We start from the raw sequence: 144,179 nt of genomic DNA, 5'->3' as shown, positions 1-144,179 counted from the left end.
AACCGCTTTCAATTATTTACGGCAGCATATATAACGAAATGTATGTGGGATTATTAAAACTGTTTTGAAATAACTTGATAAACACGTTATGATTGAATGAGATTTCGGCGTACAGAACAGGAGCGCATATCTGACAAGCATGTTTAAGCAGGGTATCCGGCTGTTTTCAGATAGTAAATTTCGATTCCTTAGTGCGGACACTAGCAGCGGCTGGAAAATGATTGCGATGGACAAATTAAAACATTTACTGCTCATTTGTATGATAATTTTGTATATCAAATTTAGTTTTATGTTGACGGATTACATGTATAATGAAAACGATCCATCGCTACCGGAATTTATTGCCAGATATGGGATTTTGTGGACATTTTCAATGTACCTCCTGAATGTGAACTATTACATTACGATCCCGTATTCGGTGCTGAACATTGTCGGATTAGTTATGTTCAATCCATTTACTCGAATGAAAAAGAACATTATTTCGGAAGATTCGCCGTTCGTTTGTTTTCGGGTGGTGACCAGAGGACTTTACCCAAACCTTGTGAAATCTGTGACCAGCAAAAACATGGAACTGTGTATCAAGGCCGGCTTAAAGAACTTCATTTTTGAAATCGTCACTGATAAACGTTTGAACGTAGAAAAGTCAACACATCTCCGTGAAATCGTAGTCCCTAGTGACTACAAAACAGCGAAAGGGTCTCTTTTTAAGGCAAGGGCGCTGAATTATTGTCTTATGCCCACTGTCAACACGCTTTCACCGGAAGACTGGATTGTCCATCTTGACGAAGAAACTCAAATAACGGAAGAAGTAGTTCACGGGATCGTTGAATTCATCAGCAAGCCAAATTCCAAAATCGGCCAAGGCGTGATTGTTTACGGAGGACTCGAAGTTGAGAACTGGATAACAACACTTTTGGATGGAATTCGTACCAGTAAGGACTATGGCATTCTGCGATTGTCTTTCCAGTTCTTCAGAAGACCACTTCACGGGCTCAAAGGCTCCTTTGTTGTTGTAAAGTCGTCTGTTGAGGAGGAAATTACGTTCGACTTTGGTCCACGTGAGTGTATAGCCGAGGATCTCCGATTCGCGCTGACGGCCTGGGATTTGGGATATAAGTTTGACTTTGTAGAGGGCATCATGCTGGAAAAGAGTCCGTTCACCATGTCAGACTACGCCAAGCAACGTAAACGATGGCTCGTTGGAACATTCCAGATTTTATGGAGCAATTCCCTACCTCTTTATGTAAAGCTTTGTCTTTTCCCCTCCCATCTTAGTACACTGTTTCTATGGGCGAACGTTTTCATCACCGTGTTGTCCCTCATAACACCACAGCCACCGTTTCTGAAATGTTTGGTGCTGATCAAATTTTTACTCCTCGCGAACATTCTTTGTATGATCCTTTTTGGAAACTACATGTCAATGAGGACCCGTAGAACGCCAACGGTTGTTAAGATGGCGACCTGCTTTGTTGCTCAAATACTGTTGCCTGTGTTAGGTGTTACAGAGTCATATTCATCTTTTATTGGATTTTTGCATCGAAATCACATCGTTTTTGACCTAGTCGAAAAGGAAACGCCTCAGATGGCACCAAAACATCTCATTTGAGAAAATATAAACTACAATGTAGTTGGCAAAAGATTTGACATTCAAACCTAAGAAGTGTAAAGCGTTCAAACTGATAGTCTCAAGAAATGTTCATTTGCTTGATAGCTAGCATACAACTAAAATGCAAATTTTTAGATGTACCTTATCTGTATAATCTAATGAAATGCACTTTTTATTATTTTGTGAATGTTTTTTGTTTTGTTTTTACCATTTAAGACGATGAGTTAAAAATAATAATGCATGAAATAGAATATAAAATACAACATATTTTGGCATAAACCTATATCGTGTCTATCACTCAGTGTAAAAAATTGTAAGTAACTTCAAGTTCAAACATGTTATGATAACTTATACTAAGTTACTCTAGTTGGCACGATTTTGCGCGAGAGTGTGGTCTTGTATTGTGGGGGAAACTGGAGGACTCGGAGAAAACTAACTTGTTTGGGTTAGTGACCACTAACCAAATTAGGGAACTTTTGAAAGGGAGTGATTACCGACAGGCTGGATTTTGGTAGACCTGGTGGGCCCGTCTGACAGGAAATATACTAAACTTAACACTAAACAATTGTTAATTTATTTCGCTGCCGTATACAGTTAGAAGCACTAATGAAATTGATATTATCTCAAAATCACTAAATTCAATATCAATACGATAAAGCTGAACACAATAGCTATTACTTTGCCGGAGGTGCGCCATTAGCGCAAAATTAATCCTTCTAAATATTCGGACATTGAAACGTGTCGCCATGTTAAGTAAATAGATATATCAGCGAATAGTGTTTAAGCAAATAAGATTATTCAAATATTTCTACCTTATATTAAGAATTTCAGGGAAGAATCGAATTTTCGATAATTAAATTTAAAAATGTTATTTTTGTTTCGCTAATTTTATATATTACTGACACGCTTTGTTAGCACGGTGTACGATATTTCATTTTGAAACGTATATGTACTCGCTATCGCTCAATATTAAATTGATATTATTCAATTGTTAAGTTTAATATAAAACTGTGTTTGTAGCACTAATTACTTTAATACAGAACAGATCAGAACGGTTAATTAACTAAAGCTTACATAGCTCATCGTTATAAACACAAAACAAAAATAAATTTAGCATGCATTAAAGAAAATACATAATTATCCGCATCAAAATTAAATACTTTAAGCTTGGCGCAATACATACAACAAAATCACGAAATACTCACGGACCGATAAGCAATATATAAGTATATTGTAAACTTTATGTTCTGTTATATATATATCAACTGTTATTGTGTGCATGGACAGGTCAAACATACATGCAAATATCTATTTGTTAAAATTTCAAAATCAATTTTGGTCGGTTTATCTTATATATATATATATATAATTTATTCATGTTGTTGTGTATGTATGTAACCTGATCTAGAAATAAAACGAGTTTTGAATTAAGTTGAGTTGAGTTGACTTAAACTACCAACACGCATTAGCCAAAATATGTAAAATAAACATTTTGACGTGAGCGTGGAGACGAGTTAAGATATCTTGCTAATGTCAAAAACTTGATCTCTAATAAATTAATCATAATCGCATTATTCTGTTGATTTTAAGCTTCTTAAAATTCATCCTAATCAAACATTTTTATTAGAACAGTTATGAGATATTAAGTGATGTTTGTTTAATTTCGTTTTCTCTTGTTTGTAAAGGTCTTATATTCGCTAAGGTTAATGGAAGATTGTGATTTTATTTATCTACCATGTCCAGTAGTTATGGGCTTAGCAAATATGCGTGTCACATCTAAAACATTCAATGAAGAAAACATTAAAATGTATTTTTATAAAATTTTGACAAAATATGGTTTAAAAGTCAGTTGGGCAGATTTTTAAAAATAAGTTTTTAGAGGCATTTTATTTCAAATAGCAATACAAGTGTTATGACCAGCATAAGAAAATACAGTTCTGTTATAGACATTCGTGCGAAATGTACTTCAGTAAAACCAATACATTTTTCGTTCGACGGAATTGGGCCAAAACAATCTAAGTGTCAACCGACGTAGAAAGTTATAAAAAAATAATAAAAGAGTTTTTGTTTTAATTTTAGTAAGAAAACAAGACTGGACCTGATGATATATGATAAATATTAAAAATGAAAGTTTTCAATAACCATGACTGTATACCCATTTAAAGTGAACATTTCAGGAAACACCGCCGTGAAGTACTCCGACTGAGAAAATTGTAATGCTACGAATAGTTATATGTATTTTGTTTGTCTGTGCACAACATTTCACAACATTTATTGTATTATTCTACATTGTTACACAGTACCATAATTATGATAGGCTACGTGGCCATTAAAGGTATCTCTTTATTAATATATTTTTGATAAGATTTATTCTTTCAATTATAACAATTATAACACGAGTACCCATTTTACATTATATTCTCATTTCACCTTATAGATTTCACCAATTCGAGATTTTTAAATAAAACATTTGCATAATTCGTAGTAAAGTAGTGACATATTTTATTAGGTGCGGTTTTCATAAAACATATTGAGTCATTTCTTAACTTATGTTGCTTTCCTAAAATGTGTAAGGTCGAATAAAAACAAACGTAGAACTTGTATATTTTGAAGTAAAGGCAATGGAACTATTCAAAATGTATTCAGGGTGTTTAAGTTGTAATATCTCATGTCCTGTAAATTAGAAAAATGACTTCAGTTTTCCATGAATACTCAGGGCCATTATTATTATTATTATTATTATTGTTAGTGGTGTTTTTCACGAATATCCTGTTTATCTGCATCAATTTGATCAATATATATTCTGAAATAAAGTCAATGAAAGTGTTAAAAGTGTATTCAGAATGATAAAGTTGTAATACCACATGTCCTGTAAATTAGAAAAAATTACTTAAGATTTTTATGAATACTCAGGGCCATTATTATGATTATTATTATTATTATAAGTGGTGTTTTTTTCCACGAATATCATGTTTATCTGCATCAATTTGTCTGTATCTTTTTTGTTTGTTTTATACTCGCAAACACAAACTGTACTGACGGGAACACTTCGATGTTCTGAATGATGTACAAGTTTCAGTAATGAAAAGATGATAAGTGGATGGTCAAGATGAAATGAACACATTTTTTAGGTGAATTTCTTCTTAATCAAGACTTAATGACAAATTTGTGTATTGTTTGTGTTTAGCTTATTACTTCTTTTAAAACATTGTTGTTATAAATATTTCATTGTATTTTTTTGTGATGTGTTTTGCATGCATATCTTTTCCTGTAATGCTTGAATTGTTTATTTTTGACATGTTTAAACGACAACTTATAAACAAATATGTGTATTGTTGTTGTAATTTGTTCAAACATTGATGTTAGAATTATTGTTTCTTTATGATATGTTTCGGCTTAACAAACTTTGTGACAACTTTATGACATATGTAGAAGTGTTGTTTTTACACGTATTTTCACACACTGACAGTGAAATCATTGTTTCTTTGTGATGTGTTTAGAATATTTATGACAACTTCAAGACAAACTTTATCACCGTTCATTTATCTTTTATGTTTTAACATTGATGTTTGAATTATTGTATCTATATGATGTGTTTTAACATAACAATATTTATAACATCTAAATGACAAATATGTGCATCTTTTTAATACCTTTTATGTTTTGACATTGATGTTGGAATCCTTGTTTCTTTATGATTTGTTTAAACATTAAATCTTTATACAACTTAATACGAACTATTTGTTATATTTTTATATTTAAACATTGATTGGAAAGTCATTGCTTCCTTATAATCATCGTCGACAAACAGGGTACGTAATTCGGTTATACTTCATAAATACCGTTGGATAATTGACTGACATGAGTATGCATGAGTCAGGGTAGACAACTCTTCTTCTAATGAATTCGCCACTCGGAACTCTTCGGCCATTTTTATCGAAAACAACCTCGGGAGTATATGGACGGTTTACAATGTCAGAAATCGGTGCACTTTAACTGCGCTGCAAGTAGATCGTCTAGTAATTTAACATTAATGACTTAACTCTTGAAAATCTTAATTATGTTTGCAAAAATAAACTTCACTGGCAATCAATTTAAAGTTAGATCTATAAATACAAGCTGAAACACTACATTTAATTAATAATATAATTCAAAATTTTACGAACTACTTTAACGGATGTACCGGCATACATCCGAGGTGGTTTTCGATAAAAATGGCCGAGGAACGTTGAATGAGGAATTAGCATGTTACAGTTGAATGTTTTTCAATAACCATTAAATGTCTGTAACCATGGCTGAGTGTTCTTGACTAGTATTGTTCTAAAAGAGTGGACCCGGGTCAATACCGGCCTCCGTTACGGTTTAAGCATTTGAAACTGCCGCATTAATTTTTTAGGATTACGAGTGTTTTTTTTCTTGCCGAATCAATCGCCCATGGTACACAACGAAGCATAGCTATACGATGCTATATAATCTTTTGAAACATTAATATAGATCTGTGGCGGATCCGTGGTCTAGTGGTAACACACTTTGACTGTCAATCCAGGGGATCGCAGGTTCGAGTCCCCGCCGCACCAATAAACAAGTACTAATCGTCTTCCGGGACGGGACGATGTGGGTCCCGTGTGACAGTGCTAATCACTGGTGCACGTTAAAAACCAGGGTAGCTCTAACCAGGGTTACATTCTGTCTGTGCACTATGCTCCAAAAACCTAAAATAACTAACACTCTTAAAGGAGCACTCGTCGAATGGGCAAGGCCCGAGTGCGAGTATAAATAAGCTTACACACAACGCCGATAGTTTTTACAGTTTAAGTTGAAATGTGCATATCATTAGTTTCAAAAGGGTATATCATCTTTTCATTATCTTAAAGATTGAAATAACTGTTGTTTTATAAATTGTTGTGTTTTGAGTGTCTGTCGGCGTGTACATGATGTATATTGAAATAATTGTTATGTTAATTTAACATAATTTGTATAGAATAATTATATTCAAAACATCAAAAGTTCTTGTATAGGAATGTATAAGTGCGATGCAGATGTTTTATGATTTACCAAATGCATTTTGTTTTTGTTTGTTTGTTTTTCTTCATAGAAGGCCACATTGCAAATATGATGTTGTTATGGTTGAACCTGTAATTATGTCATAATGTGTTTATACATTCTATAAATAAACTTATTATTATTACAATGCAAACGTCGTTTGAGGGACCAACATTTAAAATTGTTTAAAAAATCAATTTTTATTTAGTTTTGAGGTTGAATATTCATCAAGCATAATACACCCGTTGCAACATGCGAAGCTGTTATAAGAATGTGAATGGCTTTTTATCCAAAATCTGATTTAATCTTCTTTTATAAATTTGTTCATAAATGTGTTTTACTTGAAACTAAATAAACCATGACCTTTTGAAACGTTTTAAATTTTTACCTTCCCCATCCACTTTTGCACGGTGGACGGCCCTAAATCACATATATGTGTATAACATGTAATATTATGTTCAAATATTGAAAATGAAATAATAATTTCTAAATGGTATGTTTAACCATAACATTTTCTTCGGATGATCTGGTAATCTGTATCTATCTTGCGTTTATGTATATAAAATAGTGTTATATTTTTGTAAGTTTTGCTGTTAGTTAGTCCCATAGACTGTGTTATAAAAGAACACCGTTCAAAGTAATGGTTAAAAGTTGTTAGTATGTACTTACATAAACAAAATGTTTGTTACGAGACAGTCGCCTAACCATGTATTTTGTGTAAGTACAATCTAAAAATCTTTGATACTTTTAGTGGTCTACATTTTACTGTGTAAACTACTAAATGAGCCAGCCAATGTTAGTATTTATCGCTTCACTCGATTTAAATGAAATGGGGCTGACTGCTGATTTAATGAAATAAATGTATTGGGAAACTTACTGAGAAAATACTGCCTTCTAATTGTACAAAAGAATATATTGACCACTAACTATTTTAAACACATGCGAATCAATGATTACCTTCTAGTAATTAATGAGTACGTGTAGAAGAGGGTTTAAACATTTTTAACGCTTTATTTCAGTGACTTGGTATGGCTGTCGTGTTAAAAATGTCACAATATTGTAAAATGTCATTAAAAATATACAGCTCATACACTCATTAGTGTATTCACTCTTGGCTCCGCCAATTGATCGCAGGGTGAATCCTGATTAAATACATTATTAATTGGGTTACTCAGCCGTTCGCGCATGCGCGTTGAACAATATGGAGATATTCGCGCCAACACTAAGATACCTTTTATTTAGTTTTGCTGCCATTAACAATTTAAACGGCAACCGGGCTATGCGCGGATTATATCGGCTTAATGGTCTAATGCGGATTAAAATAAAGAATACCAATTAATCAGATCATGCACTGCTAGGTCTAAGCCAACGAGAAGGTTTTGTTAGTCCTCAATGTAACCTTGTATGACATCAGATGACGATTTTTCTGTTCTCATGCTTAGGCCAAATTTTTTTAAATTGTTTGTTTAGGGTAACCTTCCCAAAATTTCTAGGTAGGGTAGGTAGGGATTTTTTTTTTTCAAAATCTGTCGTAAGTTCAGAGTGTTTTCTTGCACATGGCAGTCTTTCCTACATTACTGTCATTGCCTGACTTTTTTTTTGTTTTATCATATAAACAATAATTCTGTTTAAAATCTGCATTTATCCGCCCTTCGTAACTCTCTATTCGCTAACGAATATTTTTTGCTCAGAAACGGAAAAAAATAGTTAGGGTCGGCGCAATTTTATAGGTAGGGTCGGGTTACCCGAAACGGACATATTTTTTTTAGGCCTTATAAAAAGTGTAATAAGGGTTTGGATCGAGGGTTTGGACACATAATTTATACTCTTATCAATGAGATAAACGTATGGTCCCCCCTTTAAGAGTGTAGACAAAGGTAGGATTTATAAAATAAATCAAGACATTGTTACTGCACACTATTTCGATTACCTTAAGGGGCATTGAGCAGATTACAGAGCATTACTGGATTATAACTTAATACGAATACATGGTAAAGTAATCCTTCGGACTGTACGATCGAAATTTTAAGTGCGGCCATGAGAGTTGAAAACCTGATGGCCTAAGTGCGATAAATTTTAAATTGCCGCAAAAACACAATGTTTTGATTCCGTATAACATATTTAAACATGTGTCATTTATTTGCCCCTTTAGGAGTTTGTTTTATAAAAATGGCCTTTTGTATTGCATTCTTGCATTAAGCTTCTGTCACTTTAGCTGTTGAAATATAGCTTTTTAGATGGGTGAGCATAAGTCAGAGATGACCTTTGACTCTGCTAATTTCTTGTCGTTGTTTCTCGCCAATGTGTGTTTAAGTCGATGTGTCTCTCGTCGATGTGTCTCCGCCACTGTGTCGCTCGTCGATGTGTCTCCCGCCACTGTGTCCCTCGTCGATGTGTCTCTCGTCGTTATGTTTCTCGTCGTTGAGTCGCTCGTCGCGGTGTTTCTCGTCGTATTGTCTCCGCCACTGTGTCTCTCGTCGATGTGTCTCTCGTCGTTGTATTTTTCGTCGTTGTGTCTCTCGTCGTATTGTCTCCGCCACTGTGTCTCTCGTCGATGTGTCTCTCGCCACTGTGTCTCTCGTCGATGTGTCCCTTGCCACTGTGTCTCTCGTCGATGTGACTCCCGCCACTGTGTCTCTCGTCGATGTATCTCCCGCCACTGTGTCTCTCGTCGATGTGTCTCTCACCACTGTGTCTCTCGTCGATGTGTCTCCCGCCACTGTGTCTCTCGTCGATGTGCCTCTCGCAGCTGTGCATCTCGTCGTTGTGTTTCTCGTCTTTGTGTCTCCGCAACTGTGTCTCTCGTCGCTGTGTCTCTCGTCGTATTGTCTCTCGTCGTATTGTTTCTCGTCGTTGTGTCTCACGTCGTATTGTCTCTCGTGGTATTGTCTCTCGTGGTATTGTCTCTCGTCGTATTGTCTCTCGTCGCTGTGTCTCTCGTCGCTGTGTTTCTCGTCGCTGTGTTTCTCGTCGCTGTGTCTCTCGTCGCTGTGTTTCTCGTCGCTGTGTCTCTCGTCGCTGTGTCTCTCGTCGCTGTGTTTCTCGTCGCTGTGTCTCTCGTCGTTGTGTTTCTCGTCGCCGTGTCTCTCGTCGATGTGTCTCTCGTCGTTGTGTCTCTCGCCGATGTGTCTCTCGTCGTCGTGTCTCTCGTTGTATTGTCTCTCGTCATATTGCCTCTCGTCGTCGTGTCTCTCGTCGTATTGTCTCTCGTCGTATTGTCTCTCGTCGTATTGTCTCCGCCACTATGTCTCTCATCGTATTCCCTCTCGTCGTCATGTCTCTCGTCGTATTGTCTCTTGTCGTATTGTCTCTCGTCGTCGTGACTCTCGTCGTATTGTCTCCGCCACTTGTCTCTCGTCGTATTGCCTCTCGTCGTCGTGACTCTCGTCGTATTGTCTCCGCCACTTGTCTCTCGTCGTATTGCCTCTCGTCGTCGTGTCTCTCGTCGTATTGTCTCCGCCACTATGTCTCTCGTCGTAATGCCTATCGTCGTCGTGTCTCTCGTCGTGCAGGGACATACAAATTATTACAGACTTGGTTCTGTGTGTGGTGTGTTGTTGTAACGAGGAACAATCCCGGATGCATCTTTTGTTAATGTAAGCCAACATGTTACAAATGCCTTCTTTGTTTTTTTCTTGACGTTTTGTCTCGCGTTTTGTGTTTTTCGCCATTGTGGTTTAGTTGTATGCGACTAGTTGTTGGGTGTCGCTCGTTGTTGCGTGTCTCTCATTGTTTAGTGTCTCTCGTCGTTTGTACGTGCCCGCCGTCGTTGTATATCTTTCGTCGTTTTGTGTCTCGTTGTTATATGTCTCCCGTTATTGAGTGTCTCTCATTGTTGTCTATCTCTAATTGTTGTGTGTCTCTAGTTGTTGTCTATCTGTCGTTGTTGTATGTCTATCATTGTTGCGTGTCTCTCGTTGTTGTGTGGCTCTCATTGTTGAATGTCTCTCATTGTTGCGTGTCTCTCATTGTTGCGTGTCTCTCATTGTTGTGTTTCTCTCATTGTTGAATGTCTCTCGTTGTTGCGTGTCTCTCATTGTTGTGTGTCTCCTATTGTTGCGTGTCTTTCATTGTTGTGTGTCTCTCGTTGTTGTGTGTCTCTCATTGTTGTGTGTCTCCTATTGTTGCGTGTCTCTCGTTGCTGTGTGTCTCTCATTGTTGCATGTCTCTCATTGTTGCGTGTCTCTCGTTGCTGTGTGTCTGTCGTTGTTGCGTGTCTCTCGTTGTTGTGTGTCTCTCATTGTTGCCTGTCTCTCAGTGTTGTGGGTCTCTCATTGTTGCGTGTCTCTCGTTGTTGTGTGTCTCCAATTGTTGCATGTCTCTCGTTGCTGTGTGTCTCTCGTTGTTGCGTGTCTCTCGTTGTTGTGTGTCTCTCATTGTTGCCTGTCTCTCATTGTTGCGTGTCTCTCATTGTTGCGTGTCTCTCGTTGTTGCGTGTCTCTCGTTGTTGTTTGTCTCTTATTGTTGCGTGTCTCTCATTGTTGCATGTCTCTCATTGTTGCGTGTCTCTCGTTGTTGTGTGTCTCGCGTTGTTGTGTGTCTCTCATTGTTGTGTTTCTCTCATTGTTGCGTGTCTCTCATTGTTGTGTTTCTCTCATTGTTGCGTGTCTCTCGTTGTTGTGTGTCTCCTATTGTTGCTTGTCTTTCATTGTTGCGTGTCTCTCGTTGTTGTGTGTCTCTCATTGTTGTGTGTCTCTCATTGTTGTGTGTCTCTCTTTGTTGTGTGTCTCTCATTGTTGTGTGTCTCTCTTTGTTGTGTGTCTCACGTTGCTGTGTGTCTCTCATTGTTGTGTCTCTCTCATTGTTGCGTGTCTCTCATTGTTGTGTGTCTCTCTTTGTTGTGTGTCTCACGTTGCTGTGTGTCTCCCATTGTTGTGTGTCTCACGTTGTTGTGTGTCTCTTGTAGTGTGCATCTCATTGTTGTTAGTCGCTTGTTGCTGTGTGTTTTTCGTTAATTTGTTTCTGTTGTCTCTCTCTACGTTCTGGTTCTATGGTAATTTTAAGTCCCTTTTTTGTTTCTCGTCTTTGTTTATTTCTTGTTTTGTGTATCTTTAGTGTTTTTCTGGTTATTTGACACTTGTTGTGTGTCTCTTGTTGTGTGTATTTCGTTGTTGAACGTCTCTCGTTGTGTGTCTCTTGTTGTTATTCTTTTTCTATTTGGCCTTAAATCCAGGCACGAACAGGTAAACCTTATTTAACTGACAATTGCAGAAATGTTGGAGATCTAGTTTTCGTCACACATTTTAATCCTTCTTTGAGAGACACAGGTTGTTTTTTTGTCATTAGAGTGTTTCCATCTTATAACTTCGGTTTCTACTTTCTACTTTCTAGTTAGCTTATCATAAGTTCGTTTCCAAATGTTTGTTTGATTTTGTCTTAGATGATGTAAGGTGGTTATGATTTCCATGTAACAATGCAGGAAAACGAGATGTAAGGTGCTGTAATACATGGTCTTATTGGTTGAAGCCAGGCTATACATAGGGCAGGGTGCTGCAGAAAGGTGGGTGCTGCGGAAAAGGTGGGTACTGCAGAAAAGGTGGGTACTGCAGAAAAGGTGGGTGCTGCAGAAAAGGTGGGTGCTGCAGAAAAGGTGAGTGCTGCAGAAAAGGTGGGTACTGCAGAAAAGGTGGGTGCTGCAGAAAAGGTGGGTGCTGCAGAAAAGGTGGGTGCTGCGGAAAAGGGTCAGGGTGCTGCAGAAAAGGTGAGTGCTGCAGAAAAGGTGGGTACTGCAGAAAAGGTGAGTGCTGCAGAAAAGGTGGGTACTGCAGAAAAGGTGGGTGCTGCAGAAAAGGTGGGTGCTGCAGAAAAGGTGAGTGCTGCGGAAAAGGGTCAGGGTGCTGCAGAAAAGGTGGGTGCTGCGGAAAAGAGTCAGGGTGCTGCAGAAAAGGTGGGCGCTGCGGAAAAGGGTCAGGGTGCTAAGGGAGAAAAGGGCACATTGTGTTGGGCTGTGAAAAATTGGATCCTTACGAATTTTACAATAAATGTTAGGACTTGTGCTTAACTGAAGTAAATATAAGGTTTCAACTACCAAAATATGTCAACATTGCATGAATTTATAATCACATTTTAAGTTTTAAACAAACACAAACAATATTTAAGCATTTAATTCTATAAAGGCAGGAGGGTGCACATACAGGTTCCAGGAGGGCAGGAGGGTGCACATACAGGTTCCAGGAGGGCAGAAGGGTGCTTCCAAAAAGGACAGGGTGCAGCACCCTTCTATAACTCTTAAGCTAAAACCTTAGGTCTTAGAATGAATAGAAGTGATAAAGCTTATAATGGTCTACTACTGATCTATTTAAACCGGCACTTGCCCTGTGATTTTGTCTATCAACACTCCGTCGTTTCCATGGCATTATATTTATTTGTACAGCTATTTGCAGTCACAACATTTTTTTTTTCAAAGTACAGTCACAATTCGCTCGCGTTGTCGAAGTCGTTGGTACCGCGGAGTCGGAATCGTTGGCTTGCAAGTTCACAGACAGATGTCTTATAAATGCAAATATATATTGAGTCAAACATACCACAACCGCTAACTCGGAACTTTCCATTGACCCGAAATACATTGATACATCAGAAGCTGACTGACCACATGATTCGTCAACAATATCACCCAGTGCGCCGTTCATAAAGAAACTGACAAGGTGTTGATTGGAATTAATTCATGATATTTATCTTGTATCTGAGAGTTAGGGGGAGTCTGTCATCTTGAAACACACTGAAATATGACAGATTTGCCTTTTTCCTTCTCACATGCTGGTGCATCGGCTTAAAGATCACACACTGCGCTGTTTCTGACATACGTCTACTGATGAAAATAGAAATGAAGTTGTTGAAACGTGTTAAAAGATTGCGAATCGGTGAAACCTTAGTGCATGAGGAAACAACTACAATTAAAACAATCATTGCTCTTGCAATGCGTACGGAAATTAGCATGATGATCAAGGTCAGTTATCCTAGCCTGAGCGCCCACCTACTTAGCCACTCATTGTCGATGCACTCTCACCTCCGATCAAACCCTTTCCATCGCCACTTCGCTAGGTCAATGTTTCATTGTTGTAGCATTCAATAAGCTTTAAAACAGTACATTGTTTCTGTATTGGTCCGTGGCATGTCCACAAAGCCAATGGAATATTCACGGATTTCTATATGAACATGTCTTTTTTATCGGAATTAGCTGTGTTTAATGACCCATGTATTGATTCTGTTTTTCTCTTTACAAACTTTATTGATCTTAGTAGGGCAAATTCATGCGGACTCATTCGAACAAAACGGATACATATTTCAAACATTAAAGCTTGCCGTCACTGTGCGAACATAACAGCGCTGTCGTAGGACTTGGGACATTGTGTACGGAGTCCCGACAGTGCTAAAGGACAGAGAGAATGAATGAAACATTGTAGTCGTTTCTCTCGAATTCAGATTTCATTCTTCTAATGTATTTTATGTTTTTGCTCTGCAAATTTTAACCGAGTCAGCAGCCTCGTTTTGCCACAGTGTGGCTACGGCGCGGAAAGGTAGCATATGGTTAGTGTTTCATTTTTTAAGGTTGGCTGATTCCAATCGAGGATTTTTTTTAATTTTTCTGTTCATTAACTTTACGTAAATCGACTCTGACAAATACGAACTAAGTAAGGGTCCACTATAGACAATCTACAGAAAAAAGAACGAGTTCTATTTTCTATATATAGATCGTCAAAATTTAATTTTATTATATATTACTTTTGACTTACAGTGTTGAAAATACATGTACTACGCAATTCGCACACGATGACATGACTGCTGGTTTGCATTTGACCAGCATATAACGAATAAATGAACTCGTTTTTAATAGATACAAATGCGGGTGTATTACTTAGTAGTACATTCGGAAAACCTCGGCCATTTTTCCATCGGAAACAACTTTGGGTGTAACTGGACGGTTTACATATCAGAAATCTTTACATTTAACTACGCTGCAAGTAGATCGCGTAATAATTGTAATTTAGCAGTAAAACATTTTGAATTCGCTCTTGGGAATCGTTATTGTTTATGCAATAATACACTTCACTGGCAATCACTTTAAACGTAGACAAGTACACGTGAATTGACTACAATTATTAAAAACTATTATTTAAAATTTTACGAACTATTTGTACTGATATACCGGCATACATCCCAGGTTGTTTTCGATAGAAAATGGCCGAAGAGTTCCAAATGACTTAGTTCTTTCCAGCGAGAACCTGTTGATGGCAGTGCATTTTGCTATTGTAAAGTAAGAATATGCTGCCTAACAATGAAAGTTATTACAATTATTATGAGATATCTCTGTTTGGCGTTTGTATGAAAAGTAACATTGCAAGTATGTGGTTTCTATGCCAGCATTATATGAACCAGAATAAGCCGAACTGGGGTTAACTCAAATGATCAAATTCTAAAGTTTTGGTATCACTACGGTTTTTGAGACCGCAAAAACTACTTCTTTTCATTTCGTTTTAACCCATTTTTTGTGTTAGTGCGCTCTATATTTAGCAGAATGAGGTCCAAACCATAAAAATATATGTGTTGTATTGTGGTCCGAGTATGAGTTCTTGCTTGTTCGGCTATTTCCGCGTTATATTTCTGTATCCCGGCGTTTTATTTTTAGCAGAATGTAACTATTTTTATTCAATGAAGGAAATATGAAACGTCTTTTATGTATCATGAAAGAGCTTGTCACATAGATAGATAGATAGATAGATAGATATTTATTTTCTTCAAATAAATGAAGAGCAAAGAACATCACACTTGAAATACAAAGTACGATACATTGATACTTATATACACATATATCTGCACACATGCAGTGACACACAGAACATAGTTCAGATGCGAATTATTAGGTAAAAGCTAGACCAAAAACGAAATTCTAGTATCCACCTTTGCATCACACTTAAGTTGTAAGTTATAAATCAATCATTTAACATGTTTTTCATCAATATAATAATGAAAAACATCACAAAATGAAATGTTATCTAAACATTATAGCAGGTCTAGCCCGAAAACGAAGTAACTAGGTATGCAAACTGAAGTGTTTATAAACGCTGCATAATGGCTTTCTAATTTCGACTTAACAATATTTTACTTGCACGTGGTGCAAACATTTTTTTGCAAGATATACACCACTTGGTAAATTTGCTGCGAGTGTTAACAATTATACGCATTGATTGGCCGGGCTTTCCAGCCGCAATCCAATGTTCTAGTTTTATATTATGACATTATATAGTCCCACATTTTAATCCTCGTGCTAAATGAATAAGGTTGAGCAAGAACACAATCTATACACAATAAGTCTTTCAGTCAATGACTCGCATTTACAACAACGCTGTATAAAGTTATTGGAGAGTGAGGTGCACATCAAGCACATCAGCATGCGACACAAGGGAGATAATTATGGTTGCCTTCTGGAAACTTCCCACAGAGTTGACCCAGTTTTCTCCCTTTGGACAAAAGGCCGGCAATAGGTTTACGTTTATGAAATTGAAACGCTGGAGCCTTTATGTAACCATCCAAAATCGCCTTCACGTATACGTTGGAGGAAATGTACCAGTCTGTATATAGTTGAACAGAATATCCAGCAGCCTATAGTTTGACTATAGCCTATATATTTCATTTTCTATTTTTATTTACAGGAAACTTTGACGTCAGATTTTTCGATAGGTCAAATTTACAAGGAAACGTTTCACGATGGAGAATCAAGCCGTAGTATTCACAAATATTATGGAGCAGGTGTGTTCGAATTCGGGATCTAAAATATGTACTCAAAACTACATTCTTTAATTATCTTAGCGAAAAATATTGCTGTGCACGAAATGCTCAATATTAAGTTCTTTAAATCGGAATATGTTTTGGTCCTCTAAAATTATGTCATTAAGTCTTGAAAATCGACGGTTCGTTCATGGTACTCCTTCAATTCATTCAAAAACAATATAAAGAAACCTTTTTTTGACTTTCAAGTCCAATCGATGCCATTTTCAGCAACAAAAGATGTGGCGGCACGATTGAGAAAGTTATAATCAACGCACTAAACTCGCTCGTAAATGTTTTTTCTTTTTAAAAAATAATGGGTATTGTTTAAATGCACTTATTTTGTTCTCTCGAAATTGAACGTAATTGCGCCATTATATTCGTGACTACACAGATCGGTTCTCCGTCGTGTCTTTATACCACACCATTGTACAATAGAAACATTATTTTATAAATGTTGTTTTAGAGTGATTGCCCTTTGATTCTTTTTATACTTAATATACCCCCACCACAGATATTATTGAATGTTTTACTAAATAGTCAATACATCACCCATTGCATTCTCTTTATTAACAGCAACAGTCAACCCAACAGTAAAATCAATAAACAATTATGCTAGGCCTTTAAAAGCTTAAAAGAAAATTTTGTGTCTTATTTCACAGATGTTACATTCCTTAATCCTATGTGGTAGTAGAACTTGCGACCATTAACTTAACGGATGCCTTCTCATCGACACAGGGCATCCAGGGAGCATACATCACTCCTAGTGATACTTCTTAATTATGAGTGTATACTCGTCACATGACATCAATTTGTGCCCCAAACTGTTGACCTACTCTCACGCAACATTACTTCTGATAAGAAAAGGAAGACTTAGAGAACCTTATCTGTCGCTCGTTCACATATAGGTACTATGTACTAATAGTTTGGTTACGAAATGGATGTTTCGAAAGGTAAATATGATTATTTTAGAAACGTGGGTTTCCTTTTAATTTAATTAAACAATTGTTTCTCACCTGGAATGGTTCGGCGACACTGGAATATGTTTCCTGCTTAACATTACCATTGTCCTTTATGACTTGTCAGTCGTCGAGAAAATCGCCTATCTGCTCGTAACTTTAGTGAGACGTGGACACATTGTAACTATACCTCATTACTCTCATACAATCCTGCCATTCAATTAAAAATTTGCACCATGCTAAATGTTTAGTAAAGTGTGTGTTTAGAGTCATTAGTTTCACCCCTTCCAGTTAAGGGCCAGCCCGCTTGGCTTATGATACACCTACATTACCCTATTTCCTATCCAATATGCTTGGCGCCTGGCAGAAAGGCAATCGGTAACCCTCGACGTCAGAACAAGTCCCTTATGAGACTCGAATCTTTGACCCCCGACGGACGCCTTAACCTCTAGGTCACGGTGAAGTTTAATAACACATTCGGAACTCCCCGGCCATTTCCCATCGAAAACTACCTCGTATACATATGGACGGTTTACCATGTCAGAAATATTTACTTTTTAACTACGCTGCAAGAAGATCGCGTAGTAATTTTAATTTAGCAGTTTAACTTAATGACTTTACTCTTGGAAATATTAATTATCTATGCAATAATTCACTTCACTTGCTGTTTTTTAACTTGGATATACACAATACACTTTATAACACTACACTTAATTAATATTATTACTAGTATTTAAATTTTTACGAACTACTTTTATTGATGTACCGGCATATATCCGAGATTGTTTTCGATATGGAAAATGGCCGAGGAGTTCCAAATTATAGATAAGACAGTCGAACCTACAGGGAAACACCCAGTAGCCTTTTACAAAGACCATGTTTAGAGGTGCATGGCAAAGGCACACTGAATGAGAGACATACACCGTACAAATACCACCTTACAGACCACATACACATCAAATTATCTTTATTGATAAATGTTGGGGACACCACCTTGTACGCATCAATTCTCATTAGCACATTGCTTTGTTAAATATTTAAGATTTAACAAACTTTCAGAAAATTCAATATATGTCCAGTGAGGGTATCCTTGCCACAATAATATTTCTTAATCCCGCATTGTTCCCCCTTTCTTCTTTCTTTGACTCGTCTTGATTCGTTATTTAGTTTTATTTCTAAAGGTTTATTTAAGTTTTCTCCCTTCCTATTGGCGGAAGTTCTATAAAATCTAGTATTTTTCATAATGATCGTACTTGCATGTGACTTACATGTAATACATGTGATAACATGAGCGTTGCACTGATATGTAAGCTTACACTGAGAATGTATCACCCACCCTATCCCTATTTTTTTTTCCCGTCCCTACACTACTTGTCGAAGTGTGTATTTAGTGAATTTCCTAAATAATAACTTTTCCATTTTATTTAAAATTTCCTTCAATAGGTCGGTATGGTAAAGACCCCCCTTCCATCCAAAAACAAACCAACAAACCTAGCCTTTTTTGAGATGTTATCGAAAAAAGAGCTGGCCATTATGTTTGTAATTATTCCTTTATATCACTAATTCAACCAGTTTATCCGACCGATTTAAACATATAAATATATATGTTGTATTTAATATGTTTTTTTTTCTGACCCCAACTATTTTGAATAACACTTTTACAAGCCTTATACTAACTTAATAAAACGTTGTTTACTTTAAGGTTGGCTCATACTGACACTGTTCTGTGGATACCTTACTGGTAAGTTTACGTGGTATACTTAAATATCGCTGACCAAGTTTTAAGGTATATCGCTGACCAAGTTTTAAGGTATATCGCTGACCAAGTTTTAAGGTATCCGACCTACACATATGTGCGTTTTTGATGCCTGGGGACCACCTATTTATTTTGGTATCATTTGAAAGGTTTTGTGGGCAGAAAAATGTGCAGACACAAACTTAACAAACATAGTTTATTTTGGCATTCATTGATTGCAAAATATGACCTTCATGTACGATTTCAGCTGGAATAAAGAGAAAATATAAAAACTTTTACTCGTTTATGTTTGATGCACTTACGGGCTTTTACTTTACAAATTAATAATCAGACACCAAATACCTTTCAAAATTGTATGAGGTTATCAGGCATTAACAAATAACATATTGGTTAATGGAGCTAGCAGAGCACTAGCTTTTTGTGGGTCGCGTTCCTAAAACTGCTTCTAAAAAAACGACAAAAACATTGCCGTCTGATACCTGTCGCACTGTGCTTACAGTTCTGGATCCAGTTTCTCGAAAATACTTATAGACAACAGACACTATACAACTATACCTATATTAGTATTTTAATTCATTTTTCTTAATAACCCCTTTACGCCGCTACCCGTGTGACGCCCCTCACGCAAAATTATAGCTGACGTAGTTGTCAATTTTCTATTTCCGGTTCGTGGATAAAATATATTTTTTTACAGATTATTATTAAATCGTTTTTTTATGGCAAACATTTTATGAACATTCATTTCTGAAACTAATTAATGCATTTATGTTACATTTTTTTAAAAAGAAAACACTATTAAATAGGGCATGAATACATGACCAAATTACTACGCCGCCATTTATTGAATGGAAATTTGAAAGGTCACCGCCTTGGAAGGGTCAGCGAAATTAATCCCCTTCCAAACATTTACCTACAAGGTGTTTACACATATAGGAGTATGACGGTGGCTCAAGCTTTAAGTAAAGTTTTCAGCAGACCTTACGTTACTAAGTGCACACTATGTTCTGATCAAATGTATTTCATTTCAGAACATATTTTGTTATTTTGTCGTTCGAACGATACTACTAGGCAGTGCCTTTGGCGAAAATTTTATGGCTCACAGTAAAACAGTATGATGAATTTTGTCAAATGCATTATTCATAACAATTATTAGAAATGATGTCCGGTTTCCGATCATTTACGCGCAGCGACCATAGTCAAGTACGTATTTTCAAGACGGTACCACGATACCTACATTTTCTCAGCAGGCCACTTTACCACATACATGTATGTAATTTGCAATTTTTGCTTCAAAAATCTTAATTATAAGGGAGATAACTATTGTACCTCTAGTACCTTTAATTCCTTTTCCGGTAATTCTTCGCTTGATTTTCTTAATTTGGCGCTCACATTCATTGTTAGAATTTAAGTCGCGGGAAAGGTCGTCGAATATTTTTGTAGGGACATGCCATTTATTTCCTATTCTTTGCAATGTTGTGTACCCTAAAACGGATGTCATGCATATCATTTTCCTATTCTATTCTATGTTATGATTAAATATCAATTGTATATTCATGTATTATATGTTATAAATATGTTATGCTCTATATTGTTTGAGGATCAAAAGAATCTATCTAACTTGTCCCAACATTCACCTACATGGTGTTTACACATATAGGATAAAAAGGCCGGACACGAAGCTATTACGAACAAATGGACAACAAATTATTATTAATGGAACAAGCGGACAATTGATAGTATCCAGGTATTGCCTTAGGGCAGTCTTTGAAAAACACCCGGGAATTAATTTAAAAGTTCATCCATTTTCATGAACTATTATCCTTTTGATATTGATCAGATGGTTAATAATGAATAACAAATTCAAAATACGACATGTGGCTACCGTAACATTTGTGACTGCTACAGTTTTTGACCGCTGCGGCGGTCTGATAATTTCTTTAGGCCGTAGATATTTCCGACCCTACGTCCGCCGTGGCATGTGTGCATATATACTAGCATTAGTCTTAGGTTTATGCACACTAACACTAGAAATGTTAGATGCTGTGTCTGTTCTTGATTGAGCAGACTTGAACGGCGAGTCTGAAATCCATTTGATAAATGGCGTGTGGCCCATGGCGTGTGTACACTGCGAAAATGGCGTGGGATCTGGAGGAGCAATTACGATTTTTATAATATTTTTTTTTATAGTCCATCGATCATAGCTTTTATATATACACACATAATATATCTATGTAATGTATGCATCACTTGTCATCTTTCTGCTTCTAGCTATATGGCCCATAGAGAAAGGCGTGGAACCAGGAGCAGCCATCATAGTATTTACATTCAATTTTATCTTGGGTGTTGTCATATATATATGTCTATATGTGTTCTTCACTATTACTAATCATTGCATCTGTTTGGTTTAGGTGTCTGGTCCATAGCCTGTTTAGACTGTGGGAATGGCGTAGAATCGCTGTCACAATGCAACACATTCAAGGAATGTGGACCAACTGAGGTATGACGAGGGCCTGGAATTGCACTTTCTTGAATGTATTAAATATATTTTTATAATTCGTTTATGTTCAAAAGGTGTAAAAGATGAAAAACTAACATTTGTCACATCATATAACAACTTTGAAGGTATGTTTCCGATAAAAGCAACTTTTTAAACATTATTCAATTATTATTTAGTATTGAGTCTGAAACTTCGTGTATCGAACTCTACACCTTAGCGAATGTGGGCGTATGGCAAGTTTGAGTCTAGGACCGAAGTGAATGTGGGCGTATGGCAAGTTTGAGTCTAGGACCTAAGTGAATGTGGGCGTATGACAAGTTTGAGTCTAACACCTAAGTGAATGTGGGACTATGGCAAGTTTGAGTCTAGGACATAAGTGAATGTGGGCGTATGGCAAGTCTGAGTCTAGGACCTTAGCGATTGTAGGCGTATGGTGAGTTTGAGTCTAGGACATAAGTGAATGTGGGCCTATGGCAAGTTTGAGTCTAGGACCTAAGTTAATGTGGGCGTATGGCAAGTTTGAGTCTAGGACCTAAGTGAATGTGGGCGTATGGCAAGTTTAAGTCTAGGACCTAAGTGAATGTGGGCGTATGGCAAGTTTGAGTCTAGTACCTAAGTGAATGTGGGCGTATGGCAAGTTTGAGTCTAGGACCTTAGCGAATGTGGGCCTATGGTGAGTTTGAGTCTAGAACCTAAGTGAATGTGGGACTATGGCGAGTTTGAGCCTAGGACCTAAGTGAATGTGGGCGTATGGCAAGTTTGAATCTAGGACCTAAGTGAATGTGGGCCTATGGCAAATTTGAGTCTTGGACCTAAGTGAATGTGGGCCTATGGCAAGTTTGAATCTAGGACCTAAGTGAATGTGGGCCTATGGTGAGTTTGAGTCTAGAACCTTAGTGAATGTGGGCCTATGGTGAGTTTGAGTCTAGAACCTTAGTGAATAAGGGCCTATGGTGAGTTTGAGTCTTGGACCTTAGCGAATGTGGGCCTATGGCGAGTTTGAATCTGGGACCTTAGCGAATGTGGGCCTATGGCGAGTTTGAATCTGGGACCTTAGCGAATGTGGGCCTATGGCGAGTTTGAGTCTGGGACCTTAGTGAATGTGGGCCTATGGCCAGTTTGAGGCTGGGACCTTAGTAAATGTGAGCCCGTGGCCAGTTTGAGTCTGGGGCCTTAGTTAATTTGGGCCTATAGCCAGTGTGAGTCTTGGACCTAGGTGAATGTGAGCCTGTGGCCAGTTTGAGGCTGGGGCCTTAGTGAATGTAGAACTATAGCCAGTTTGAGGTTGGGACATTAGCAAATGTGGGCCTATGCCCATTTTGAGTCTGGGGCAATCGCAAATGTGGGCCTATGGCCAGTCAGAGGCTTGGACCTTAGCGAATGTGGGCCTATGATCACTTTGCGTCTTGGACCGTGGCGAATTTGGGCCTATGGCGAGTTTGATTCTGGGACCTTAGCGAATGTGTGCCTTTGGCGAGTTTGAGTCTGGGACCTTCGTTAATGTGGGCCTAAGGCGAGTTTGAGTCTTGGACCTTAGCGAATATGGACCTATGGCCAGTTTGAGTCTGGGACATTAGCGAATGAGGACCTATGGCCAGTTTGAGTCTTGGACCTTAGTTAATGTGGGCCTATGGCGAGTTTGAGTCTTGGACCTTAGCGAATATGGACCTATGGCCAGTTTGAGTCTGGGGCATTAGCGAATGTGGACCTATGGCCAGTTTGAGTCTGGGACATTAGCGAATGTGGGCCTATGGCGAGTTTGAGTCTTGGACCTTAGCGAATATGGGCCTATAGCCAGTTTGAGTCTGGGACATTAGCTTATATGGACCTATGGCCAGTTTGAGTCTGGGACATTAGCGAATGTGGACCTATGGCCAGTTTGAGTCTGGGACATTAGCGAATGTGGACCTATGGCCAGTTTGAGTCTGGGACATTAGCGAATGTGGACCTATGGCCAGTTTGAGTCTGGGACATTAGCGAATGTAGACCTATGGCCAGTTTCAGTCTGGGACATTAGCGAATGTGGACCTATGGCCAGTTTGAGTCTGGAACATTAGCGAATGTGGGCCTATGGCGAGTTTGAGTCTTGGACCTTAGCGAATGTGGACCTATGGCCAGTTTGAGTCTGGGACATTAGCGAATGTGGACCTATGGCCAGTTTGAATCCGGGACATTAGCGAATGTGGGCCTATGGCGAGTTTGAGTCTTGGACCTTAGCGAATATGGACCTATGGCCAGTTTAAGTCTGGGACATTAGCGAATGTGGACCTATGGCCAGTTTGAGTCTGGGACATTAGCGAATGTGGACCTATGGCCAGTTTGAGTCTGGGACATTAGCGAATGTGGACCTATGGCCAGTTTGAGTCTGGGACATTAGCGAATGTGGACCTATGGCCAGTTTGAGTCTGGGACATTAGCGAATGTAGACCTATGGCCAGTTTGAGTCTGGGACATTAGCGAATGTGGACCTATGGCCAGTTTGAGTCTGGGACATTAGCGAATGTGGACCTATGGCCAGTTTGAGTCTGGAACATTAGCGAATGTGGGCCTATGGCGAGTTTTGGTCTTGGACCTTAGCGAATATTGACCTATGGCGAGGTTTAATCTTGGACCTTAGCGAATATGGACCTATGGCGAGTTTTGGTCTTGGACCTTAGCGAATATTGACCTATGGCGAGGTTTAATCTGGGACCTTAGCGAATATGGACCTATGGCGAGTTTAGTCTTGGACCTTAGCGAATATTGACCTATGGCGAGGTTTAATCTGGGACCTTAGCGAATATGGACCTATGGCGAGTTTAGTCTTGGACCTTAGCGAATATTGACCTATGGCGAGGTTTAATCTGGGACCTTAGCGAATATGGACCTATGGCGAGTTTAGTCTTGGACCTTAGCGAATATTGACCTATGGCGAGGTTTAATCTGGGACCTTAGCGAATATGGACCTATGAAGAGTTTTAGTCTGGGACCTTAGCGAATATGGACCTATGGCGAGTTTAGTCTTGGACCTTAGCGAATATGGACCTATAGCGAGTTGTAGTCTGGGACCTTGGTTAATATGGACCTATGGCCAGTTTGAGTCTTAAAGTCCAAACAAACACATTTTTAATATCTTACATAACGTAAAGGTCGAATGCATTTCACATTGTTGTTGTAGGCCACCATTTTTATGGATGGTTGATATGCAATCATTTAATGCATCTTATAATAAGTGCACTTGTGCTTATAGGCGTGCTACATAGAGAGATATATAAACCTTGGCTCAGGAGTTCAGCAGTACAAAGCAGGATGCCGGGATGTGGAGGTAAGTTGTATTAATATCAAAGATGCACTCTTTCTCCCAAATAAGATTTACCACCATTAATACAATTGTTTTAATTTACAAAAAAGGATGATTAAATGTCGAAAACAATGATTTTTATGAAGGATGCCGTGTTGAATTTCAAAGAAAGGTACAGAAAACACGGTATTTCTGCCTGGTGAGACGATACAAGATCACAATAAATCTTTTATCACTCACCAATCAGTTAATATTTTTGCGTTTTCAGCTATTAAATACACGGTTACTATCTTGTTATCAGTAATTAATATTTTCCATAAATGCATTATATAAGAAGTAGTTAAAGGTTTATCACTCAAAAATTATGTTTGCCATACAAGTGTATGTATTGATTTTGTTTAAGAAAACGATGAAAACTACGGGGACAAACCTGTTAGCGTCATGTTTCACCAAGCTATGAATGAGAGCATAATGATGAAGCAAAACAAGTGACACATCTCAACAAGACGATACGGTTTACAAAAAAATAAATAATATTCTTACGTGTTGTTTTTGCTTCAGCTGTGCACAATCTCGAAATGCGAGGACGATAATGGAAAGCTTGTGGACATTCCACACAGCGTAAAACGACAGGAGGACTTGTTGCCAGTCTGTAACATGTGCTGCTACAATGACACGTGTAATCTGAAGGGGTGTGGGAGTGATTACAATGGTAAGAGTTATTTCACGTTCACAATTTTAAATGTAGTTGCCACTGGGAGCAGTGCTCATATAACGACACGTTTAACCTGAACGGGTGTGTTAGTGAAAAATAATGGGGAGGACCAATTCATGTACACATTTATACTTGATTGTATGGACTGTTTGAAATAATTGATATGGCCTGAACAGATGTTGCAGTCGGTACAGTAGTAAGATCGTTTTATCCGTACTACCATCATGAATCAGGGCACCTACAACCTGAAAGGTTGTTTGGTTGGCGTATTGGTTGGCGCACGCACTTGTCAACAAGGCATCCCGGCTTCGATTCCCGGCCTGGCAATATTTGAGTTTGATTTGTGGTCACTCAGCCGGTTTTATCTGAGTACTCTGGTTTCTCTTACAAGACCGCACTCTTGCGGTACATGTATATTGTCACTGTATGCCGGGGCTACAGTTTTACACTGAAGTGGCAGCATCTACAATAGTACAACTTGTAACTAGTGTAAGTAGCATATATCGCATAGCAACAACTCGTTTATTACATATCTCCTTAGTTATTATTCATAGTACAAAGGGGAAAATTGTTTTGACTGGGTGTTTTTGGCTTAATAAAACAAATGTCATATTTTATTTTAACCGGCCCAGATATCGCAAAGTTACTACCGTCGCTTTGACAGAACGAACTTTTACAGGTGTTACAATCCCACCCATAAAATTTTTATGGTTACAATGATGTAAATACTGTCCTTAACAAATGGAAACATGATTCTAGCTCACTGTTTAATACTTCAAATTATCTGTTGGCAGTCAAAGTAATGTTAATGGTCGAAATAGTTATGCTTCTAATGATGGTAATATGGATCCTTGTTTCATTGATGGTATATCGGTCCAGAAAAGCAATAATGTCTGTAAATAAAGGCAAAGCATGTGGAGTAGACAATATTCCTGTATAGGTATTGAATAATGATGCGTCTGTTTCTTTTCTGAACGTATTGTTTAGCATTTGTTTTGATAAGGGTATTGTCCCATCACTGTGGAGTAAGTGCATCATTAATCCTATACCTAAATCGTCCACGGCGGGTAAAAAAAGGAGTGTCTATCAAAAGCCCCCCCTATCAAAAGCCCCCCGTTCAAAAGCCCCCCCTATCAAAAGCCCCCCCGTTCAAAAGCCCCCCTTATCAAAAGCCCCCCCGTTCAAAAGCCCCCCCCCTCAATATAATTTTGTTCCATAAGTTTAAACCAATTGAAGAATGTTGTCATATTTTATTGAGTAGATCCAGACATTTTAACCCTATTTTACGTTAATTTCCTGCACTAATTCGATAAATTAGGCTACTTTAGTGCTTTAGTGCTTTCGGGTCAATTTTTTGTTGGAAATCTTATTCCTGACGAAACACCAAGTAGCTTGGAGTTTCATTTGGATAGAATATTAGCATATTGATAGAATATTAGCATATTGACTTGGTAATCAGCTTTATCTTATAGGGGCATTTCCCTGGCGTCACCAATGTACAAATTGTATTGTCATACGTTAAACAGCAGGCTAAGCAAATGGTCTGAAGAAAATAACATCTGACGAGCAGAATGGCTTCAGGAAACGTAGAAGCATGACAGATCACATTAAGTTTTTATTTAATATTATTGATACAAGGATGAAGTCTCGTAAATCTACTTTTTGTGCCTATATTGATTTTAGAAAAGCATATGATGCTATTGAAAGAAATGTACTATTGAATAGGCTATCCGATCTAGGTATTGGTGGTAAAATGTTTACAGCTTTAAAGTCCATTATAATACGGTTTCCTCTTGTGTCAGGGTTAATTCCTTTAAAACTGAATGGTTTGATGTAGATTGTGGCCTAAGACAGGGTGGTATTCTATCGCCTCTATTGTTTAATCTATTCATTAATGATTTGTCAATTAATCTCAAATCGTGTGGTATTGGTGTGCCTGTTAATGACGACAGAGTCTGTATAATTATGTATGCTGATGGCATTGTTCTGTCAGCCGATTCCGCAGATGGTATGCAGTTACTTTTGTCTGCCTTGGGTGACAGGTGTTCTATAAACAATATGCATGTTAATTCTACTAAGAGCAACACAGTCCATTTTAGACCAAAACCAGTATAACGTACAACTTATAATTTTGTGTCTGGTTCTAGTTAGTCAATAACAGTAGATAGATATAGTTACCCTTGTGTGTTTTTTAAGACCACTTTGATCTAAATGTTACAAGTCGAGCCCTAGGTTTACTGATTGCTAAATGTAAGATTGTTGGTGGACTCCGATACGATGTATTTACAAGACTGTATGACGTAGTTGTGTGGCCTTTTGTGGGTTACAGTGCTCCTCATTGGGGATACCGGTCATATGCTTGTATTGAAGCTGTACACAACAGGGCTCAGAGATAATTCTTGGTGTTGGTAAATATACGTCTAACGATGGGTTGGCTGGTGAAATGGGTTGGAAACCCCCGATAGTTTGCAAGTGGAAAAATATATCAATGTACTGGTCAAAGTTAGCATATATACATTAGAAGATTACAGGTTTAACAAACGCTCTGCACTCTGCGCATACAGCAATGCAACTCAACTGTGCAAGAACTGGTTTTATTATGTAAAGTCCTTTCTTTGACAAATGACTTAAATATGTAATTACGTTTAAATGGTCACATTTGTGCTAGATTTGTGCAAGTTGTTGAGGAACGTATATATCATAATTTCAAAAGCAAATGGTATAATTGATTGCAGAACATTATTGGGTCTTCTGGGCATGGTCAAAATAAGCTACGACTGTATAGGGCTTTCAAGTCTGAATATGTAGCTGAACAATATTGTAAAATAATTTTGCCTCTTACTCATCGGTCAGCTTTTAGTAAAATTAGACTCGGGTTGCCCCGATTCGTATTGAAAGTGGTCAGTATGAAGGCCTGACTGTTGAAAGTAGAATTTGACCTTTTTGTGGAAATAATTCTGTAGAAAGTGAGTTGCACGTTATGTTGCACTGTAATGTTTACAATGATCTAAGGGAAGGCTTATATACTAAGACTTCAATGGAAACTTACATATTTAACGATATGCAAGATAGTGATAAATATAATTACCTGTTTTCAAACACAGTTCCAACTATGATAAGGACCTGTGCCAAAACCTCTTACAATATTTTACAAGGCGTCGTTTTTACTTAAATAAAGTTTAGCCTTTATTAGCATCTTAACTATGTTTTATTATGTTGTCATGCTTTTAAACATTTTTGCTAATAAGTTATATCATTTTAGCTCATTTTTTGTTTGTTTTTTGAAAGAAACTATTAATTATTATTTTTAACTACTTGATATTAAATTTATGATGGTAAATTTAGCAAATCTGTCAGCTTTTAGAAAACATGTACATAAATATTGTGTAGATATGTAAAATATTGCTGTAAAATGTCATGGACCATCTCATATCATTCCGAATGGAATGGATTGCACTGTTTTTAAATGTTATTTTACATTGTATGTGTTTTATGGTAAGTGCAACGATGAGATGTAAATAAAGATACAAACTCGAAAAAAACAACAATGTACGGTTTATTAGCCAGATAGCGTCATACTCCTTTAAACCATCATTGTTTTAATTTATTCGAGGAAAATACTTAGTGCTGGCGTGTTGTTTGACAGATTGTATTATAATTACTTCGTATACCTTAAAAAGTGCTGTTTTACTTTTGGAATTATAATAAGTCCGCATACCTTCCCGAAAAAATAGTGCTGGGGCGTTGTTTGACCGTTTGTTTTATAATTACTCCGCATACTTTCAAGAAAAAATAGTGCTGAAGCGTTGTTGGACCATTTGTATTATAACTACTCCGCATACTTTCAAGAAAAATAGTGCCGGAGCGTTGTTGGACCGTTTGTATTATAATTACGCCGCATACCATCAGGAAAAATAGTACTAAAGCGTTGTTTGACCGTTTGTATTATAACTAATCCGCATTCCTTCAAGATAAAAGTGCTGGAGCGTTGTATTACAGTGTGGAACATTATTCCGTATACATTTCAGAAAATGCCGGTCATGCGTGGAAATGTTTTAATTGCGGAGACGTATATGGAAACAAAACCTGCTCTCAAACCACCGATTGCCTAAAGGACACTCATGTAAGGGACGTTATCATTGTACTTGCATTTATTTGAAATATTTTTCAATATAACTGAATTTAGCGGGACATCCGCTTGAAATTTGAACCACACCTGTCTGAATTGATATTTTGCATATATCTCTTAAAAGGGAAATACATTGAATTGAAATAAATTTTCAAACTGACCCGCATTAATTGCTTTTTTAAAACACAGGAATATTAAATGACTTTGAATGTCGTTCCTTTCTATAACAGTTATATCTTAATCCTTCTACTACACAATTTCTTATTTTCTATGCCGAATAAAAGTGTAACAAAGCCACAGTTCTTACTAAAACCGAACTTAAAGTAGATCAACATTGTTTATAAATGACAAACAAACAATTCCAATTTTAAATTTAATTAATGGATAACGAAATGGTGTCATAACTTTTATGTAATAATTACTATGTTTGAGCATTTGAGTATCATTTTGTCTCTTTGTAAGCAAATATATCACGCGAATACCCAATCTAGGACTAAGAGCAAGTGCCTTGAAGTTATTAGAGCGGCATAGTTTTGAAAACATTAACATATAGACAATATCATTTTTAAAGTTTCCATATTCACTGTTATACGTACTGTTCAGTCTTATTGTGTGATATATTTCATTAATATGGATATCTTTACATGATTCCAAAAAACACTAAACAAATTCTGGATTTTAATCAACGATTTATCAATAAGAGTTTATAATACCTTGTTTGCATTTTCAGAAATGTGGATCCGCCAAAAACGACATTCGTCTGCATCTCCATCCATTCACAAGTTACCGATTAGAGTGCATGTCACTTTCAGTATGTATGCGACTTAACAAAGATTATTAAACTATTCTATAAATAGTATGAAGACAAGTGGCAATTTGTTCAAGATGAAATCGAACCTGCTTGGCGTATATAATATTACAAATATCCCACTGCAAGCAAGTACAAGATATTCCCCAGGTTGCTCGTGTTTCTGCCACAGCACTAGACACATATTCCACCATCACGTTTAAATACGCAATTTTCTTTCATGCTTTACGATGAAATATGGGGTTTTAACAGTGAAATAACAACAGTGAAAATATCAATTTGATATTTTCACTGCAAAATAAGGAGTGAAAATATCAATTTTCAGAACTACTTTTAAAATCCTTTGTTGTTACATGTACTTGCCTTGGTCAAAACAGAACACTGGACTTCAGTAAATTATGTCAAAAAAGGTTAAAAAAAATAAAGAAATATTTTATAAATTTAAATAAATATATAATTGGAAATTAACAACTTACCGTTTATTACCGGTTATCCCGTTTATCAAACATTTTACTGATCGAACATTTGCTTTCATTCCAAACAAATTACAGACAAAAACAACTGTTCGAACATAAATAAAATTTTATAGCTTCGCCACTCGTGAAAATATGTTTTTCTATGACACTCGTGAAATAAAGTACGATCTTACACTGAAATAAACAAATATCCTCTATATCTTTTGTTGCGCTGTGGTTAAGCCTAGTTATCACTGTCTCGGTTTGGCGCCCCGGTACGTCCCCTATGTGGTCAGTGGGATACCGTGTTAAACCGAGAGGACTACCGTGGCAGCACCGTAGTAAATTGTGATGATCCGTGATGAACCGTGTTGATCTGGCTCGATTCAGCAAAACGTTCCGGATGTTTTTCAAATGTTTAACAAGACCGGGGGTTACTGGAAAACATAGCAAGAACCGCCGTTATCCGGGCAGGTCCGGTACAACGCCATAAATGGCGGCGCAATACTTGGTCTACCGTTGCTGTATCGTTTCTCTATCGTTATAGTCCGTGGTACACCGGGGTGGTTTGGAATACTTCATTCACGGTAGACTTACGGTGAACCCCGGAGTTAAACCGGAAAAGCTCCGACATTTGCCGGAAATGCCCCGTTTTGCACCGATTGATTAGAGAATGACGCGGTTTAAGCCGGTTAAGCAGACGGTTTGCAGCGGATTTTGCCGGCACTCCGCCGGTTGAGACCGGAAGACCCCCGTTTCATTACGGACTGACCCGGGTTGTCAGGGTTTATGCCGGATCATCCCGTTTCAATGACGGTATTACAGACGGCGAAGTTACGATCAGACAGGGTGGTGTTATGGATAGGCCCGAATAAATTCTCGGCGTAAACAAGTTAAGAGCATCGAACATCAGCAAGATGAGTTATATGATCCAGACCAGCAACATACTCGAGTTGGTAAACTTTAAGCTACAGTTGGCCCATCAGCAGACATATCATCACAGTGATTGCAAAAGCTCAGTTATAACACAACATTTCGACACCCACGAAGACACCAAGAAAGACAGTGTGGGTTTGTCCTTGGTTACAGATGAGACTTCAATTCGGGCATTACTCCAGACAGAGAAACTGCGGATTGAAAATTAGCGGTCGTTCCGAAATTTCCTTCGGGTTCATCCTAGGATGTTCCATTGAACTTTCTACCTCCTCTCTCCCGTCATTTCAACCACTCATTTGCCTTTAACCAATCTGTAGTTGCTTACTCCTGTTCATCCGTCAAAAGAGTGGCGCAATCTTCTGTCGCTTTTTCGAGTTATCCTGCGTCGGGGATGGTGACGAGTGGCGCTTAGGTGAAAGTTTCCTCTGGGATGCAAGTGCTGGACCACGAACAAATTCTTAACAGTCGCAGGTGGGTTCTTGGCCCCAGGCATTGACACATTCTGGAGCTTTTTCTGTCGATGCTGCGTCGGTGATGGTGATTTACGCCCAGTAGGTCCAGAACACGACCTGAGTGTCACCGGCTGGTACCGGGGCACGACCTGGGTAACATCGGATTGACCGGGAAACTCAGAGGCATGACACCGTTAACCTTGCCAGACAGGGCTAATCCGGAATCAAACGGAGGCATCCGGCTTGTACCCGGGAACACTCCGGGATAGCAACGAGAATATAAGAATTTTTTTTTTTGGCACAACTATCCCGGATCATCCCGGATCAAACAGGTATACCGGTTAGTTACACCGGGAGATACCAGGATCAGAACCGAGACTGTGAGAACTAGGCTTAATTACCTCAATCGCTTCCCACCAAGGCTTCCCAGGTTGTCTGATATGTTCTCTCGCTTCTCTCAGAGAAGTCCCGGATTTCCGGATTTCCCAGCTAGCTCACACACTTCACCAAGGCGTTCCTGGTTGTCTGGTTAGTTCAGTCGCTTCTCACCAAGACGTACCTGGTTGTCTGGTTAGCTCACACTGTCACAAAGGCGACCCAGATTATACGGTTAGCACACTAGCTTCTCACCAAGGCGTCCCGGATTGTCCGGTTAGCTCACACACTTCTCACCTAGGCGTCCCGGATTGTCTGGTTAGTTCACAGACGTCTCACCAAGGCGTCCCATATTGTCCGGTTACCTCACATACTTCTCACCAAGAATTCCCGTTGGTCTGGTTAGCTCACTCGCTTCTCACCAAGAAGTCCCCGTTGGTCTGGTTAGCTCACTCGCTTCTTACCAAGGCGTCCCAGATTGTCTGGTTAGCTCACTCACTTCTCACCAAGAAGTCCCCGTTGGTCTGGTTAGCTCACTCGCTTCTCACCAAGGCGTCCCAGATTGTCCGGTTAGACCACACACTTCTCACCAAGGCGTCCCATATTGTCCAGTTCGCTCACACACTTCTCACCAAGGCGTCCCAGATTGTCCAGTTCGCTCACACACTTCTCACCAAGGCGTCCCAGATTGTCCAGTTCGCTCACACACTTCTCACCAAGGCGTCCCAGATTGTCCAGTTCGCTCAAATACTTCTCACCAAGGCGTCCCAGATTGTCCGGTTAGCTCACACACTTCTCACCTAGTCGTCCCGGATTGTCCGGTTAGCTCACACACTTCTCACCAAGGCGTCCCATATTGTCTGGTTAGCTCACACACTTCTCACTGAGGCGTCCCTGGTTGTCCGGCTAGCTCACTCGATTCACACCAACGCGTCCAAGATTGTCCGGTTAGCCACACATTTCTCACTAAGGCGTCCCTGGTTGTCCGGTTAGCTCACACACTTCTCACCGAGGCGTCCCAGATTGTCCGGTTATCTCACAAACTTCTCACTAAGGCGTCTCTGGTTGTCCGGTTAGCTCACTCATTTCTCACTGAGGCGTCCCTGGTTGTAAGGTTTAGCTCACACAGTTCTCACTGAGGCGTCCCTGGTTGTCCGGTTAGCTCACTCGCTTCACACCAAGGCGTCCCAGATTGTCCGATTAGCCAAACAGTTCTCACTTAGGCGTCCCTGGTTGTCCGCTTAGCTCACTCGCTTCACACCAAGGCGTCCCAGATTGTCCGATTAGCCAAACATTTCTCACTTAGGCGTCCCTGGTTGTCCGGTTAGCTCACACTGTTCTCACCAAGGCGTCCCAGATTGTCCGATTAGCCAAACAGTTCTCACTAAGGCATCCCTGGTTGTCCGGTTAGCTCACACACTTCTCACTTAGGCGTCCCTGGTTGTCCGGTTAGCTCACTCACTTCTCACTTAGGCGTCCCTGGTTGTTCGGCTAGCTCACTCGCTTCACACCAAGGCGTCCCTGGTTGTCCGGTTAGCTCACACACTTCTCACCAAGGCGTCCCAGATTGTCCGGTTAGCTCACACACTTCTCACTTAGGCGTCCCTGTTGTCCGGTTAGCACACACTTCTCACTTAGGCGTCCCTGGTTGTTCGGCTAGCTCACTCGCTTCACACCAAGGCGTCCCAGATTGTCCGGTAAGCTCACACAATTTCCACGAGGCGTCCTGGATTTCCAGGTAAGCTCACTCGCTTCTCACCAAGGCGTCCCTGTTTGTCCGGTAACCTCACATACTTCTCACTTAGGCGTCCAAGATTGCCCGGTTAGCTCACAAACTTCTCACTTAGGCGTCCCATATTGTCAGGCTTGGCTCACACACTTCTCACCAAGGCGTCCCTGGTTGTAAGGTTTAGCTGACCCACCTTTCACCAAGGCGTCCCATATTGTCCGGTTAACTCACACATTTCTCACGTAGGCGTCCCTGGTTGTCTGGTTTGCTCACACACTTTTCACCAAGGCGTCCCGAGTTTTCTGGTTAGCTCACTCGCTTCTAACCAAGGCGTCCCGAGTTGTCTGGTTAGCTCACTCGCTTCTCACCAAGGTGTCCCGAGTTGTCTGGTTAGCTCACTCGCTTCTCATCAAGGTGTCCCGAGTTGTCTGGTTAGCTCACTCGCTTCTCACCAAGGCGTCCCGAGTTGTCTGGTTAGCTCACTCGCTTCTCACCAAGGCGTCCCGAGTTGTCTGGTTAGCTCACTCGCTTCTCACCAAGGCGTCCCGAGTTGTCTGGTTAGCTCACTCGCTTCTCACCAAGGCGTCCCGAGTTGTCTGGTTAGCTCACTCGCTTCTCACCAAGGCGTCCCGAGTTGTCTGGTTAGCTCACTCGCTTCTCACCAAGGCGTCCCGAGTTGTCTGGTTAGCACACTCGCTTCTCACCAAGGCGTCCCGAGTTGTCTGGTTAGCACACTCGCTTCTCACCAAGGCGTCCCGAGTTGTCTGGTTAGCACACTCGCTTCTCACCAAGGCGTCCCGAGTTGTCTGGTTAGCACACTCGCTTCTCACCAAGGCGTCCCGAGTTGTCTGGTTAGCTCCCTCTCTTCTCACCAAGGCGTCCCGAGTTGCCTGGTTAGCTCCCTCGCTTCTCACCAAGGCGTCCCGAGTTGCCTGGTAAGCTCACTCGCTTCTCACCAAGGCGTCCCGAGTTGCCTGGTTAGCTCACTCGCTTCTCACCAAGGCGTCCCGAGTTGCCTGGTTAGCTCACTCGCTTCTCACCAAGGCGTCCCGAGTTGCCTGGTTAGCTCACTCGCTTCTCACCAAGGCGTCCCGAGTTGTCTGGTTAGCTCCCTCGCTTCTCACCAAGGCGTCCCGAGTTGTCTGGTTAGCTCCCTCGCTTCTCGCCAAGGCGTCCCGAGTTGTCTGGTTAGCTCACTCGCTTCTCACCAAGGCGTCCCGAGTTGTCTGGTTAGCTCACTCGCTTCTCACCAAGGCGTTCCGAGTTGTCTGGTTAGCTCACTCCCTTCTCACCAAGGCGTTCCGAGTTGTCTGGTTAGCTCACTCGCTTCTCACCAAGGCGTCCCGAGTTGTCTGGTTAGCTCACTCGCTTCTCACCAAGGCGTCCCGAGTTGTCTGGTTAGCTCACTCGCTTCTCACCAAGGCGTCGCGAGTTGTCTGGTTAGCTCACTCGCTTCTCACCAAGGCGTCCCGAGTTGTCTGGTTAGCTCACTCGCTTCTCACCAAGGCGTCCCGAGTTGTCTGGTTAGCTCACTCGCTTCTCACCAAGGCGTCCCGAGTTGTCTGGTTAGCTCACTCGCTTCTCACCAAGGCGTCCCGAGTTGTCTGGTTAGCTCACTCGCTTCTCACCAAGGCGTCCCGAGTTGTCTGGTTAGCTCACTCGCTTCTCACCAAGGCGTCCCGAGTTGTCTGGTTAGCTCACTCGCTTCTCACCAAGGCGTCCCGAGTTGTCTGGTTAGCTCCCTCGCTTCTCACCAAGGCGTCCCGAGTTGTCTGGTAAGCTCCCTCGCTTCTCACCAAGGCGTCCCGAGTTGTCTGGTTAGCTCACTCCCTTCTCACCACGGCGTCCCGAGTTGTCTGGTTAGCTCACTCCCTTCCCACCACGGCGTCCCGAGTTGTCTGGTTAGCTCACTCCCTTCTCACCAAGGCGTCCCGAGTTGTCTGGTTAGCTCACTCGCTTCTCACCAAGGCGTCCCGAGTTGTCTGGTTAGCTCACTCGCTTCTCACCAAGGCGTCCCGAGTTGTCTGGTTAGCCCACTCGCTTCTCACCAAGGCGTCCCGAGTTGTCTGGTTAGCCCACTCGCTTCTCACCAAGGCGTCCCGAGTTGTCTGGTTAGCTCACTCGCTTCGCTTCTCACCAAGGCGTCCCGAGTTGTCTGGTTAGCTCACTCGCTTCTCGCCAAGGTGTCCCGAGTGGTCTGGTTAGCTCACTCGCTTCTCGCCAAGGTGTCCCGAGTTTTCTGGTTAGCTCACTCGCTTCTCGCCAAGGTGTCCCGAGTTGTCTGGTTAGCTCACTCCCTTCTCGCCAAGGTGTCCCGAGTTGTCTGGTTAGCTCACTCGCTTCTCACCAAGGTGTCCCGTGTTGTCTGGTTAGCTCACTCGCTTCTCACCAAGGTGTCCCTTGTTGTCTGGTTAGCTCACTCGCTTCTAACCAAGGCGTCCCGAGTTGTATGGTTAGCTCACTCGCTTCTAACCAAGGCGTCCCGAGTTGTATGGTTAGCTCACTCGCTTCTCACCAAGGCGTCCCGAGTTGTCTGGTTAGCTCACTCGCTTCTCACCAAGGCGTCCCGAGTTGTCTGGTTAGCTCACTCGCTTCTCACCAAGGTGTCCCGAGTTGTCTGGATAGCTCACTCGCTTCTCACCAAGGTGTCCCGAGTTGTCTGGTTAGCTCACTCGCTTCTCACCAAGGTGTCCCGAGTTGTCTGGTTAGCTCACTCGCTTCTCACCAAGGTGTCCCGAGTTGTCTGGTTAGCTCACTCGCTTCTCACCAAGGTTTCCCGAGTTGTCTGGTTAGCTCACTCGCTTCTCACCAAGGTTTCCCGAGTTGTCTGGTTAGCTCACTCGCTTCTCACCAAGGTTTCCCGAGTTGTCTGGTTAGCTCACTCGCTTCTCACCAAGGTGTCCCGAGTTGTCTGGTTAGCTCACTCGCTTCTCACCAAGGCGTCCCGAGTTGTCTGGTTAGCTCACTCGCTTCTCACCAAGGTGTCCCGAGTTGTCTGGTTAGCTCACTCGCTTCTCACCAAGGTGTCCCAAATTGTCTGGTTAGCTCACTCGCTTCTCACCAAGGCGTCCCGAGTTGTCTGGTTAGCTCACTCGCTTCTCATCAAGGCGTCCCGAGTTGTCTGGTTAGCTCACTCGCTTCTCATCAAGGCGTCCCGAGTTTTCTGGTTAGCTCCCTCCCTTCTCACCAAGGCGTCCCGAGTTGTCTGGTTAGCTCACTCGCTTCTCACCAAGGTGTCCCGAGTTGTCTGGTTAGCTCACTCGCTTCTCACCAAGGTGTCCCGAGTTGTCTGGTTAGCTCACTCGCTTCTCACCAAGGCGTCCCGAGTTGTCTGGTTAGCTCACTCGCTTCTCACCAAGGCGTCCCGAGTTGTCTGGTTAGCTCACTCGCTTCTCACCAAGGCGTCCCGAGTTGTCTGGTTAGCTCACTCGCTTCTCACCAAGGCGTCCCGAGTTGTCTGGTTAGCTCACTCGCTTCTCACCAAGGCGTCCCGAGTTGTCTGGTTAGCTCACTCGCTTCTCACCAAGGTGTCCCGAGTTGTCTGGTTAGCTCACTCGCTTCTCAGTAAGGTGTCCCGAGTTGTCTGGTTTGCTCACTGGATTTCCCGGTTGGCTTACACTCTTCTCACCAAGGTGTCCCGAGTTGTCTGGTTTGCTCACTGGATTTCCCGGTTGGCTTACACACTTCTCACCAAGGCGTCCCTGTTGGTCTGGTTTGCTCACTCGCTTCTCACAAAGGCGTCACAGATTGTCCGGTTGGCTCACACACTTCTCACCAAGGCGTCCCCGTTTGTCCGGTGGCTCACTCTTTTCTCACTAAGGCGTCCCGGATTGTCCGATTAGCTCACTCCCTTCTCACTAAAGCGTCCTGGTTTGGCCGGTTAGCTCAGTCGCTTCTCACGAAGTCGTCCTGGATTGTTCGGTTAGATCACTCGCTTCTCACCAAGGCGTCACGAAGTGTTTGGTTAACTCTCTCGCTTCTCACCATGGCATCCCTGGTTGTTCGGTTTGCTCACTCGCTTCCCACCAAAGCGCTCCTGGATGTCTGGTAAGCGAAGTGGTATGCTCATTCGCTTTTCACCAAAGCGTACCGGGTTGTCTGGTTAGCGAAGTGGTATGCTCACTCTCTTCTCACCAAAGCGTCCTGGGTTGTCTGGTTAGCTCACTCGCTTTACGCCTAGGCTCGTTACGACTTTCGCCCCGTGTACATGTACATTTGACCTGTTTTTGTATGCATACATCTTGTATATTCATGTATTATTTGTCATGACCAATGCTTTTTAAATATACATTCCATAAAACAACCATTGGAAAGTTGGCTATTGACGTCAACGTCATGACGCGCAGTGAAAAGAAGTCAACGTCAATAGTTTCTGAAAAACGTCTTCGTTTGAAAGCTAATTCTGCATCTACATTTTCACAAAATTGTTTTATTTTGACTGTGCCCATAGGAAACTGAAAATTATCATAGACATACATCAATTATCAATGGAGTCTTATTCAGATTGGTGACGACATAGATTCCAGGCCAGGTAATTTACACGTGCCTGTCATGCATGAACTAACCGCCGTTTTGGTTATTTTAGTATTGTAACGTCCTCGAAAGGCTCCAGACATTAAATCCCAATCCCGCGGACTGGACGGCAACGTGCTGCGATGGTAACTTATGCAACTGGAACCCTATGGCCGGAGACAGGAGCGTGCACCACCTAGGTTGGTAAGACTCTCAAAACAAAAAGTAATAGTTTCTATGTTACTAAATATTATATACATGTATAGAAACATAAAGTATTCATTTTTGTATTATCTTTATGAAACATAACATCACCACCACCACCACCACCACCACCACCACCTCCATCACCAACAACATCTAAATACATATACCACATGGGCTTCCTCTGTAGAAATACATTGCTTGATAGCAAGGGGTTAGTTGCGGAGCCGTGGTCTAGTGGACACACACTTGACTGTCATTCCAGGGGTCGCAGATTCGATTTTCCGCCGCATTACTTAAATGCTTAAACATCCTAAGCGTCTTCCAGGAGGGACGTTAAATGCGGGTGTCGTGTTACATTACTATACACTGTGCACGCTAAAGAACCATGGTAGCTCTTACCAGGGTTACATTTTGTCTGTGCACGACGCCCCAAAAACCTAATATGACTAATACTCTTATCGGAGCACTCGCCTCATGGGCCTTGCCTTAATGCGAGTATAAATAGACTTAAATACCCCACCAACATGGGGTTTAATACACTTGTGCTTTCACTGCTGGTGGTATTTACACGCCTTTGTTTAATGACCAATATTCACAAGAATGGAATGCAACTTTTGTTTATAAGCCGAGGTTGGGTTATCATTAACGATTTTAATATGAGTTTAACTTTGAAGAGAGCCTGTTGTAAAAAATGTTCTTATGAGGACGAAACTGTTAATAATAATTGGTTATATGTCAATATTAAAATAAATAAAAGGAAATGTTATAGTTTTTTTAGGGAACTTGAATCCGAATATCATTTTATGTCATCGAAATTTAAGGAAAAACTGCTTTTAAACTGTTATAAATGGCTTAGTAGATACATTATATATATATTTGTATTGTTATTTGACATTTAGCCATCTAGGACAGTATTTATAAAACAGCTTAAGTGATTTTCTAAATTAAGTATCTCCCTGATCACATGATATTATACAGTATCTTAGTAATATCTAAAATACATTACCTTCATTGATTGATTGAATGCACATACTTCTATTTTGAAAACACGTTTCGTTTAATTCTAATATGAAAAAAAAATAAAATAAAAATAAGTTAAGAAATGACTGAAGATGTGTTATGAATACCGGCCCAGTAATCATGAAACATCTTAAAGTCATTTCTTTACATTACTACCAAGTGTGCGTGCATAAATACATAATGGCAGTATGCTAACTTTTGTAGTATCTCGATATCCATGTTTTTTTGTTCCTCATAAGGCCACTACTTTTATATAAATTGGTTTACAAAACCGGCGGGTCTAATTTTCCGAAAAGTACAAAAAAAATAATAAATGAATTTCACTATTTTTTCAAAATTATTTTCCCGACCGTATTGATTTTGGTGCGAAACGAAAGAAAAACGCACAGATAGGAGTACGAATGCAGTAGATCTCGACTGTTTTGTTGTTCCGTGGCCGTATTTGCAAATTTATAGTGATAGCATGTGAGCCAGTCAACTGTTATGGCAGCGCCGATGGCAATGGCGGAATTGACGATAGCAGTCATTCTTTGTATGAAATAATTAATTAGAATATGCAGGAGTTGTTAAAATAACAATAGCAATAAACATTGGCAAATTTAACAGCCGACACAAACAATAACTGTCACGTGATTGTTGTTATTCCCCGCCAATTTAGGTCATGAAAATATTGTTGTTTATAGATAAAAAATAAAATTGTCAGCGGCTGCCACCGAATTAGTAGACACAAATATCTGTAAATTATGTGTGAGAAAAACATTTTATAACATTTTATGGTTAAATATCAAATAACAGTGCACTAAGTGTGAGTGGTGAAATCGAAAGTAAAATTTCTAAGTTGATACCGGTGACCTAGTTTCACAAGTTCGGTCGATGGTGTTTATGGATTTGAAATCACAAAATGGTTTGGAAATACTTGTTATTGAGTCAATGTAAAGCTTGTGTTTATTCTAGATTACATGTTTATTCATGTTTGGGTTAATAGTAGAGTAAAAACAATGAAAGAGTTGAACACATGTCTTGAGCAATGACATTTTAATACTAATGCCATGAGTTGTGTGCAAAACATTTAGATAAAATAACACGGAAAACTATTTTGAATAAGTCCATTTCAATTTGTAATGAACTTGATATTTCACTATAAAGGAGATTTGTTGTTGTAACCAAAGAATACTCTTTAAAATGAAAAATAAACAAGCATGAAGTATAGATGCCCTGTGAACTCGTGTATACACAAAATGGCGGAGTTGGAAGAAGATGAAAATATCCGATACATAATTATGGATTTCTCTGTTACTATCATTGGTACATAAAGTTAAGTCACATGCTAGATTTATTATTTTGTTATGTGATTTTTATGTACTGATGTGGTAATTTGCTGCAAGATTTGAATTTGAAATGGATTTGGTGAACATCCCATGGTAAATATCCCGGTCCGAAAATATCCGAACTTAGCATGGATCGAGTTACACACAACTAGGACCCACCATGGTAAAGGTTATTAAAACTCAAATCTAGGTCTAGTTTGGTTTTTAGTTTTTCAGGAATTGCTTTCACAAAGTTAAAGCTCAAATGTCTTCATAAAATGTTACTTCCTTATTTACAAAATTGGTAATTATTTCACTTCTTTGGCATTTTCCAATATTGAAATAACTGAAACAATGTTTAGAAAATAGTATGTATTGTTTTAATACAGTGCATTTTTTTTGTGTTTTAATGCGTAAAATTGCCTTCTCTTTTTTCAATTTAATATTGTTCAGTTTAGTGTTCTGCATTCACTTTTGCTTTATCATACCCTTGAAGCTTAACAAATGTCTTGCTGAGTGATATTCAATGTATCTTTGATAAAAAGTGTAGTTTATACATGTAAACATGTTTTATAGTCAATTTCATTGATGTTTTATATGCACAGTATGTAAGATTTAAACTGTGTGTTTAATTAGAACTTTGAAACTTTGAGTGTATTAAAACATGCATTAATAGCAGTTTAAAAATTTAAAATGTCATGTAAATGATATAAATTTTCAATGTTTTTATGTTGTTCTCTGATTTTTACCCTTTAAGAGTAGGTTTTGTGACTTTTTTCCTTTTTTTTTTTTTTTTTTTTTTTCGACCGCCCGGTGGACATTTTTCCCAAAAATTCTTGTAAACCAAAAAATAAAAAAGGAGTGGCCTAAATACGCTAATTTCCTAAACTTTTCGCAGTCAAAATAAAAAAGTATAAGTTTTTATCAAAAAGTATGTATATTGGATCAAATCAATTAAAGTAGAGTATATTAGATATTATGTAGCCATAATATCATGTGATAATTTAGAAAAACAAATGACCTAAGTAAGGAAATGACGTAAGATGTTATGAACACCGACCGTTATTATGTTTGTTATGTTATTGTTTTTTGTTTTCAGTGAACACTAAACCTTGTCCAACCTCACTGAGTAAGTAAATGTTATACTATATTTACTACGATTGAGTCAGGTGATACTTTATTATTTCGAACAAATTGCATCTCTTGATATCAATGATATTCAATAATGTATTCAAAAAATAGTGAATTAAATTCACTTTCTGGTTACAAAAATACAAACTACTTTTACAAAATAGAAACAATCACCACAAAGCCACATTTTATTTTCGATTTAGTGGTCTGGCCTATTTTGACAAAAAATCATTTCGTAGAATATGGTCTAAAAAAGTAAAATGCTTTTTAAGCCAATATCTTATAAAAAAAAATATTTCGTAAAATTATCTCATCTCCTTATTTATACATGTACACATGTTGCAAAGGTTGTATGTTTTATGCAAATGAATTGGGGACCAACGCTAAACGCAATTAAATGCAAACGTAGCGACACTCATTAGAAGCCGATTGCCCGAAATCATGGTATGACTATAAAATCAGTGTGTGTATACCACGTGATAAATTGCGTCATAAATGTTACTTTGGAAGGCAAAATTTGGCATCGAATGGAAAACTTTAAACAAAGATAACTTCACTATTTCTTCACCATTTTAAATGAAACATAGCACAGTCTATGCCTCTTACGGAGCCCCGCCTTCGGACTTGTGCCAGAGTTTGATTGAGAGTTTAGTTTCTTAAAACACTTCGACAAACCTTTTCTCAATACGGCCGTCTGACGGAGCACTGTCAAAACATTACTTTGGAATCAGGTTTGTCGAAGTGTTTGATGAAACTAATCACCTTATTACACTCCGCTAATAAAACGAAGGCGGGACTCTTTTAGTGGCATAGACTGCCATTTGTTTCATTTAATTTGGTGTTGTTAAACAAAACTTATCTTTGATTTAAGTCTTCATTAGAAGCAAAATGTTGCCTTCCGACGTAGCATATATGGCGTAATTTATCACGTGGTATACACACACTGACAATGCTGTGCATGTCATTACAAATCCACTTAAGGCGCGTAATAGAGATTGATGCAATAATATTTTTCATTTAAATGCATTATCATGTGCAACTCATTTGACGTCGATAAACAAAATAGAAAAAAATGCATATGATTTAGGGATAGATAAAACATATTAGCGATGTTTTGGCGCTGTTTTTACTGGGGATTTTGTGGCTATGCAACTATTAATTACAAAAACGTCTACAAGGGCTAATATTTTCTTATCTGTAACTTAATCATACGTTTTTTATTTATATTATCATTAAAGTCAAGTAAGAAAAGTATGATAATTAAAATTATTATTCCTTGCATCAACCTTTATTTTGCGCCTTTAAAATTTATAATCATTAATTTGATGTGAGTGAAAGTGATCTAGAGGTAATAGTGTCCGCCTCTCACCCAATATGTTGTGGGTTCGATCCAAACCAGGGTGAGAGTGGTCTAGGGGTAAATGTGTCCTCCTCTCACCTTAGAGGTTGTGATTCGATCTCCACCAGGGTAAGAGTCGTCTAGTAGTATAAGTGTCCGCCTCTCACCCAAGAGGTTGTGGGTTCGATCCCCACCAGGGTAAGAGGCGTCTAGTAGTATAAGTGTCCACCTCTCACCCAAGAGGTTGTGGGTTCGATCCCCACCAGGGTGAGAGTTGTCTAGTAGTATAAGTGTCCACCTCTCACCCAAGAGGTTGTGGGTTCAATCCCCACCAGGGTGAGAGTTGTCTAGTAGTATAAGTGTCCACCTCTCACCCAAGAGGTTGTGGGTTCAATCCTCACCAGGGTGAGAGTTGTCTAGTAGTATAAGTGTCCACCTCTCACCCAAGAGGTTGTGGGTTCAATCCCCACCAGGGTGAGAGTTGTCTAGTAGTATAAGTGTCCACCTCTCACCCAAGAGGTTGTGGGTTCAATCCTCACCAGGGTGAGAGTTGTCTAGTAGTATAAGTGTCCACCTCTCACCCAAGAGGTTGTGGGTTCAATCCCCACCAGGGTGAGAGTTGTCTAGTAGTATAAGTGTCCACCTCTCACCCAAGAGGTTGTGGGTTCAATCCCCACCAGGGTGAGAGTCGTCTAGTAATATAAGTGTCCACCTCTCACCCAAGAGGTTGTGGGTTCAATCTCCACCAGGGTGAGAGTTGTCTAGTAGCAAAAGTGTCCGCCTCTCACCCATGAGGTTGTGGGTTCAATCCCTACCAGGGTGAGAGTTGTCTAGTAGCAAAAGGTGTGCGCCTCTCACCCATGAGGTTGTGGGTTCGATCCCCACCAGGGTGAGAGTCGTCTAGTAGTATAAGTGTCCACCTCTCATCCAAGAGGTTGTGGGTTCAATCTCCACCAGGGTGAGAATGGTCTAGCTGTGTAGGTGTCCACCTCTCACCCAAGAGGTTGTGGGTTCGATCCCCACCAGGGTGAGAGTTGTCTAATAGCAAAAGTGTCCGCCTCTTACGCATGAGGTTGTGGGTTCGATCCCCACCAGGGTGGGAGTTGTCTAGTAGCAAAAGTGTCCGCCTCTCACCCATGAGATTGTGGGTTCGATCCCCACTAGGGCGAGAGTTGTCTAGTAGCAAAAGTGTCCGCCTCTCACCCATGAGGTTGTGGGTTCGATCCCCACCAGGGCGAGAGTTGTCTAGTACCAAAATGTCCGCCTCTCACCCATGAGGTTGTGGGTTCGATCCCCACCAGGGTGAGAGTTGTATAGTAGTATACGTGTCCACCTCTCACCCAAATAGGTTGTGGGTTCAATCTCCACCAGGGTGAGAGTTGTCTAGCTGTATTGGTGTCCGCCTCTCACCCAAGAGGTTGTGGATTCGATGCAAACCATACATACTTCTCATGGCCTCACAAAATGGACACCAGTACTGTTTCTAACCTTCAACGGGCTCTAGAGTTATTGTAAAATCTGTAAACTAAGGACTTAACTGCTCGAAAACTATTTGCAATATATGTTAACTTTAATTCATTAAGCAAGGCCGACTACCACTGAGAGACCAACAAAACCGTTGCCTCAAACATCAATACCGGCTTCAACACCACCACCAACAACAACAAAAACAACAACACCTACCACCACAACAACTACTACACCACCACCAACAACGAAAACAACTACACCTACAACCACAACAACAACCATACCAACAACAACAACAACAAAAACAACAACGCCTACCACCACGACGCCTACTACCACAACAACTACCAGACCAACGACAACAACAACACTCGCCACAACAACAACACCTACCACAACAACAACACCTACCACAACAACTACCATACCAACAATAACTACAGTACCAACAACAACAACAACAACACCACAACCTACTACAACAACAACTACAAGAGCAACTACAACACCACCACCAACAACAACAACAACAACAACGACTACTCCAGCTCCTACTACTACAACAACTCTAGCCGCAACTACTACTCATCCCTATACATTGCCACCAAAAGCAAGTAAGATTAAAAAGGTTTATTTGGCTTTAAAAATTATTAACATTGTCTGTATATCAGTTTAGTGTACATCATTTGATTGAACCCATATATTATGTTCTCCATATATTAAACTCTCTTTTTTCGTTACAATAATGTTGCTCTTCTTTTCTTTTAAACATCCGTAAACTGAATACAAAAATTAGTCTACGGAGATCAGGTAAAACATATGACAGTTGAGCGTAAGGTACTGTTTTGTCGACCTTTCTTGATTTATTTCAAATGGACAAGGTGACCTAATGACATAAAATGTGTGACAACCAACTCTTGGTTTCTGCTTAACATGGCGTTTATAAAAAAAACACGTACGAAAAAGCGAGACCATGCCGAACAACTGTCAACGATATTTTTCTGCTTTTCAGCCTCGTGTCATGTGTGCACGGGTCCGCTTGTGATCTGCGAGAACCTTCACAGGCCTCAGGCTTGTGATCCTCCTAATAACTACTGCATAAACCACATAGTGAATCACAATGACGGGTCCAGAACTGTAAACCACACGTACGTACCGCCATAGAACTGTCGTAATATTGCCTTAGAATACAACCATGGATTGGCAACTGCCCGATTTCGGTGAAACGATCAAAAATAATAATTTACCCACAAACCTTAGCGCGCGCTCGGCAAATATCGGAAAATTCCGCCGAATCTCCAATCGGTTTATAGGTTCGTGATACAACCTACATTTTCAGCCAATGAGATTGCAGATAGGCAACCATTAAGTAGTAGACATAATCATTAAGAATTTCAACGTTCGCGCGTGTTTAAAGGCCCGCCTGCTGCCAATCATCCGATACACACTCCCTGCGTCAGATTTTGCGGCGACAATTTATCAGTCAACAAGGTTGTATTCTAAGTCAGTTAGATGACATGAAGTGAATTCTAATTGATTATGAAGGACTCATTCGCTACGCTCACTCCGCGCTTTCTTAATCATTAAGATTTAACTTCATGTCATCTAACTACTACATGGTACCGCCATAGTTATCGTAGTTAAATAATCCACATAGTCAATTTTGCGGATAAAATAAGGACTGCTTTACACATCAACGAAGTGCTGTCTTGGTTATCGTAGTATAATTTACCACAAAGTGCACCGCGCCAAAAAAGTAATAGAACCGCTTATCGATGATTTGCTGTTGTAGTTATCGGAGTACTATAAACCATATAAACCGCGCGAATGGAACTCGAACCGCTTACCACGTCGACGTACTGCTGTCATAGTTGTCGGGGGTCTATAAACCGTATAAACCGCGCTAATAGAACTCGAACAGCTTACCACGTCGACGTACTGCTGTCGTAGTTATCGGAGTTCTATACACCATAAAAACCGCGCTTATAGAACTACGACCGCTTACCACGTCGACGTACTGCTTTCATAGTTATCCGAGTTCTATAAACCATATAAACCGCGCGAATGTACCTCGAACCGCTTACCACACCGACGTACTGCTGACATAGTTATCGGAGTACTATAAACCATATAAACCGCGCGAATGGAACTCGAACCGCTTACCACACCGACGAACTGCTGACATAGTTATCGGAGTACTATAAAACATATAAACCGCGCTAATAGATATAGAACCGCTTACCACATCGACGTACTGCTGTCATAGTTGTCGGGGGTCTATAAACCGTATAGACCGCGCTAATAGAACTCGAACAGCTTACCACGTCGACGTACTGCTGTCGTAGTTATCGGAGTTCTATACACCATAAAAACCGCGCTTATAGAACTACGACCGCTTACCACGTCGACTTACTGCTTTCATAGTTATCCGAGTTCTATAAACAATATAAACCGCGCGAATGTACCTCGAACCGCTTACCACACCGACGTACTGCTGTCGTAGTTGTCGGTGTTGTATTAACCATATTGACTGCGCTTATAGATATAGAACCGCTTACCACGTCGACGTACTGCTGTCATAGTTGTCGGTGTTGTATTAACCATATTGACTGCGCTAATAGAACTAGAACCGCTTACCACGTAGACGTACTGCTGTCATAGTTGTCGGTGTTGTATTAACCATATTGACTGCGCTAATAGATAAAGAACCGCTTACCACGTTGACGTACTGCTGTCATAGTTGTCGGTGTTATATTAACCATATTGACTGCGCTAATAGAACTAGAACCGCTTACCACGTCGACGTACTGCTGTCATAGTTGTCGAGGGTCTATAAACCATATATACCGCGCTATTGGAACTAAAACCGCTTACCACGTCGACGTACTGCTTTCATAGTTATCGGTGTTCTATAAACCATATTGACCGCGCTAATAGAATTAGAACCGCTAACCAAGTCGACGTACTGCTGTCAAAGTTTTCGGAGGTCTATAAACCATATAAACCGCGCTTATAGACCACGAAACGTTTACCACGTCGACTGCTGTCATAGTTACCGGTGTTCTATAAACCATATTGACCGCGCTAATAGAACACGAACCGCTTACCACGTCGACTGCTGTCATAGTAATCGGTGTTCTATTAACCATATATACCGCGCTAATGGAACTAAAACCGCTTACCACGTCGACGTACTTTGTCATAGTTATCGGTGTTCTATAAACCATATATACCGCGCTAATAAAACACGAACCGCTTACTACGTCGACCGCTGTCATAGTTACCGGTGTTCTATAAACCATATATACCGCGCTAATAGAACACGAACAATTTGTTACTGTACACTGCTACATGGAAAGGAATTAATATAAGCAATTACATTGCTTGTTTTCCGATCCATTTCATCATACTATTGCTGTACTGTCATTTTTGTATATACGAACTGAATAAAATATGTTTAAACTAATAGAACACGAACCGCTTACTACGTCGACTGCTGTCATAGTAATCGGTGTTCTCTAAACCATATATACCGCGCTAATAGAACTAGAACAGCTTACCACATTGTCGTTCTGCTGTCATAGTTGTCGGGGTTCTATAAACCACCCTCGTTTACCGCGCTAATGGAACTAGGACCGTTTACCACGTCGATGTACTGCTGTCATAGTAATCGGACAGCATTGCTTTATTTACTCATGGGAATTTGGCCAGAGGGTACATGTATGTAGAAACAAAAGAAAAGAAAACACACATGAACATAGTATGCGGTGAAAAACAGTGCTGTTACTGGCCGCGTAAATATATTTTCGAAGGGAATATGCAAAAATGGAAACCAAACCACCAGGACCATTAGCCAACTATTCCCTTCATTGAACATATCTTAATTCACCCAGACGTATTACTGATTACCTAATCATAGCCCACTCACTAATGGAAGATCGTGGGTTAGTGTTAATTTATATGGGGCAACAGTGATAAATGTCGATATAATCTATCACCAGGTGCGGAAATTTTGACACGTGTTACCGTGAGTGGTGGCAGGGAACGTCGGATGAGGACAAATGTGAGGACTTGTCCACGAACAACCAGAAACTCGACTTTCAGTGCACCTTCTGTTGCGTGTCGGACAATTGCAACATCCCCGTCAGACCGGCGGAGAGTACGCTGTATAAACCAAAATTGTCAGCTTAGAAAGACAGAAACAAGGCAGTCGATTTCATCTGATACTTTGTCTTATGGTACCAGAAATAAATATCAAGTGGAATTCAACTTGTTATTGGAATGCATTTTAATATCCCCGGTTTGCTTGTCCGCGGCGCATTCTCTCGAAAATGTCAAAAACCTGTTTTCAAAGCACTCTACTTATTCTTGTCATTACGTTTCGAATTGCCAACTTACCTTTTTAAATAGTGCGATGATACGTATTACTTGGTGATGCACTTTATTGGAAGAAAAAGAAAAAAAAGATAAACGAACCAAGATCACGCTCATTTAATGTTGTTTCGTGTTTTTAACACATATAGTTCTTTGTCAATGTTTTATTCACTATTCAGTCGCATTGAAAGCACAGGTTCTTATAAATGATAAACGAGATCTTATTCGCGAGTATAGAGAATTAGGTACATCCGGCGAGCGAGAATGCGTTCGTTTGACAATAAAACGTTCGAAGCAAGTTAGATGTAGATAAATCCGCGACCGAGATAGCGTTCCTTTGATTAGACAATAACGCATTATGATTTTCAACATGACATGAACGGTCAAATGAATAATTTAAACTGCACTCTCACAGATTTGCCGTTTTGACAAACTTTTTTTTATTTTTGGCTTGGAATGAGCCAATTTTTGCGTAAATATCTGCAAACCAGTGCTATAAGACTGCTGACAAAAGAACAGATCGCAGGTTTATGGCTAAAAGCGTTACTTACGGTTGGATGCATTTTCGCATAAATTGGCTAATTCCAAGACAAAAATAAAAGTTATCAAAGCGGTAAATCTGTGAGAGTCAGAGTGCAGCTTCAGTTTCCCGGAAACGGATGCGGCGCATTCTCTCGAAAATGTCCAAAACCTATTTTCAAAGCACTCTGCTTTTTCTTGTTATTAAGTTACGAATTGCTAATTTACTCTTTTTTTAAATATTTCACCAACTGTGATGCATTAAAAGTTTTGTGACGCGCTGCTAATTGAATTGTCTCATCTTAAAATTAAATTAAATTGTGAATACGCAACGAAATGTAGGTGAAAGGCTTGCAGATGTCAATTAAACCTGCTGTATATATGTTATTTTCTCCATATATGGAGGAAAATAAAAGATCTATCTATTTAATAAATTTGCAATAAATAAATAAATAAATAAAACGTAACCACAATTAGAACCAGCATAAACTTAAACATGATTTAAAATGATATAAAGACAATCATATGAACATATAAACTAACGCAATGAACGTTTTAAATTATTTTGATATTATTAATAATGTGAATTCATATTGTTTAGTCTATGGTGTCTCCATGTAGAAACATTTAGAACATTCGAAGCACATCGGTCATTTTTAATCGAAAATAATCTTGGATGTATGCCGGTACATCAGTAGAAGTAGTTCATAATATTTTGAATGATATTATTCATTAAATGTAGTGTTTTTACATGTATTTGTATATCTTAAGTTAAATTTACTGCCAGTGAAGTGCATTTTTGCAAACCGAATTAAGATTCCCAAGAGTTAAGTCATTAAATTAAATGCTAAGTTGAAGTTACTACGCGATCTACTTGCAGCGTAGTTAAAGTGTATTGATCTCTGACATTGTAAATTGTCCAAATACATCCGAAGTATTTTCGATAAAAAATGGCCGAGGAGTTCCGAATGATTCAGAAGAACTCATTACAAAGGTACATAGGCGTGTGTGTATGAATACTTTAATTACGAAGAACAGTTTCGCTAAATCTCTGATAGCTTTGAAATTAAAACCATTTAAGATAAGGCTGAGAAATTGCCTTGATATTTCCGACTTGTTTTGTTCGTTGATATGCTTGAAACTGAAACATTTAACAAGGGTGAACACATTCATTGCATTGTTAATTTGAATTTAACTGCATAAAATTATAACGATTATATTTAATTAACGTGTATTTTCTTTTGAAATTTGCGAGCGATTTAAACTCAAAGCATGAATTATACACATCAGATAGAAATTAATTCAACCACTTTCACGTCAAACAGAAAGAAAATCAAGCGTGCTTATATTTGGTACAAACTAACTGAAGCAATTAAACTGATTGTTCAAGTCAATGCATGTATTACCACATTTTACACACTTCATGATTTTAAACGATGTTAAACGTTAGTCTAACGTATCCGGTATTTAAAGTATCAAGTAAATACGAAGAAACGGTTAAATATAGTTTAAAAAAGGACAAGCAAAGTAGCAAAAGCTTTAAAGGGACTGTACACCAGATTGGCACCAAAATGTTTTTTTTTTCTGTAACGAATCTCAGGACAATTATCTAATAGAATGTGTTACGCTTTGATATCATAATTGTAAAAAAAGTACCAAAATGTAATACAAAACTTGTGTCGGAGACCGGATTCGAACCCGTGTCGCCAAAATTGCAGTCCAGCGTCGTATCAACTGAGCTAAGACGGCTTACTTTAATTGGGTGACATAATTAAGCTATACACCTACCTCGGTAATATCACGTGATAACACCGACTTGCCAATCACGCATAAGGAATGAATTCTACCTGGTAGACATACCCAGTAATCATTTTTAATGGAAAAATATTAAATAACTGCTAAACTTAAATAAATTGTAAACAATGTGGTACTTCAGTTAGTAAGTTTCAATGCATTGTACACATCGATGCCAAGTTTATGTCAGTTCTCGACAATTTTCTTTTTTTTCTTTTTTTTTTCGCTTTTTTATCATACGGAGTACAGCCCCTTTAAGCATATGCGATGATTATCTGAATTAGGCTGATAGCGTACCTACACTTTTCGATATTAACACATTTAAAAACAAAACGGATTTTTTTTTTCTATTAAACAAAGCCTGATAAATATCATGAACATTTTGAACAAAGTTATCTGTCAGTCCTTGTTAAAAAATAGCAAAAGATCCGGTTATGTCCAACACTTTCAAATAACCAAACATACAAGAATCCCGAGGAACATATAACACATTTAACTCGTTTGGCATTTAGAGGACAAATCACAATATCATCAGACATAAGTTTATGAATGAGATTAATGTATCTAAGTTGCACCGAACAAGGTCCTTTAATTCAGAACTTAATCATACTTAATGTACTTAACGTAAAAGTAGGTTGTCAGATTGTGCAGAAAGATATCATGTACTACTGGAAGCACAGGCAGGGAGTAGGGCTGAGATGGGAACCACAGACAATATTTTGCCTTGCATGGACTAATAACTCATTTTATTAACCAACATCATGAACATGTTTTTACTGAAAGTATCTATTTAAAATAATGCGTATGTATTCATTCTATAAACATTTTTTCTTATGAAGCCCCATACTTCATGAGAAAAAATGTTTATAGAACGAACTCATTTTTGTTATATGCCGGGCATACAACAAAATTGGCTTAATAAGTTTTTCAATGAGTTCAATTTTATGATCAGGAGTAATACTAGAAAATTACGTATTTCTGAAAATGTATTTGCGCTTGACCAGCTAGTGTTTTTTTTGTGGCCTGCATAGAAGATTCTATCTTTGTAAAAAAAACATAATTAGAAGAAAGTGAAGGTATACATAATTTTTTATGGCGGTACCATCATATAAAATTTCTAATACTCTTTGTGATATTCCACCTTTTCTGAATATTTACACTTTCAATGTTTGCATTAATCACAAAATTGGTGAAAGATATTCACCCTGCCTTAACTCTGGATGACGTTTGAATATTTAACATACGTCATTATAAAGCTTATCTTGTATATACGTGATCGTACATTAATTTTTTAACATTAAAAAGTCTTCCACGAATTCCTTACAAGTATACATTATCATAAGAAGCACAATGAACCGCACGAATTTAGATCTCACACAATCATAAATGATCAGTTATGTTCACCATATTTCTCTTTTATAGCGATGCTATTATCTTGAATCAAAAATCACATATATTGTTTACAATGTAAACATTTCGTCTTGATACAGCCAACATAACTATAAATTATTTTTCATGGTCTCTCCCAAATGGAAAATATAGCTGGCTTCTTCTCAAATTACCTATTACTTAGTGTAACTTAATGCCTATACACGAATGTGATTAAATCACGACTGGCGAAGCAATGACAATAGCGTATAATTGTTAATTTTCCCTGTTTTACACTGCGTATTTAATATCAAATATCAAACAAGGTGTTTCATATAAAAGCAGTTTGTTTTCAGCTACTCAACATTCACAGTGGATCGCAGCTTGTATGTGCGGAATGATTCGACAATTCACGTAGGATGGGAAAAAACGTTTTATATGTATTTGAAATATGGCCAGGGTGTCCAAATGGCACGTTCCAGCAGTTATCTGTTGATAGTTGGACTTTGTACTACGACTGGATAGACAACTTGGCGTTGTATGGCCCGTTATTTTCCCTCATATTTGGACTGACCGGAAACATTTTAACGATGTTTGTTTTGACACGGTGGACGAAGCAGGCGGCTTCAAGCAGAACATTTTTGATGACACTGTGTGCTTCAGACACTGTGTATATTGTTATGAACTCGTCATTACTATTGGTACAAAAAATAGCTTTCGTAGATTTACGCAACGAAAATGAATTTTTGTGCAAAGCTCTTCCATTTATTCAAAAAACTTCAGAAGATTGGTCCAACTGGATTCTGGTTTTTCTTACTTTTGAAAGAGTGCTGTTAGTTGTAACACCACATAGGGCACGGGCAGTTTCTACACGGCGTTCTTCAACGATTGTCTTGATAGCGAGTGGATCCACCATCGCTCTTTACAGCAGCCACCCGCTGTATGGCATGACAATTCGAGATTTTGTTAAAGGCAGTACAGATATAACAAAAGTTGATACAGTATGCCGTGACATCAACCCAGAGTATGTGGCATTTCTGGAAAACGTTGAAACTTATATCAGCAACATCGTTATGATCTTCGTACCCTCGATTTTGTTGATGATAGGAAACACGATTATCATCTTCAAAGTTCGCAAAAGTTCGCAAAAAAGGTCTGAAATGGCGCCCTCGACACCCAGACAGGATAAGACGAAAACGATTACCAGATTACTAATTATGTTGTCAGCTGTATTCGTCATAAGCAAATTACCATTGGCTTTAGCTGGACTTTACAAAAGGATCTTCCTATACCCATTGACCAGGAGCCTTCCTTGCTCTGAACAGCAGCTGAAGCAAGATATAGCTGTTAGACAATTGTTGTTCGATGCGATTGCCAAGGCAATGTACTTCGCAACACCAACATTTAACTTCTTGATGTATGTAATGAGCGGCAGCGTCGTCCGGGCGGAATTAAAACGAATGTTTTGTTGTTTACAACGAAATTCACCTTTGGACCAAGCGAAAACGGTAAACACGTCGATTAAGAGTAAAAGCTTAGAAAAGGATGCTACCTAGATATATATGGCGATATATATCAGGATGCTGGGCCTCGTATCAATAAATGGTAAATTTTAAGGTCGCGCATTTCCAACCGGTGACACCGTTTTTGGTGTAAACTGCGTACAATAAAACAATGTTAAAACATTAATCGCATGGAGTCAGCCCGTAAATTTTCGGTAGTCACTGATCACCCTTAAAGATGCACTCTTACTCCCAAATAAGATTTACAACAATAAATACAATTGTTTCAATATACCAAAAAGGATGAATAAATGTAGTAAAACAATGTCATTTATGAAGGATACCGAGTTTAATTATGAATCGATAGTAGATCAGGGTAAATCTTTTAGCATTCATCAATCATTTGATATTTTTGCGTTTTCAGCTAGTAAATACACGGTTACAATCTTGTTTTCAATAATTAATATTTTCCATATATGCATTATTTATTAAGTAGTAAAAGATTTATCACTCAAAATGTATGTTTGTTATAGATGTATATTTATTGATTTTCAATGAGAATTTCATTTAAATGAAAACAAACAATTGTTTTTTTAACCACAGGCAGGTAGTTTTCTGATAGCTCCATTGACCTTAACCCTGCCTACAACATACGCATGTTGGTATCAATTTAACTGTATTTATTTGATGGCTACTTATGTATATTTGCTTTTTCAACTGAAATCGGATGTTTTTGACAATTTTTGCAATTTTTGAAGGCCAAAAATGTCTTTGTTATATTATGTTCGGTATATTCCTGCACACAACAATCTTTGAAGTGATAGCAAAACAAATCGGGGGCTGCATTCAGTAGCCACTTTAAATGTCTCTTTATTTTAAGAATAGAATCCAAGTGTCTTGATTGGACTGTAAAGCTAACTGGCCAATGGACTGAATAAAATCACTGAGGCTTATCTAAGGTTACGAATAAGAAGTTTTTTGATTGGACTGTAAAAATAACTGGCCAATGGATTGAATGAAATCACTGAGGCTTACCTAAGGATACGGATAAGAAGCATTTAATTGGACTGTAAAAATAATTGGCCAATGGACTGAATGGGATCACTGAAGCTTACCTTACGAACGATATTAAATACGACCCCTAGTGTCACCAGTCCTTTAGAAATCAAGTATTTGTGAGTCAGATTTCTTTAAATGTTTTATTTGGTAAACAAAACATTCGTGGAAAGAAGCTGTCATTGAGAATTGTCTTGACACGGTCATATATTAACATTCATGTTTTAATCTTATATATTATTTTAACCATTCTGTCATTGTTTGTATTTGCTATTTTTTATTTATAAAACGTATTTTACTTCGTAAATGTCAGTTTTGTGATTGTTGGAAAATTGTGTCTGTAAATACATTCACCATATTGGTGTCCTTAATGAAGAACATGTGTTTTTATTTCATATTTATGGGCCGTTTGGAGTTCAAATTCATGATCTCTTGGATACGAGGTTAACAAAAGCACAACAAGACATCTTGCACTAATGATATTTAGTTTTTTAGATAAAAAAAAACGTGGATACAAAAATGTTTTGAAAAATTGTGTCTTTTTTACATTTATCGTTTCGAATCGAATAACGAAACCGTTATTCTTTAAAACATATTTGCCTTGTTCCATCATTTGAGTTTCTTTATTATACGTGTTTGCTTTTTTTCAAATGATATTAAACTTGTTTAATTTGTTTTTTCATTATTTTCTTGTTTTGTAATTGTATTTTAATAAGTCATACTCTGATTGTTTGAAGTGTTTTATTTCATAATTGTCAGTATGGTGGTAGCCGAAATTGTGAAATTCAAAATATAATTATATATATTTAGAAAAATAACATTGGGAGTAATTGTATCATCTTATCTAATCGTAAGTCATTAAGAAGACAGCACACATGCACACATCGTCAAATACCCCTGATACACACTACGCTATGCTTCGTTGTGTACCGTGGGCAATTTGGCTAAGAAAATATCGTAATGATGAATAATTAATTAGGCAGTTTAATTGGTTCTGCAATTTATCAGATGCTTTACGGTTAAAAATATTCTGGCGATTGACGGAGTTGAACCGGGTCCGCCTTCTTAGTACGATAATAATTGGCAGTAGTCAAGACCACATGGCCACGGAGGCTATATTTGAGTGTAACATTCGAATTCATTGGCTCATGCATATTCATTAAAACGAGACTTTGTCAGTCAATTGTCCCACTGTATCCACTATATGCAAGTGTAACGGAAGAAAGTACCGTGGTTGCCGACGATGATATGCACAATCTCTTCATTGGCACTACAACCAAATAATTAGCGAAACGACGTTCAAAAACCCATCCTAGTGCACTCAGTTTTGCAAATGAAGTTTTAAAAATTGTATGTTGGCATTTCTCTATTAATTAAAGGCTATACAAATGTGAGGGGACTTCAAAAACCTACGGAACGATAACACATGAACATCCTGATGTTTACGTTTTCAACATTCAGCTTTAGCAAATCATGCAAGGTCAAGGTCAACAGATTTTGAATTTTGTACATTTTTTTAAGTTAACACAGCATTTAGTCCAACACATTTTTATAACAATCCCCGTTTGTTTTGTTCGCTCTTATAAACCTCTTGAAAAGGACTACAAGAGACCATTTTCATCGTTTTGCCTCCATTTGATTCATTGGCACTACAACGGAAGACGCGTTTTCAACGCACAACAAATGTTGTGGTGCCGGGCTATGTTTGGATTTAGGTCCATGTAAAAACATTGCTGATGAAACTATTTTGAAAGGTCAATAGAACGTTTTCACAGCTTGTCACAAACCTATGACCACTTCACTTGAAAGAGAGACGGTCACATGAAGCTACTAGGCCGCTCATACAATCGAAATGGTAAAAGTATCAATACAAATGTTATTAAAAGTGAACCCGGATTTGAAAATGGAATAGTGTTGGCTTTAACTTTGCATCTCCTTACATGCCCAACTGTTCACGTTATTATATATTATCTTAATTATATATCATACGTTATTACTTATTAACTTTATTATTGTCTGTGATTGTTTTTTTTAATTATATAAACGTTCTTTATTTGTTAGATGCAATTAACAGAATGTTTATGAGAGTGTTAACATACCATATTTTTCCATAATTTCATATTGCTTTGTGCAATTAACTGTCATAAGTTTGCATGAGAATTGAATGCATTCAGTAACTTTTTAATCAATTAGATTGATTAAAGAGAAAGTTTGTTTAGCTCATATGAATCACATTGAACAACATTTCTTAAAAAAGAAGTATTGTAGATTATTTTGAGAGATTAATATCTCTTGGGCACCTTACCACTAAACAATCCACACTATTGATAGCGTGATAACTTTTTTTAGCATGCCAATTTAAATGCTCTTAAATTATACTTGAATTGAACGTAAAACACTTTGTTTATATCAATGTTTTTGAGAGAGTTTTTTTAATATTTAACATCGTCACATTTTCCACAAATTTGTTCAAATTTGTTTAAAACGTTTGTGTTTTTATTTTATCATTTATGTATGTTTAATATTTATTTATGTGTTTTTATTATCTTTCAAACGTTATTCTTTTATTCGTATTTCCTTTTCATGACCATTTCTGTATTGTTTAGAATGATTTTTGTCAGTAATTCTGTATGATGAACAAGATGAATCAAATCTAACTATGTTTCTTCTTATGATGTTTTGAGCATGTATCTGTCAGGATTTGTTTAGAAGACTCTATAATATTCTATTTTTCTTAGATATATATAAATCATTCTTTAAGGATTACATTTCAACCTTTTGTTCTGAACTATTCTGAAAGTGTTGTTGGATTTAATTACTGATCATTTATCTGTCTAATATTTCATATTATTTTTTTTTTTATAAATTAAGTCTCATTTCATTTAAAAAAAACTCTTTTCACAAGAATGACGAGTATTTTAAATCTTCTGAAAAACAACAACAGTTTTTAAAATAAAATGAAATGAAAAGAATGATATTTCAAATGACCACTATGGGTTGGGAAATCTTACTGGATATGGATGTTGGAGATTCTCTTAATGAAATGAAAAATAACAACTAGAAATTTTATAAAGCGTTCAGAAACATTATTTTTAAAAGTGGTCCATTCTATAAATGATTCATTAGAAAATTCAAATATGACAGAATGACAAAAACATTGAGTGTCATAACAATTCTACCGAAAAGAAGATATTTCTTTTATTAGTACCATGAGACCAAAATCTTTAATAAAAATAAATAACAAAATTTCATCAAAATCATTTGCTAATATAACTAAACCATCCTTACAGCAGATCATAAGTTATGACCAGACAGGATTAATCAAGAGGAGATGTATTTGGGGAAATATCAGAAAACATCAAGAAGTATTTGATTTCACAAATGAAAATAATAACGCAGGTTTGATATTCATTTCGGATTTCAATTAGGCGTTTGATAACCTAGATCACAACTCCTCAATTTAATGATTCGTGAAAATAAATTTAATGATATAATAAAATTTGTTTTACTTTTATGTATGTAGATGTCAATAGTCGTTTTACAAATAATGTGTTTTTAACAGAGTACATTCATATAAGTAAAGTTGTCAAAAAAGGGTTTTCTTTTGACCATTATTAATTCAGTTGTTGCATCGAGTCTTTTGAAGTTAATACAAATACGGTAATTTAAGCTATAAAGGTAAACAATATCATCTTAAAAACACTGTTTGTTGACGATGGTAAACTTATTTTAGATGGATGGATATCATCTTTCGACATTCTTACAAAATATAACCGAGTATGGTAATGCATCAGAATAAACTTTAAATAATGCAAATTGCTCAATTTTAAAGTTAGGATCACTAAAAGGTAAAGAAATAAGTTATTGTGACGGGAAATACAAATGGAACATAAACTAAGCAAAGACAATTAGAATTTTATTCAGTATCAAAGCAAAATCATTGCTCAATCATAAAGTTAAAATGCTTAAATTTTAAGGGTTTTTTTTCTAGAAAAGTTGGAAATGGAATATTTCTCTACAAGGAGTATTACCTATTTTGAAAACGTTTGGCAAAAAGTTCTCCAAAGTTAATGCACTCTTTAACAGTAAAAAAAATCAATTCTAGGTACACTCTAAAACTATATTGAACAGAAAATGTTCAATAAACATCATCAAGTTTCACGAAACTGGGTAAAATTATATGAAAATATGATGAAGAAATTTTGAAAGGACTTCATCTACACATGCAACCTAGACAAAAATAAATTTGATATGCTGGAAATAAAATCAAAATGCCTCCGTGTTATTAAAGCATCGGCAAGTGCAACTCATTACTGAAAAGAATAATATATGGCTTAAAAGTTATTTGGAATGACACTTGCATGTAAGAAAAGAAAACTGAGACATTTTTATATTTTTGAGGACTTTTAAGACTATATGAAATTAACCAAAATGATATTATAAACTATTTTACGCTTTTGACGTTCATTCCTCAAATGTAGAAATCAAAACTAAAACTAGAGGCAATGGATACCAATACACTTTCGTTGTATTTATAAGGTAAATGACACAATTACACTATGCATGCTAATAGAAGAGATAAAATATAGGAAACATAATTATATGCACGTAATCTTTACTGGAAAAATATTCAAACCCAAGCATTCAAACTTTGCGTAGAGGATAGAGACCATTAAATTTATTTCATATATAATCTTAAGTGAACAGACGGAGTGGCAGGCGAAACACTATGATTTACAGGGTTTCACGACCCTCAACACCATATATTGGAAGAAAATTCCGCTTATGTATTAAATATTAAATAATGCTAGAAAAATATTACGTTTCTTATAAGAAAAAAATATTAATTGGTTAAACGTTACATCTATGCATGCGATATATCATCATTTAAAAATGTCATTTACATTTTTAAAATATGTTCTCAAAATTTTATTTCGTTACACGTCTTTTATATGCATTTTCAACGTATATATAATCTACAGGTATATCGGTGAGAAATAGAAATGAAAACACAAAAATATTTCGTGTGGATTTAAAGGCATTCGCTCATGTTTTTGGAGTGAAATGGGTTTTTTCACTGTACTGCATATGAAAACACTACTGTTATAATTATTTTACTCTGTAATACCGAAATTGCAGAACAAAATACAATTACATTATAAAAAGTGAGAAACGAACCCGTGACGGTACACTAGTAAGGAAAGTTAAAAAGAAAACTGACAACACAAACCGCTCGCCCACAGGACAAGGGACAATTTAACCATTAAGCCTTTTGCCGAACAGCGCTACTAACATTATCAATCAACATTTGTTTAAAGATTTCAGACATCAGTATCGTAGTTTTAACACTCCTAATGATTTACCAAACTTTATTTCGTCATAAAAACCCGAATTTTACAAAACATGAGCGAGTTCCTTAAATTCTTTGGACAATACACCAGGATCAATGAAAATATTTGTTGTAGGTTCGGGTATTTTAATAGTTCCATATCGTATTTCGAACTACTTTTGTAACACTGGTGGTGAATAAGTGTTGCTGTTGATTAAAGATGGCTGCTGGTTTCCCGATCTCTGTTGTTTTGTGATAAGTAACATATAATTATTACTGTAATTGTATTTTCTAAATTAAATGACCAAAAAATCTAAAATCTTTAAATTATTGAAACAAAAATGTCTCCATTTCGTTGTTATTTATAATTCTTTTTAATATTTTATTTTTTTGCAACACAACTATGATCTCCATAGATTTATTTTTATGCAAGGTACCGCAATGTCGTTGTTGGTAGCAAGCATCGATTTCGGTACTACTTTTTCTGGATGGGCATACAGCTACAACTATGACTACCAAACAAACAGAAACAATATACACGTGAAAAACTGGCACGGGGGTACACATATTTCTCCGAAAGGTAAACATGTTGACATAAAAGTTCAAATATTCTAGAAGCAATTTTTCCTCTTGTTAAGTCTCACTCTGTCACCAAATAACCTTGACGCAATGTAACTATATACGTTTAACAAGAACGAATTACCTCAATATTGCATTTAACGTTTTGATTAAAGAAATATCAAATAGAAGACAAAGGAAATATTTAAATATAGTCTAATCTATAAATGTACAGTACGCAGACGTTTTTTTAATCTAAAAATTCAGCGTATTCAAGTGTTACTTTTGTCGAATATGTAGTAATTACGAATTGCCACAAGCTTTGCAAAAAACTTCGTCACATATTTTTTTGATTATATACTAAGCATCTATGGCTCTATTGTCACATACAGTGTAACATTATTTCCAGTATCTGGATAGAATGACAAGCTTATTTGTACATCGAATACCTTAAGTAAGTGCCACATGCCCGGAGCTTTGTATCTGGTATTGTTTTGTCTTCAATATTATGCATATCATATAATTTCTTTCATTGTTTGTGTTTAACTTCTAACTTTGGCTCTCTCTCTCTCTCTCCCTCCCTCCCTGTCTCTCTCTCTCTCTCTCTCTCTCTCTCTCTCTCTCTCTCTCTCTCTCTTCTATACCGCAATAATACAATGAAACTTACAGAGATACTAGTACGTCCAGTACTCAACATGTGACGTTAGCGCTGTCGTATTTGAGACAAAAGGTTCAGGCCTAAAATACATTTAACGAGAATACACAAAACAAACCATAGCACTGATGGACTTGCAAAACATGTAAACATGACCACAACGTTGCGTCGATTGTCTTACAGCACCAACGGTGTTATTGATTGCACCGGATGGAAGGACGCTTCATTCCTTTGGATACGACGCCGAGTCCAAATATGCCGAACTGGCTGAAAATTGCGAGCACAAGGATTGGTACTACTTTAGACGTTTCAAGATGCTTTTATTTGATGAACAGGTATTTAAAAGGTTTTGTTAGAACTTAATATACTACTCAAAATTTGATAAGGATCACTTGATTAGTTATTTGTAAAAACTTAACCAAATAAGCATGCTTATTTAATTTCAAAGCATTAGTTTTATCCCTTCGTAGGCCTCTAGAATGTTCGATGATTTTGATTGTATTGCTACCAGCGCGTGCACGGGCGGCACGGAAAACTGCATAGCCACGAAATAAGGCGTTTTGGCATACATGTAACAACTTAAACATGTGGTCATTTCTTGTTTTTTGCTTTGTGTATTCGATTTTTACTCGACCATCTACCACATTGTGTTCAAAATGCCAAACAGAAGACGTTTAACTCCTGATGAAATGCATGTTGGCATTGGAATTCTGGAGGCAGGGTTGTCTCAGAGGACCGTGGCAGAACACCTGAATGTGTCACAAAGTGTAGTTTGCAGGATGTGGAATCGTTATCAAACGAATGGAAATGCTCAACATCGAAATGGTGGTGGCCGTGCGAAGGCTACATCTGACGTTCAGGATCGTTACAATGCGGTTTTAGCCAGACATAACCGCTTTCGTAACGCAACATCGTTACATAATGACTTCAAGAAGAACGCCAACCAACGCAAACCATCAGAAATTGTTTGCATAGTGCTGGCTTGATGGCGCGACGACAGGCAATTTGCATCCCATTGACCCGATACCACATCCAGGAGCGTTTGGACAGGGCACGTAAACACGTTGGATGGACGTTAAACGAATGGACCACAGTGCTTTTTACAGACGAGTCAGTTTTGTATTGACTTTACAGATCGACGTTCCAGAGTGTGGAGGGGACGTAATGAACGTTTTGCTCCAGTTTGTGTCGCCGAAGATGACCATTATGGTGTAATAGGGTAGTTTTTCTTATGGCCACGACTATATTAACGGTCTAACTCAGCAGTTAGGGTTCAGTGTAGTTGATTAACACGTCGGAAGTCTTTAGGGGCTTTTATTACATGTATTATAAATCCACAGCTCTGAAAGAATATAAACATCAACTTAAGCATATCACACAAGAGTTAACAATTAATTCAGTATATTTTCTATAATACTTTGAGAAGCAATATTCCTCATAATTAATACTATTTTCTAGCGGCCATACTATTACATAATATAATCATATTAAAACAATACAAACATCATATACAAAACAGGTACAAACATATTTCACATCACATTACATATAATCTAACTCACCAGCTGTAGGCCAAACTGCCTTTATATTCTCCCTGACACATACATTCAACTGGTGCCGCAATTCTAAAATAAGTGGATTTATTAATATTACTTATAATATTAACATGCAAGGTTGAATCACTATCTTGACCTTTTAGAAATATTATAACTATCATATTTCCAACTTACTAAATACTTAGATACAACTGCTCAAATGTAATTAAAACAATTACACTTCTTAATAAACAATATTCTAGAAATACTAGGTTCTAGAAGTATAACTAATAGACTAACCGTCAATATCTTTTCACGCCAATTCCAACAATTACAGACAAAGTAAAATATGATGTGTTCGCCTTGAAAACAAAGAACCGAATGATCCAGTGTTCCCACCAAAAATGTCAATTTAGGGATTATAGTCACAGATGACCACACAGCAATTATATTTTAAAATTACTAAGAAAGACAACTCTGTACATAACATCAAAGCTGATTTGCTTGTTTTCTCCCTTGCATTATATCAAACTCAAAAATAAAATGTAATAATTATGAAACTTGGACTTTGTTACAATGGTATGGGCCGGAATCAGCACGCACGGGAACCAGTCTTAAACATAATTGAAAACGGTATGTTGACGGCTGTTCGTTATTGTAACCAGATCCTGGACGTTTATGTTCGACCGTATGCAGGTGCAATCGGTTATGATTTCATTCTCATGGATGATAATGCGTGCCCACACAGAGAAAACACCACAAACCAATTTCTGGAAAATGCTACCATCGAGATAATGGACTGGCCAGCTCGTTCCCCCGAAATGAACCCGATCGAGCATGCCTGGGACATGCTTCAGAAAGCTGTTTCTGCTCGTCCGGTCCAGCAAACAACGGTTCCTCAGCTCAGAACAGCGCTTCAGAAGGAATGGGCCAGACTCCCTCAGCAACAGCTCCGGAGGCTTATCAGCAACATGCGGAGGCGATGTCAAGCTGTTATTGACGCCCGTGGACATCACACACGCTACTAACATTGGTTTAAGTTCAAAGATATTCTGTTGACTTTCCAAATTTGTTGACAATCTGATATACGCCTGCTTTTGACCCCTATCATGTTTAGGAGTCCGTTACGCTTGAACGGAATTGGTTTGGTACTGATATCTTATGACATTTGAAACCTGAAACAATGCCATTTGATAACATTTAGTGTTGATATATCGTTTTCTTGAAATACGTATGTACTTTATATTAAAAAACATTATCCCTATCAAATTTTAAGTAGTAGTCTGCTGTCAAATATACTCGTTCAGTATTATTGGCATGTCAAAGCATAAATGGTGCTTTCAGTTTTCATAGCCCCCATCAAACAATGCACAGGAAATGTGGCACCCTGTTGTAACACAATGGTAATTAATAACAGTAAATAGCAACGGAATATGTTTTACTATAACTGAAGCCTGTTTCCCCAAAAAATACAACAACAAAAACCACAACAACAAAAAACAAAACAAATTAACATGGAAGGTTTTAAAATTTTAAATATCAGGCCTTTGATAATTTTTGATTATCGGACAAAATTCATAATGGGTTATCGAATCGAGAAAGGTCAACTACAATCGATTATCGGTTCTGAAGTAATTGAAATTGAATTTCCATGCTGAATGTTGGAATAAAAATGTTTATTTCAATATTCATGTTTTTGTTGTTATGTTTGCATATCTCAAACGTTATAAAAGCCACAGTTATGCGACTTGCTATACATCCGCGAACTGTCCATTCCAACATGTAGTTTCATCTCAATAACATAAACGGTTCATGAGTAATAACCATGGTTAACGTTTTTGCATCGTATGGTTCTGAAGTGAAAAATAAAGCGTTTTACTTTCTAGCCAGTCAAAAACGTAATGTAAAAGAGTTGAATTGTCGATGCTATAAAAGGTATATAAACCAGTCACAAGACTAAAGTTATTTATTTTTGGAGAAACAGGTGAAATGTTTGAATATTTTGTCGTTGTTCGTCAAGGTGAATGTTTCAGCCCTTTTAAATTTTCTATGTATCAAAATGATTTCAAAGACGATCTTTCCTTTAATGGAGCCAAAAAATTAATGTGTCCTCTTGAGACTTATTATTTTATATATTTTTTGTGTGTTTGCATTTGCTTTTGCAAGGCTTTCCAAGACAAGTCAAGAAAGACAAAATAATTAAATATATTTTTCATAAATACCGTTATTATTTGTTTGAATAAACAAAACACCAAAGTTTTTGTGTTCATCAAAGGCACGTTTGAATTATGGTTCATGGCACACCAACACTCTTAAGTTGTTTTCAATGCTACCGAAATACACAGTTTAAATTAGTACCAACTTAATCTTAATTATAAGTGCAAACACTCCTCTAAGAACATTGTCATCATTAAAGATCACTTTTATTTTGATATTTGAATTGTCCAGGTCCGGGTTCCTTCGACTTCATTAGGAGAGAAAGTATGGATGAATATTTAGACCTTTCTCGCGAGTTTGAAATGAAAAAGAGGGAAATAGATCCTCGTTCGGACAGAGAGGTGGCGCTCCGATTTCCATCGGCTTTACAGGACTTGGCAAAAACAAGACATGGAAAGACTCTAGGAGAATTGGTCTCAGCAAGTCGATTTTGTAGACACGTGAGAGTGGTAAAAGATAAGCTCAGACTGGAGAAGAACTTCGCAGCTTCTCTTTTTGATATAGCAACTGAACAAATTGTTAGACATATTCAGGAACTCGTAGATATTCCAGTTATATCCGGGTGTTCAGCAATATTGATGGTGGGCGGTTTTTCAGAATCACGAGTTTTACAACAACGCATTGTATGTTCTTTTCCATCATTGAAAGTGATAACCCCACAGGATGCCGGGCTTGCGGTCATGAAAGGGGCAGTTAGCTTTGGATTCAACCCTTTATACATTGAAGAGAGAATAGCGAAATACACATATGGTACTGATTACGCCCACAATTACAGCAGATATTGTTCACACCCGCCTGCCCCTCGCTTTACTTTCGAAGACGGAATAACAAGATGTACGAATCTTTTCCATGTACTTGTTGAGGAGGGCCAACCCCTGAGACTCGATGCAGTCGTAGAAACGGGGAGTTGGTGCCCACTTACAAGATATCAAACGCAGGTCTTAGACACACTGTATGCAACAAGGAATCCAAACACAGTGTTGGTTTCAGATCATGGCTGCCGAATCTTAGGGTCCCTGCTAGTGCCTGTAACTTGCAATTTCCTTGGAAGAGGAAACAACTTCAAATCCTTTTACAGGTTTGGAGGCACGGAGGTTGAAGTAACGGTTCACAATGAAGTCACGGGTCAGATGTATTCTACAACAGTAGATTTTTTTGGATAAAGACAGTATAAGATTGTTGTGGGTACGGAAAACATTATTTTGACACACGGTTTATGAAGTTAAGTTGTATTGTTCAGATGTTCTATATTTTGAACATTGTGTATGAGCTGGAATTAATTTAACATGCTTTTACGGCATGCAACATCCGCTCTTTCAAAAGCATTTCTCTTAGTTCTGCCTAGTGTTGTTTTATTGTCAAAATATCGTCAATTTTTTATTTTTATTTCATTGTCATGGTTTTTTATGTTTGTCCACTTTTGGAGTTTGCATACATGCACAGTGCGAACGGTTTAATCTGTACATAAGCTTAGGATTTATTTTATGTCAGTATTATATTCACTATGCCATTTGTGCACAATTTACTGTAAAATGAATTTGAACCCCTTTGTTTTTGTTTCTGAGTGTTAATTGAGGGAAGCTGCATTCACCACAATTTTACAATACTTGAAGGGACTCGCATACGATTTTTTCATTTTCGAAACTACAAACAGCACAATATTGTTTTTCCTTTTATCAGACTGTTTGTAAATACTATTTTGTTTTTGAATATTTCATTTTTTACGCTTTTCCGGACTGGTTACCATTTCTTGCTTAGTGTTTTAAATTTTTTATGATATTACACATCTTATTTAAACTTCCCATGATGCATTAGGGCCTTAGTTTTATGCATTAAAGCTGACTTTCACAATTTTACCGTTTTGACAAAAACATTTTTGTCGTTGAATGAGCCATTTTTTCGTGAATATCTTGAAACTAATGAGCTGACAAAAGAACCGCTCTCAGTGTTTCATATATACGTTCGAAAATGAAGTGTTCGACAGTTTACCAAACAATTGAGAGTTCTCATGTTCTTATATTATTTAATTTAAGGCATTGCCACAAGAATCTGATTCTGAGACGAAAACTAAAAACCCAATGTCAAAACTGTCAATATGTGAAAGTGCAGCTTTAAAACAAAGCTTTGGATATGTTTGGCAATCGAGCTTGCCCATATTGTTTCTTTATTACATTGTATTATTATCATGGTCATACATGTTTTGTTAACAAAATGAAAATTCTCGTTGTGTTCGTTAAATACAATCACTGTGTTTAAGTTATTAAGGTTATGTTTAACACTCTTACTCCTATTTACTGATCGTTAAATAAAACCAATGTCATCTTGTTTATTGATGGTTATGTGTATCACTGTTATTCATATCGACTGATCGTTTAATAGAATGCGTTCTTTTTTTATTTAGGTAATTTGCAATACTGTTATTCTTATCTACTACTAGTTTAATACAATGTGTTGTATATTAAGATTAAATGTGACTCTGTTATTCTTATCAAGTTCTTATTCAATATAATAAATATGTTCATGTTGATTGAATACTAATTTAATACAATGTGTACTAGTTTATTGAGGTTATTTGTAGCAGTGTTATCTTCTACTTGACACATACAATGAAAGCATTCTTTTGTTTATTACGGTTATGTGTTACACTGTCAATATAACATTCATCCTTACTGTCTGCAATTTCCGAATGTCTTATAATATGTTTATGCTATGTATGTTTATATACACCACAATTAATTATGAAATATACTTGAATAAAATATTTTCGTCATACAACTATTATTTGGGTATCTTTTGTACCTTATAGAACCGACGGTCAATTCGCAAGTTGTATGTTAAAACACTTGAACAGACTTTGAAAAAAATATGAATGGAACAAAATGCCATAATATGGACCAGAAGAAAATAAATATTGAGATAGTCTCATTAAGGAATAGCAGTAAGGAGAAAAACTACCCCGAACGGCATAAACATCGCGTCTGTGCTTCTGGCAAAATGTAATGAAAAACTTGTCCTGTCACATGGAAACCTAAATCATTCTAGATCATGGCAAGTAGTGGGGAGTCATTGTGGGTGGGTTAACTGTTGATTTTCGGTGTCAAGGGATGAAGGCTAAAAGGCTCTTCGACCTTATAAAGAGTAACCATTTGTTTTTCTTCCCTGCATATGTTCCCATATGATACGTGCATGGAATAAACCACTGGTTAATATGTAAGATACATTGAAAAGTATTTGCACTATCTACCGATTATATTGAATGATATCGTTGCAAATTTAAATGCAGAAAAGCTGATTCACTGTTAACAAATATCTTTATCAAAGGTTACGTTTGTTTCAGAAGTACTTGAACCGGGAAAATCAATGTTTACTTGAAACACATGGGTGAACCTATAGCGCAAATGCATGACAATAATGAAAATATGGATTTTCTCCTGATACCGTACCGAATTATAACTAACTCTCTACCATGTGTGTAAATTGTAACTAAAAGGTTATGTTGTTGTATGATGATGATACCTACTGATCGGGATTATGTATGGTCATACGCTATTTCCGTTTTAAAATACGAACTTGTGATATGTTTCATTGAAATGCATTCAAATTATCTATATATTTGTACATATGAATGCATATCTTCTATCAGGAGGAAATACAAATTTTGAAGTACTCGCTGAGATTGCTTTATTTTCTGTAGATCGCCGAAATTAGCTCTTGCATATACATAGGGAAAATAACATATGTTAACTGTAAAAAATGTTCATTGTGTTTTCCGTTGTGATAAAATATAATGAAAAAAGGAAAACTGGCCGTAAACTCAACCCCATTGAATGATGTTAATGTGTCGATTATCTACTAGATATACAAATAGTATCGATTTAACTGTATGATATCAGGTAAAAAATTTATAAGCGTACCTGTGCGGGTTAAAGTTAAATCGATATTTATTTCAATTCATTAAGTGAACCCAACAGTAAGTGAAAACAAACTGCAGGCAGCAACCAACCAACCAACCAACTCCACTACTATACTGCCTCTAATAGAATAGATGTAGAATTGGGAATATTGTTAAACTTTGCTTAAATGGTTGTATTATTTCATCATATACTCTAGCAGAGAGCTGCCAACACTACTAATGTGTTGACTTGACTACAGCCCCGATGCTTTGTGGAGGGGTTGTCGACAAAATTTTGCTTTTTCCGGGAACCTATCGAGATCATTATTCAATAAATGGGGGGAACTTCCCCACCGGGCTCTTTCGGCATGTATTTGCATGTATTCGCGGAGTGGCATACGAAAGGTTTCAGTATAAACGCTAAAACCTATCCGAAGTAGCCGAATGCGAGGCGGGTTAATGCCGACAGTTCCGTATTTGGCTCCCGAATGTTTCCTGATCGTGAGGTATGTCGCGGTAAAATTGAAGAACATGCTGAAGAGTTGCCAAATCGTAGGCGTTAGGATGCCGAAAGGTTGCTAATTTGACAGTCGGTGTATATAAACGATGCCGAACTACTTATTTGTTATCAGTTGCTAGTGGGACACCATGGATGTTAGGGGACTTTACCTTTCATTCAGTTTCAAATCCAAGCTTAAATGAATGCCATGCTTGCCTTGGCATTGTATTTGAGACATAGACGAAGACGTCATCAATGGTGGGTCTGCTCCTGGCTCACAGACGACAGGAGGCTTCAGTATGGACAGTACAATACATTGATGCAAGAACTCTGAGATGAGGATGTCACTTCCTTTAAAATATATTTGAGGTTCACACCAACAATGTATGACGACGTACTCCAGCGTCTAACGCCTCGCCTCTAACGCCTTGCATTCAGGATGTCGCTAAGGTACATGACATCTTGGCACACGCACGCCTCATTGGTGTATGATTTTCGTGTTGATTCGGAAAGTGTATGCGATTTTGTCCAAAGTGTGTTTTGCCCTGCTTCAGCATTATAAGGATAAAGTTCTGCCTATTACCAGCACGATCGTCATTGCCTGCATATGGATCATTATCAGGATACAGTAACCATCAATGGACCACAGCCAGTTTGATCCTGAGGACAACAATCACGATCGGTAGCTGGAGCTTGGAGGACAGGAAATCACTTCCAAGAAGTTTATGGAGCAGCTGGAAAAGCGCCAACGGGAGTATCATAGTGTTTTCAACATGCACAAAATATTACGAAGTTGCGTAAGGCTTTCTGAAGATGTTGTCTAAATGGCAGTCTACTCCCGAATGTCCCGAATGATTGCGATTGTTTACCGAACATTCCAAAACCGTCATGAATAAAATATTTGGCGTTCTAAGCTTAAGATACCATTGCCTTTTCAAGATACATATTTATAAAATGGACACTAAGAATACTTTATTGCTTTGAATTATTTAAATTGACAAAAGCGTGATATATTGTTGATGCAATAAGTCATTGCGATCTAAATTGTTTATTAAATCGTCAATATAATAGTAAAACAGTATGATTCTATATAGGAATATATTTTCTCATTTTGCCCATGTAGTTTTACTCTATGGTACCGGCTCCCTACACGCGACATTTAATTGTTTTGTCACTTAAATAAGGTATGAGTATCTTATCTACACAAAGTTTGTTTTTCCGAATTTTAGACCATCGCCAATAGAAAAACTAGAGTAGTTGATGCAGTAAAATAACAAACTAAACAGTAAATTAGTATCGGTATTGATTAAGCACTTTTTAATAGTTCGTGTGTAAAACTGAGAATGAAATAAACCTGTTTTACTAGATCGTTCTGACCGTGTCTTTTCAAAACTGAAAATCACTTCTGCATGTTCAAATGTATCAATAGCTGGAAAAGTTATATTCACGAAGTTAAGATATCTAACCACAATCACCACGGCATGTGTCGTTTGAAAGCGTTTTTTGTCAAATCTTTTGATGTTGACATGTCGTCGGTTTGTGGGAAATAAGTAATTCTTACTGTCGTGAATCTGGCTTTAATACTTGACATTTTGAAGATATTTACCTTATATCGAAGTCGGCGTTTGTAAAAATTGAAGTTTATATGCTTTAATCTTAAAGACGAGTTTTTATAACGTATTTCAAAAAGACGTCATTGTATCCGCCACACTTCATATGAAAAATAAACAATCCAAAGCCTTCGTCTCTTTAGAACTCTATGTTAACTCGTGAACATGGGCCAAGTTTCAATTTATTTTACTAAGTTTGTCAAACCTAATTTCATGTTGTAAAATCAAATCAAATTTTGCTAACATTTCCTAAGGATATTGTTTCGCGAGTTCTTGATTTTGACCAATGTCGCGAGGTTTAAAAAAAACATAAAATTTGCTAACATTTCCTAAGGATATAGTTTCGCGAGTTCTTGAGTTTGACCAATGTCGCGAGGTTTAAAAGACATAAAATTTGCTAATATTTCCTAAGGATATAGTTTCGCAAATTCTTCATTTTGACCAATGTCGCGAGGTTTAAAAGACATAAAAATTGCTAAAATTTCCTAAGGATATAGTTTCGCGAGTTCTTGATTTTGACCAATGTCGCGAGGTTTAAAAAGACATAAAATTTGCTAATATTTCCTAAGGATATAGTTTCGCAAGTTCTTGATTTTGAGCAATGTCGCGAGGTTTAAAAGACATAAAAATTGCTAATATTTCCTAAGGATAGAGTTTCGCGAGTTCTTGATTTTGACCAATGTCGCGAGGTTTAAAAAAAACATAAAATTTGCTAACATTTCCTAAGGATATTATTTCGCGAGTTCTTGATTTTGACCAATGTCGCGAGGTTTAAAAGACATAAAATTTGCTAATATTTCCTAAGGATATAGTTTCGCGAGTTCTTGATTTTGACCAATGTCGCGAGGTTTAAAAGACATAAAATTTGCTAATATTTCCTAAGGGTATAGTTTCGCAAGTTCTTGATTTTGACCAATGTCGCGAAGTTTAAAAGACATAAATTTGCTAACATTTCCTAAGGATATTGTTTCGCGAGTTCTTGATTTTGACCAATGTCGCGAGGTTTAAAAGACATACAATTTGCTAACATTTCCTAAGGATATAGTTTCGCGAGTTCTTGATTTTGACCAATGTCGCGAGGTTTAAAAGACATAAAATTTGCTAATATTTCCTAAGGATATAGTTTTGCGAGTTCTTGATTTTGACCAATGTCGCGAGGTTTAAAAAGACATAAAATTTGGTAACATTTCCTAAGGATATATTTTCGCGAGTTCTTGATTTTGACCAATGTCGCGAGGTTTAAAAGACATAAAATTTGCTAATATTTCCTAAGGATATTGTTTCGCGAGTTTTTAATTTTGACCAATGTCGCGAGGTTTAAAAGACATAAAATTTGCTAATATTTCCTAAGGGTATAGATTCGCCAGTTCTTGATTTTGACCAATGTCGCGAGGTTTAAAAGACATAAAAATTGCTAATATTTCCTAAGGATATAGTTTCGCGAGTTCTTGATTTTGACCAATGTCGCGAGGTTTAAAAGACATAAAAATTGCTAATATTTCCTAAGGATATAGTTTCGCAAGTTCTTGATTTTGACCAATGTCGCGAGGTTTAAAAGACATAAAAATTGCTAATATTTCCTAAGGATATAGTTTCGCGAGTTCATGTCGCGAGGTTTAAAAGACATAAAAATTGCTAATATTTCCTAAGGATATTGTTTCGCGAGTTCTTGATTTTGACCAATGTCGCGAGGTTTAAAAGACATACAATTTGCTAATATTTCCTAAGGGTATAGTTTCGCAAGTTCTTGATTTTGACCAATGTCGCGAGGTTTTAAAGACATAAAAATTGCTAATATTTCCTAAGGATATAGTTTCGCGAGTTCTTGATTTTGACCATTGTCGCGAGGTTTAAAAGACATAAAAATTGCTAATATTTCCTAAGGATATAGTTTCGCAAGTTCTTGATTTTGACCAATGTCGCGAGGTTTAAAAGACATAAAATTTGGTAACATTTTCTAAGGATATAGTTTCGCGAGTTCTTGAGTTTGACCAATGTCGCGAGGTTTAAAAGACATAAAATTTGCTAATATTTCCTAAGGATATTGTTTCGCGAGTTCTTGATTTTGACCAATGTCGCGAGGTTTAAAAGACATAAAATTTGCTAATATTTCCTAAGGGTATAGTTTCGCGAGTTCTTGATTTTGACCAATGTCGCGAGGTTTAAAAGACATAAAATTTGCTAACATTTCCTAAGGATAAAGTTTCGCGAGTTCTTGATTTTGACCAATGTCGCGAGGTTTAAAAGACAAAATTTGCTAACAGTTCCTAAGGATATAGTTTCGCAAGTTCTTGATTTTGACCAATGTCGCGAGGTTTAAAAGACATAAAATTTGCTAATATTTCCTAAGGATATAGTTTCGCGAGTTCTTGATTTTGACCAATGTCGCGAGGTTTAAAAGACATAAAATTTGCTAATATTTCCTAAGGATATAGTTTCACGAGTTCTTGATTTTGACCAATGTCGCGAGGTTTAAAAAGACATAAAATTTGCTAACATTTCCTAAGGATAAAGTTTCGCGAGTTCTTGATTTTGACCAATGTCGCGAGGTTTAAAAGACAAAATTTGCTAACAGTTCCTAAGGATATAGTTTCGCAAGTTCTTGATTTTGACCAATGTCGCGAGGTTTAAAAGACATAAAATTTGCTAATATTTCCTAAGGATATTGTTTCGCAAGTTCTTGATTTTGAGCAATGTCGCGAGGTTTAAAAGACAAAATTTGCTAACATTTCCTAAGGATATAGTTTCGCAAGTTCTTGATTTTGACCAATGTCGCGAGGTTTAAAAGACATACAATTTGCTAACATTTCCTAAGGATAAAGTTTCGCGAGTTCTTGATTTAGACCAATGTCGCGAGGTTTAAAAGACAAAATTTGCTAACATTTCCTAAGGATATAGTTTCGCGAGTTCTTGATTTTGACCAATGTCGCGAGGTTTAAAAGACATAAAATTTGCTAACATTTCCTAAGGATATTGTTTCGCGAGTTCTTGATTTTGACCAATGTTGCGAGGTTTAAAAGACGAAATTTGCTAACATTTCCTAAGGATATAGTGTTGCGAGTTCTTGATTTTGACCAATGTCGCGAGGATTAAAAGACATAAAATTTGCTAAAATTTCCAAAGGATATAGTTTCGCGAGTTCTTGATTTTGACCAATGTCGCGAGGTTTAAAAGACATAAAATTTGCTAATATTTCCTAAGGATATAGTTTCGCAAGTTCTTGATTTTGACCAATGTCGCGAGGTTTAAAAGACATAAAATTTGGTAACATTTTCTAAGGATATTGTTTCGCGAGTTCTTGAGTTTGACCAATGTCGCGAGGTTTAAAAGACATAAAATTTGCTAATATTTCCTAAGGATATTGTTTCGCGAGTTCTTGATTTTGACCAATGTCGCGAGGTTTAAAAGACATAAAATTTGCTAATATTTCCTAAGGGTATAGTTTCGCGAGTTCTTGATTTTGACCAATGTCGCGAGGTTTAAAAGACATAAAATTTGCTAACATTTCCTAAGGATAAAGTTTCGCGAGTTCTTGATTTTGACCAATGTCGCGAGGTTTAAAAGACAAAATTTGCTAACAGTTCCTAAGGATATAGTTTCGCAAGTTCTTGATTTTGACCAATGTCGCGAGGTTTAAAAGACATAAAATTTGCTAATATTTCCTAAGGATATTGTTTCGCAAGTTCTTGATTTTGAGCAATGTCGCGAGGTTTAAAAGACAAAATTTGCTAACATTTCCTAAGGATATAGTTTCGCAAGTTCTTGATTTTGACCAATGTCGCGAGGTTTAAAAGACATACAATTTGCTAACATTTCCTAAGGATAAAGTTTCGCGAGTTCTTGATTTAGACCAATGTCGCGAGGTTTAAAAGACAAAATTTGCTAACATTTCCTAAGGATATAGTTTCGCGAGTTCTTGATTTTGACCAATGTCGCGAGGTTTAAAAGACATAAAATTTGCTAACATTTCCTAAGGATATTGTTTCGCGAGTTCTTGATTTTGACCAATGTTGCGAGGTTTAAAAGACGAAATTTGCTAACATTTCCTAAGGATATAGTGTTGCGAGTTCTTGATTTTGACCAATGTCGCGAGGATTAAAAGACATAAAATTTGCTAAAATTTCCATAGGATATAGTTTCGCGAGTTCTTGATTTTGACCAATGTCGCGAGGTTTAAAAGACATAAAATTTGCTAATATTTCCTAAGGATATAGTTTCGCAAGTTCTTGATTTTGACCAATGTCGCGAGGTTTAAAAGACATAAAATTTGGTAACATTTTCTAAGGATATTGTTTCGCGAGTTCTTGATTTTGACCAATGTCGCGAGGTTTAAAAGACATAAAATTTGCTAATATTTCCTAAGGATATTGTTTCGCGAGTTCTTGATTTTGACCAATGTCGCGAGGTTTAAAAGACATAAAATTTGCTAATATTTCCTAAGGGTATAGTTTCGCCAGTTCTTGATTTTGACCAATGTCGCGAGGTTTAAAAGACATAAAATTTGCTAATATTTCCTAAGGATATAGTTTCGCGAGTTCTTGATTTTGACCAATGTCGCGAGGTTTAAAAGACATAAAAATTGCTAATATTTCCTAAGGATATAGTTTCGCGAGTTCTTGATTTTGACCAATGTCGCGAGGTTTAAAAGACATAAAAATTTGCTAATATTTCCTAAGGATATAGTTTCGCGAGTTCTTGATTTTGACCAATGTCGCGAGTTAAAAAGACATAAAATTTGCTAATATTTCCTAAGGATATAGTTTAGCGTGTTCTTGATTTTGACCAATGTCGCGAGGTTTTAAAAGACATACAATTTGCTAATATTTCCTAAGGGTATAGTTTCGCAAGTTCTTGATTTTGACCAATGTCGCGAGGTTAAAAAGACATAAAAATTGCAAATATTTCCTAAGGACATAGTTTCGCAAGTTCTTGATTTTGACCAATGTCGCGAGGTTTAAAAGACATAAAAATTGCTAATATTTCCTAAGGATATAGTTTCGCAAGTTCTTGATTTTGACCAATGTCGCGAGGTTTAAAAGACATAAAATTTGCTAATATTTCCTAAGGATATTGTTTCGCGAGTTCTTGATTTTGACCAATGTCGCGAGGTTTAAAAGACATAAAATTTGCTAACATTTCCTAAGGATATAGTTTCGCGAGTTCTTGATTTTGACCAATGTCGCGAGGTTTAAAAGACATAAAATTTGCTAATATTTCCTAAGGATATAGTTTCGCAAGTTCTTGATTTTGATCAATGTCGCGAGGTTTAAAAGACATAAAATTTGGTAAAATTTCCTAAGGATAAAGTTTCGCGAGTTCTTGATTTTGACCAATGTCGCGAGGTTTAAAAGACATACAATTTGCTAATATTTCCTTAGGATATTGTTTCGCGAGTTCTTGATTTTGACCAATGTCGCGAGGTTTAAAAGACATACAATTTGCTAATATTTCCTTAGGGTATAGTTTCGCAAGTTATTGATTTTGACCAATGTCGCGAGGTTTAAAAGACATAAAAATTGCTAATATTTCCTAAGGATATAGTTTCGCAAGTTCTTGATTTTGACCAATGTCGCGAGGTTTAAAAGACATAAAATTTGCTAATATTTCCTAAGGGTATAGTTTCGCAAGTTCTTGATTTTGACCAATGTCGCGAGGTTTAAAAGACATAAAATTTGCTAATATTTCCTAAGGATATAGTTTCGCGAGTTCTTGATTTTGACCAATGTCGCGAGGTTTAAAAGACATACAATTTGCTAATATTTCCTAAGGATATAGTTTCGCAAGTTCTTGATTTTGACCAATGTCGCGAGGTTTAAAAGACATACAATTTGCTAATATTTCCTAAGGATATTGTTTCGCGAGTTCTTGATTTTGACCAATGTCGCGAGGTTTAAAAGACATAAAATTTGCTAATATTTCCTAAGGATAAAGTTTCGCAAGTTCTTGATTTTGACCAATGTCGCGAGGTTTAAAAGACATAAAAATTGCTAATATTTCCTAAGGATATAGTTTCGCGAGTTCTTGATTTTGACCAATGTCGCGAGGTTTAAAAGACATAAAATTTGCTAATATTTCCTAAGGATATAGTTTCGCGAGTTCTTGATTTTGACCAATGTCGCGAGGTTTAAAAGACATAAAAATTTGCTAATATTTCCTAAGGATATAGTTTCGCGAGTTCTTGATTTTGACCAATGTCGCGAGGTAAAAAGACATAAAATTTGCTAATATTTCCTAAGGATATAGTTTAGCGTGTTCTTGATTTTGACCAATGTCGCGAGGTTTAAAAGACATACAATTTGCTAATATTTTCTAAGGGTATAGTTTCGCAAGTTCTTGATTTTGACCAATGTCGCGAGGTTAAAAAGACATAAAAATTGCAAATATTTCCTAAGGATATAGTTTCGCGAGTTCTTGATTTTGACCAATGTCGCGAGGTTTAAAAGACATAAAAATTGCTAATATTTCCTAAGGATATAGTTTCGCAAGTTCTTGATTTTGACCAATGTCGCGAGGTTTAAAAGACATAAAATTTGCTAATATTTCCTAAGGATATTGTTTCGCGAGTTCTTGATTTTGACTAATGTCGCGAGGTTTAAAAGACATAAAATTTGCTAACATTTCCTAAGGATATAGTTTCGCGAGTTCTTGATTTTGACCAATGTCGCGAGGTTTAAAAGACATAAAATTTGCTAATATTTCCTAAGGATATAGTTTCGCAAGTTCTTGATTTTGACCAATGTCGCGAGGTTTAAAAGACATAAAATTTGGTAAAATTTCCTAAGGATAAAGTTTCGCGAGTTCTTGATTTTGACCAATGTCGCGAGGTTTAAAAGACAAAAAATTTGTTAATATTTCCTAAGGATATTGTTTCGCGAGTTCTTGATTTTGACCAATGTCGCGAGGTTTAAAAGACATACAATTTGCTAATATTTCCTAAGGATATAGTTTCGCGAGTTCTTGATTTTGACCAATGTCGCGAGGTTTAAAAGACATAAAAATTGCTAATATTTCCTAAGGATATAGTTTAGCAAGTTCTTGATTTTGACCAATGTCGCGAGGTTTAAAAGACATAAAATTTGCTAATATTTCCTAAGGGTATAGTTTCGCGAGTTCTTGATTTTGACCAATGTCGCGCGGTTTAAAAGACATAAAATTTGCTAATATTTCCTAAGGATATAGTTTCGCGAGTTCTTGATTTTGACAAATGTCGCGAGGTTTAAAAGACATACAATTTGCTAATATTTCCTAAGGATATAGTTTCGCGAGTTCTTGATTTTGACAAATGTCGCGAGGTTTAAAAGACATACAATTTGCTAATATTTCCTAAGGATATAGTTTCGCGAGTTCTTGATTTTGACCAATGTCGCGAGGTTTAAAAGACATACAATTTGCTAATATTTCCTAAGGATATAGTTTCGCGAGTTCTTGATTTTGACCAATGTCGCGAGGTTTAAAAGACATAAAATTTGCTAATATTTCCTAAGGATATAGTTTCGCGAGTTCTTGATTTTGACCAATGTCGCGAGGTTTAACAGACATAAAAATTGCTAATATTTCCTAAGGATATAGTTTCGCGAGTTCTTGATTTTGACCAATGTCGCGAGGTTTAAAAGACATACAATTTGCTAATATTTCCTAAGGATATGGTTTCGCGAGTTCTTGATTTTGACCAATGTCGCGAGGTATAAAAGACAAAATTTGCTAACATTTCCTAAGGATATAGTTTCGCAAGTTCTTGATTTTGACCAATGTCGCGAGGTTTAAAAGACATAAAATTTGCTAATATTTCCTAAGGATATTGTTTCGCGAGTTCTGGATTTTGACCAATGTCGCGAGGTTTAAAAGACATAAAATTTGCTAATATTTCCTAAGTGTATAGATTCGCCAGTTCTTGATTTTGACCAATGTCGCGAGGTTTAAAAGACATAAAAATTGCTAATATTTCCTAAGGATATAGTTTCGCGAGTTCTTGATTTTGACCAATCTCGCGAGGTTTAAAAGACATAAAAATTGCTAATATTTCCTAAGGATATAGTTTCGCAAGTTCTTGATTTTGACCAATGTCGCGAGGTTTAAAAGACATAAAAATTGCTAATATTTCCTAAGGATATAGTTTCGCGAGTTCATGTCGCGAGGTTTAAAAGACATAAAATTTGCTAATATTTCCTAAGGATATTGTTTCGCGAGTTCTTGATTTTGACCAATGTCGCGAGGTTTAAAAGACATACAATTTGCTAATATTTCCTAAGGGGATAGTTTCGCAAGTTCTTGATTTTGACCAATGTCGCGAGGTTTTAAAGACATAAAAATTGCTAATATTTCCTAAGGATATAGTTTCGCGAGTTCTTGATTTTGACCAATGTCGCGAGGTTTAAAAGACATAAAAATTGCTAATATTTCCTAAGGATATAGTTTCGCAAGTTCTTGATTTTGACCAATGTCGCGAGGTTTAAAAGACATAAAAATTGCTAATATTTCCTAAGGATAAAGTTTCGCGAGTTCTTGATTTTGACCAATGTCGCGAGGTTTAAAAGACATAAAATTTGCTAACATTTCCTAAGGATATAGTTTCGCAAGTTCTTGATTTTGACCAATGTCGCGAGGTTTAAAAGACATAAAATTTGCTAACATTTCCTAAGGATAAAGTTTCGCGAGTTCTTGATTTTGACCAATGTCGCGAGGTTTAAAAGACAAAATTTGCTAACATTTCCTAAGGATATAGTTTCGCGAGTTCTTGATTTTGACCAATGTCGCGAGGTTTAAAAGACATAAAATTTGCTAACATTTCCTAAGGATATTGTTTCGCGAGTTCTTGATTTTGACCAATGTCGCGAGGTTTAAAAGACGAAATTTGCTAGCATTTTCTAAGGATATAGTGTTGCGAGTTCTTGATTTTGACCAATGTCGCGAGGATTAAAAGACATAAAATTTGCTAAAATTTCCTAAGGATATTGTTTCGCGAGTTCTTGATTTTGACCAATGTCGCGAGGTTTAAAAGACGAAATTTGCTAACATTTCCTAAGGATATAGTGTTGCGAGTTTTTGATTTTGACCAATGTCGCGAGGTTTAAAAGACATAAAATTTGCTAAATTTTCCTAAGGATATAGTTTCGCGAGTTCTTGATTTTGACCAATGTCGCGAGGTTTAAAAGACATAATACCATTGTTTCATTATCTGTATATGGGATATCTCGTTAAGTTTAAAATTTGCGACTCTATAAATTCGCAACAAACTAACCCTCTTCGGAAATTTAAACGGCGCTGAGGGAGCAGGTGACATTTCAGAAACTACCTATTGGATAACAGTTTTACTTTGAATTTGCTTTTGTAACATTTGAATAAAACACTGGTTCACTTCCATATTTCTACATATTGAGATATATAATTAAACGAAACACAGGCCAGCTAAAGAATAACAAAACCCATTTCTGCTAACTTAGATGAATGAATATTCTTTTAATTGCACAAATCCGACAGCAGCAATATCTTCGGAATACTTCTGACGTTGCAAAAACGACGTTCGACATGATGGTTAAGTGTGAAACAAGCGTCATTGCCACTGCCGCTGTTCAAACATCCGGATTTACACCACGTTAAATTGTCTTTGGAGGGATTTTTTCAGCGTTGTATATTGATTATCCCAGCTTACAAATGTTACAAATAATGAGTGTAAATATGAACATAAAACATTAAGAATCATTGATCATCTATGTATGAAAGCATTGGGTCATTGAATGATACTCATGATTACCATCGAAAATCACATACCATGACAGATCAAATATGAATATACACGGATGAACCACATTCGAAACTCCTCGGCCATTTACTATCGAAAACAATCTTGGATGAATGCCGAAACATCAGTTCAAGTAGTTCGTAATTGTTTTGATAAAATATTGATTAATGGTAGTGTTTTAACGTGTATTTTGTATTACTTAGTCTTAATTGATTGCCAGTGAGGCGTATGATTGCACCATTTATTAAGATTCTCAAGAGTAAACTATAATGCTAAACTGATAAATTAAAATTACTACGCGACCTACTTGCAGCGTAGATAAATGTATAGATTTCTGACATTGCAAACCGTCAATATACATCCGATGTTGTTTTCGTTTTAAAATGGCCGAGGAGTTCCGAATGGGGTGAACCATAATACTGGAAGATTCAACCCTTTGCGGTTATCTTAAGGGATACACAAATCATAAACATTTATTCTCCGAATAGAGACGAGACACAGCGATACAATAGGTTACTTTCTAAAAACTCAAACATATCAGATCATACACACATATTTAAATGTGGACAGATATCATTCTTATCATGGCAGAGACGACATTTCAATTTATATCACAATGAATTTCTGACTAATGAACGAAGTCGAGATGTTATGTCAGTTAGCATTGCTGCCAAGTATTGTAAACATTGGAAAGAGAAAAATGTCTTCGTTATAGAGCCAAAATTGAAACTGTTAACAGCATTAGCCGTATCGAAAACTTTCTAGTAATTCTTTGAATAGAACATTGACAAAATAAGCAATTTGGGCAGGGTCATGTTGAGTGACGTTTCCAAAACAATTGCTTTAATTGTGAAGAAATGAAAATATAACAACTTATCAGCAGAATTTAATGCACGCTTCATATCAGAGTCTTTGAGCAAAATCAATCTAAGTTTGTTTTCGTTAAAAAAATAATAAAAAATATCAGTTTCGATCCGTATAGAATTGCAAGGAGTGATTTTAAACTTGTACTTGTGTAAACATAGAGTGAGTGAGGGTTCGTGGGGGTAAAAAACAACAATAACATCTTTTAAGCATGTTTTACGCAGATATACTTCAGGTGTAAGATCATTTTTACATAGTCATGTTGTATTTAAAATAAGGAAGACTGCGTTTGGATAATACACATCATATTCCATAAACCATACAAAAAGCAAATATTATTGCATATACGAGTATTATTTGCATATAAATATATATATTTGAGACTTACAGTAAATTATTTTGTTTTTCTTTTTTCTCAATAGTTATAGAATATTTCTCAAAGACGTTTTAAGGACATACTTATGTGATTCAGAATTTGGAGAATACAACTATTCAATAAAAATCGAAATCGCAACATTATAATATTTAAATGATGAGATACTTCAATAAATACAACAACTTATTGTCAAATGTCCATACTAAGATATCAAGAAAGATGTTTGGTATTTCCATGCGGAAAAATATTTAATTTCTGCAATAACAAAAAATAGGTTGAATTACAATGGAAAATTCCAATGTACAATACGCTCTTGAGTAAATTTTTCAAAAACTTTTCACTCAGCCATATTTTGCAACAAGGACCAAAACTAGTTTTGACACCACACACACTGTTTTTAGTTATCGCAAAAGCCTTGTTTCTAAAGGATGGAAAACACACATTAGCATATATATTCTTACATCCCGAGAAATACGCAACGTGTCCTAGTCCTAATCTCTGTCATAGGATCTCCCAAGCAACGTAGCAACCGCCAAGGGATGCATAAACTTATTGTCAGACTTCAGGCGTCCATCAGCGTAGGACCAGCGTTTTGGATAAGAAGCAAGACCAAAATCTCCTTTCTTTTGCAACAGAATTTCTGGATAGATGTATGGCGTCGAGAAGTTCCCAGACATTTCGAAGTTGAGCATGTCAATTTTAACCGGAAGGTTGACTTTGTCGTTGCATGTCGGTGTTGTGCCGTTATCATGACATCTAAGAATAATGCAAACTTGAATATAGTAGTTTATTCTTGAGTATCGAAGTCCATCGAATGCGCCAAGAGCGAAATATTCATTTTCCATTCCATCTGATTCATGTCCGCTTTGTACTGAAGTTTCATTCGTCTTGTATGAAGCATGACAGCAGAGGTTGTTGTGGCAAACAACTGCACGCCCCGACCTGCCTGTTAAAGGAGTAGCATTGTACTTGTTTTTAAAAATGACGGTAGAAAAGTATTCACCCTGCTGACTTGGTGTGAATTCAGTCGCATGTTCTTCAAACGGCAGAGAAAGTGTTTTTGCCTCGTGAACAACAGGAATTTCTTTGACAAGCAGTCTGCCTTCACTACCAACAGTCGTATTGTAGTAATAAGCAGCGGCTCCTTCAGGTGTATAAATTCCACTTCCATGAAAGCGATATTGTGGAAAGTGAATGTTTGATGCCAAATGATTTATGCCATGTGCAGCAGCGAAAGCTGAATGGAATTGTATTGAATTGAAGAATGGTGCAGCGTCCATCCAAGCCGTTGGAAACACAATATTTGTAACATTATGTTTCGTTATCAAGTCGATTGCTGGATGTTCAAAGAGAATGTCAAAACATGTAAAAGTCCCAAATCGCCCAAACGGAGTTTCAAATACTGCAATATCAGCATGTTCAGGTCTGTCGAATTGATATTCACCATATAAGTTATATTTATGATACCTCGCTACAAGGGTTCCCTGTGGGTCATACACAACATTAGTGTTATATTGATAATGGCCAGTTCCTGGGCATTTCGTGTCATTTTGATTACATGGCACTTTGTCACCGATGTTTGCTACTACAAAAAGTTTATTTTCTTTTGCAATACAACTAAGGACTTGTTGTACTTCAGTATCTGGCAACGTACTCGGGTTGTTGCAAGGGTTCGATTGCAGTTTTGTCGGGTCTGGTATAAGTTCCAGGTACGGATAGACTATCTCGTGCTGATCATCCATATACACGCCGTAAACACCATCTTCAGGAAACACTATTATGTCCGCATTCTGCTGAAACAAAATTGTATTGAATAATGCAATGCATAGTAACATAATCGTTAACACGACTTGCAAAACGACTTCAATCAATTTTAAACTAAAATTGGTTGTTTTCTTTATTCATTATGATAAAGCAACAACACCATTGAAACTTGTCACTGGTTATTCAGTCCAAACATTTTAGAATTAAGTCTGTTTGCATATTACCCAAAGCTCGATAGGATCACGTCGTAATTGCATGCTTCAACGTTGCCGTTGATGGTGTTTATGGTGATAAAAACGCAGGAAATTTCAAACCTAACATATTTAAAACAAATTGATGAGTGGAACAGCTACCCCTGCATGTGTTTCTATCAGGCCAAAATATTGTTTTCTTTGTTTCCACTAACATTTCAAAGAATATGTTATGCAGGTAGACATATTTTTTTGTATCGAACCGACCTATATCAGGATATATCACTATTGTAAAAAGTTTTTAATAAAAATTGGTCAAATTTTAACATGTGCACTCAAATATATTTCGTTTATTTAGGAAATGACAAGAAAAATCAACATAAAAACATTCAGAAAGTTTTATACAGAGTTGACTAGCAATGTTACAGTAGTATTGCTACATGAGGACAAACAGTAACAAGGTTTCGTAGCTTATTTAAAGATGCACTCTTTTTCCCATGTAAGATTTGCAACAATTAGAAATTTTGTTTTAATATTCCAAAATGGATGAATTAATGTCGAACAATGGTTCTCATGAATGATACCGAGTTGAATTTGAAAGAAATGAGCATAAAACACGGTATTTCTACCTAATAAAACTATAGTAAACCACAGTCTTTTAGCATTCACCAATCATTTAATATTTTTGAGCTTTTTGCATTTAAATACACGATTACAATCTTGTTATCAGTAATTAATATTTTCCATAAATGCATTATTTAGTAAGAAGTTTAAGGTGCATCAGTCAGAATTTATGTTTGTTATACATATGTATGTATTGATTTTGAATAAGAGTGTCACTTTAATTATCAAAACATGTATACACAATCTCATTATATACCAGGTGCTCCGTCTTTGCATTTAATTACTTTTACAATAACAAACAAACATATACTTAATGCATTGTATTTTTAATATTAAAATAAATGGGTTTTTTATTATGCCCGTTGAGACTTAGTAAAAAACAACAACATTAATTAGAGTTCGAAGTATTCTTTTATTCACATTCGTATATATTTTTTATTTTTGACTTTACCCTAAATGCAAATGTGTTTTTTTCAAATACAAAAGTTTAACCTGAGTTGCTGCAATTTTTGCCTGATGTTGGTATACACGAAGGTTGACCATCATGTTTTCAACTGCCGTCTGTCGAGATACTGGAACCAAGGTTCTTGATGGAAGGACAAGTGCGTGTTCATACACAGCAGCCATATACGTCTTTCTGCCTGTAATGTTTCTTTTTATGTTAGTAACATAACATAAAAGTAAGTATGCATGACAATACGATCCGCCTGATTGAGCAGGTTTCAATCAATAAACAGAAACCTTTATGGTTACACATACAATGTATTTGCTAATGTCGATTTGAAACAGGCGGTCATTCACACATGGGATATGGTGAAACAATTGCTTAAGGCCCCAATTTCAGTACCTTATTTCATTTAGCCGAATTTCTTACTTGATTACGATTTTACTATATAAAACATAGCTTATTGTGGTAAACATAAAGGTAATTTCCTTTTGAAGTCCAAAAATCTTGCACTAACTACATGAATACCAAAACAAAACTAGTGAGCTTAGCTTAATCCTGTTATAAGGAATTTAAGATGTTCGAGAAATTGGTGACAGATGACAAATCAGTTGTTCATCAAAAAAGTGTTTAAAACTTTTAAAAGTCCTATTTCTGCTTTATGTGGTCCAATCTAAAATAATGTATTTCGCTTTAATAGTTTAACCGTTCCAAGACAAAGAATTCAGTGAAAGCTGTGTGTCCGTGGTTCTGGGGTCAAAGATGGTGGACCCTTCTTGCATTTCGGTAATGGTGTCGTATTTATTTTTCAAATCATCTTCTACATTAGTGAAATAATATTGTCAAGTTTAACATATTATCTGAATTACAAATTGGTATTATACTACTTTTAGCCTAATGAATGTATGGCTTCGTTAAAACAGAAAAATTAGTAGTTCCAAAGCTTCGCTACAAGCAAAGATACTCTTTAAATTTAATGAGACACTGGTGCATGTTAAAGATCGAGGGTAGTTTTAACAGGGATTACATTATGTCTGTACACTATGCTCCAAAACCTTGTATGACTAACAATATTATTTTTGTAAGAAAGATATTAAACATTTATAACTCGTGCAAAACTTTTGAAATTTAGTATATAAGCATTTTTTATAAGTTTAAGAAAACTCATATAATAAATTCCGTATTGAACGACCATTCATGTAAAATTCTCCACAATGTATATGGAAAGAGTGCTCTGCCATTGGGATCGCCGGACAAATTCATTTAATTTATCATTTTGAAGTGCACTGACAAACAAAAACACATTTAGAAGAATATAACCGTGAACTTGTCATTTAGTAAAAAAATCAATTGCCAAATTTCAATCTATAAATTAATAGGTTTTATTATATGATTTATTAAGAAGCTCGCGCATGTGCACTGACTTTTATAAAGACATTCACGGTAACTTCCGCTGATCATAAAAAAGTAATCATTCATTTTTGGGCCTCTAAAAAATATTTAGCATCGGGCTGTGCCCGGCCTGCCTTCTTAAATGCTTAGAAGACCAAAAATAACACCAACTATTACGAATTGCTACATTTGTTAATAACCATTCAGCTGTAGGCGTATAGTTAAATATATTACTTCTTCTGCATGCTTCGCTCATCTAATGCTTGCCCAAGCATCTATTTCTATAGCTTAGTTGTCAAGAACAGCGAAATGAAATTTATGATAACATTTACATCAACAATTTACCACAAAGCCGTTAACTGTATTTTTATAACAGTTTTTAAAGAAGTCATTCATTTTTGCATGGAAATAAAATGGTTATTTTTAAAAGTCTCATTGCGAAAAATAACTGCATGCTTGAGCATGTCAACATCTATAAGCCACCACTAAACCTCTAAACCTCTCATAAAATGACTATAATTAAAGCATTTAAAAAATAACAACAAAGGAATCTATATTTAAGAAGCACAGGGTAAATGGAGACAAACAAGGTCACGGTATTGCACAAACACACAAGATATACATACAAATATAAGCGACTATAATTTGTTAGAGGAACACGAAATATAAAATGATGCCTATTAATGCATAAGGACTTACTTTTTTGGCAACGACTGCCAGTGAATCCAACCGGACAGCTGCACTGGTTTGGGAAGGTACATGTCCCACCGTTTAAACACCCATTTGGACAATCAGCTGAAATAAATACTAGTATGCGAAGTCGTCAGCAAAATTGAGCCTGTGGAGGGAAAGGGGCGTTTTCTTTGAGGAACTGGTTTTGTGTCTTATAAGCAGACAATTTAAACTGTATATTTTCAAAAAAGTTCTTTAATCGATTATATATAATAAAGTTTGTTTATATTCCCTTTTTTGGTTAACATTTGTTTTTCGCTGTTAACGTTAATATACAGGACTCATTTTCGCGAAAGACACATATCATTCATACAAATGCATATGGTTTGTGTTTTTTGCGAAAAAAGTTTCCTGGTGACTAAAAGACCATAAATATGGATTGTAAATGCTGGAATTTTACGAACTCGATTGAAAATGTGAACATGTATATCTATGATACACAAAATGTTCTCCTATTCGAATACAAGTGCCATGCAATAATCTGAAAAGAAGACATTTTTCAATGGCCAATCTTTGCTTTACTTACGTGTTTCACATTGCAGCCCCTTCGTGAATCGTGAACATCTACAAGTCTTATCTCGAATACATGTTCCTCCGTTCTGACACTCGCATTTTGCTTGAAATTTTGAAATTGAGAGGTGGTTCCCTTGTTTAACACGTATAATTAAGTTTCACGATATCATGTACATATTTTAATCCCTCGAAAAACGTTTTATTTTTATTTACATCACTGCTCATCTGCATAGACCAGGAAACATATGATTAAATCGAATACGTTATACAATCATTCAATACTTCAACACCTTGGAATACTAAGTTAACTTACAAACAGAAAGAAAAGAAAATAATAACTCAAATGTGCCCTTTAATTATACAAGGACAAGGCATTTGCGTCTTGCTCAACTCCGTATGATTGAATATTTTTAACGTAAACTATATGGATTGAGGTAGTTTAAGATGAATGTATATGTTTTTAAGAATATTTCTTTTAATAAAATAGCCTAATTATGTAGTAAATACCTGGTCGACATTCTGGAAACGTTCCATTGTTGCCTAACGACCATGAACCGCCTCTACTATTATCTTCTAACCACTTTCCCCGGTCACATTTAAACAACCGTTTTTTGGGTTCATATCTTACGCCATTTCCTCCATATTTACAGTTAAATTTGACTGATTCTCCATGATCAATCGCTTTCTTTGAAGAAGCTTTGATGAACTTTCCCCTGTGTTTTAGAGTCATCCCTTGCTCAATAGGACGGTCAAATTTACAGTTAACTGAAAAAAAAATGTATGTTTAGCTTAACCCTTCATGCAAAAGAAACCATTCAAGCGTTTATTTAACTACTTTTCAGTACATTAAAAACCAATACAATAGTTGTTTTCTGGACACATGAATTATAAAAAATGAACAAGGTGGATAACTTTGCAATTATTTGTCTCAGAGTTATAAAGCTTATAATGTGCACAACCTAACACCAATTCCTATGTTTGTTCCATGGGTCAATGAATTCAAATTCTTTCAAGTTGTTTTTTTTGAAAAAGGATGTGGAAAAAAGTTTACATTATGAAAAGGTAAACAAAGGGCGATGAGTCTTGATATATATATCAATACTCCAAGTATAAATCAATTCGTTCAAGTAATTCTCAAGTGCCAGGACAAATTTACATTATGAAAAGTGAACGAGGGGAGATAACTCTAAAATAATGTGCCCAGAAGTTATTATTCTCGCAGGCTGCACAACTTCACATTGCTATCTATCTCTTTACCAATATTATATCCATTGCTTCAAACAGTTTTTGAGTAAGTGCATGGACAACGTTTGCATTATAAAAAAATGAACAAGGGCAAATAACTTTGCAATAAACAGTCCCAATGTTATAATTCTTGCAAGTTGCCCAGCTTAAAATCGTTATCTATATATATGTATGTTCCGATTTTCAGTCAATTCCTTCTACTAGTATTTGAGTTTTGCTACGGACAACATCTGGTTGAAAACAAGAGAAGAATAAAAAGAAATCAAAAAGTGATTAGAAGAATAATGACAAATACAGTGCGTCTCCTTTTCAGTCGAAGGGGAGACATAATTATTATCTAAAAACTTGCTTCTACAAACATTCTTCCAATCCAGAATGTCCACTTACGTGGTGCACAGACATGCTTAATCCTTGAAAGCTTTCCAAAGGTGCACAGTAAATTCGGATCGCTCGTTAGATTGTGGACAAAGCCGTTCTCGCATGATAAAATGAAAGATTGTCCATGTTCCACATATGTTCTCTTCGGCTGTATGATCAGCATGTGGTATTTTGATGGTCTAACAGCCTTTTGAAAACACCTCTCTGGAATTTTAAGAACAAAGGATCACGGTCAAACAATTTTTATTTACTTGAAATTTCAGTGCTGGCCAATGACCAGATACAGAAAAAATTATCACACCCATACACAAATGTTTTTAGAAATCATCATAAAATTGACTTTTTAGCAGAAACATTGCCTGCACGTTACATGTAGGAGAACTAGATATAAAAAGTAACACTGCGTACATAACAGGTATCCCACGCTAAGGATATAATGTTATCTTTAATAATAATAATAATAATAATAATAATAATAATAATAATAATAATAACTACTACAACTACAACTACTACTACTACTACTACTACTACTACTACTTCTACTAATAATAAAAATACAATGCAAATCAACTTTTGCTTTTTTTCATGAATCATTACTCACCATGAAATGTTGAAAAACAAAACAAATAAACAAATGATGTTACACACCTGAGCTGTCAACGAGTTTATAGTCTAAAAATATAATGCATATATTATGTTAAACAGGTCTATTTATAACTGTTAAAATAATAAAACTTTTACTCGCGACCGTTACGTACTTTCAACACACGACAGCAAGGTCGCATCAATTTCCCCGTATTTCAAAACGCCGTTCAGATTCTGCACACTAACGCTTAACATGGATCTATCTTCTTCACCAAGGTAACGACCATTCATTTGCTTCATTTCATAGCCCTTGTTACAGCGGAGTGTGTACGTTTCATGATGCTCAACATCGTCATCTTCCAATTTTCTTATTTTACTGTTCGCGGGTTTCCATGGTTTCACCGTCTCTGGGGAAGAAGTAACACATGTGAGTTAGTTATAAAGAATGTTAAGTTGTAACCCGTAAAACAAATTAACAAGAATATAATGAAATCGAACCTGATTTATTTTACCAAAAAAGCGATAAAAGTTCGATAGTGCTTCGAACGCCTGCAAGGGGCAGAACTTCTGCTAATCATAGTAATGTCTGCATCCCCGCTTTTTAACTAATGCTGATACAGAATAGTTTGTGAAAGTTTTTAAATCTGTATCGGAGGAATCGGGTTGTTTTAGCGTTAAACGCCATGTATACGAACATTATGAAAATATCAAATCTGATTGTTTGCATCACTATTTGCTAACAAAGTTCAGCTTTAAACATGTGTGCATATTTCGGGGGAATAACTTATAGGTTTCAGTGAATAACACTATCTGAGGGCCATCGCCCTAGCTAAATGTAGATATGACTTGTATTTATCTTTAACTTGTATACTGATACCAGTCTTTATCCTTAACCTGTATACTGATACCAGTCTTTATCCATAACCTGCATACTGATACCAGTCTTCATCCTATACTGATACCAGTCTTCATCCTTAACCTGTGTATTGATACCAGTCTTTATCCTTAACCTGTATACTGATACCTGTTTTAATTCTTAACCTGTATACTGCTACCAGTCTTTATCCTTAACCTGTATACTGATACCAGTCTTTATCCTTAACCTGTATACTGATACCAGTCTTCATCCTATACTGATACCAGTCTTCATCCTTAACCTGTGTATTGATACCAGTCTTTATCATTAACCTGTATACTGATACCAGTCTTTATCCTTAACCTGTGTACTGATACCAGTCTTTATCCTTAACATGTATACTGATACCTGTATCATATCCTTAACATGTATACTGATACCTGTATTTTACCTTAATCTGATACTGATACCTGTCTTTATCCTTAAAAAAGCTGATCTACTATAGTCTCATAAGGTAGAGATACTGTGTTTTTTGCACGTTTCTTTCCAACTAAACTCGGTATCCTTCATAATAACTTTATTGTCTTGGACATTTATTCATTCTTTTTTAAATATTAAAAAAAATATTATTAATTGTAATTAATCTTATTTGGGTGTAAGGCTGTATCTTTAACCTGTAAACTGATACCTGTCTTTATCCTTAACCTGTATACGGGTGCCACTTTTTATGCTTAACGTGTATGCTTATACCAGTCTTTATGCTAAACCTATTAACTGATACCTGTCTATATGCTAAACCGGTGTAGCGATACCAGTCTATATGATTCACCTGTACAATAATACCAGTCTATATGATTCACCTGTACAATAATACCAGTCCATATGATAAACCTGTACAATGACACCAGTCTATATGATAAACCTGTACAATTACACCAGTCTATATGATTCACCTGTACAATAATACCAGTCTATATGATTCACCTGTACAATAATACCAGTCCATATGATAAACCTGTACAATGACACCAGTCTATATGATAAACCTGTACAATTACACCAGTCTATATGCTTCACCTGTACAATGACACCAGTCTATATGCTTCACCTGTACAATGACACCAGTCTATATGCTTCACCTGTACAATGACACCAGTCTATATGCTTCACCTGTACAATGACACCAGTCTATATGCTTCACCTGTACAATGACACCAGTCTATATGCTTCACCTGTACAATGACACCAGTCTATATGCTTCACCTGTACAATACTACCAGTCTATATGCTTCACCTGTACAATGACACCAGTCTATATGCTTCACCTGTACAATTACACCAGTCTATATGCTTCACCTGTACAATGACACCAGTCCATATGCTTCACCTGTACAATTACACCAGTCTATATGCTTCACCTGTACAATGACACCAGTCCATATGCTTCACCTGTACAATTACACCAGTCTATATGCTTCACCTGTACAATTACACCAGTCTATATGCTTCACCTGTACAACAACAGCAGTCTTTATGCTTCACATGTATACCTATCTGTACCAGTTTCGAGTTATGCTCATCCTAACCAATGACGTTTGATAATGTAACTACATCTTAGTTTTACTCACTGTAACACTGTAATGTGTTTTCCCATTGTAGACTATGAAGACATGCAACCGTTTCCACCCCATCTTTTCCAACGCTGTAGCCTTCATCGCAACTGCAAGTAATGTCAATTGTCTATTGAATCAGTTCAATAATTTAAGTTTAAAAGACTATTTTGAGGTTCAACTAATGTGGTCTTGGCGATCATGGTCAAACGCCCAATTTCATTGGTGCCTAATATGTCTAAATCTAAATAGTAAACAATAACAACACCTTTTAAAACAACTGCTATTGTCTCTTACATTTGTAGTTTCAACACTAAATTATATTTTTAAGTATATTAAAAACTTATAAATATCTGTTTTCTAACATTGTATATCTTTGTTTTTACATTATTCAATTTAGATAACCCATGGAAAGGCATTTTTTTCTCAATTGTGCTCAAATGTTGGCCATGTTTTTGTAGTGACTGCAATGAAATAGGTACAAGATGCCGCGATAATTTATTGGTGCAACTATAAATTAAAAGTGCAACGTACATACATTTATGGTTGCATCCACAAATTAAGGGCACATCAAACATACATTTATGGTGGCATCCTCAAATTAATTATCGTGGCATCCATAGATTAAGAGCGCAACACGTACATACATATATGGTGGCATCCACAAAATAATTATCGTGGCGTCCATAGATTAAGAGCGCAAAACGTACATACATATATGGTGGCATCCACAAGTTAAGGGCGCAGCGTACATACATTTATGTTGGCATCCATACATTAAGGGCACAACGTACATACATTTATGTTGGCATCCATACATTAAGGGCACAACGTACATACATTTATGTTGGCATCCATACATTAAAGGCGCAATGTACATACATTTATGTTGGCATCCATGAATTAACGGCGCAATGTACATACATTTATGGTGGCATCCATACATTAAGGGCACAACGTACATACATTTATGTTGGCATCCATACATGTACACACATTTATGGTGGCATCCATAAATTAAGGGCGCATTTATGGTTGAATCCACAAATTAAGGGTGCACCGTACATACATTTATGGTTGCATCCTCAAATTAAGGGCGCACCGTACATACATTTATGGTTGCATCCTCAAATTAAGGGCGCACCGTACATACATTTATGGTTGCATCCTCAAATTAAGGGCGCACCGTTCATACATTTATGGTTGCATCCTCAAATTAAGGGCGCACCGTACATACATTTATGGTTGCATCCTCAAATTAAGGGCGCACCGTACATACATTTATGGTTGCATCCTCAAATTAAGGGTGCACCGTACGTTTTTGAGATTGTAGCCTTTCCTCCACCATACTACAGAGGAAGCTGAAAGCTTCAATTAGATTTATGAAACCCACCTAACATTTGTCCGCATTTCTTCACAATACCATATATTTTGTACGCTGGTTAAAACAATGGCTGCAATGTAAACATTTTTGTAGCTAAACTTACCTTATATGTGCAGAAGTGTATCTCTCCTTGTCTCCACTGTAATTTACCTTACCGTTTTCTGCCCTTATTTCGGGACATCTCGGCACTGAAATTTCAAACAGTTCTATACCAGCTTTTGATTTTTTATAACAATCTAAAATCCGGTGATGTAATGATAGCAAGTCGCAAACACCTTTGTCTCACCTTCCGAGCTAATACTCCGATACATACAACATAGTCTGGTTTCAACAGATACATATTACTTGAAAAATAATAGAATCGTTGATCTGATACATTTAATAGCCTGAATTTAACATTTGGTTTTTACCATCATTGAAACACCCTGAATATGTGATAGTGTAACTTTTAATATTTAGAAAAGCATATTAATTAGCTATTACAAAACAGAACAGAACATTTATTTAGATACAAGCATATACAGCTTATGATCATCAAAACAATCACCATAGCATGCACAACAGGATATATAAATTAACATGAATTCAAACAAACAGAAACAACAAGAAGAGAGCCATAACATCCAGTTTGAGTTACGCTGCAATATTAATAATATTGTCTCTGATCTGATTTGCCTTAATAGTAAATATAGCCAGTTTGTGTAACAACGACTTCTTCTTAGAGATTGCAAATAAGTGTTAAGCAAGATATTGAGTATCAGTTAAAAGTACCAGCCACGGTCATAATTATACGTTAATTGACATTGTGCCGAATATTTCTAGCGTCTTAAATAAACACGGTTGAATAACATATGAGTGTAATAACATTACCCTAGTCCATGCGCTAGTAAATCATGTTCGTTGTTCAGTCAAATCATTTTTATTGGTTTGCCGTTTATGGATATTCAAATCAGAGCGGCTATTGGTCAATCACTTTTAAAGGGGATTCACGCGTTTTTTTTATTGTAACCATTTCCTGATGTCCGCAAAATAAAGTTTATATAAAAGTTTTAATTAAAGTAAATGAAGCCAAATCACATTAAACACTACTACTATCTGATCTAATCCAACAAAATCAATATCATTGTGTCGTCTACATTGTAAGCTGTACAAATGTCCGTCATAAAATATGTACTTCTGCTAAAGTTTGGAGTAGAAATTTTTAAGATATATTTATCTTTCGTTCTAATCCTTTTCTAGATTGTGCATGTGTTTTCTGTTTGTCTTTATAATATGTGTGTATACGTTGATAAATAAAATATGTTTAAACGAATAAGTTTAAGTGGTCTTGAGTGGTGATAAAAGCTACTTTGACATATCATCGTTGTTTTCTCATGAGAACGCAGTAGACGAATTGATAAAATCGGAAACTTATACTTGTAATATGTATTAATACAGTTTTAAATACATACTAAAATTGCTCTTTGGTATTTTCGATACGCGTATTGTCTATCTTTATAATCAATAAGCAATTAAGATTTGGTCTTAAATTATGTTTACCGCATTTGATATCGGATTTTAGATTTTAAGCGCGAAGACAAGCTTTTTTAAAATTCCAGTGTATTCTATTGTGCACGGTTTTTCAACGAACGAAACCCGATGCTTAATAAATCAATTGAGAAAAACAGTTATTAACAAAAGCTCTCTTAAGATAATTCTACCACAACGACAAGGGTTTTGAAAACACTAGAACGTAGCAAAACTGTTTTAAGGGGACTAGCTCATGTTTATGGACCAAAAATTATTGCGCTCAGGAAAAGCAAAGACAAATGTAAAATATATATTAAATTTGGCCGAAATAATGGGCTGCTAGATTGGAAATGGAATAAACATAGATATAAAGCTTATGTCAAAAGCAGCCATAAATCCTCCACGCGAGGATACCACATCAGAAAGCATAATGAAGTGAAAAAACATAATATAATATTCAATATCCTTAAATAATAGAGGGAAGAAAAGAATTAACCATGTAAACAAAGATGAAATTGAGAACTTGTCCGACAAAAAGAAATAAAAGAACCGGGCGGGAGGGAGGGAGAAAACATATGTCCGAACCAGATTAAAACTAGAGAACCAGTGAGAAAGGCGCCAAAATAAAGAAGGGCGGACAATTAAACATTCGGCGCCGAGAAAGAATTCCCTCCCTTGATTATTATTAAATTTTCTCAAAATTTGTTAAATAAGTTTACCCGGAAATACATCAGAAAACACTTATCATCATTTAACTCTAAGATATCGAAATTGCATAAAAATATAGTTTTAGCATTAAAAAGTATTTTGGTTTTAGTGGGGTTCAAACCCACGCCGGTAAAGTCAAAAAATAATAATGAAATAGCTGGCTAGTACACACAGCCACCGTGACTTTAACAAAATTGATGGATATGTTGCCCTGATAAGTACACATTGAAAACATCACGTGATAATGTCAATCAACCAATCACGCAACAACACAGCCGTAATTAATTTTCAATCGCGTTATAAACGCTAATGAAAATTTGTGGTCTTCAAAGACGATATTTGAGCAAATATCACCATTTGCTGAAGGGTTCCAGCTTTGGGTATTTTTGTTTTAACACTCCTTATGATTTGGTTTAACCAGTATTAATTACAGAAAATATTGAACAAAGTAAAAAAGCATTTGAGCAACAGAAATGCATAATATACATACAAAATATCGATGCGATGAAATGCATAAACAGTGATTTGATGCGATGAAATGCATAAACAGTGAGTAAATCACAGAATTGAGAATTAACCATAATTGGTTTTACTAATGCACCAGTCAATTGTAGCCACGGTCCCCCAGGTCCGGTGAATAGCGGGGACTTTTACTTTCGGTCCAGCCAAGCCCGGGTAAAGTCCCCGCCCTGCGGAGACGGCCTGCTGGTAAAATCCCCGCCAAATGCCCCCGCCCCACAGGGACCCTGGGTAAGGCCCATTCCCCGCTATTTTGGGTGCGAAGACAAAACCACCGCATTCACCCGGCACTGCGGGGCCACCTCGAAGGTAAAAACACGGTCCATTTCCCCGGCTTTTGCCGGTATACCCCCGGACCTGCGGGGGGGGGGGGCGTGGTTACAATTGACTGGCGCATAAGTCTCTCTTCTGATTTCAACTAAAAGAGAGAGTTACTTTAAGAACATCATGAGACCAACACCAATCCTTGTCACCACTTGCTTTGAAGGCGTCACACTCAGTTCTAACAAAAGTGTATAATTTGCCCCGTTAGAAGCGAACGTAATGTAGTATCAGACGTTTTTAAGACGTTGCTCTCATTAACGCAATTAACGCAAAGAGATACTAAAGGGCAATATACACCCAATTCGGAAGTGCCTACTAATTGTTAGATGTCTTATTGATTTTAACTAACACATGACAGTGAATGAAAGCATGGTTATACCATCTCCGACCATTGACTAAATTCAATATTTATAGGTTTGACGCTGAATAGATTTTGATTTCAAAAACAGGCTGAACATGCTGGATCTTCCTGATCTACATTTTACTCTTTACATTTTCGCCGCATTTTTTGTCCTCGTTCACCGGAAATGGTCATTCTACCGAATACACAGTGGTTACGTTCAACCAATTTTATTTTTCTTAGGAGAATCTTAACTTTCTTTCGGAAGTTGTTAAATGTTTTAATAGTATACGAGTAGAGCGTTTTCCCCATTTATGGTGTAGGGGTCACGAAGCACTAAAAATCAGTGTTTACTTGCATGCAATCAATTGACTATAGAATATACAGGAAAATTATTTAGTGGCGTATGACCTATTTGTGAATCTACAGAAACGCAATACGACGTAATAAGGAATTATATGTAAATACCTAAACAATTCAATAATATAGGTAGTAGGTTGAAATAAGAATAATTTTTGTTACGAAATTGTCTTTAATATGTTAAAAATCGTTGAAATTGTTTTTGATTTGTTTAACTTCAAGCCTTTGTTTTATTCTTGATGAAAATTCGTTTTTCAGAAATATTTATATTTTATGCAGTGTCAGACCATGTCATTGAAATTGTTTTTAAAGGCACACATAAAATACAACAATTTACAGTCGTTCGCTTGTTTTAACCAGTTCTTTAATTTGAACGTTATGTGTCCCACATAAACATTGAAAGTATGTCATTGAAACAACAATAAATTTTTATTCGGAACAACCGGCCTCGGATGAACGGTTTACAATATCAGAACTATTTACATTTAACGACGCTGCAAGTAGATCGCCTTGTAATATAAGTATAGCGGTTAAACCTAAGGACTTTACTCTTTGGAAGCTTAATTATTTCTGCAATAATACACTTAACTGGCAATCAATTTTAACTAAGTAATACAAAATACACGATAAAACATTTTATTTATACAAGCATTTTTTTACGAACTACTTCTACTGATGTACCGGCATACATTCGAGGTTGTTTTTGATGTCGAGGTGTTTAAAATATTAGCAATATTTAGCAATCAGAGAAGTTTACGTGATAAATTATTTCGATGTAAATCTGAGCGATATTATTTATGAAAACGTTTTAACAAAACAGATATTGTCTTTCTCTGACACATACTTTAACGTATGTTATTGTATTAAGTGTTTATAATATTTAGACGTCGCCTAATTTAAGTTTTTGCAATTAGAATTAGCGCGCTAAACATGATAATCACGACAACTTACAAAAACTCATACCTATGTCTGCGTCTGTTGTAGAATCGCCAATTAAAACCAGGCACAGAACTAGCACGAACAACATTGCCACAAATGACTTAACTGCTCACAGAAATGCAAGCCTCTAGTTTAAGTACAAGTTTCTTTCAGGCCAAGCACTTTTTTGTTGGAGTAGTACGATACATTCAGAGCTGAGGCTAATTCTAAAATAAAATTTATTTTTTAAGATTTTTATTGCATTTGAGTACTAATACAATGGTTAGGCGTAATCGGAATCCGAAATGGTATACATATTGTCCAAATGTTCTTGCTATTGTAGAGAACTTCACGTGCCACTAAAGAGCATTAAATAATTTTGAGCTTGATTATACAAATGTTCCGTTAAAATGGCGACACACATGAAAATATAATTTCTGACTCAATTTGTGAGAAAAACAATCATTTCCTAATGAAAATAGTTGAATATACCAGACACCATAGACTATATACACCGTGTACAAGTACTTATACAAATTAAAAAAAAATGTTAACTGAAGTTAATTCCTAGATTACCAAATTCATTACAAAATGTACCAGAAATACCTTGATAATGAGTCAACACATGTTAAAATGGACGAAGTAATACCTAGCTCGTTAGGCAATACATGTTAAAAATGTATGTAGTAGTACCGAGATAGTTAGCCAATACATGTTAAAAGAGATGTAGTAGTACCGAGATAGTTAACCAATACATGTTAACATAGATGTAGTAGTACCGAGATAATTAGCCAATACATGTTAAAATAGATGTGGTAGTACCGAGATAGTTAGCCAATAAATGTTAAAATAGATGTAGTATTACCGAGATAGTTAGCAATACATGTTAACATAGATGTAGTAGCACCGAGATAGTTAGCCAATAAATGTTAAAATAGATGTAGTAGTACCGAGATAGTTAGCCAATAAATGTTAAAATAGATGTAGTAGTACCGAGATAGTAAGCCAATAAATGTTAAAATAGATGTAGTAGTACCGAGATAATTAGCCAATAAATGTTAAAATAGATGTAGTAGTACCGAGATAGTCATCCAATACATGTTAAAATAGATGTAGTAGTACCCAGATAGTTAGCCAATACATGTTAACATAGATGTAGTAGTACCGAGATAATCAGCCAATACATGTTAAAATAGATGTAGTAGTAGTACCGAGATAGTCAGCCAATACATGTTCACATAGATGTAGCAGTACCGAGATAGTCAGCCAATACATGTTGAAATAGATGCAGTAGTACCGAGATAGTCAGCCAATACATGTTAAAATAGATGTGGTAGTACCGAGATAGTTAGCCAATACATGTTAACATAGATGTAGTAGTACCGAGATAAGTAGCCAGTACATGTTAAAATAGATGTAGTTGTATCGAGATAGTTTGCCAATATATGTTAACATGGATGTAGAAGTACCGAGATAGTTAGCCAGTTCATGATAAAATGGATATAGTAGTACAGAGATAGTTAGCCAATTCATGTTAAAATAGATGTGGTAGTACCGAGATAGTTAACCAGTACATGATAAAATGGATGTAGTATTACCGAGATAATTAGCCAATAAATGTTAACATAGATGTAGTAGTACCGAGATAGTTAGCCAATAAATGTTAAAATAGATGTAGTAGTACAGAGATAGTTAGCCAATAAATGTTAAAATAGATGTGGTAGTACCGAGATAGTCATCCAATACATGTTAAAATAGATGTAGCAGTACCCAGATAGTTAGCCAATACATGTTAACATAGATGTAGTAGTACCGAGATAATCAGCCAATACATGTTAAAATAGATGTAGTAGTAGTACCGAGATAGTCAGCCAATACATGTTAACATAGATGTAGCAGTACCGAGATAGTCAGCCAATACATGTTGAAATAGATGCAGTAGTACCGAGATAGTCAGCCAATACATGTTAAAATAGATGTGGTAGTACCGAGATAGTTAGCCAATACATGTTAACATAGATGTAGTAGTACCGAGATAAGTAGCCAGTACATGTTAAAATAGATGTAGTTGTATCGAGATAGTTTGCCAATATATGTTAACATGGATGTAGAAGTACCGAGATAGTTAGCCAGTTCATGATAAAATGGATATAGTAGTACAGAGATAGTTAGCCAATACATGTTAAAATAGATGTGGTAGTACCGAGATAGTTAACCAGTACATGATAAAATGGATGTAGTATTACCGAGATAATTAGCCAATAAATGTTAACATAGATGTAGTAGTACCGAGATAGTTAGCCAATAAATGTTAAAATAGATGTAGTAGTACAGAGATAGTTAGCCAATAAATGTTAAAATAGATGTGGTAGTACCGAGATAGTTAGCCAATACATGTTAACATAGATGTAGTATTACCGAGATAGTTAGCCATTAAATGTTAACATAGATGTAGTAGCACCGAGATAGTTAGCCAATAAATGTTAAAATAGATGTAGTAGTACCGAGATAGTTAGCCAATAAATGTTAAAATAGATGAAGTAGTACCGAGATAGTAAGCCAATAAATGTTAAAATAGATGTAGTAGTACCGAGATAATTAGCCAATAAATGTTAAAATAGATGTAGTAGTACCGAGATAGTCATCCAATACATGTTAAAATAGATGTAGTAGTACCCAGATAGTTAGCCAATACATGTTAACATAGATGTAGTAGTACCGAGATAATCAGCCAATACATGTTAAAATAGATGTAGTAGTAGTACCGAGATAGTCAGCCAATACATGTTAACATAGATGTAGCAGTACCGAGATAGTCAGCCAATACATGTTGAAATAGATGCAGTAGTACCGAGATAGTCAGCCAATACATGTTAAAATAGATGTGGTAGTACCGAGATAGTCATCCAATACATGTTAAAATAGATGTGGTAGTACCGAGATAGTCATCCAATACATGTTAAAATAGATGTGGTAGTACCGAGATAGTTAGCCAATACATGTTAAAAGAGATGCAGTAGTACCGAGATAGTCAGCCAATACATGTTAAAATAGATGTGGTAGTACCGAGATAGTCATCCAATACATGTTAAAATAGATGTGGTAGTACCGAGATAGTTAGCCAATACATGTTAACATAGATGGGGTAGTACCGAGATAGTTAACCAGTACATGATAAAATGGATGTAGTATTACCGAGATAATTAGCCAATACATGTTGAAATAGATGCAGTAGTACCGAGATAGTCAGCCAATACATGTTAAAATAGATGTGGTAGTACCGAGATAGTCATCCAATACATGTTAAAATAGATGTGGTAGTACCGAGATAGTTAGCCAATACATGTTAACATAGATGTGGTAGTACCGAGATAGTTAGCCAGTATATGTTAAAATAGATGTAGTTGTATCGAGATAGTTTGCCAATATATGTTAACATGGATGTAGAAGTACCGAGATAGTTAGCCAGTACATGATAAAATGGATGTAGTAGTACAGACATAGTTAGCCAATACATGTTAAAATAGATGTGGTAGTACCGAGATAGTTAGCCAAAACATGATAACATGGTTGTAGTAGTACCGAGATAGTTAGCCAATACATGTTAAAATGGATGTAGTAGTACAGAGATAGTTAGCCAATACATGTTAAAATAGATGTGGTAGTACCGAGATAGTTAGCCAAAACATGATAACATGGTTGTAGTAGTACCGAGATAGTTAGCCAATACATGTTAAAATGGATGTGATAGTAGTTATATAGTAAGCCATAGCATGTATATAGTTGCTTCTGTTTTATATTGTACTTATATTAATATCTTGTGTACATTTTGCTTGATACTGTCACAAAAGAACCTAGAATTATATGACCAAGAAACCATGTTACTATATGTACATGTTGTTGATTTTTTTATTGTTATTGTTAAAAACCCACTTTCTGATTAATTTAACCTATATTTTAAAAACGCTTAAGGAGGCCAGCCAGATGGTTATTTGATACATAAAATGCTATAACCTCTTTGTACTTTTCCTTGTCACGTTTTACTCCATGTAGAAACAACTGTTTTAAACTATCCGCGTTTATATCGTTGAATTTGTTTTCAATTAAAAATAATGAAGGTAACCAGCGACAGCTTACAGCAACTCTTAAAATTATTCTTTTTGTAAATTGATTTGTTATTTACCAATTTAGATTTTTGTCACAGTTAGCCTTAGAAGTACTTTTCCTTTATTGTCATTTTGTCGAAACTAACAATTTATTTTAACGCCTTTATTGCATTATGTGTATACGTTCTAGTTTTGTATCTAGCAAAACACTCACTTGACCTTGGCCTCAAAACAGAGTGTCAATTGTCTGCTTCTTGGAAGAAAACTTCCTGCTACAGAGAAAAGTAGAAAAACCTGTAAACAACTCACACAATTGGTCAAATCATAGCCAATCAAATGGATTGGAAATCCCCATCAAATTCCCAGAAGAGCCTGGCTGCATAACGGTATACAAGAAAATATGAGAAATGATGCTTTCAATTTCTTGGAATTCAAGAAAAAAATAGGCTCATAACAAATAAGTGTTTTTTTGTTGATACGAGACAAATTTTATTTTAAGAAAGTTGCGAAAGTTTTGCTTAGAGTAACGAACGGATAGGTTTGTTTACAGTTTCATCAGCACTTGCATATCGCCATTACTACTGAAATTCTTCAAAACAATGATACCGTAGATGGTCGTTTGCCCATTTCTAAATAAACACACGCGTTGGATCACTGTCCGTCATAATTTTTCACAGTGATCTAGTTTTCAGATTTAACGAACCGGCGAAACTGCCTTCGGTTTTTTTGATAGTTTCAAAAACCAGTATCGGTTTTCATAAAACAAAATATAAAACTGTTTTTTTCCCTTTTATTTGAAACTGTGACAAAAATACACAGTTAAACCGAAACTAGTTTATTACCAACAAAAACGTCCTTAATGTTTGCACTGCAAATTAGTGTTTTTAACTGTACTGAGAAATGTGAAAATAGTACTGATGATATCATGAAGAGATTGCTAATGGTAGGGCAGTTACTACACATTGAGAATGGACGTTTAAAAGTTAAGCTAACCTGATCGCACTAGAGCAATTAAAACAGGTGGTCGTTTCTTTTACTGGAAAAAAATGTCATTAAAAGAATCTGACAATCGTCATCAAATAATACACAGTTTTATTCAACTCGTCCAGAAAATATGTTAGTAATGCTCGTTTAGTATGTTCTTGTTATACTGAATGCGATGTCCACAATCCAACATATTATATTGTATAATACATGTATATTCATATATAGTAACACACTACATATATTCTAACTAATAAAAGTTAAGAAAAGTCGCGATATGTGAGAAGATGAACAGCGCACATTTTGATACGCATTTAACTTTTCTTCATAAGATTTAAAATGCGATGTAATAGGACATTTATCTTGAATAGTACACTGTTACCATACCCACAAAACCAGTTACGATAGAAAAATTTACTTATGAAGACAATGCATGCGACATATTCCAGGTCATAATGAAGACAACGAATGTAAATTATTCCAGGTAACAATAAAACAACGAATATAACATACTCTAGGTAACAATAAAACAACGAATGTGACATCTTCTAGGTATCAATAAAGACAACACATGTGACATATTCCAGGTATCAATAAAACAACGAATGTGACATATTTCACGTATAAATAAAGACAAAGAATGTGACATATTCCAGGTAACAATGAAGACAACGAATGTGACATATTCTAGGTCATAATGAAGACAACGAATGTAAATTATTCCAGGTAACAATAAAACAACGAATGTAACATACTCTAGGTAACAATAAAACAACGAACGTGACATATTCTAGGTATCAATAAAGACAAGGAATGTGACATATTCCAGGTATCAATAAAGACAAGGAATGTGACATATTCCAGGTATCAATAAAACAACGAATGTGACATATTCCAGGTATCAGTTAAACAACGAATGTGACATATTCCAGGTATCAATAAAACAACGAATGCGACATATTCCACGTATCAATGAAGACAGTGAATGTGATATATTCCATTTATAAATAAAGACAAAGAATGTGACATATTCCAGGTAACAATGAAGACAATGAATGTGATATATTCCAGGTCATAATGAAGTCAACGAATGTGACATATTTCAGTTCATAATGAAGACAACAAATGTGACATATTCCAGGTATCAATGAAGACAACGAATGTGACATATTCAAAGTATCAATGACGAAAATGAATGTGACATATTCCAGGTCATAATGAAGGCAACATATGAGACATATTCCAGGTAACAATGAAGACAACGAATGTGAGATATTCCAGATCATCATTAGGACAACGAATGGGACATATTCCAGGTGATAATGAAGGCAACAAATGTGACATATTCCCGATCGTTATAAACGCCCTTTCCCCCACAACCCATTTCGATATTGTAATGAAACATCAACAAGTAAACAACATATTAGTATTACCAACACCAACACCGATTAAGTTTGTATATACATATATCAAGTTTCCACTTGGTACCGTATGAAACCTTATACATTGGCATAGGCAAGATACAAACAAAATGAAACAGTGTATTTGTCGTTAACAATACATTTTAATACCAAATTAATAAACCTCTTGTACATATATATATATATATTTATAACACGTTATGAAAACATTCAATGCCATAACATGTTTTAAATCTTAATACATACATGCATATAAAAAGTGATACGTAAGAACTTAGATTTTCATGTAGAAATAATATTACAATTGGTTATAATCAATAAACATGTCAAACACTACTACTTCAAGCTTAATATTTTCTGCCAATAATGCCTTTTCACAAACCCGTCTGGTCAACGGCCGGTCCCAAGGCTGAATGGACACTCAACTGTAAAAGCACGAAATCCTCGTGCAAAACTCATTGCCACCTATTGATCTGGGGGAAATGATTTTTCTAATTCAATGATTTCAAACAACGAAAATAATATTTCCCTCACAACTCATTCCGCTACTGTGATGAAACATTAACATTCAAACAATATATTGGTACGAGCCGTTGGGACACCAACAGACCGCTGAATATAAAAGAGCTGTAAACTGATGATTTAAAAGAATAACAAACTCAATAATTTTGATACGTTAAGCCTTTCGTCTACTTAATCTTTAACATAAACATCCTTTGCATTCTCACTCCACAACCAATCATGACGTTTAAAAATCTATAAGAGATATCAAATAATGCTCACAATATTGGCTAATGTTGGTAACGTGTGGTTGAAATGCTCCTATGAGCAATTTTCTTAAATTACAATAGGCTACATGTTTTGTTGCAGTCAGATGAGATAAAATATACATGTCAGAATTGCTATATATGTAAGCCCAACTAAGATAACGCCTTGATATCAATATTCAGGCACCATTAGGGTATTTGTCAGCATATTTGTCAGCATATTTGTTAGCATATTTGTCAGCATATTTGTCAGCATATTTGTTAGCATATTTGCCAGCATATTTGTCAGCATATTTGTTAGCATATTTGTCAGCATATTTGTCAGCATATTTGTCAGCATATTTGTCAGCATATTTGTCAGTAGCATATTTGTCAGCAGCATATTTGTCAGCATATTTGTCAGCATATTTGTCAGCATATTTGTCAGCATATTTGTCAGCATATCTACTTACTTACTTAGTTCTTCTTGATAACGTCTTGATATCAATATTCAGGCACCATTAGGGTATTTGTCAGCATATTTGTCAGCATATTTGTCAGCATATTTGTCGGCATATTTGTCAGCATATTTGTCAGCATATTTGTCAGCATATCTACTTACTTACTTAGTTCTTCTTGATAACGTCTTGATATCAATATTCAGGCACCATTAGGGTATTTGTCAGCATATCTACTTACTTAGTTCTTCTTTGCTTAAAGATGCACTCTTGTTCCCAAATAAGATTACCAAAATTAATAAAGTTGTTTTAATTTATCAAAAAGGATGAAAAAATGTCGAAAACAATGATTTTTATGAAGGATACCGAGTTTAAATTGAAGGAAATTAGCATAAAACATGGTATTTCTACCTTATGAGACTATAGTAGACCGCAGTAAATCTTTTAGCATTCACCAATCATTTAATATTTTTGCACTTTCAGCTATTATATACACGTTTAAAATCTTGTTATCAGTAATGGCTATTTTCCATAAATGCATTATTTAGTATGTCGTTAAAGGTATATAAGTCAAAATTGATATTTGTTATACATATGTATGCATTGATTTTGAATAAGAGTGTCACTTTAAGATCTCCTTCTCTGTTCAAAGACTTTCTAGATAAGAGTTCAATTGTGATTGGTTCTTTCTTTTTAACGGGCTTAGATAATTTACGCTCAGCAGGTTCTAAAACACAATCTATCAATTTCGGTTCAAATATCGAACTAAATCGATTTAATCGAATAGCCATTTGACCCTGTTAAAAGCATTAATCACTGATCTAGACTGAGTTTGCAGCTTAAATTAGATACAATAGATATGTAACTATATGGAACGCATAAGCAGGCAAGATATCCCTACAAGTTAGTCAATTACCCAAAGCCCATCCCGCCCAACGTCCGAAACCTCGTTTGATTGGGATCACATGTAATTTTGGCTCGCGACTGTTCGAGTTACCCCTTCAGCAAGGAGATGTTTTCCACCAAGACGTCCGGCAGCTTCTCTATATGTTCACCATAACTGCGATATATTATGTCAAACAGCCTTGCTGCAAAGTGTTGATAAATGATTAGAAAAAATGTCCTAGTTATAGGCCCTAATGCAAACGCTAAAATATTATTAGTATCGCTAACTCCCTTATAATAATTCTTTGATAAAAATATATTTGGACAGGGTTACTAGGAGTCACGTTGCAATACATACTTTATACATTTGTTGCATCAATACGCCTTATTCTCATCTACAATCGTAAAAAGACCCAGTGCTTTTCCGTTTTAGGGTTGAAGATATTTAAATGTGAACCGTCAAATGATATTTGTCTTTTCCTAAAACCTTTTCAGATGACACATAAAGAAAGACCCTGGTGACTTAAAATATTGTTATGACTAATGACTCAATGTCAAGGTTAATGCACATATTTGCTCATATTCGTATAAGAACATGGTATATTTAAACCCGGCCATCTTGGACGCGTTCTTGAATAACGAAACACACCAAAGCTCAAAGACACTTTGTTTGACTCGTTATTTAGATACACGTATAGGTTGTCATTTACAGTAAGAGTGAAAAATACTTCAAGGTTCAAGTGTCAAGGTACGCTAACCATTGATGGAACCTAAAGCGTTTACAAGTGGTTATCACTCGTTCACTGTTCGTGGTGATACTAAACAACACAATTTAAACTCTTACTTGTTTAATGCAGTCACAATACCGTGTAACATAATTTTAACATACGCATTTTAAATTTTAATAAAGGAAGACTGTGGAATGATAATACACATCATATTCTGGGTAAAATGTGTACTATGACTCTCAAGCACGTAAAAATACAAAATACAAATACAATTTACAGTTCGTATAGAAAAGCTCAATATTCCCCTTAACCATCGACCATACATAAAGCAAACACAATTGCATATACGAGTATTGCTGGAATATACATATATGAGTATAGATATGAGACTGGCAATAAACACAGTTATTTTTCTTCAGAATATCTCCATTAATAGTATATAAAATATTTTTAAGAACACATGTGTATCAGGATCCCGCCAATGACAACTATTTGGGAATAAAGACAAATGGAAAGTTGAAGGACAAATGATTTTGAGAGACCCTTTTAAGGCCAATTCAAACTTAAATGAAATTTAAAAAATGATTTATTTCAATAAAAGTGCAATAACTAATTGACAATCCTTCTTACTAAGGTAAGTTTAAGATATTTGGTCTGTCATTGATGAAATGTCTTGATTTCTTTGTTTCTGCTGTTCAAAATTTAGGTTAAATGACAATGGAAAATGCCCATACACAGTATTGGAATAAATAAAAAAACAAATTTCCTCTTAACCAATACCATTTTTGCCATATGGAGAAAAACTAGTTTTGACACAACACACAATTTTTAGTTATCGCAAAAGTCTTGTTTGTAAAGCACACATTAGCATATATTATCTTACATCCAGAGAAATACGTAACATGTCCTACTCATCATCTCTGTCATAGCATCTCCCAAACAACGTAGCAACCGCCAAGGGATGCATATACTTGTTATCAGATGTCATGCGTCCATCAGCGTAGGACCAGCGATTCAGATAAGAAGCAAGACCGAAATCTCCTTCCTTTTGCAACAGAATTTCTGGATAGATGTATGGCGTAGAGAAGTTTCCAGACATTTCGAAGTTGAGCATGTCAATTTTAACCGGAAGATTGACTTTGTCGTTGCATGTAGGCGTTGTGCCGTTATCATAACATCTTAGAATAATGCAAATTTGAATATAGTAGTTTATTCTAGAGCGGCGAAGGCCATCAAATGCGCCAAGTGCGAAATATTCATTTCCCGGTCCATTTGATCCATGGCCGCTTTGTACTGAAGTTCCATTGGTCTTGTAGGAAGCATGACAGCAGAGGTTGTTGTGGCAAACAACTGCGCGCCCCGACCTGCCTGTTAAACGAACAAAATTGCTCTTGTTTTTGGAAATAACTGCAACAAAGTTTCGACCCTGCTGACTGGGTGTGGGTCCGGACGCAGGTTGTTTAAACGGAAGAGAAAGCGTTTTTGCTTCGTTAACACCAGGAATTTCTTTGACAAGCAGTCTGCCTTCACTACCAACAGTCGTATTGTAGTAGTATGTAGCGGCTCCTTCAGGTGTATAAATTCCGCTTCCATGAAAGCGTGATTGTGGATAGTGAATGTTAGCCGCCAAATAGTTAATGCCATGTGCCGCAGCGAAAGCTGAATGAAATTGTATTGAATTGAAGAATGGTGCAGCGTCCATCCAAGCCGTTGGAAACGCAATATTTGTAACATTATGTTTTGTGATCAAGTCGATTGCTGGATGCTCAAAGAGAATGTCAAAACATGTAAAAGTCCCAAATCGCCAAACGGTGTTTCAAATACCGCAATATCAGCATGTTCAGGTCTGTCGAATTGATATTCACCAAACAAGTTATATTTATGATACCTCGCCACGAGGGTTCCCTGTGGGTCATACACAACATTAGTGTTATATTGATAATGGCCAGTTCCTGGGCACTTCGTGTCATTTTGATTACATGGTACTTTGTCACCGATGTTTGCTACTACAAAAAGTTTATTTTCTTTTGCAATACAACTAAGGACTTGTTGTACTTCAGTGTCTGGCAACGTACTCGGGTTGTTGCAAGGGTTCGATTGCAGTTTTGTCGGGTCTGGTATAAGTTCCAGGTACGGATAGACTATCTCGTGCTGATCATTCATATACATGCCGTAAACACCATCTTCAGGAAATACTATTATGTCCGCATTCTGCTGATCAGAAACAAAAGAATATTGAATAATGCAATGCATAGTAACAAAATCGTTAATATGAACAAAAACAGGTGTACTGGAAATTTGGAACGTTTATTTTAGTTTGAATAAAACATTTTCATAATACTTTTGCCAAAGACATAAGCCTTATCATCTGTTGATAGGTAAAACAATCATATTGTCGTATGTATACGAGGATCACTGAAAACATTTGTGGACTAAGTGTGCAAAACATTCAATTAAGATTTAAACTATTTCTATTTATTGTACAAAAGGTAATTCACGCACACTGTTTGTGCATGATGAGCATTATGGTTATATTTAAAAAAGGCCAAGGCAAATCATGATGGATCGACCAAACGACGTTAAAAGATCTACTTTACATAATTGCAAAATAAGCTTTTATCAGCTTTAAAATAAAAACAGTAATTAATGCTTTTATGTATTTTGTTTCGGTAACATTAACACTGCAAATTCTCACTAATCGTAAAGTTCAAATAATTTAAGTAGTCTGTTTACATATAACGCACAGCGTGTGATCACGCTGTAATTGAATGTTTTAACGTTTGCAGTTCATGGTGGTTTGTGTGATATAAAAAGCAGGACTGTTCAACCCTTACATTTTTTACATCAAAGCAGTGGTTCAGTTACACCTGCATATTATATAAATATCATATGGCAGCATGTGTGACATTGATATTGTCAACCCGAGAGCAGAATGTCACCCGAGGCGTGAGCCAAGGGTGACATTCTGTTTCGAGGGTTGACAATATCAATGTCATACATGCTGCCATATGATATTTATTTCATTATACCGAACACAATTAAGTACATAAAAAGTTTTAAAATGTTTTCAATCATTTAATTAAACAAGATTAACAAGGTAAACAAAATATAAAATAATCAAATGAGTATAAATAGAACAAAATTCCACCGTTAATTATGCTAAAATTACTTCAAAATCTGACAGTTACTGTCGTCTGATGTTTATGTGTACAAATTGATAGTGACGTCACTGCTGTACGTGTATAAGGGAGGCAATCATGTCATGATTTAGCTAAAATATTGAAGCCCTTATATGACATTCAAAATATCACTGCGGTCACATGACCTGACAGTGAACTTTCGCTTGGTCATGTGTCAAAAAGGTTGAATATGTTTCTAATAGTCAAAATATCTCTTTTTCGGGTAATGGGATTTCACCATTGTAGACATAAGTGAGGTATAATAAAGTATAACACATTTGAAGCAGAACCTGGACAGAATAAGCGTTTGATGAAAATACAAGAAATTCCTGCTACATGTTCGTACTTATATTGACTTAATTCATTGCTTTTACTCACTTGATAAATTAAAACCTGATTTTCAGAAAAATTAATACAGATTTTAAAGTATTACTTGCATTACGGTACATCCAATAATCCTTTATATTTTCAACGTAAAGTCGCCATCTCGGAATGAAGAAGTTTTAGAATTTCTTGATTCTGTCGAGTTTGGCCACTGGCGTCGGATTTTCAAACTCTTACAATTCCAATTTTAAAATTATAATACCAAAAATGTGAAAAAATATTGATTTTTGTTTTACAAATATGCACTTTGTACTGTATATTTTATAAATCTGGTACCAGTGAGTTTAGCGTATTGGCAGTACCGTGAGGTCAACTGTATAATAAGTGGTGGACTTTTAACATTCATGCTCATGGAAATGACGGAACAAATCATGTATTTATATTCTTAGATTGTTTACATTCCTGTAAAAAGAATAATAGAATGTGTTAAATAGAACATTTTAAGTTGCATTTAGTTTGTAAACTGAAGCCATTAAAACTCGAATAGAGTAAACTATTTGATATTCCATTGTTTCAACTTTTTTATTACCAATATTATTGCAAATTAAACCATGTTAAAATAAGTGTTTTATGTGTAATGCTTCGTTGTTTATTTGAATTGTTATGTTATTATAAATTCCCCTTTCTTATATATCAACAAGAATATCATTATCTATTAGATTTCGATGTACGTGATTTTTAACATCATTGCTATTATACTATCATTACATTCAATTTGCATTTCTTTAAGTGTTTGAAGGTTACTGAGTAGTATCAGTCTAGATTCCGATGTAGTGAAGGCAACATTTATGACACTTGTACGAGAAAGGGCTTGGATAAAATCATCATTGTACAGCCAGTCCACATGTACGACTTAATTATTGACGAATCGTACACCTTTTACCTGGTCACTTGTCATTGTGCCAAAAAAACCTGACATGTTTCAGAAATCGATCAGAAAATTATCAAATTCAAGCGCTTGCCCAACTTACCCAAAAACGAATGAAGCATCAAATTTGCCAAAGAACATTTCTGGATCTATCAGTACACTATCTTTGTCATGATACATATTGAAGTACAGACTTGTGTCCTCATCTATCGTAAATTATTAAGGACATCCGCTAGCCTCATGGTGTACTTTAAGGAAAACATTGACTTACGCTGTGAATATGCCACCCGTTTTTGCTACAGAATCATTGATAAACCAAAAGAGTACGATCACACAATTTTTTTATCCGTCTTTTAAATAAGTTGAACGCCTTTTGTGCGCCCTACATAAAACGGTTTACGAGGGCATGACAATCTCTAGCGATTGGACATAACTTCTGAGACGCACATCCCCATTTGCTCGTAGATTTGGCCCTGTCCTTCAATGTTCTTGTATTCTTCTATTGTATTGTTCATACACAGTTGACATACTTAATGGGCAACACTTAAGTATAGTCGATTTTAGATAGAGAGACTTCTTTTCACATTTTCTTTTTACGCATTTTATCTTGTTTTATCAGTCCTAACTCCGAGTTCACTCCGCTTCCATGAAAGACAAATGGACAGCTTTGGTGCATTCAGGGTCAACGCGTATGTACAAAAGATATTTGTTTCGATGGATGTATGTCGTAATTTCGAAAAGGTTCCATTGAACACTCGTGCTCCTCTTCTAAGAACTAAATTATTCGAAAGTTTTGTTGCCTGTGAACAGAATTGTAGAAACAGTATAATTGCGCTTGTTGCGCAGACATCCTTTCAGCGCTATTATTCATTTAAATTATCCTTGCGAGTAACACATTGTTGCAAGGTTAGAGAATGTACTGTTGTTGGTGGTTGTGAACCCTGCTTGTTGGATAAGTTTCACGAATATTAACAAAGTTGGATCTAGTTTTACAAATTCCGCACCACATACTTTACTTTTGTAAGCCAAATTAAGTCATTTTATATCTTGGAGTAGTATGAACGTTTGATCATGCTGTTTTTGACGAATACGATTTGGCTATAAAACGGTTCAGTGATTTGTCAAATGTAATGTAAAGAAATGTTTTGTGTGACTAATGTTTCTGTGTTATGATTGGCTAGATCTAGGAACACTCTCTATCATAAAGAACTATGTTTCAATGAACTGTTTCAAGTTATACAACCCATCTATTGGTTACAGTTGACCATGCAATATACATTCAACAACAGGTCGAGAATGTCATTTAAACATTTTGAGAAGTGATGCTATGCTAAAGCACAAGAATTAAAAGCATTGGAAGGGGAATCTAGATCAGTGGATGGTTGTCATTGACGCAGATCCATTAGATAGTGAAGCGTTGTCAGCACTAGATGTGCAAAAGCACATGAACATTTGAAAGGTGTCCGGAAAACATGGAACCGACTGCAAAAGGCCAAGAACTTTATAAGGTAGCATTACGAACTGGAAGAGGATGTAAATAAGCTGTGAAATTTCAACAACGCTTAGAGCTATATACTTTGCTTGAGTTGAAACAGAGGCAAAATCCACCGCTGGTCTATTTCATGTAAAACAGATGTTTTCTTGAGCGTACGAGGAAACCTTTACTGGTGCTTTGTTTCCAATACACAGACGTTATCATACATTACCTTGATACAGACTCTGTGACTTAAAACAAGAAAGTATTAATGGAACATTTTACCAAAGTGAAATACAAAAAGTAAGCATGGATTCCGATCAAACTTGAACAACTTAAGAAAGTGTTCTTGAATTAAGGAACTGGACATAAGAAACAAACCTTAGTCAGAGGCAGATCCAGAGGTTGACGTTAGAGGGGGGTGTACCTTAGGGGTGCAGCCTTTTGACATGTGCCCCTACCTAAGAACCGAATATATATTGCATAAACTATTTGCATGCGGGTTTGGGTTACTGCATCAAGACCATTGTAACAATTTGTAGTAAAAAAATGTGCATTTTGAGCATGTTTTATAAAAAAAATTACTCCCGCATTAAAATAAAAAGTAAACGTTGACGATCTTAGAAGGGGCGCGCGCCGGGTGCGCCAACCTCTAAATCCGCTAGAATTAATAAAATGAAAATGTTACCCCTTAGATTTAATATTTGGATAGCTGCAAACGACATGCAGACCGATCGATCAGTAAATTGCACCATACATCCCTGTAATTGTTACATAAGTGTGGGCTGTACAAGGCTATATGATGAAGTATGTCTCATATAAATGATTGTTATATATGTGTGAATTAGGATTAAACGTATTTACTTCATATATGTACATAAAAATACGTTTTTGTTTTTGTTTTATTTTATTTGATGTATTGCACAGATATCACGCAATAAAGAATGAGCTTGCAGTTACTAATCATCGGTAAGTTTTACTTAAAATTTCTAATGTAATAGTTTTATATCTTTATAGCTCTATAGAAATGATGTGAAACATTCATTAAAGTGAAACTTTTATTCAAAATCAATACATACACATGTTTAACAAACATAAATCTTGAGTTATACACCTTAAACTACTCACTATATAATGCATTTATTTGAAAATATTAATAATTGATAACACGATTGTTACTGTGTATTTAATAGCCGAAAGCACAAAAATATGAAATGATTGGTAAGTGCTTAACTATTTACTATGATATACTATCTCTCATAAGGTAGAAAACCAGTGTTTTCTGCCCATTTCTATCAAATTAAACTCGGTATTCTTCATAAGAACCATTGTTTTCGACATTTATTCATCCTTATTGATATATCAAAACAATTATATTAATTGTGGTAAATCTTATTATATCTGCACAATCTCAACGGGTTCTCCGTAACACGATCCTAGTGCTAAACAACAATCAAAATACCTGGATATAATGCATTGTGTATATTTCCCAAGCATCTTCTATTCAAAAGAAAACGTTTATTCATATGCCCGTGGAAAAATATAAGAACACAATTTTTGTTAAAGTTATTTAGACAGTCGACGTGTGTTTTTGTAAATGATAAAACTGTTTTGGCTTTGTCCTTAATATAACTGTGCATTACATTCAAACTAGTATGAAAGAAACGAAGCAACCGAGTAAATATGAAATCAACCTTTAGACAGATACAAAAGTTTAACCTGAGATGCTGCAATTTTTGCCTGTTGTTGGTATATACGAAGGTTGACCATCATGTTTTCAACTGCCGTCTGTCGCGATACTGGAGTCGAGGTTTGTGTTGGAAGGACAACTGCATGCTCATATACAGCAGCGATGTACGCCTTTGTGTCTGCGATTTTGCTTTTTCACTTTATTTTAAGTATCCAAGACTCCGTATGAATGAGTAAATTGGAAATAATAAGCAGAAAATATATCGCATCTAACATTTTCGCTTAGGAACACATCGTTGTTTACTCGCACTGCCACTTTAACTGCGGCGGTTTAACTGTGGGCGTTTATATACGTTCGACTATAACGCTGACGTAACCACCTACATGCAATACGTATGCTCCTTATATTATATTGAATGGATCAGATAGCAGCTACTTAAGAGCAGTACTTGGTTCATTTTACATATTCTGGAAAATATATTTTCGATGTGGCTATACTGATGGTCAATTGGTGGATATTATTGATATACATGTAAATATAGATTTGCCTTGCATCCATTATAGTGTACATGTTATCAAAGTGTATGTGTCATTTGTTATTGAAATAGGGAAAATGCAATAGTGAAAACGTGTAGCGAAATCTCTATTAAAGGTTGAGGCACAACGCCACAAAACAAGAAAGACAAACCACACATGCATTCAAATATCAAGTATCATAAATGTAGTAGCCGCCACGGATCGGGATGCCAAACTAAAGCTCACTTGGCATTTTGACTAATTCCCTTAGTATGATTGTCATTAATTACTGCTATAAGTATCTATTTATACGGGAAATTGATCTTTTTCCTGTAATAGCTTGAAGTAAATCCACATTTGTCGTTTATCTTATGTATTTAAGTAAAGTTGATTCCCACTTTTACACGTATTTTCTTTCAATGTTTACGGGATTCATTATATCGAAGTATAACCACATGGTAATTCATTGACAGTTTTGTAGGTGCAATGTTTTTGAAGCCTCCTATAATCCGTATCAGCGATAATTATTTCATAAAAGTAACGATAACGTTCTCGTTACGTTACAAAAGGGAGCATGTCAATCAATAGTTTCAGTAACGTAAATTTTAGCTAGGCCATACCATTATTGACAGAATTTTAGTAAAGAAGGTTATTTAACCAATCTCTGGACAGTATTTACTTTGGCCATTTGCAGTTGACCTTAGCCAAAGTCGATTTAAGTCTTTAAGTAAGATAAGCAAAAGACAGGTCCTTTAATAATTGTTTTTCAAGTCTCAGAGGCATCCCAATATATCTAATCGACAACTGTCGGTAATGAAGCTCTAACGACAATAAACGCTATGGCATTTTGACCACTTAGAAGCTAAAGATAAGAATGATGACCTAAACAGAGATGATTTAATATTGACGAGGGGCATTGTGTTACACCTATTGTTTATGTATTTTGTGTTCATATTTTCTATGTTTCATATTAACAAAAGTCCAGCATTTGGCTTCAACCTCTTAACTGTTCAGTGACAAAGACCTCAGTGATATGCACTGCAAAATCAACATCTTGTCTGTCGTTCTAATGTCACAGCTGGTTTCAACTTTTTGCAATTATTTTAGTGATGGTGCCTATTTCTGAAGTATAATTTGCTGAAGTATGAAAAAGGCCAAGCTTAAAATATTTTTGAATTCACAAATCGGAATACCAAATCTTAATCTTTTTTATTCTTTTATTTTAGGGTAAATTGATGGGTGACAGTATTCGGACAGAACAATGGGTACAAAAATATGTTGAAAAAAATGGAAATGATCTGATAGTTTCTGATCAGTTTTAAAACATAAAGGCAAAACATGTTTCATTTCGAGAGAGAAAAAAAGAAAAAAAGTGAGCTAATCGATCAATCCGGCTGTGAGAGAGCAGCTTTAAAAAGATACTACATGTATATGATACATTATATTTCACAGCCAATGTTTTTACATAATTATATCAGAAGTGTTCCATTTACATGTTATTGAACCTGTTTAATCTATTCAACGTTTTAAAAAGCTTTTGATAGATTTAAAAAGAAATAAAACTGACTTGGAAGTTGATTCTGTTAGGGAATGATGTACTCTGGAATCCCCCCAAAAAAACTTTGTTTGGGAAGTAACTATTTCTTTGAAATTAAAGAAGAACAGTCACAGAAACGTGACAGATGACCCACCCAAATTTGGGCAAATGCTGATTTATGAATAATATGCTATATAATATGAGAACACGGATATCATACACTAATGCGGCCAATTTTTAAGTAATAGTTAGATTCCATGAAGAAAGATCTTAGTTATTCAGAATTGGCGGAGTGAGTGTCGCAAAAGAGCCCTTTCTTAATTATTAAAATATTAATTCTGGTTATCTAGCTGACTTTGAATACAACCTCATTGGTTGACACAATGTAAATCAATGCAAAATCTGACACAGGGAGTGTGTGTGGATGAGTGACAATAGTCAGACCTTTAAACATTTGAAATCAGCCTCGAACATAATTTGTGCTTATCTGCAATTTTATTGGCTGAGAATATAGGTTGTATTCTAAACGAGACCAGCTATAACCGAGGCGATTAATTGCTATGAAATATATTTTTAACGTTGACTTCCAATTGATCATGACGTCAAAGTTTAGAAACACATATATGATGTTCGTAAAACGCCATGGTGATCATCTAATCTGGGGAGTTTGCATGGAATTAATGACCAAGGAAAATGTTGCAACTGACATAATATAAAAAGTATGAGAAGGAGTTGTGGTGTGTGTATGTCATTCTTAGCTCAGTATTTGATTATATAGACAAGAATATTGAACCAGACCCTAGCTTCAAGGTTCCGGAATATGTAATTTACAATATGTTAGTCCTTTCTTCTTAGTCAAGGCAATGATTTGTAATGCAATACTCAATACAAGGCATCCCAGAAGATGTTATCTGCTAGTATCATGAGCTTCCTGTTATCCTAATAACAAACCCCACACTGACCTCCAGATAAGACATTTTAGGGGAAAACTGAAGATTTGGTACAAATGCGTAGGACTGTTAACATGGTGGACGATGATGACTATCTTGAGATCGGAACCTTCTGCACTGACCGAGTTGACATCAGTCACACAGGGGTGAGACAAAGTGGGAACTCCGAAAATTCATGAATATGCATTCCCAATATAACGGTCACAGGATGTCTACAAACGAATCTCGCAACTCATACTACCTTCTACCAAAAGATAGTTCATAGAGTTCTTCAATTATTTCCTTCCCTTCTGCTTTGTAGCTTAACGCTATCTTGTAGAGATGAAACGATTATCGAGTACAATCGATAAATCGTCGCTTACAATGTAATGTCGGCGACAATCGATAATGGTTGTCAAAAATCGATGTCGTTAATGTCACTTTCGTTAATTACGCATTTTTGTAATGCGATTACCGACATGTACTTTGTACAGTATGCATCATTTTGCATTTGATGTTCATATATCATGTTTGTGTTTTGTTGTTATGTTTAAGCTATTAAGACAGTACAGATTTATGGAAATATACTCACTATTTTCAAAAAGCATGACTATTGTTTTACACTTACTGATTCCAGGTTTGACCATTTAAATGATTATGCTGATACTATGTATAAAGAATGTATTACCAAAAGATATTATGAATTTTCGATAATTGTCTGCTTATCAATAGAAATGCTTAGTCCGATTCCTTTCGATTATCGTTAGCAAATGGAGTTCAATTTTTAACCACTACTATCGATAGTCGACCGGTTGTACGTGGATCAAGGAAATGGCAGATTATGTGACACAGAATATATCATCAGTGAAATGCCTTCGCAATCGGTTCGTTGCCAGGAGTTACTTTCACTTATTTCAACGGTCCAGGTCCAAATAATTAGTAGGACTTCACCAAATAAGTCTACAGCAACAACAAAAACTTTTAATACATTGACGATATTACATAGCTCCAGGATATCAAAACGCACTGTATTAGAAGCATATGAGGGTAACAATTATACCGAATCTAGTACTGGAAAATCTTGGCGAAAAATACATATTAACAACTTACCTCTCTGTAATTATACTTGTCGTGATGAATGTTTGTCGTAAGCTAATAAAGAGGAAACTGGTCAATGAGCTTTTTTTGTTAAGTCCAAATGTCCACGATGGTTTAATTTAAAATTTAATGAAAGTATTCAAAACAACTAATGTATTTCGGTTTTAGTACGATGAGTTCAACTATATATAGGACCACAGCGTCAGGCGGTCATCGGAACACTTCGGCCATTTTCCATCGAAAAAAACCTCGGATATATGCCGTTTCATCAATAAAAGGAATCACGTTTTAAATAACAGTATTAATTAAATGCAGCGTTTTGACGTGATTTTGAATCACTAAGTTTTAATTGATTGCCTGTAAGTGTATTATTGCATAATTAATTAAGATTCCCGAGACTAAAGTAATTTAGTTTAACTACTAAATTGAAATTTCTACTCGACCTACTGGCAGCGTTGTTAAATGTAAAGATTTCTGACATTGTCAGCCTTCCATACACACACCAGGTTGTTTTCGATAGAAAATGGCCGAGTTGTTCCGAATGGCCGAGCGGTAAGACTCTTATTGATTTCTTATCACTGTTAATTCCTGAACTAAATATGGGAAATAGCTAGAAATTACTAAAGCTAATTTACCGATCAATGCTTCACAATGCGTCACAATACAATTTTATAAGGAAAAAAGAAGTGTTATACACTACAAACCACTCGTTTTTTTGCACATTTCCACGTTTTTCCCCTACCGCGTGCGTCATATTTTTAATCCTATTTTCACTTTACGCCGCGATTGATCATAATTTCCCCCGCGTTCCACCGCGTCCTGTCATCGCGATACGCGGCGTTTCGAAGTGTTATTTAACGGTAATTAAGGTAGCTGTCAATTATCTGAAGACATTTCCTTTGTCCTCATCCTATACATATAATTATAGTCAGTTTTATTAAACTGACACAATTTCGACCCGTAATCTACAAATCTTGGTTCGTACTTAAAACGTAGTTTCATCCCTGCCTTTGTGACATTTATCATTTTATATTACCTCATTTATCCATGTTTGTATTGGAATGAGTGAAATAAAGGAAACTTGACTTGACTTGAAAATTATGGATTACAACTGTGAAAGTAATCAGACTCTATTGTCACCTTGTAAGAAAAAAATCTAAATTGGGATTGCCCTCGTTGAACTTATGGTATTGTGAAAAAAAATACTATATCGAGTCAATTAACTTATTAAAAAGGCTTTGAAAAACACTCAATATTCCAGCGATATAATTATCAAGTTTGGAGATGAGATGTTAACGCTCGCAATCGAGTGAAATACATTCTGCGAGCACGGCTCGATTAACATGTACAATCTTCTATGTTTACCACCTTTACCTGTTAAAATTCCTGCATATAGCGGGCAGCCGCATCGCGGCGATACGCCGCGTGTATGTTTTCGGAAGTCATACGCGATAGCAGCAGACGATCGCGGCAATGACGCGCACCAACACGTTGGCTACCGCGGAATATATCGCCGCGATATGGATGCAATCGCTTTCGCGGTGGCAACGCATTTTTTGAAAAAACAAAAAAACTCGCGGTTGGTAGCGTGCTTTAATAAACAGTTATAGTCGAAACACACTATGTTGAAGTCGGCGGGACCTTGGTTAATACTGCGAGATAATAAATACTCGATATTACGGGAATAAAAGTAAACATGTCTTACTTAACCCAACACATTCGTGAAAGGTCCTACATAGCAAGAACATCTAGATATTAGAGTTCGACATAGCGAGTTTGTCATAAAATTATAAATAACAATTGATTCAAACATATGAAACTATACACAATAACAACTACTAAATAGTTTAAACAAACGCTTAAAGAAAACTGTCAAAATGTGCTTTCTAATATTTCTGTGTTTTGTTTGTGTTTCATTGCATCCTTCTCCAAAGACGGACAAGGCGCTTTTGAAACACTCTGATATTTCTGAGGAATTTTTTTCCATGCGTTCTCAAAATGTGTATATCCAGTAGAACGATTGAAGCGATGCTGCAAATCAGGAACGCCAATCCTACCCCACCAATTGCTCGAGCAGAGACACGATAATCCCGTGCGCTGGTTCGTCTTCGCAGCTGAGATAATAAAATATAAAAGAACACTTATTTGGAGTTTAGACCACGTTTTCTCCCACCTCAGATAAGTAGATCCATTAATTTAACCATGCTAGAAATTCTTATCTTGCCCACGGGCGAAGATAAAATGCCCGTATGGAACTTCTTTTATTGGTCACCACTTTGTAATCAACTCCCTTGTTGAAGACTGTCGTCTGTAGCGCATCATAGAAACCTTGTCTTGTGGCAATATTTAGAACGCTAGTTTATTATTTCTCGCTTCAGATGTCACCAGAAAACAGTTTTCACGCATATTTCAAGAAATAATGCTTCACTCTTCTTAGAACCGATCAGATCATTAACACACTCTGAATCACTGCGCGAATATCCATGACAACCACGAATTATCGCATATCCGTACGCAATTATTTTCACTAAGCACAAAAGAGTTCCAGCAAAAAAATACATTTTAACTAAATTTTGTTTAACTGAGGTGGGAGAAAAAGCATCTACCATAGCCGCTCGTGTAAGAAAGGTTCATCCCGACCCTCGCGCAGGATGTTTTGCGGAAACTCGGTAAACCGCGTTTCCGCAAAACACCCTACGCTCGGGTCGGAATGAACCTATCTTACACTCTCGGCCATGGAAGATACTTATAGTCCATGTTTGTTTTGTCTAAAAGGGTATGTTGATATTGACGACTTACATTAATTATATGTTAATAGAGTTTTATCGGTGAAAAAAGAATGAAATTTAATTATTGCATCTGTATCAATTTGGTGAACGTCGAAACGGAAAAATGATCAGCTTTATTCATATATCCTTTTGATAAGTAAACCTTACAAAACAAAACGTTCTCGAATACTTAGCCCATCAAGTGTTAAATTTTCTTACCCAACTGGATGTTTCGTTTTTATTCCTGATCAGTTTTTGCTGCAACTTTTTTACTTTCTCTTTTAGTTCCCGTTCCGTGTAAGTATTCGGTTTAACCCAACTACAGGGACATTGGCATTCTTTGTAACACACGGAAGAGTTATCCCTGTCTGAAAATAAAATTAACACAGGTTAACCATGTTCAAAACACTTTTAACCGATTTCAGGGTGAAAGGGTGAATGTTGAACATTTGATAAAATAATGCAATCATTTCAAGGGTGTTCGGGCTGGAGTTGCTTAGGGGATCTTGGACCTAGGTGTGTCTAGACAAAGTCATGCTCATGGATCCAGAATGCCGGAGTTCCTCATCTGCTGAGATTTAAGGTCATTTTTAAAGAGTTCCATGATATTATTATACTATCTAACCAATCGAGTTTGACAACATTTTGACAGGAACTTAGAACAGGTTTATGTACAGGTTTCATCCCACTGAAATCCCCTCAGCTTTTCCCATTTGTTCCGAATCTCCTTTAATTTCAACCAGAATAATGTGTTGCAATTAACAGTAAATTATTTTGCTAATGTAAATAATGCAAATCTTTGATAATCTACGTACCGCGTACCATCCTCTGGGTCAGTCTTAAATACTTGTTTATCTTTTAGTAGTTTTGGCGGAAGACAAAATGTGTAGAATAATCATACACATAAGTTGTATTGCTAATACTTTGAGTGTTAATGTATTCAATATTCGAGGATTATTTTAATATTGTTTTTTCATTATTATTTTTTCCTACCTTTAGAAGTCATGAAGTCAATTTCTGCACCAAATATCATTTTTTCCACAACGACAGGTTCTAAATGTGGCGGCGGTATCTCCGTTTGTTTCGGCAACTTCAGTTCAAATTGACTTGTCTCAACGTATGGTAGAAAACTTGAATCAACAGAAATGTTCCATTGTGCATTCATTTCCTCAACCATTTGGAAAACGGAGTCTTCTACGTGCAATACAAGCTCAGGTGACAGTTCAGTCGTATATAATTGAGCTACAAATAATAAAAAACAGCATTTGAGTTATTTTTCAAATCTTGTAATAATAACAAAACACGTAAATTGCAGAGGTACATGTACACTGTCTTTTTATCCAAAGAGGAAACCTTTAATAATCAATCAAAATTAATTAATCTGAATTAATTTTAACTCAATTCTAGGATGCTTTAACTAAGACCAATCAACCTAAATAAAATCCAAACTGCTTTACATCCATTGGATACAATAGTTTAGAGTTATTCACTCATTCAGAACGTTTGATTGAGACCGATAATGACAACAATAAGCCACATTCATAAATCGCCCGAGTGTAAAATTTAACTTTGTAAAAGGTCCCTAATTTTTGGACATGGAATATTTTGAATGCTTGATGTCATTCATAAAAGTGATTAACATGTTTTTAAAATATAGATCATTTTGAACAAACCGTAATATGTTTGTTTTATGCCCATTCATTTTTGTCTTTAAATTAAACTTAGAAAAGACCCAATATACTTATTAACGGAAACTATTGCTATTCGTTAATGTAAACAATACGACATTAATACTTCGTGTACCTTAATACGGCTTCAGTATTACCCAATGTACTTAAATGGGGCCTTTTTAACCTAATGTACCTATAACGACCCGAGTATTAGCTCGTATACCTAATACGACCTCATTATTATCTCATAAAACTACTAAGGCCTCAGTATTACCTCATGCAGCTACCCCGGCCTCAGTATTTCCTCATGTACCTAATAAGGCCTGTGAATTACCTCATGTATCTTAACGACCTCAGTATTTTGCCATGTACCTTACACGGCCTCATTATTACCTTATGTATCTAATACGATCGCAGTGTTACCACGTGTGCCTTATTCGGTCTGAATATTACCTCATGTATCTAATACTTCCTCAGTATTAGCTCAAGCACCTACCACGGCCCCCATATGTCCTCACGAACATAATACGACCTCAGTATTTCCTCGTGAAGTAACTAATACGGCCTCAGTATTTCCTCGTGTAGTAACTTATACGGCCTCAGTATTTCCTCGTGTAGTAACTAATACGACCTCAGTATTTCCTCGTGTAGTAACTAATACGGCCTCAGTATTTCCTCGTGTAGTAACTAATACGGCCTCAGTATTTCCTCGTGTAGTAACTAATACGGCCTCAGTATTTCCTCGTGCTCCTACTACAGCCTCAGTTATTCCTCATGTACCTAATACGGCCTCAGTATTTCCTCATGCTCCTACTACAGCCTCAGTTATTCCTCATGTACATAATACGACCTCAGTATTACTACATGAACCTACTACGACCTCAGTATTTCCTTATGTACCTACTTCGACCTCAGTATTTCCTCATGTACATAATAAGGCATGTGAATTACCTCATGTATCTTAAACGACGTCAATATTACGCCATGTACCTTACACGGCCTCATTAATACATTATGTATCTAATACGATCTCAGTTTTACCACGTGTGCCTTATTCGGTCTAAATATTACCTCATGTATCTAATACTTCCTCAGTATTAGCTCATGCACCTACCAAGGCCCCAATAGTATTGCCTCATGTACATAATACATTCTCAGTGATACCTCATGCACCTAATACGACCTCAGTATTTCCTCATGTACCTAATACGACCTCAGTATTAGCTCATCCACCTACCACGGCCCCAATAGTATTGCCTCATGTACATAATACATTCTCAGTGATACCTCATGCACATAATACGACCTCAGTATTTCCTCATGTACCTAATACGACCTCAGTATTTTCTCATGCTCCTACTACAACCTCAGTTTTCCTCATGTACCTAATATGACATCAGTATTACCTCATGCTCCTACTACAGACTTAGTTATTCCTCCTACTCCTACTACGACCCCAGTATTACTACATGCACCTACTATGGCCCCAGTATTTCCTCATGTACATAATACGATCTCAGTGATACCTCATGTACCTACTTCGGCCTCAGCTTTCCTCATGTACCTAATACGACCTCAGTATTACCTCATGCTCCTACTACAGACTTAGTTTTTCCTCCTACTCCTACTACGACCTCAGCATTACTACATGAACCTACTACGGCCTCAGTATTTCCTTAAGTACAAAACACGGCTTCAGTATTTCCTCATGTACCCAATACAACCTCAGTGTTACATTATAATCCTACTACAACCTCAGTATTTCCGAATGTACATAATACGATCAGTGATACTTCATGCAGCTACAAAGACCTCAGTATTAAATCATACTCCTACTACGGCCTCAGTATTTCCTCATGCACCTTCTACGGCCTCAGTATTTCCTAATGTACCAAACACAGACTCAGTTTTTTCTCATGTACCTAATACGGCCTAAGTGGGCCTAATACGACCTGAGTATCATCTCATGAACCTAATACACCTTTCTTAAGTTCATTACTGACGTACCTGAGCCGCAGTCCTCGTTCTTTAGGCCGTCAATATCCCAGTCTGAAGTACAGAATTAATATAATTTAAGTGTACATATCTTTTATGATACATTTTCAGGACAATCTTATTTGCATTTCTTAAGATAACATTTTACATGTAGTTTTCTAAACAAGTTTCTTAACCGTTGCGTCACTTAAAGTAACATTTTGGCCTGCCTTTCTCTTTACCAATATCGGTTGTAAAACTCTCATCATACATCACATAAAGATGGTGTTTCTATTCCGAACTGGTAAAGGGCCATACCGTATGGCCATGAGCCTTGTTCTTACTCTAAATACAAAGACTAGCAGCTCACGTCCACCAAAAAAGCAGACTAGAGTGTCATTTAAATTGTACTCCTTATTAAATTATTGCTGTCTCAACAATTAAGTTGAATGCTAATATAGTATGACATTATCTCACCTTCGTCGTCAAAGCATGTTTCTTCATCTGTAAAACCATCACAGTCGTTGTCTATCATGTCTCCAACCCCTGGATGAGACATTGTGCAAACCTGAACAAATAATTACTTTATTATTTAAAATCACAGTTCAAATAATGCATACAGAAAAGAAAGAAATAATGAAACATTTAAAACATTTGTGGTGTGAGCTTTTTTGTTCACTCAGTACAAAACCTGAGCACATTTGTGGGGAGGATTCAATATATTACTTAAGACAATCTTATGGTCATGCATCATAGATTTCATTCACTGTTTTGTTTGTTATTACGATACGCTACATCAATTTCAGATCCATTTAAGACTAATAATGAATACCTTCCTAAACGGTTTGAAAGGCAAATCCTATGTACTAGTGTATTGTTCACTGCCTTTCTATATTGAATGTTGTCATAAATGTCGCTAGAGTTTCCCTTTTACATACTTTAAGCAAATCTATTGCAAACTTTATTTGAGACTTTAAAGTTCGTCTCTGTTATTTCAGACACCCGTTCACAAATGTTCAAATTGAAAGATTAACTAGTTGAAGGATGAATAAGGGTGGACGTGTACATTGAGTTGCGAGTTTCGTTCATTTACGTCGGTCAGCATGGTACTTGAGATTTCGAGAACAAATATGATTTATTGTATGCCCTTAAACTAGTTTTATTGCTAAATTAGCTTCAGAAATGAAGTTTTTGCAACAGATTTAGTTCGAAATACTGCTTTCTTTATGTTTCGATGAACAAAACTCCAACAACCCCGATGGAAATAAATATTGAATCAATAAGGTGTGGCTAATACATTATATTGAGAGGCACATGGCAGGGGCCAACGCAATGAACTGGAAGCACATCCGCATAAACGGCATATACACAAATAAAATCAACACAAACAGAGCACACACGCATAAAACACTTCAAGGCGATAAACCAGTCATTTCTCGGCAAATCTTTTTCGATGCGTTTGTGGTCTGTTTGTACTGAGGTTGTATTTGTGTTAGGTGTTGTTAAAATGTCTGCGTCTCCAGTTCATTGTCCTTTGGGTCCCTTCCTTCTGCATCCAAACCGGGTAAATCTCTTTTTTAAATGCTATATATATATATATATATATATATATATATATATATATATATATATATATATATATATATATATATATATATATATATTAATATATTAATATATATGTCTATTTCTATGTCTTTGTCCCGTAGTTTTCTTTGTTGTTTGTTATGCAATAAGTGTAATGATACCGAACTACACTCAAATGAACAATATTCAGGTTCATTGTACGCACAGAGGGAAGAAAAGAAAAAAACAATACACCTTTATTAGAAAATCGCGTAAAAACATAACGTCGTGACTTTTTCATGAAGTCATTTCAAACTATTTTCCTTCACATAGAGAACTAACATGTAAAACATAGGAACTTTATACTACGTTTACAACAAAATGCGATTCAATATGTTGCACTAGAATCCAAAGTCTGCATACAGTGAAAGCATTGTAAAATCAATGTGTATATTTATTTATGATAAAGTGGGCTATATATTTTAATTTTATTAAGTAATGGTAGATAATTGGACAAGTTTGAGGTTATGGCCATGCTTATAAGTTTAAGCCCCCAGTAGACTCGACTTCCAGTGAACACTTGTTTCACTCACCGGTCCAAGGCGGTCATCCCAACATTTACCGGTAAAGCAAGTGTGATGAGGGTATGGTTTGTTTGTGGTGTTTGTATTTTGTGTATGTGGTGTCAGTTTGTTTTGATATTTGTATTTGTATATGTGATGTTAATATGTTTGTTTCTATAACTCATTGTCGGTCTGGCCCTTGCCTTGTGCCCGTAAACAGGGATTAATTGTGAGTTATTCGTCTACCAGGCTTGTCCCTGTAGTTTTCATTGTAATATTATGATTATAAAATACTTAATTTTATGATGTGTATATATTTAACTTATTACAATTTGTTTTGAATTAGATTTATATGCGTTGTAAAATGTTTTTTTGTTTAATATGAATGAATGTCCATGAAATCTTACCTGTGTTATAGTATGAAAGTATACATCTCCTCCTACGAAAATTGTTCTTTTAAAGCAATTTTCCTCATAGCTAAACTCTGGATCATTCCTTCGGAAATATCCGAAAAGTGGTACATCTTGAAATGAACTGATAGGATCAGTTTGTTGTAATATACCAGAGTCAGAGCTGCAACGAAATGATTTTTTCATGTATCATGGCGAGGCTTTTAATTACACGTTGATGATTTATAAACATGAGCTGTATGTCTGAAAGTCTACACGTTATACTGAAAACGTTCAACTCAAAGAAATAAATGTTATATACAAATCAAAGCTATCGACGCAGGTAATGTGCTTTTTCGTTAACCGTTCCTGGCGATATCCCCAAACATTTAAAAAAAAAATAGCTGCCGTCAGTACATTTTTTTCTGCTTAGCATTTCAACAGGGCCATCTTTATGGCTAGTGGTCTTGTTTATCTCTGTTTAGATCGTATTTTTATATAAATGTAAAGTTTCTTAAACGCTTTTGTCGTCGTTTCGTTGCCTTGTTGACGTTAAATTAAACATTACGCAGCCTGCTAGTCAAACCTGCCGATCGATACCCGACTGACCAATCAGCGAAATCACAAATATTTGATTTGAAACTAATATTGACAATATCACATAATATATATATTGTTTTATCTATGTGAATGACGCAAATCAAAATATAAAAACCTTAATTTATTTTAGGTATATTCAGATATGTTTGTGGTTTTAAACTTATTCCGTCGAAAAATATGTCATTACGCTCGCCAAAGGCTCGCTTACAAACATATTTTCTGAACCCGTTTAATATAGATCCTATATTTGTGTATTGTACTTTCAATTTAATTGACGTTAGTGTATTTGATTTTCAAATGTATTTCACCGACAAATGCTGGTTTCATTAAAACAAATGACATGGTTGCTGGCAAATATATTATGTTTTGAGAACAATAGACAGAAAATGCTACATATTTTACCTGAATATTCCATCCATTGAACCGAAGAAAGCCGAGTATTTGCTGGTTTGATGTCTGTATTGTTCAACTGATGGCACATGCAATAAACTGTTAGTGTCATCGTTATGATATACCACCAGAACTGGTCTTGATGCCGTGATAAAGATTGGGAATTGACTGGTCTGAAACACGACATCAGGACAGAAATGAATATACGCTAAAGACTGCGCATGCGCGGCGGCCATTTTGATGTCCTTGTTACTATCTAAAATATCTCGTTTGTATAAAAGATTATTATTTTATAATTGATGAACAGTAGCGTCCTTTTGTATCGCCGGGCCAAAAGTATGAAATTAATATTCACAACATGAATATTTGAGAGCTTACAGAACAACAACTTATAGACAATAATGAATCGCCCCAGCAGTTTTGTTTTTAAACTGTTAACAATTAAAAGTTTTTGTAATAATAACCATAAAAACGAAATTTCCGCATGTAATATATTTCACTGCAGTTGACTGGTGAATGCAAATAGTACTTTATACAAATCTGATTAATTTTACTTAACAGGCAGTAAAGTACAACTTCATTCTAATTTTTTGGTAAATGTTGAACTCATTTATTGAGAAGTCATATATTTATTTAATTCTGTAAAGGATAGTTCAGACCATTTTCATTGTGATATGCATGCTCAATTTTGTACAGAAGCATGGCAGTTTATTATTTGTACCTGAACTACTTGCATTGTTTAGTTAAAAATATTCAGTAAATTGTTATAAAAAATGATGATCATAACTAGATTCATAGTACATTTGATTAACCAGAATTTTTTTACTGCTAGCACATAATAATAATAATAATAATAATAATAATAATAATAATAATAATAATAATAATAATAATAATGAGGATGAGGAGGATAATAATCATTATAGTAATAATAAAAATGAAATATTATGTTAATAATTAAAATAATAATAATAATAATAATAATAATAATAATAATAATAATAATAATAATTAAAATAAATCTAATAATAATAGTGATACAAAAGCGAACTAATCCGATTTCTTAGCAACTGTCATGCTTCTTGAAATTCGTTTAACTTGCACCTTTAAACAGTAAATTGTGTTAAGTCTTACGTTTTTATTTAAGAAATGGACAAGATAAATTAGTTCAAACGGCAAACGTCAGTGAATTAAACAGCCGTGCATACTGGTGCGTAATCTCTTTTAATCGGAAAACAGCTACCGATTTTGATTGACGCTTGAACACGCAACAATATAACCGTTTGCATCATTCAGTGTAACTACTGCAACTTATCATTGCTTTCTTAACCAAATGAAATAACATAAAAATTTATTAATTTGCAAGTTTGTTCTATTTCTACTATTTTTATAATTTCTAAATTTAACTTTTAGATTGTCTAGAAGTACAACTGTTTTTACTTTCTCTGCTTTTTTATTATTTCATCTCCAAGAATTAAGTATGCGTTTTTTTTTTTTCTACAATGTCTAAGATACATAATATTCATTAATTGAAATAGTTTCATGCTGTAAGTATCTTGAAATATATTTTACCATTCAGTTGCTATTTAGCAATACAATTTGTATATTTACCGAGCAGTCCAATTTTAACCAAAAATCATAATTATATTCACCAACCCATCTTACTCACCATTTTTAGAGTAACTGGCAAATTAATATGTATATGTTCTCCTGCTGACACGATATTCATCCTCAGTGACAATTCTCCATTTATTTCAATAGCAGTGTGATCATTAGCAGCGGTAACGACAATATCACCATTTGCATTGTCACTTGGTGCTGGTAGGTAGTGGTCAGTACCAAGTGTTTCAAGAGGAGGAACTTGAAGCATCGCCCTTAAGTGGCGACAAAACACCGCAACGGGCTTATCAGTTCGCAGCATTTTGTCAAACATAAAGTCTAGAATATAGAAAAAAAATGTACATACATGCATACAATTAATAGTTATTAAACGTATATGTCTGATTTTACAGAATAAAATCACTTATATTATTTTCTTTATTTTGTTTTAAACTTATTTAATTGTCCTATTTTTTCAACAAAATAAACTTAAGTAATGTCTAATATGTGTGCCGAACGCCACGCATTCTTCTGTATGATGCCTCGAATTAAAAGTTAAAACATTGAAATGCCTAGTTAAATCTGATGTTAAACTTGTTTCATACCTGAAGAAGTGAGGACAACGTAATTTTCAATCACTTTCTCTGTGTGGTTTTTGCTCATATACCTTGAATATCCTTGTAACGAGTAGACGATGCATTCCTCTGGAACAGCAAGAAGCATGCAGGAGCACAATCGGAACACATCGGTCATTTCCCATCGAAAACAAACTCGAATTCATATCAGTGCATTAGTCGAAGTACTTCGTAAAAGTAACAAAGTTAAATTAATCGTAGGATTTTTAACGTGTTATTTGTTTTTTCAAGTTCAAATTGTGTCATTAAATAAGACTCTCAAGTTATGATTCTTAGCTTTAACTTCTAGATTGAAAATAATATGCGATTTTCTTGCAGCGTAGTTAAATGAAAATAATTCTAACAACCGTCCATATACATCCGAGTTTGGTTTCGATGGAAAATGGTCGAGGTCTATCGATTGGTAGGTGCATTAACATTTTACCAAATTAAAATATGAATGTTAATAAATATCTGTATGAGATGATGTATCACGTGACGGACAACATAATAAGCATTTCAAACGGCACTGACGTGTAATGTCATTCCCGCGTTTAAATTTGGGGCATGCTAAGACGGAAAATGTAAATATATTGTATATGTTAAGCTGATGTTATACTCCTGTTCGACATTACATTAACATACATAAACGAGCAATGTTTTTTATCCTGAATGGGACTACAAATAAACGATCTTACCCAAGGACAAAATATACTTTGTGCCCATCACATCAAGTGGTATAAGATTGATTGTCATCTCAGCATCATACACCAGGAATACCGCCACATCGGTGCTTGCTTGAATAAATATCTATAAAAAAGAACATGGTTTAGATTACAATAATAAAAACAGAAATTATTTAGTCTGAATGAAATAGTTCAGTCATATTATAACCACATAAAACCTAAAGACCTGGTCATTCATTCTAGCTCTTAAGAGAATCGTCATTACAAGAGATAAAGATACAAAATACAAGATGCAATAACCTTTGTTTAAAGTCGGGTTATGATAACAGGGAACTTTAGCTCATTGAGCTATTTTCCGACATGAATAACACACACGCACACGCACACACACACACACACACACACACACCATATCAAAACATAACAATGAGCTTTTGACTTGGAAATAAAAGCATATAGTTTTAAATAGGTACAAATACTGGAACACATATTTACAGAAGCCGTTCCTTAGTATATTCTTGCATACAATTACAAAAAAAGTAAGATGGATAAGAGCACAGAAAACAGTGATAACATCAAATAAATGAAAATAGCAAGCATGCCCAAATCAAAATTTTATAGCAATTCCCTTTAACACAATCGAATATATCATGAAATATTGTACATTTTAATAAGCTCAATCCGTATCCTTTACGATGCTATACAACCATTGACACTTCTTTGGCAAATGGAAAAAAATAAGCAAAAACATTATTCTATCGGTGGGAGTTTTACTTGTCAAGGTTTTTGGAATTTAAATTCAACGGTTCTATCCTTGTAAAAAATACATAAAGACCATTTTGAATATTAATTTTGTATTGGATAACAGTTACATAAATGAGAGGAAAAGATGAAAAGACTAGATATATTTAAGGCAACAAATTCATATATTCCAATGAAGAAGGGACAACTGTGTATGCCCGTAAAAATGCACCATTTGTCTTATAATGAATATTTGCCGTCTACGCAATTAATGAAGTTGATGCTAAGTTGAATAAGTCAGCAACAAACGTGATTTCTTTATTTCACAAAAAAACTGGTATTCTTGAACAGAGCACTCGATCTAAACAAAAGCTTGGTTGGTCGATTAGCGCTGTGATTAGCACACTTGCTTCTCACCCAGGCGACATTTGTTCGATTCCCGGCCTGGGCGCATATGACCTTTGCTTGTGGTCACCAAGCCAGACATGTGGGTTTCCTCAGGGTACTCCGGTTTCTTCTACAACACAATACCGCACTCTCGCGTAACATCGTGCCAACGAAAGTGATTAATATATTGTTGTAATAACTTGTTTTACAATCGTTGTAATCTGTAAACTGTAAAAAAGTATAAACTAAATTAAAAGCTAATACCACACCGGATATGTTTGGAATGTGCTTAGCGTCAAACATATTTCTTTAGTTGATCTTGGAGGCACTTCAGTAATGTTGAAAATCGTGGAAGTCACGTGAGCCAAATTATCACCAGTTGTGACGAATATGGTCACTAACAATGTCCATTCTACTTGTGGCACAATAAATTTCTTTCCATAATTGTCCAAATCTCCTGTAAAAGAAGGCCCCATGATTGGGTTACTAATAGTTGACCTTAACGACACTGTGGTCTATCGTAAACGGAAATAACGATACATTGATATAAAATTGCATTTTTTTCTAACATCGCAATATTTACTCATTTCAAACCTGGACAACATTTTGTTCGTTTGACATACATCTTAAAATGAGCCCTGAAAAAAAACGTGCATAGCCGATAAACAGAATTTGAAATAGTTTTATCTGACTTGGTAAATCACTTAGGATTCTTATGGTGCACAAAACCAAGAAATATATCTTACCATCGTATACCTTTCCACAATCTTTCGTCATCAGATCTAGAAAAATAACACTAATGGAATAATGAATTATATTGTCATTACATACTGACTATAAGTTGGACGTATTTACTAAATAATTAATACGATTTCCTCCTTAATATGTTAATATATTCTGAAAACTAATAATTGTTAGTATATCTCATTTTTTGTGATACCGTTTTCATTTGCTTTTCCATAAATAATATATTAAGTATGGGACATTTTCAATGCAAATAAATGTTCTTAATACGTCTGTCTCATCCAGACAACCGATGAATGCTCAAATAGACCTCCATATTTAAACATTATTTGTAAGATTCATATCGATGAATAATACAACATTTATACCGTTTGATATATGCAATTTTGAGTTGTTAATATGTCAAATATTCTGTAATAACAACCAGTACAAAATATCATGCATGACATGTTTCCGTGACTATTATGTTCTTATATTGAATAATATTTAAGACAATATTATGTTCCAAAATAACTTTGTAACGAAATATGTCATATGTTATGTTAAACAACATTTAAAGTCTAGTTATATTAGTTCATCCATAGCTATCCGTTTATTATGTGTCTGCTTACTACATTGTATAATTGTACAATTCATGTATTTGTATACAATTTATGTATTTGTATGCAATATGTATGTTTATCACGAAAAACTGTATAAGTTTAAGTGAAAATAAAATCAGTTCTGTTCTGTTCTGTTCTTTAAAAGAGCGAATGAATAAACTTTTAACGGTTAGAATTATTTTTGTACTGATCAAGCCCTGTATCAAATAATGTTGTCTCCTATTTCCAAAACTTTCAAACTTTCAAACTTTTATTTCTTATAAGCATAAGGCCCAATATAGGGCAGCATTAGCATATACACAAAAAATATACAATATTACGTTCACGTGCTCACACATAGGGTACGACTATTTTATTTATTAGGTGTTTATTTATTTTTCATTTGTTATGTTTTAACAAATTAAAATAAGTTCTGGAAAAGGATATTGTAGTAATAGAGTACCGTACATGTAGAAGACAAATAAAAATATAAAAACAACAAAACAAAAAAAATAAAAATGTATGTTTCGAACAATTTATAAAAGGGCAACAACTTTGGCTCACTAAAAAACTAATCTCCTCAATTTAGTTGAGTGTAACCAGACTTGATGCCGCATCATATTTGAGTACAGAAAATCCGATTTAGAAAAACGTGTTATTTTACGTGTGAATAAAAATTGATTGAACTACAAGGATTAACCGTTAAAGGATTAATCCGGTTGATCTTTAGAAGAGGTTAACAATAAGGTAAGTTTTCTTTTATTTGTTTTCTTGTGTTTTTACCGCTATACTGTTCAGCAAATCAATTTCTAAATAGTTTGGCAATCCCAATCACTGAAAATGTGTACGCATAAAAGATGGAGCAAAAATACTGTAGGCAACACATTTATGGGACTCGCTCATGTTTTTGGAGCATAATTTTTTTCTGGTCGCGCTTCTGAAAACTCTTATTTTATCATTATTTCACTCTATGATATCGAAAGTGCAGAAACAATACAATTATAGTATAAAAAGTATTGTGAATTAAATGGGGTTCGAACCCGCGGCAGTAAAGCCAAGAACAAATAGAAAACCGACGCCTTCACCACTAGGCCACCAGGACTTATACGAATGGGAGGGATATTTTGACCCTTTAACAATACATTGATAACATCACGCGGAATTTCCAATCAACCAATCACGCATCAACAAAGCCGTTATTAAGTTACCATTAGTGTCAATGAACGCTGATGAAAGTTATGGTCTTCAAAGACGAAATTTGATCAAATATCAACATTTGCGTTTGGTATCTGAGTTTGAACACTCCTAAATATTTGCCGAATGATTTCGTTATACAAAAAAGTGCATTTCACCAAAATATGAGCGAGCACCTTTAAGTATTTTGTCAATTACACTTTACCGGTCTTTAATATCGTATCCTTTCCCAATCAGTTCCCGTGTAGTTTTCTCCACGAAATACAATTTGTTTAAAGCGTATTGCCTGGTTGTATGAACCTGGCGAATTGTTACAACTACGACAAATATGTTGGCTGTCGTTGGTCCAAAAAATGTTTTACCATTATACGTTTTGACGGTATCGAGACTGTAGTGTTACTTCAACCAAGTATTTCTAACAAGCCCTGATCAAAGTTAGTAAAATGTATAATTCCATTGCCCAAACTGTTTAATAATGTGCAAACATTTATTCGGAATGGTAATAACCTTATTCAATTTTGCCAATTAACGTTAAATGTTAATCATGCACATGACCAGAAGGAAACAAGAACAAGGTGCATCGTAAATGACAGCAACTTACCGAAAGTAATGTTTGTCGCTCCATTCATGCCTTTAAACAGTAGTTCTTCAACATCAAAATCGTACGAGAAATACTTAAGCTCCATGACATCAGGATGAGTCTTGGTATTGGAATAAGTCTGAGGAATATATAGCGAAAACTTGGGTCACACTTGTTGCAGTAGTAGTTGTTGTAGTATTTAATAATATGAAATGAAATACATATGATAATGGAATGGTATAATAATACAAGAAGAAGACGAAGAAGAAGAAGAAGAAGAAGAAGAAGAAGAAGAAGAAGAAGAAGAAGAAGAAGAAGAAGAAGAAGTAATGATAATAATTGCCGATTGTTCAGAGCTTTGTTACAGTAAACAGTGTGATTAAATACATCGGTAACTAACTAGTATGTTATCATTTCGAAGGAATTAAATAATCGTTGGCAAGACATTAGTAAAAATATCTTACTAGTACTTACAACATATGTAACATTAGAATTGTCAGAAGTACTTCTATTTCTTTCAACAATAAAGAGTAGTTCGTAGCATTCGTCCAGAGAATCACTGTTTGTAAAATCGTGTGAAATGGTTCCATTCCCGATCTGAAAAAAGGAAAATAATCTTGTTGGCTGTTGTTTGCTTAAATACCTGAAAGTTGATCGAGCATTCTTCTTCGAAATATGAGTTGAATGTGTTATTGTATATCTTCATGCGCTAATAGGCATGTTTCGTGTTTTTCTTTCATTTATACATACACAGTTATCGGTGTTACCTTTCGGAAATATATTGTTAAAATTTGCAATGAATCATAATAAGCATGAATTGTTGTATGCCCGACTCCATAGTGAAGTCATGTAACCAGATCTCTATTCTAAGTATAATGATTAAAATCATACATGGGGGAATAACTGATTTATAGAATGCCAAAAGCACTAAGGGAAAACAATACGCTTCATATAACCTGCATGTCAAAGGAGTTGGCCGGTCCAAGAAATGCAAGACGCAGTGTCCCACAAGAGTAAATGGTAAACTCCATGTTGTTTAGATTCCCCATCGCAAATGAGTGTGTTGTGATGTTGTCCACGTGGACCGTTGTCACTTGGAAAAGAAATTCTAGATAAACATCGTGATCACCGAAAGTAGTTCTCAATGGGACTTCTGGGGTATGTTATTTATACTCTCACTCGGGCAAGGCCCATTCGACGAGGCTCCTATAAGAGTACTAGACATTTTAAGGTTTATGGAGAATAGTGCACAGCCAGATTGTAAACCTGGTAAGAGCTTCCTGGTTTTTAACGTGCACAAGTATACACCACTGTAACACAGGACCCCCATTTTAATGTCTCTCTCCGAATTCTATTGGTATTGGTTTAGTGGTGCTGCGGGGAATCGAACCTTCTACCCTGGATTGACAGTCAAGTGTGTAACCACTTGACCACGGATCCGCCACTTTTCCAGGGGCCGTAGTGAATACCATTCATGTACTTGGAATTAAACACGTCCAGTCATTTCATTCAGTCAATTGGCCAATTAGTTTTACAGTCCAATTAAACATTTGGATTCTAAGCTTAAAATAAAGCGGATCTAAGGTGGTTCTTGAATAAAGCCCCATAGTAAAACTTGGGGATGTGACGGTGTTAATAATGCAGGCATTTTAGTGCGTGGGCAGACCTTTAAAATCTCAACAACAACATCAATAGCCATAGACCCATTTTATTAAAAAAAAAGAGTAGAATTGTACGATAAGAAACTAGTTATACCAAGATGGCCCCATGTGAATGACACCATTAGGTGGTGTCCAGCAGATGACCAAAGTGCATGCTATTATAGCAAGACCTCTTTTCTGCTATTGTAATGGTACTTGGTTAACATATAATGTGATTCGCTATGGTGTTATAATATATATTCTGTGGTTTCCTGACACATTATTTGGACGGAGTGTATAAAACACCACACATCATTTTGACAGGGTAGTCGAAACATCCCAAATCAGTTTGAGATGATACACTCAAAGCGTATTAACAGTTGGGTAAATATCTAATGTCCAGGACGGAATGTTTTGTCCACCATGTCATAAGTATCTTGGATGAAATCAGGTGGGAGTTGTTTTCGACCTTGTCAAAATGACATGGGAGGTTTAGTCCGTGAGAGGTTTTGTCTGGCTCCCTACGACAATACGTTGACGTGTCCCTAAAAACAGTATAGAACGTATTTAAGTGTGTATTCTTTAAAGATTCTCTCTGCTGTAGTAAAGACTGATATAAATACAAATTTGGTTGAAATACTATTTTTGTTAATTTTGTCGAAAATAATCAATCTTTATGATTGATAACACAGATCACAAATCTCCATTTGAATCTGCCAATAATCAGCTTACACACTCTATTTTTTAATAAATTCTTATTTGATGAGAGAATAAATACCACAATTTAAGAAGAAGAAAGGCAATAAAATCACAACACAGACCTCTGTCCTGTTCGCCACACATGTCCTCGTCGATATTACCATCACAGTTATTATCGACTCCGTCCTGTTCTAGCCCAAACGTGCGTTGGCATGGAATAACCTGTAATCATTACACTAAATTCTGGAAGAAGGGCCCTTTGAAAACATGCGTCTTTTTCTTTACTCCTCTGTAGTCTTTTTTGACTGAGACTGTTCATTGATAGCAATTCGGAACACCTCGGTCATTTTTCATTGAAAACGACCTCGGATATATGCCGGTACATCAGTAGAAGTAGTTCGTAGAAATTTATATAAAAGTATTAATGAAATGTAGTATACGTGCATTTTTTACTTAATTAAATTGAATGCCAGTGAAGTATATTACAAAACAATTAAGATTCCCAAGAGTAAAGCTATTTTAGGTTGAACTACTTAACTGAAATTGCTACGCGATCTACTTACAGCGAATTTAATATAAAGATTTCTGACATTATAAACCGTCGATATACATCCGAGATTGTTTTCGATTGACAATTGCCAAGTAGTTCCGAAAGTAGTAACAATTCAGCCACAACCTATTTTCAAGAATCACCTAAGACAAAATTGTATCCTATGATCGGGATGGATAAGAATATAAATACTTACAGTGTGCTGCTGACGATTTATGATAGAATCATTAAGATATTCGATGTTCAAACAAGAGTTTCGTTTTAATGTGCCGTTGGCCGAAATGTTAAATTGTGATAACTAGTGACCCCTTTTAAATTTAGTGTGGTTTGAAATGAGAATTGTTTTTATTCTTTCAAGCTTTAAAGATCACAACAGTGTGTTTGCAATATGTTCATTAGAATAAAAATGACACATCCTATCTCAAAACATTTAATGTTTGATATGACACATATATACTATGCGGTTTTAACATACAATTTCACATGATTGTAGACCAAATACCTTGATAGCACTACTATACCAAATATGTTAACAATAATGATCAAAGACCGTCTATTCATAATACATCAACATTGTAAGCAAATTAATACATTATAGATAAAATTGTATTAAAAGCGTAAATAACTTTATTATCTTATTTCATACAGCCACATTTCTCAATTAAACTATTTTTCAAATAGTAAAAACTACATGTGTAGTTAACCATAATAAGCTTTCCCCTCGAAAGTCTCAAAACTCTTAATTGAGAATATTAAACAATTTATTTTAATACAAAAAATAGTGTGCTGGCCTTATCATGTAAGTGCCTCCAGATTGTATGAAAAATTGGATCCAGAACCTTTTTCTTTGTAAATGACGGCTTAGATGCGGTCAAGTCAAGTTGGTAGTTAGAATCATTTATCTAGGCTAAAGTACAAAAAGATACTTACATAATTTTCAGGCCAGATGGCCAAAAGAGATATAACTCCTTTCTGATCACAGAAATTAATGGCCGAATACTTTAAACAGGTGCTCTTTACATCTGCAACCTTTAGTTCATGGACAACGAAATTTTCAACAACATGGGGTTCCTTATACGTTGACGGGTTCGTAGGCCATTGTAAATTGTAACAGTTAATGTCATCGAATGCTCCAACGAAGGTACCGTTATGACACACGCTGTGTTGCCATGTTAAATCCGCCGGTGTTGAAGCTGGTGGAACAAGTGCCATACCGGGATGTGTTTTAGACGCGTACAAGAGCAAAACTGGTTTGTCTGCTCTCACGATCAAACTTGTCTCATACTTCATGTGAATATCGTGAACAAAACCAGCATTTTTAATGGTAAAGGGCAATTTGCCTGAAATCTGTACACGTGTATTGTCAAGGCGGGAAATGATCCTGACGATGTTGTCTGAGCAATCGATGCAATCATTAAGCATTTTAGCCCCTCTTATTACAAACTTCTGTCCCCATTTGCTTACCGGCTGCAACTGCTCGCTGAACGTTATCTCGTCGTTCACATCTTTAGCTCCCACAAAAACGGCAATAGTATCGTTAGCCGTTAACCTTGTTGAGCTTAAATCAAATTCGCTTTCGACGTAAAGGACGTCATATTCGTTCAACGTAAACGGAATAGGGGTATGCGAAGGCACATCGCTGGTAACATAAACTGTTTCATTATTCTTCGTAACTCTGACAGGTCGAGAGAAGTAAATTTCGACATGAGTGGCATTTCGAACCGGCGTGACAGCAAGCTGACATTTGTAGCCAACATTCCAGAACGTTAGGACGTAGTACTCAGTCCCGAGAAGATTGTCCGGTAGCGCACGGAAACTGTCATGTCCTTGATTCACATACAGGTGTTGAGAAGTCCCACCGGCTGCGATGGCCTTCAGAGCAGAAGAAGATACGTTGTTAGGCGAGGGAATAATTGAAGAACATAGGGGCATGGGGACGACGATCGTGGTATTGCGAGGAGAATTTAGATGGTCCATGCACTTACAGGGGGTGTCTTCACATAGGAAAGGAAACCAGACACGATTTGTGATGTCGTCAATGATGTCATCACTGCGTTCTATGTAGATAGTACCGAGATCCTCCACTGTGTCTCCGATATTAAAGAATACCAAATGGTACGTGGTTCCGTTTCTCAATCCTGTAGAAAACAAGCACTTACAATATTTGATATATCCCGCATTTGAAGACCCTTTTAAAGCAAACTCTGATTGTATTACTTAAATATGAAAATGAGACATGTTGTTGCGATGTTCCAATTTTGATTATTGATTGATATTGACAGGCTGTTAGTCATAGCTGCAAAAGTATAACACCAGGAATAGCTTCGCCAGTCGTGGAAATATGTTTTATCTATGACACTAGAAAAATAAAAATATGATCTAACGCTGAAAGCAACAAATATCCTCTATTTATTTGTTCCAAATTTTTGGATAGAAGTGTAGGCCACGGCCTGCATGGCCTATGCGAAGTTCAACCCCTGCGTGTAACGACAATTCGGAAATGACTTCGTTGACATTGTTTCTCAGGCCTGTGCGCGCTGATGTTTGATTTGAAATTGAGAACGAAAATTACCAAATAGTAAAAATATCAAGATGACATTTTAATTGGTCGATAAGAGAAATATCATTATCATTTCATTGATTTATCTTTAAAAACTACTGGAAAGCATGTAATAAATGCATTATATTTAAGTTTCGTTTATTCGAGTCGATGAGTTGCATATTTATTTTGTTTTGGTTATGAACTAGGAATTTATTTTTAATGTTTTAAAACGAATCTGACGAATTGTTGTTAAACGATTAAGTGTTATTATGTAACGAAACGTAGATGTATATTATTTAGCTGTCGGAAAAAAAGTTATGAGGTATAAATACCTGTGTCTTGACCATAAACTGCCAGTTGAAAAACCAGAACTATAGTCGCCGCTGTTGCAAACATCCTTACAACAAATCAAAATTTACTTTATCCTAAATTATTGCCCCTTCATGTTTGGAATACTGAAAATGACTACTGCGTCATTCTTATGAACATTCACGACTGCCAACATTATCATTTGGTACCTGTTTTTCTTCGTAATAATTGGTGTTTAATATTTTATAAATGCTTATCGTGATAGGTTTTATAGAATTTATTTGCTATCAGTGCCTACTTTAAATTATTGATAACAATTAAGTGATATCTTCAGTTGAATCGACAGCACTAAAGCTAAAAGCCCTATTATTTTAAAATGACGATCACATTACAAAAAGCATTTAGAGTGCTTGGTTTCCGAACAGGACCAAAATAAATTATCCTTTCTCTTAAATTATTTGAGGACGCGTTTACTTACAAAATTTGTGTAACATAATAATCAAAGTAGTTGTCTCCGATTTGATGCTTTAACCAGACACATGAACTACCTGAAGGGGACTATTTGTAAAGAGCTCACCATTATCACAAAAAATACTCAAGTTAAATCTCAATC

General features: G+C 36.2%; 4 protein-coding genes, 1 long non-coding RNA gene and 1 pseudogene across 7 annotated transcripts in view; 3 read left to right on the top strand and 3 right to left on the bottom strand.

The window, feature by feature from the left end:
* The window catches only part of LOC128223324 (mucin-2-like), a 12,637-nt gene extending 8,825 nt beyond the window's left edge, over positions 1 to 3,812 (top strand). Inside the window, exons 3-4 of the mRNA XM_052932601.1 lie at positions 559 to 1,184; positions 3,784 to 3,812. Coding sequence (XP_052788561.1) covers positions 559 to 1,184; positions 3,784 to 3,812 — 655 coding nt within the window. The remainder of the gene's footprint in view (positions 1 to 558; positions 1,185 to 3,783) is intronic.
* Positions 3,813 to 8,958: 5,146 nt separating this feature from the next.
* Positions 8,959 to 10,234, bottom strand: LOC128223323 (pre-mRNA-splicing factor 38B-like). The gene is made up of 2 exons (XM_052932600.1): positions 10,184 to 10,234; positions 8,959 to 9,870 (listed from the first exon to the last, which is right to left on the bottom strand). The coding sequence occupies exons 1-2, from the start codon at positions 10,232 to 10,234 to the stop codon at positions 8,959 to 8,961; spliced, it is 963 nt and encodes a 320-aa protein (XP_052788560.1).
* Positions 10,235 to 17,270: 7,036 nt separating this feature from the next.
* Positions 17,271 to 24,930, top strand: LOC128223655 (uncharacterized). Its single transcript, XR_008259317.1, has 4 exons — positions 17,271 to 17,367; positions 19,076 to 19,114; positions 21,538 to 21,626; positions 24,856 to 24,930. It is a non-coding gene; the product is annotated as an uncharacterized LOC128223655 (long non-coding RNA).
* A 14,150-nt stretch (positions 24,931 to 39,080) lies between these two features.
* Positions 39,081 to 49,760, top strand: LOC128223654 (integumentary mucin A.1-like). The gene is made up of 5 exons (XM_052932927.1): positions 39,081 to 39,217; positions 42,651 to 42,680; positions 45,605 to 46,105; positions 46,504 to 46,639; positions 49,493 to 49,760. Exons 1-5 carry the CDS (start codon positions 39,187 to 39,189, stop codon positions 49,680 to 49,682), a joined length of 888 nt encoding a protein of 295 aa, XP_052788887.1. The 5' UTR covers positions 39,081 to 39,186; the 3' UTR covers positions 49,683 to 49,760.
* Positions 49,761 to 83,203: 33,443 nt separating this feature from the next.
* Positions 83,204 to 99,936, bottom strand: LOC128224259 (pantetheinase-like). Of its 3 annotated transcripts, none has more exons than XM_052934062.1 (10): positions 99,824 to 99,936; positions 95,204 to 95,288; positions 93,735 to 93,826; positions 91,424 to 91,657; positions 90,672 to 90,866; positions 89,547 to 89,804; positions 89,053 to 89,142; positions 88,494 to 88,589; positions 86,450 to 86,598; positions 83,204 to 85,171 (listed from the first exon to the last, which is right to left on the bottom strand). In XM_052934062.1, the coding sequence occupies exons 1-10, from the start codon at positions 99,885 to 99,887 to the stop codon at positions 83,870 to 83,872; spliced, it is 2,565 nt and encodes an 854-aa protein (XP_052790022.1). In that variant the 5' UTR covers positions 99,888 to 99,936; the 3' UTR covers positions 83,204 to 83,869. The 3 variants fall into 3 exon arrangements, with proteins under 3 accessions (XP_052790022.1, XP_052790023.1, XP_052790024.1); XM_052934063.1 differs by having other exon boundaries at positions 83,204 to 85,168; XM_052934064.1 differs by having other exon boundaries at positions 99,812 to 99,836.
* A 9,229-nt stretch (positions 99,937 to 109,165) lies between these two features.
* Positions 109,166 to 117,001, bottom strand: LOC128223107 (pantetheinase-like; annotated as a pseudogene).
* Positions 117,002 to 144,179: the final 27,178 nt, after the last annotated feature.

The sequence above is a fragment of the Mya arenaria genome, chromosome 17 (assembly GCF_026914265.1).
Source record: "Mya arenaria isolate MELC-2E11 chromosome 17, ASM2691426v1".
Lineage (NCBI taxonomy): Eukaryota > Metazoa > Mollusca > Bivalvia > Myida > Myidae > Mya > Mya arenaria.
The sequence above is the reverse complement of the archived record's forward strand: the minus strand, read 5'-3'. Positions and strand labels throughout refer to the sequence as shown.

Coding starts and splice junctions, on each gene's coding strand:
- LOC128223654 (XM_052932927.1), top strand. CDS start 39,187: ATGGCCGGAGACAGGAGCGTGCACCACCTAG. Junction 39,218..42,650: donor CAGGAGCGTGCACCACCTAG/GTTGGTAAGACT, acceptor TTTTGTTTTCAG/TGAACACTAAACCTTGTCCA. Junction 46,106..46,503: donor TACATTGCCACCAAAAGCAA/GTAAGATTAAAA, acceptor TCTGCTTTTCAG/CCTCGTGTCATGTGTGCACG.
- LOC128224259 (XM_052934062.1), bottom strand. CDS start 99,887: ATGTTGTTCGTGCTAGTTCTGTGCCTGGTTTTAATTGGCGATTCTACA. Junction 95,289..99,823: donor TACAACAGACGCAGACATAG/GTATGAGTTTTT, acceptor TTGAAATTTCAG/TGCCGAGATGTCCCGAAATA. Junction 91,658..93,734: donor AAACACATTACAGTGTTACA/GTGAGTAAAACT, acceptor CTTCTTCCCCAG/AGACGGTGAAACCATGGAAA.
- LOC128223323 (XM_052932600.1), bottom strand. CDS start 10,234: ATGCATCCGGGATTGTTCCTCGTTACAACAACACACCACACACAGAAC. Junction 9,871..10,183: donor CACACCACACACAGAACCAA/GTCTGTAATAAT, acceptor CAATACGACGAG/AGACAATACGACGAGAGACA.